The 132718-nt window shown below is 44.9% G+C and overlaps 3 protein-coding genes across 5 annotated transcripts; 2 read left to right on the top strand and 1 right to left on the bottom strand.

The window, feature by feature from the left end:
* Nucleotides 1-14942: 14942 nt before the first annotated feature.
* ERH (ERH mRNA splicing and mitosis factor) lies at nucleotides 14943-27652 on the bottom strand. Its single transcript, XM_006056154.4, has 4 exons — nucleotides 27496-27652; nucleotides 23999-24086; nucleotides 19233-19353; nucleotides 14943-15437 (listed from the first exon to the last, which is right to left on the bottom strand). Exons 1-4 carry the CDS (start codon nucleotides 27496-27498, stop codon nucleotides 15335-15337), a joined length of 315 nt encoding a protein of 104 aa, XP_006056216.1. The 5' UTR covers nucleotides 27499-27652; the 3' UTR covers nucleotides 14943-15334.
* Nucleotides 27653-27929: 277 nt separating this feature from the next.
* On the top strand, nucleotides 27930-76642 carry SLC39A9 (solute carrier family 39 member 9). Of its 2 annotated transcripts, XM_006056152.4 has the most exons (7): nucleotides 27931-28738; nucleotides 46154-46262; nucleotides 62620-62817; nucleotides 69056-69124; nucleotides 70214-70299; nucleotides 70800-70934; nucleotides 72662-76642. In XM_006056152.4, the coding sequence occupies exons 1-7, from the start codon at nucleotides 28625-28627 to the stop codon at nucleotides 72890-72892; spliced, it is 942 nt and encodes a 313-aa protein (XP_006056214.1). In that variant the 5' UTR covers nucleotides 27931-28624; the 3' UTR covers nucleotides 72893-76642. The 2 variants fall into 2 exon arrangements, with proteins under 2 accessions (XP_025151081.1, XP_006056214.1); XM_025295296.3 differs by lacking the exon at nucleotides 46154-46262 and having other exon boundaries at nucleotides 27930-28738.
* A 13935-nt stretch (nucleotides 76643-90577) lies between these two features.
* Nucleotides 90578-123306, top strand: PLEKHD1 (pleckstrin homology and coiled-coil domain containing D1). Of its 2 annotated transcripts, none has more exons than XM_044924807.2 (13): nucleotides 90578-90866; nucleotides 106299-106392; nucleotides 106725-106814; nucleotides 107033-107109; nucleotides 107960-108051; nucleotides 109272-109324; nucleotides 115704-115798; nucleotides 117501-117594; nucleotides 119068-119246; nucleotides 119732-119864; nucleotides 120263-120407; nucleotides 120701-120850; nucleotides 121158-123306. In XM_044924807.2, the coding sequence occupies exons 1-13, from the start codon at nucleotides 90793-90795 to the stop codon at nucleotides 121325-121327; spliced, it is 1446 nt and encodes a 481-aa protein (XP_044780742.1). In that variant the 5' UTR covers nucleotides 90578-90792; the 3' UTR covers nucleotides 121328-123306. The 2 variants fall into 2 exon arrangements, with proteins under 2 accessions (XP_044780742.1, XP_006056212.2); XM_006056150.4 differs by lacking the exon at nucleotides 90578-90866 and adding an exon at nucleotides 91328-91736.
* The last annotated feature ends 9412 nt before the right edge of the window (nucleotides 123307-132718 follow it).

The following is a 132718-nucleotide window of genomic DNA, read 5'->3' as shown; positions in this document are numbered from 1 at the left end:
CACACGTGAGAGCAGGCCTTTACTCAAGGGCACAGCTGCCAGGAGGACCATCATGGGGGACCATCCTAGGGACTGCCTACCACACCGCTGAATTATTAATTAGGCCAGCTGACCCAAGCTGGGCCAACTAGAGCATTTCCTTGGGATCTGTGCACTCAGTCAGAAAGAAGAAATCTTTCTAAAGTAGTGAAGCTTGCACCTCCCTGGTGGTCCAGTGGTTAAGAATCCTCCTGCCAATGTAGGGGACATGCCCTAGGGCCCATGCTCTGCAGCAAGCGCAGCCACTGTGATGATAAGCCCAAGCGCCACAAACAGAGTAGCCCCTGCTCACCGCAACTAGAGAAAGCCCACATGCGGCACCAAAGCCCAGCACAGCCAAAAATCAAATTCAAAACATGTATATATACATAATTTTAAAAATAAAATAATTCAATTAAAAATATGTGTGTGTATATATATATATATATATATCCCTGGTGGCTCAGAGGGTAAAGCGTCTCCCTGCAATGCAGGAGACCTGGGTTTGATCCCTGGGTCAGGAAGATCCCCTGGAGAAGGAAATGGCAACCCACTCCAGTATTCTTGCCTGGAAAATCCCATGGACAGAGAAGCTTGGTAGACTACAGTCCATGGGATCGCAAAGAGTCGGACACGACTGAGCGACTTCACTTTCACTTTATAAACAAAAAAAGAAAGTGGTGAAGCTTGAAGTCATGGTGCCTGGTGAAAACTGGATGAACCTACCAGGCTCCGCAGAGAACCAAGTCCTCAGCCCAGCTGGACGAAGCCACAGAGTCTGGTGTGCAAAAGGAGGTGCCGCCTGACCGCGGCACAAGACTAGTCATGTTCTCCATCAAGTGGAAGAAGCTGGTCTGTGGGAAGAATGAAGCTGACGCTGAAAGGGAAGCAGAAACCAGAAATAGTAGACTTTCCCGATTGCAGTAGTGGGCTTTCCACGTTTCTGGTTGCATTTGATCCCAAGCCCCACTTGTGCTCTGGCCATTCCTGTAGTTTGATTATATGCATCAATAAACAACACCTCCTCTAGCTTTGCTAAGGTAATTCAGATGGGTTTTAGTCATTTGTAACGAGAAAAATGACAGCTGACTCACTGATGCAGTCACACGGGGAGGCGGGCGAGTCAGTTAGGAAACGGAGTAAATCTAGTGGGAGCTGATGAGGGGCTGACCTGGGGTGCTGGGAAGGGTGATCAGGGTCCACACAGGAGAACAGATAAGCACTGATGTTAGGGACCGTATAGGACTATCTTATTCATTATTGTACCCCCAGAGGTTAACTCTGTGTCTGGCACAAAGTAACTGAAATGAATGAATGAAGGCAGGAAGACATAGAAAAAGCAGGACTCACTGACTGACAGGACATGGAAAATGAGAAAGAGGGAGAAGTAAATTGTACTCAGGTCTCAGGCTTGAATGACTGGCTGGCTGGCAGCCCTATTCAAGACAGGAAATGCTGCCTTGGAGGGAGTCAAGTGGAAGGGTGATGAGTTTGGTCTTGAATTTCTGGCAAGTGTTTTCAGGAGGAGTGGCTAGTCTTAGGAAACAAAGATGTTAACCTGTTTACGTGAGGATGTCTCCGTCACTGTCTGCCTTAGCTCTGACTATGTAACTGAGGGACGCAGCTACACGTACTCAAAGTCTTATTTATGGGGCTAACGAAAGAACTAATTTGGCAAATAGACAGTGACCACAACTGCCTGGGGAACTGGTGGTCCTTGATTAGGAATGGTCTGAAATTAGCATGACAAAAATCAGCGGTCCAGTGCCAGCCTAATGAGCCCATCTGACTCCCAGCACAGTTCTTCACGGTCCCTGTATGACAGTCTACTCCCAACCGGCTTGGGAGAGATTATGGAATCGGCTGAGAAGTTTGAAATTGGGTATTCAGAAAACACATTTGCTTTTCTCTAACGGGAACAATGTGTCAACACAAATACCCACACTCAGGCTGGGTGTAGTTGGCAGCCCTTTAAAAACTGGCATTGGAAAGCTGTCAGGGGTGGGAAATGCCCCCTCTTGGACTGATACTTGGAGAAGGCAATGGCACCCCACTCCGGTACTCTTGCCTGGAAAATCCCATGGATGAAGGAGCCTAGTGGGCTGCAGTCCATGGGGTCACTAAGAGTCAGACACGACTGAGCGACTTCCCTTTACCTTTTCACTTTCATGCACTGGAGAAGGAAATGGCAACCCACTCCAGTGTTCTTGCCTGGAGAATCCCAGGGACGGGGGAGCCCGGTGGGCTGCCGTCTGTGGGGTCGCACAGAGTCGGACACGACTGCAGTGACGCGGCCGACTGATACTATGTCCAGCCAGAAGCAGTCTAGGGAGATAGTTTAAGTAAAGGTTATTAAATTCCACCAGAATTTAGTTTGAAGTGCTGACTCTGTTTACACCCCTGAGCGAAGCTCATTAGCATGTGTCAGAAATACAGCTTCAGTGGCTCCAAACATCCCAAGCTGCTCTTGGTTTTTCGGGAATGCCAGCCTGACACAGTACAGCTAGCTAGGCTTCCCAGTAAGCTCCTTCGGCTCCAGTGGCCCCAAGGTACTGAGCAAAGTCTTCCTCTGTGATCCAAATGTATCCTGCTTTGAGAATGCTAATGCACTGGCTGCCCTCTTGGGAGCTCAGGTTGCAAGGGAGGGAGCTGGGCAGGTGGAATGCAAGAGCAAACTTTGGTGCTGCAAATGGCCAAGCGCTACAGAGGGGCGAGGAGAGAGCGCTGGATGCCAGCACCACAAATGATCAGCCTTAAGCTACCTCTACCCACAGGGGCAGTAGTCAGGACAGGGTCGTAACTGCCTTATCAATTTTCTTTCAAACTTTCCATTATGGGAAATTTCAGGCACATATGAAAGCCAAGAGCGACCTCCCTGGTGGTCCAGTGGTTAAGAATATGCCAGCCAATGCAGGGGACATGGGTTTGATTCCTGGTCCAGGAAGATCCCTTAAGCCTCAGGGCAATTAAACCCATGTACCACAAAAACTGCCCTGGAGCCCATGCATCACAAATAGAGAAAGTCTGGACATAGAACAAAGACCCATTGCAGCCAAAAATAAATTTTAAAAAAGCAGAGAGATTAACACCCATCTCCCAGTCTCAACAATTATTAGATTATGACTAACTTTATTTCTTCTACATCCTTCCGTTGGATTATTTTGGAACAAATCATAGATATTTCATCACTTTATCTGTAAATATTTCATATATGCTCTAAAAGATAACAACTTTAAGAAAATAAGCATAATGCCATTATCATACCTAAGGAACTTCATAACAATTCCTTAACTCTGATGGAACTGCATGTGCCACGCCATGCTACGTCGTTTCAGTCCTGTCCAACTCTCTGCAACCCCAGGGACGGTCGCCCACCAGGTCCCTCTGTCCATGGGGATTCTCCAGGCAAGAATACTGGAGTAGGTTGCCATTGCCTCCTCCAGGGCATCTTCCTGACCCAGGGATTAAACCCATGTCTCCTGTGGCTCCTGCATTGCAGGCAGATTCTTTAACACTGAGCCACCAGGGAAGCCCATGGAATTATACACTGGTGAGCAAAGGAGGCTCCCGTGCTTCCATCTCCTTTACTCTTCATCCCTCAAACAAGGTGTCAAATTCAAAGGAACAAAAAAGGCAGAGATCAAAGTCAGGTAAAATTGTGCCCACACTAAGCTCATCCCTGATGTCTCAGCGACTCTAGTATTTAAAACATTTCTTGAGATAGGCTAAAACAGAAATTAAAGAAAACAGCAGCCTCACATTTTTATCAGACCATTTGGCATTTCTCAGAGCTACAAGGACAGCCCATAAGAGAACCAAGAAGTGCTGGAAGATTAACCAGATTCTTTGATCGGCAGGTGGTCAGGCTGCTACAGGGCCCAAGGCCTCCACTAAGGCACAGGGATACTTCATAGACTTCTTTTAGGAAATATTGTTTTAATAACAGTATTCAATATTTCTGGGGAATACATTTTATTAAAGTATAACATGTATGTATAGAAAAGTGCACAAAACTCTAGGAGTTCGTTTTGTAAAAAGTTATTACTTATCAAGGTCTACATTTGTCTTGAGGATTAAAGTTAAACACTAAAAATGGGACATAAACAGCTGGACAGCTACTAGGGCAGCCAGTCATATAAATGTTTACCATGCGAACTCATTTTTGCAGGATGAGACGGCATCTCCATGGGTGGACTAGGGTAGGAAACAGAGCTAAGTAGGAGATGTCTGTGCAGAGGGTAGCCAGGTAGGGGTTGTTAGAGCCCCGTGGGGGTGAAGAACCTGAACACCTGAGTGATCCTCCTAGCTATGGGCTCACACGACAGCATGCTCAAATGCTCTGTTGTTTGAGGAGTGACCACCAGCCTTTTACACGAAGGAAAGACACCAATTTCTCAGTCCAAGTACTTGAATAGCCCCAGAGGGCCTATGGCTCAGAGAAATACTGAGAAATACCCACAAATACTCAGAGAAATATCCACAAAATACTGAGGTATCAAGGCTTTCCATCTCAGATTCCTTATGGATGTATCAAGACTTCATGCTAAAGAGCATTTGCCCTCATCAGTATCTGTATCCTCAGACCCTTTTATAACACTCCTCTGAAGGGGATATGAGCTTAACTCCACTTCTGTCACTATAACTGCCACTTCCCATTGGGACTTGCTTAACAATTGGGAAGAATATTATGGTAGTCCTTTCTGGAATTGCTTCATAGGTAGAAGGAAGTGGATGACCATGCTTTGGGGCTCAAGGATAATGTTAAGGACAAAGTAGTCTCTGGAATGAACAGGCCTTTGGACAGAAGGGCCCTAGCATGATCCAGTGCCCGTCACATTGTTCACCCTGGAGTAGTACTAAAAACTCAAACATACTCCTTCCCTTAAAGACTAGAGGGCAATACAGTTGGCCAAGCCTTGGGAGTCTTGGAACAGAGCAGATACTCCACAACACATGCCAGTGAGTGAAGGTAGGAGTTAGCATTACCATGGCAACCCCTCCAATCTCAGGCTTCCCAGGAAGAAACCATGATCTATCCCATTTCTCTTAAATTACAGTCCAGAGACCTTAAATTCAAACATCTGTTGACACAGGGTCTGTCTCAGTTAACCGATGTAATCAGTCCTCAATAGCCTTCTCCCCACTCTCTTGAAAAGCATAAAGGAAATTACCTTTAGCACAGAAGAGGCTTTTAAGCCAAGCTCTTCACAGTATACCTTAAACTGACTATCCCGTTGAAGCACTGAATTACAAAACAGAAAGGAGTGGGCTAGAGAAGCTGACCCAGGATCTCTAAATGTAGCTGAAAGGATCACTATTGTCTCCAAAGGTAAACTATCTTCTTAGCTCAGGCTTACAAGTCAAACTATGTAGTGGAGAAGAAAGGAAAGGGAGTCACAAGAAATTATCACCCTCTAAGGTTCCTTTCTGGAGAAGGCAATGGCACCCCACTCCAGTACTCTTGCCTGGAAAATCCCATGGATGGAGGAGCCTGGTAGGCTGCAGACCATGGGGTCGCTAAGAGTCAGACACGACTGAGCGACTTCACTTTGACTTTTCACTTTCATGCATTGGAGAAGGAAATGGCAACCCACTCCAGTGTTCTTGCCTGGAGAATCCCAGGGACGGGGGAGCCTGGTGGGCTGCCGTCTCTGGGGTTGCACAGAGTCAGACACGACTGAAGTGACTTAGCAGCAGCAGCAGCAGCAGCAGCAAGGTTCCTTTCATTGAAATTACCTTCAGACCATCAACTAGCTTCTTCTGACCTCTCCATCTCCCAGCTGTCCTCTTGATTTCAGTCTCTCGGCCCCTCCTAATCTCTTACTCCATCATTCACTTGCCTTTGTGTCTGGTCCAGAGCTTGGTTAGCCTTTTGATATTATGCTTGTGACGTATGATTCCTTGTCACCTTAACTCCCTCCTCTCCCATCCTAGTATTCCCTCCTATAACAATTAGATATTGTTTCTTGTACTAAAGTTGTGCTTTTATCTACCTTCTATTAGATGGTGAGATTTATACTGCCTAAGATGATTCTTGTTCATTTTGAGATCAATTATGTACTTTGCAATGCTTAGTCAGATTTGCTATTTACTGTACATCTAATTCACACCAGACACTTTCTTATGTTCAGTTCAGTTCAGTTCATTTCAGTCAGTCGTGTCCGACTCTTTGTGACCCCCATGGACTGCAGCACACCAGGCTTCCATGTCCATCACCAACTCCTGGAGTTTGCTCAAACTCATTTCCACTGAGTCGGTGATACCATCCAACCATCTCATCCTCTGTCATCCCCTTCTCCTCCAGACTTCAATCTTTCCCAGCATCAGGGTCTTTTCCAATGAGTCAGTTCTTCGCATCAGGTGGCCAAAGCACTGGAGTTTCAGCTTCAGCATCAGTCCTTCCAATGAATATTCAGGACTGATTTCCTTTAGGATTGACTGGTTGGATCTCCTTGCAGTCCAAGGGACTCTCAAGAGTCTTCTCCAACAGTACAGTTGAAAAGCATCATTTATTCGGCACTCAGCCTTCTTTTACAGTCCAACTCTCACATCCATACATGACTACTGGAAAAACCATAGCTTTGACTAGACAGACCTTTGTCAGCAAATGTCTCTGCTTTTTTAATATGCTATTTAGGTTTGTCATAGCTTTTATTCCAAGGAGCAAGCATCTTTTAATTTCATGGCTGCAGTCACCATCTGCAGTGATTTTGGAGCCCACGAAAATAAAGTCTGTCATTGCTTCCACTTTTTCCCCATCTACTTGCCTTTAAGTGATGGGACCAAATGTCATGATTTTAGTTTTTTGAAGGTTGAATTTTAAGCCAGTTTTTTCACTCTCCTCTTTCACTTTCATCAAGAGGCTCTTCAGTTCCTCTTCGCTTTCTGCCATGAGGGTGGTGTCATCTGCCTTTATGAGGTTATTGATATTTCTCCCGGCAATCTTGATTCCAGCTTGTGCTTCATCCAGCCCGGCATTTCACATGATATACTCTGAATATAAGTTAAATAAGCAGGGTGACATATACAGCCTTGACATACTCCTTTCCCGATCTGGAACCAGCCTGTTCCATGTCCGGTTCTAACTGTTGCTTCTTGACCTGCATACAGATTTCTCAGGAGGCAGGTAAGGTGGTCTGGTATTCCCATCTATTTAAGAATTTTCCACAGTTTCCACACAGTCAAAAGCTTTGGTGTAGTCAATAAAGTAGAAGTAGATTTTTTCTTGAACTTCCAGGCTTTTTCTATGATACAATGGATGTTGGTAATTTGATCTCTGGTTCCTCTGCCTTTTCTAAATCCAGCTTGAACATATGGAAGTTCTTGGTTCAGGTACTGTGGAAGTCTACCTTGGAGAATTTTGAGCATTACTTTGCTGGCATGTGAAATGAGTGCCATTGTGCAATAGTTTGAACATTCTTTGGTATTGCCTTTCTTTGGCATTGGAATGAAAACTGACCTTTTCCAGTCCTGTGGCTACTGCTGAATTTTCCAAATTTGCTGACATATTGAGTGCAGCACTTTCACAGCAGGACTTGAAATAACTCAACTGGAATTCCATCACCTCCACTAGCTTTGTTCATCGTGACGCTTCCTAAGTCCCACTTGACTGCACATTCCAGAATGTCTGGCTCTAGGTGAGTGATCACTTAGACCAGTGATCTGGTCTTTTTTGTATAGTTCTTCTGTGTATTCTTGGCACCTCTTCTTAATATCTTCTGTTAGGTCCATACCATTTCTGTCCTTTATTGTGCCCATCTTTGCATGAAATGTTCCCTTGGTATCTGTAATTTTCTTGAAGAGATCTCTAATATTTCCTATTCTATTGTTTTTCTCTATTTCTTTGGATTGATCACTGAGGAAGGCTTTCTTATCTCTCCTTGTTCTTCTTTGGAACTCTGCATTCAGATGGGTATATCTTTCGTTTTCTCCTTTGCCTTTTGCTTCTCTTCTTTTCTCAGGTATTTGTAAAGCCTCCTCAGACAACCATGTTGCCTTTTTGCATTTCTTTTTCTTGGGGATGGTCTTGATCACTGCCTGCTATACAATGTCATGAACCTCTGTCCACAGTTCTTCAGGCACTCTATCAGATCTAATCCCTTGAATCTATTTGTCACTTCCACTGCATAATAGTAATGGATTTGACTTAGGTCATACCTGAATGGTCTAATGGTTTTCCCTACTTTCTTCAATTTAAATCTGAACTTTGCAATAAGGAGCTCATAATCTGAGCCACAATCAGATCCCTGTCTTGTTTTTGTATAGAGCTTCTCCATCTTTGGCTGCAAAGAATGTAATCAATCTGATCACAGTATTGACCATCTGATGAAGTCCATGTGGAGAGTCGTCTCTTGTGTTGTTGGAAGAGGGTGTTTGCTATGACTCTTGCAAAACTGTTAGCCTTTCCCCTGCTTCATTTTGTACTCCAAGGCCAAATTAGCCTGTTACTCCAGGTATCTCTTGACTTCCTACTTTTGCATTCCAGTCCCCTATAATGAACATCTTTTTTTTTTTGGTGTTAGTTCTAGAAGGTCTTGTAGGTTATCACAGAACCATTCAACTTCAGCTTCATAGGCATTAGTGGTTGGGGCAGACTTGGATTACTGTGATATTGAATGGTTTGCCTTGGAAATGAACAGTGATCATTCTGTCATTTTTGAGACTGCCCCCAACTACTGCATTTCAGACTCTTTTGTTGACTAGGAGGGCTACTCCATTTCTTCAAAGGGATTCTCACCCAGAGTAATAGATACAATGGTCATCTGAATTGAATTCGCCCATTCCAGTCCATTTTAGTTCACTGATTCCTAAAATGCCCACGTTTACTCTTGCCATCTCCTGTTTGATCACTTCCAATTTGCTTTGATTCATGGACCTAACATTCCACAAAATTCCATAGAAATATTCCTATGCAATATTTCTCTTTAAAGCATCAGAGTTTACTTCCATCACGTCACATCCAAAACCAGGTGTTGTTTTCACTTCGGCTCCGTCTCTTCACTTTCTGGAGTTATCCCTCCATTGATCTCCAGTAACGTATTGGGTACCTACCGAGCTGGGGAGTTCATCTTTTAGTGTCATATCTTTTTGCCTTTTCATACCGTTCCTACGTTATCTCATGGAAAGCAGTGTGGTATAGGTATATTTTGCCCCTCAACATGTAGGCACATGGAAGTTTGTTAAAAATGTGGAAAAACTTAACAAAGTCCATTTCAGACCTAAATCTGCACTTTAGCTGCACATTTAGGTGCAAGAACTCAGGTGTGCAACATGCAGAATGAGAGGCAGTGCCAACACATGAGAACCTCCCCCAAAATTATCTCATATTGAGTTGTTATTAAGTGCTTGTTTAAGATTATGTCTCTTGGTAAATTTACTTTTATAATTATAAAAACACCCTCTTGTGCCTGGTAACATTCCTCATTATGATGGTTACTTTGTCTGATACTATGTCAGCTTCTTATGCTTAGTGTTTGCATGGAATATCTTTCCCCATCTTTTTAACTTGTCTGTGTTTATACACACACACACACATATAATATTTGTTTGTTTTGGCTACACTATATGGCTTGCAGGGTTTTAGCTTCCCGATCAGGGGTTGAACTGGGCCTCCAGCAGTGGTAGTACAGAGTCCTAACCACTGGATCACCAGGGAATTCCCTATTTTTTTATTTAAACTGGGTTGAACATGTAGTTTTGTCTTGCTTTACTGATCCAGTCTAACTGAAGCATTAAGACTATTTACATTTAATGTAATTAACAGTAGGATGGGGGTATACCATTTTGCTATTTGTTATGTTTGACCACCTGGTTCTTTGTTCTGGAGGTCCTGGAACAGACTAGATATTCTATAACAAATGCCTGTGGGTGAGGGAATTACTGTGGGGGGAAAAAAGCCCTCAATATCTAACTCTCTCCTTTTTCTCATTGGTTGAATGCTTCTGGTGAAAGTCACAAAATGTGTTGATTCGTTCTACTAAAAATACATTAACCTCCCCACACCTCCCATAGCTGTTACAAACTTTTCCTGCCATCTTCAGTGCCCTTGTATCTACTCTTCCCTTACTCCAAGATGGTAACCAATTTTACCTATTTAATGGATTGAGATCATCTAACAAACTCTCTGCATCTTCTTTTTCTTCTGAGTTTAACCATTCTACCAGCACACCTAAACATATATTTCAACTGGCACTAAATCTTTCATCAATTATATAGTTACTATATATATTTAATCTTAGACTTTTCCTTTACTTATCTACAGGAACAAATTGCCTTTTAAAGTGTCCTTCCAACAGATCATTGTACATTGCCACCTTTTTCTTTCAAGTTTCCAATGAACCTTGCCTTTTCTTATATTTCACTATTTCCCTTACTCTTTACCTACAAATTTGGCTTTTGTCTTCATATTAAACCAGTGAAAAGACTTTCTAAACTCCAAATCCTAAGCCTTCTTACTAATATAATTCCTCACTTTACCTGTTTATTGAAAAATTCTCTTGACTGGGCTTCTGAGACATTCTATTCTCTGGTTTTCTAATCTGGTCTACACAGAAGAGTGAATTTAATTTTCATGATGCAAAGATTTGACAGGTTATGCTTTAAAAACCTTTAGACTATGCATAGCCTTTGAAATAAACCCTGTAGCTTCAAGTTCAAGGAACTCCAATACCAACCTTCCTGGCCTTTATGCCATATACCATCTCTCCAAAACTTACTGTACTCCAGCCACATGGCTTACTTGTTTTCCTCAAATAGTCCCAGTTCTTTACTACCTCATTACTCCTATCTTCCTGTTGTCAAAATTTAGCCATTCTTCAAGGTCCAGCTCAAATGTTACCTCCTTCATTTCACACTTTTTAAATATTTGTGGATAAAGGATTAACAAAACTTTCTGCCATATATACAAATTTACCTTGGGTTAACTTTCTAGCAGGCTTTATTTTCTTGGGCTCCAAAATCACTGTGGACAGTGACTGCAGCCATGAAATTAAGACACTTGCTCCTTGGAAGAAAAGCTATGACAAACCTAGACAGCGTATTAAAAAGCAGAGACATCACTTTGTCAACAAAGGTCTAGTCAAAGCTATGGTGTTTCCAGTAGTCATGTATGGATGTGAGAATTGGACCATTAAGAAGGCTGAGCACAGAACCACGGATGCTTTCGAACTGTGGTGTTGAAGACTCTTGAGAGTCCCTTGGAGTGCAAGGAGATCAACCCTGAATATTCACTGGAAGGACTGATGCTAAAGCTCCAATACTTTGGCCACATGATGTGAAGAGCTGACTCAGTGGAAAAGACCCTGATGCTGGGAAAGATTGAGGGTGGGAGGAGAAGGGGACCACAGAGGATGAGATGGTCGGACAGCATCACCAACTCAATGGATATGAGTTTGAACAAGCTCCAGGAGTTGGTGACGGACAGGGAAGCCTGACATGCTGCAGTCTGTGGGGTCGCAAAGAACAGACACAACTTAGCGACTTTCTAGCTCTGTTCCTAAGGAAAAACAATGGTGGAATGTATTATTAGGCAAAACTGCTTGAGGTGAAAATGACCTCTAATTGGTAATTTATGCCTCCACTGGTGGTAAGATGCAGGTTTGTTCTTCTAAATGCGGTGACTCTTGTAACAGAGGCACGTCTCTTGCGGTGACCTGTAAGCATTGTCTATGGACAGTGGCTCCTGCTGTAGACAAGGCTTCTAAGCCAAGGTAGTCCTCGCACTTACCTGTCTTGTCTCTTGCACCTGACCTACCACCTGTCTGTATGTGCAGAGGATAATTCTTAGATGGCTGTTTGAACTGCCATGAGGGCTACTCACTCCCGTGGAAGAGGAGCACTTGATGATGCTGGGTTAGCAGGCTGTTTTCTGTCCTGTATGTTTTCAAGTAAACTGGTGACAAATGTGACCTACTCAGGTCTTGTGAATCCAAATATTTCTATCTTTAAAGTTCCTTTGATAGTCACCAGAGATTCATTATCTAGTTATTTATTTTGGAAGGGCCTCATATTCCCTTCAAGATCTTTGAGGTTAAGACCATGTCTTTTTCTTTTCAATTAATTAATGTAGGTTGTGCTGTGCAGCATGTGGGATGGTTCCAGGACCAGTGATCCAACCTGGGCCTCCACAGCAAAAACATCGAATCCTAACTACTCGGGTCACCAGGGAACTCCCAAGACCATGTCTTTTTCACCAGCAAAGTGATCTGAATCAATGTGAACCTATTTTTTTCCACCATTAATAAAGGAATAATTATTTCCTATCTCAAAGGGTTGCTATGATGATTAAATTAGATACATATAAAAATGTTTCCCAAGCAGTAAATGCTATGCCTAAGTGGTGATCATACTAACATATAAATATATAGTCCCTATTGGGGAAACAGTGGAAAACAGTGTCAGACTTTATTTTTCTGGGCTCCAAAATCACTACAGACGGTGACTGCAGCCATGAAATTAAAAGACACTTACTCCTTGGAAGGAAAGTTATGACCAACCTAGATAGCATATTCAAAAGCAGAGACATTACTTTGCCAACAAAGGTCTGTCTAGTCAAGGTTATGGGTTTTCCAGTGGTCGTGTATGGATGTGAGAGTTGGACTGTGAAGAAGGCTGAGCGCCGAAGAATTGATGCTTTTCAACTGTGGTGTTGGAGAAGACTCTTGAGAGTCCCTTGGACTACAAGGAGATCCAACCAGTCCATTCTGAAGGAGATCAGCCCTGGGATTTCTTTGGAAGGAATGATGCTAAAGCTGAAACTCCTGTACTTTGGCCACCTCATGCGAAGAGTTGACTCATTGGAAAAAAGACTCTGATGCTGGGAGGGACTGGGGGCAGGAGGAGAAGGGGACGACAGAGGATGAGATGGCTGGATGGCATCACTGACTCGATGGACGTGAGTCTGAGTGAACTCCGGGAGTTGGTGATGGACAGGGAGGCCTGGCATGCTGCGATTCATGGGGTCGCAAAGAGTTGGACACGACTGAGCGATTGATCTGATCTGATCTGATTCTAAAAGTATCTCTATTAATGTAGCAATGTTTATTAAACACTTCATATATTAACTCTGATTTTCATTCCAATCTTAAAAATTAATAAAAACAATTTGATAAAGAAGTGGTCGTACTGATATGAAACTGATTTCACACTAAGAAATGCCCTGCACTCTTTCCTCCAACCCAAAGACTGGTCTACTTTTAGGACAGAAAGAATCTGTCTGCTCACCCTTGTTGAAAGTAAACAGTTTCCCATCATTCTCACCCAAACAACAGGAGTAAGATATACAACCTATCCCAACATGCCATATACATACACATATATGCCAAAAATACCCAAGGCATTTTAGTGAGTTGCTGGAAATATATTAAGCCAGAGAAACACAAGTTGAGTGAGACTGTTAAAATATCCCCTTTCTAATCCTGGGATGTGTTAGATCAAACAAAAAATAGAAGCAAGCAGCACTGTCAAGAACTATTTTAGAAATTTCCAGGTATATAAAATAAGGTGGACTATAGAATATCAAGATCTTTGTTAATTTTTCTGGTATGTTTTACCTTTGCTGCTACTGCTAAGTCGCTTCAGTTGTGTCAGACTCTGTGCGACCCCACAGACAGCAGCCTACCAGGCTCCCCCGTCCCTGGGATTCTCCAGGCAAGAACACTGGAGTGGGTTGCCATTTCCTTCTCCAATGCATGAAAGTGAAAAGTGAAAGTGAAGTCGCTCACTCGGGTCCGACTCGTAGTGGCCCCATGGACTGCAGCCTACCAGGCTCCTCCATCCATGGGATTTTCTAGGCAAGAGTCCTGGAGTGGGGTGCCATTGCCTTCTCCATGTTTCACCTTTAGGCAATATAAAACATCACTCTATAAGCAGAAATCAAACCTGTTCGACTTGTAGTTAGAGAAAGGCCACACAGTCAGTACTCTAACTCTGTAAGAGCATGGAACAGTGGCTGTAGCTCGACCAAACCACTGAGAAGTTTCATCACAGATTCCACCTTAACAATGCAAAAAGCCTACTTCTGTTCCTCTTCTGTGTAATAATGGAAATGGTTAAATGTATATTTCCCCATGTTTATTCCAGTCCTATTCTTCCTTAAGCTTTACAAAGTATGATTCAAAATACTGTTCATCTTCTTTTTCCTCTCATCACCCAACATCTAGGACCTAGATGTTTTCTTTCACATTCCTTAGACAATATTATTTCCTCTGTAAGTCCAACACTAAGATACATATTTTATCAGAGACTCAAGGGATCCCACTCCCTCCAGATGTGTTCTATTTTTCAAAAAAAAAAAAAATGAAGCCAAGATCGTATCTGTTAGAGAAATAAAACTATACTAGATAGGCCAACTGAAAAGTAGGACAATCTGACTGACTTTTGGATCTATTTCTTTTTCTGTGAGAACATTTTTTAAAATTGGCTGATTCACAGTGAAATATTACCTACAGCTACATATATAATTTCATTCTGCATAAAACAAGCATATAAGGCCAGTCATGAAGCCTCCAAAAAAACTGCCCATCTTACAGTGTGTGGAGTTACTGTTAGCCATTGGTGAAGTGTGATACCAGCAGAATCAGGGAATGTCCACATACTTCACCAAGGCTAAGGAATTAACCTGGCTGCTGCTGTAGATAAACTATGTCACCAGAAAGTGTTTCATCATGTTTGCATCAAGAGTAGGTATAAACCTTGGAGATACAATTGAGATTCACTTACAAGAGGGAAAAACTATGAAAAATGAGGTAAAAACTCTTTAGCTTCATATAGCCACAGGAAAACATATTCAGCACATATATGGGCTTTCTTCAACTTCATCATGTAGCAGGCTATTGGTTTAGAAACTGATAATGCCTTACAAGAATACCCAATTCAGATCAGAGACACAAAAAAAGGGGGAAAAAAATCACTCAGGGGGAAAAATATAACTAAAGAACATTTATTTGTTTTTCACCAAGACTTTATCTTGAGGACGTAACTAAACTGCGCCTCCACTCCCCGCCCCAACTTGAAGGAGGATTAGTACAGCGGATGTTATAAAGCAAGTATGAACAGTTTGAGGGACTGGAACCAACGTTAACTGACAAAAACCAACTTCCATCTAAATCATCATAAAAATGTTTAAGTAAAAAAAAGGGGGGGGCAAAGGGGTTTTCAGATTGAACAAGATCATCACATTTTATCTAATACATTCAATTCTGGCTAGGGTATACCAAAATGGAAACAGGGTAACTATAATACAAAACTTCCACTACAGCACACTGCACACACCTGTGTTCCAAGCCCACCCCCGTCCCCCTAATGCTTGCAAACTCAACTATTTCCCAGCCTGTTGGGCCTGTCGACGAAGGAGCACGTAGATCTTCTCTTTAATCCAATCTTTGTTATAAGGCTGGTATGTCTGGGTATCAGCTCGGTAACTGAGGAACAGAAGGATAATAAGCAAAGTTACAATGGTCAAATACCGTCATGTTTTAAAAACTGGAAATTGTTAACTGTTCTAGAATGGCACAGATGTGCACATGTTCATACATGAATATAATGAAAATGTAAAACAGATGATTACATAACTGTTGAATTTTATGCAATATGAAGTTTAGATCATCTAGTACAATCTCACAGCAGAAAAAGAAACCGAGGTCTAGAGATCTTAAGTTAAATGCTCAGTGTGTTACACATCTACTTCTTGACAAAGTGTGCCCAGAAACCATGTGTTCTTTCTCCTACATAGTTAACTATTCTTATGGTTCCTTCAGTGATTAAAAAACTAACAAAAACTTTAGATTTACTATATTTACTTTGAATCAACTTAAAAAAAAAAAGACCTTTAAAAATATGTTGCTGCCACAAAGATTTCTTCCCTGGAAAGCATTAACAGAAGGAAAATTTTATATACATCCAGTATTTCAGGATTTGCTTTTTAATGAACAATGCTAGAGGCTGAGAAGAGTCTGGAGTATACAAAGAGTAACATCAGCAATGAAACTCAACAGGATTCCAGGGTTTTTGGAGTACAATGCATCACTTAATAGACAACTCACTCAAGGTGTGTTTAGAGGAAAAAAAACAGAAATATTCCACTGACCTACAACTGAACAACTACAACCAGCTAAACTGCTGGTTAAGCAGTAAATTCATTTTTTAGAGTAAAAAAACTAAAGCTATAGCATAAAAAAAGAAGATAATAAGTAAGCAGAGATCGCTGAAACACAAAGTACATCACAGTGTTTCAAGGCCATGAGCACTATCATTTTTTAGGTTCTCAGCAAAAAAAATTATAAACATGTAACTACAAATGACAGTAAATACCTCTAAGTGTTAGAAGTGTTAATCACTCAGTCGTGTCTGACCCTGCGACCCCATGGACTGTAGCCCACCAAGCTCCTCTGTCCATGGGATTCTCCAGGCAAGAATACTAGAGTGGGTAGCCATTTCCTTCTTTAGGGGATCAAACCTGAATCTCCAGCACTGCAGGCAGATTCTTTACCATCTGAGCCACCAGAGAAGCCTACAAAGAAGTTGCCAACTCCTAGGTATTGCTTTGGGCATGCATCTGAATAAACTCAATCCCATTTACAACTCTGTGAGTAGATACAATTATCATTCCTTTTTAATAAAGGAGGAAACCAAAGCTCAAAACAGCAACTTATTTATTAGCTAAGTGACTTCAGGCAAGGAGTAAAAGCTTAAACACTCCTGACCAGAGTTCTTACTGTCTGTGAACAACTGAGCTAGAAACCTATGATCCATTTTTTTTTGGGGGGGGGGGGGGCGGGGGGGAGGGTGGAGTTTAACTGCTTTACAATGTTGTTAGTTTCTGCTGCACAACAAAGTGAGTCCACTGTATGTATACATATATCCCCTCCCTCTCACCCACTCCTCCTGGTCATCCCTGAGCTACAATCCAATCTTTGAAGAGAAACAAACTCCAAAGCAGGAATGCTTTACACCATTATCAGAGTCTTCCCCTGAATGGTAAGGTCAGAATGGGGTTTAATAAAATGCACAAGCTCTCTACTTTTACAGAACATTTTGGCTTTTTACTCAAGTCCTTTTGTTACAGTGAGAAATAATCTATAAACTCACTGCAACTCTTCAGATTACGAGTGCAGGAAAACAAAATTTCTACATGACTATTTTAATTCACTATCAAGTACCTCTTAAATCACATTCCTTAATCCCTTCACCCTCCTAGATTCCTCACCTCTTTTCACAACCTCCAACACTTCCTCCCTCACCCTGAATTCCAAATGGTGTCCTCCTTTCTATTTTCCTGAAGCAACTACAGCCATTAGAAAACCTCCCCAAGCTTCTACCTCACCGCCTGCCTTTCCTACTTTACTATTAATGGATTGTCTAAGATCCTATCTAAAGCCATCAATTTCTCCCTCTACTACATCACATTAGCCTGCCAACATACCATTATTTTTCTCACCTTAAAAACAAAATTAAAGGGGGAAAAAAAGTATTTTTTTCTCTAGCTATAACCCCATTTCCCTCCTCTCCCTTTGAGCCAAATTCTACAAAAAAGTTGTCTGTGTTGGCAGCCTACAATTCCTCTCTTCTTACTAACTCACTGAAATATATAAAGATTTTACTACTGTCACTCTAGGGCTTCCTAGGTGGCTCAGACAGTAAAGAATCGGCCTGTAATGAGAGAGACCTGGGTTCAATCCCTGGGTCAGAAAGATCCTCCGGAGAAGGGAATGGCAACCCACTCCAGTACTCTTGCCTGGAGAATTCTATGTAGCCTGATGGGCTACAGCTAGCTCATGGGGTTGCAAAGAGTTGGACACTACTGAACGACTAATACTTTCACACTTACACTTCTCTCTACCAAAACTGCTCTGGAAATCATCAAAGACTTCCACAGGGCTATACCAAATTTCAATTCTCAGTCCTCATTCATTTGATCTACCAAAAATAAGAAGTATCAATACTTTTGAATGGGTTGGTCCACCAAATTCATCTACCTCTACTCTCCTCACCCTCCATTTATTCTTCCGCAGCTTCACAGGCTTCATTTTAGACTGATTTATTCACTGTGCAATCCTCAGTGCCTTGGAACACATATGGTATATAACTGGCACTCAATAAATGTTATATGAACATGTATGTGTCTCTTTCTGTGTGCCAGGCAATAAACAGATCAAGTATAAACATTACAAACCAACACAGCATGACATATACAGCTCTATCGGCCTCAAAGTTTTTTGAGTTTTTATATCAAAATAATCATAACAAAATTATCACATGTTATAAACACATTTCATTAAAGACCAGAACTGGATCACTTAAATACTCTGAGTGAGCCAAGTAAAATGATTATAACTGAAACACAATGAAGAGGTGAAGAAAACTGAACTCAAAAATTCCAAGGAAATGCTTATTTTCACCCGGATCTTTTGTGAGACAGCAAGCCCAAGCTTGGTTCCAGTGCTGAAACACCAAGTGCCTCAGAGTAGGACCTACATGATTTTCACCACTGAAAAATATTTTTTTCTTGTAGCATACTATCTGACACATAATAAATATGCCTGGTGGCTGAAGCTCTCATTATAGGGTACTTCCATTTTCCTCTGTAAAATCTGCTGTACTTAACACTTGGTCTCTCCAACAATGCTGAGAAGATGAAGTATTATAGACTCACATGCTCCTTGTTAACAGTGGTGATAAGTAATTACTGATATAAATTATAATAAGCATAATGTTAGGGAAAAAAATTTAACTTGACAAAACTCGGAGAACAGAAAAGGTAAGTGTCAAATATACAAACAAACTCATTCTAACATACCAAAATATACATGATCAACATTAGGTGGAATTTAAATTCTATTTCAGTCCTACGTATATTTAAAAAAATCTTGAAAACAGAATAATCTTAGTTTTAATTTAAAGCTAATTGCTTTAGGATAAAGAATATAATTGGGGGAAAAAATAAGTAAAAGATTATTTAGTTTAGGAACAACAAAGTTCTTGGTTCAAGGCGGATGCACCCTAACTGCATCAATTAGCAAAATTCGTACGATTTTCTTGTGCCTTCAGCTTTATGTTGACAATGTATGAGCCACGTGTAGCAGAAATATTAATTACTACATCACAGGTAAAACACAAAGATCTATGTCATGCAGAGTGTGCTCCTAATAGCATAAATCACCTCAAACAAACAAACAAGGTAAAAACACAATTTAAGAGATATGGTGGCTAATACTTACACAAGGCAGCTGAGGTCTGCCAGGTCATCAATAAAATCAAACAACTGGCTGATATCATATGTGATAGAGGGGCTGTTGGGATTCATTCTCTTCAGATGTTCTTCATACATTTTACAAACACCTAAGAGAGGGGAAAACCAAGATCTTACAATTGTATGCACTTTAGATATGAGTAGTGTTATGTGCTTATATCACAATACTTTGTCCTACCCTGTTCATATAGGTCTTTGTGTACCTCCAAATTGATTTCATAAATTTCCTAATAAAAAGTAATAGTCAACCACAGAGTTATCAAAAGCTATCTTAATAAAGCTTGGTTCACTACACTGTGATCAGAAATATCACTTATGAGTTCCTGAATAGAAAGGGTGAATGGAAAGGAAATAAAAACCAGGAAAATTAATTCACTGTGGCCCTAACCCACAGCTACCATCATACTTAGTGGCAAAAGACAATGCTTTCCCAGTCAGACTAGAATACCGGCTCCTGTCACTTGTGTCATGTTCAACATTGCACTGGAGGCTCTAGTAAGCGTGATTTGGCAAGAAGAGAAATAACTGGCATTCACACTGGAATGGAAGAAGTGTACCTATCTCTATAAAGGTATACAGAATACCTTAAGGAAACTGCAAAACACAAACTATTAGAACTAATAAATCCAGGTGGTAAGACTGCATGATGTAAAATCAATATACAAAAGTCAATTATATTTCTATACCCCAACAATAAAAACACTGAAAATGAAATGAACGTCAAAAAAGAATAGAATTCTTACAAATAAATTCAATAAAAGAGACATAAGACACACTGAAAACTGTAAAATGTCACCGACAGTAAAGATTTAACTAAACAGAATGCTATCTCAAGTTCATGGACTGGGTGACTTAATATTAAATACTCCCCCAAATGATCTAGATTCAACAATCCATGACAAAACCTGAGATACTTCTGTAGAAACTGACAAGCTGATCCTAAACTTGACACAGAAATACAGGGGTCCAGGACAGCCACAACAATCTTGAAAAAGAACAAAGTTGGAAGAAAGACTCACATTTCCTCATTCCAGAACTCATCACAAAACTACAAAACTGTAATCAAGACAGGGTGGTACTGCTTATTCATGAAGACAGGCATACAGATTAATGGAATAGAAACAGGAGTCCACAAATAAACCCTCACATTTATGGTCAACTGTTTTCCCAAAAGGATACCAAGACAATCAATAGAGAAAGAGTATTTTATCAACAAAGGGTGCTAGGACAACCATGCATTCATATGAAAAAGGAGAAACTCGATCGCTCACACCATGCATAACAGTCACTCACAATGGCCCAGGAACTTAAATCTAAGTCAAAATTATAAAACTCTTGGAAGAAAATGTAGGCACAAATCTCTGTGACTTTGGATAAGCTTCTTAGATAGGCTGGACTTCATCAAAATTTAAGCCTTTTGTACTTCAGAGGACACTGTCAAAGAAAGTGAAAACACAAGCCACAGACTAGAAGAAAATCTTTGCAAAACATAGATCTGATGAAACAGGGGCCCCAACCTCTGGGATCGAATGCCTGATGATTTGAGATAGAGCTGATGTAACAATAGAAATAAAGTGCACAATAAATGCAATGCCCTCAAATCATCCCCAAACCACACACAGACACCCCCGCCCCCCAACCCCCGACGGTCCATGGAAAACTGTCTTCCACGAGACTGGTTCCTGGTACCAAAATGGTTGGGGACCACTGAGATAAAACTATTATCAAAAATATGCAAACAATTCCTAAAACTCAACAATGGGAAAACAAAAAACTCAAAAAACAGGCAAAAGATGTGAACAGACACCTCAACAGAGAAGATATACAGGAGGAAAATACACATTATGAAAAGATGCTCAACATCATGATGGGAGGAAATTGCAAACTGAAATGAGGCATCGTTATACCTCTATTAGGATGGCAAAAAATCCAAAACACTGACAACACCCAATGCTGCCTCAGGAACTCTCATTCATCACTGCAGGGAATGCCAAGTGATACAGCCATGTGAAGACAGCTTGTCTGCTTCTTACAAAGCTAAATACAGTCTTACTGTATGATCCGACAATCACACTCCTCAGTACTTACCCAAAGGAGCCGAAAGCTTAGGTCCACACAAAAACCTACACAGGAATGTGCATAGCAGCTTACTCACTGACAAAACCCGTAAGCAACCAAGATATCCTTCAACAGGTGATGGATAACCAAACTGTGTTATACCCATACAATGGAGTATTATTCAACAACAAAATGAAATGAGCTACCAGGCCACGAAAGACATGGAGACATCTTAAAAGCATACAACAGAGAATGAGATGGTTGGATGGCATCACTAACGCGATGGACATGAGTTTGAGTAGGCTCCAGGAGTTGGTGATGGACAGGGAGGCCTGGTATGCTGCAGTCCATGGGGTCACAAAGAGTCAAACATGACTGAGCAACTGAACTGAAGTGAAAGAGCTGACCTGAAAAGGCTACATACTATAATTTCAACCATACAATATTTCGGAAAAGATGAAACTATAAAGACATTAAAAAGATCAGTGGTTGCTGATTAGGGGAGAGATGGGTGAGCAGGTGGAGCACAGGGTATTTTCAGGGTACTAAATATTAGACACATGTCGTTGCACATGTCAAAATCCATACAATGCTCAAAGCAAAGAGTGAACATTAATGCAAACTAGACTTTAGTTAATAACGTATCAGTACAGAGTCTACAATTCTAACAAATGTACACTAACACAGGATGTAAATAATTGGGAAAACTGGGAGGGGTGAAGCAGGGGTTACTACAGAACTGTACTTTCTAATCAATTTTCCTGTAAACCCAAAACTACTCTAAAAAACTAAATCTATTAATTTTAAAAAAGGGATGAGGGGAGGGAAAGCTCTGTATTCCAGACAAATATTAACTACTATAACAAAGAAAAATAAGAAAGTAAGAAAATTACAATTTGGCAACCGCTGTGTGAGAACTGCTTCCAGTGCTTCCATTTTAACTTTTAAAATGGAAAATAAACCACCATTTCTAATTTAAAAAGAAAAAAAGAGCTAGAAAGCCACAAAAAGGCATGGAAGAAACTTAAACACATTGCTAAGTGAAAGAAGCTGGTCTGAAAAGAGCTACATGTCAATGATTCTAATCTATGACATTCTGGAAAAAGCAAAGCAATGGAGGTAGCAGGGAGTGAGGTGAAGAGGGAGGACTAGGGGAACATGGGATTTTAGGGCAATGAGAATATCCTCAATATTACAGTAAGATACTTTAATGGTGAATACATGACATTACACATTTGGCAACACCCACAGCACTGCACAACACAAAAAATGAATCCTCAAATGAATCCCAAAATGAACTATGGACTGTATTCTGCTTCATCAACTGTAACAAATGTACCATACCTCATATTTTTGGGGGGGCGGGTCAGGGAGGGGTGTGTGTGGCACACAGGACCTGAGTTCCCTGACCAGGGGAACCTGGGCCCTCTGCACTGGAAGCAGTCTTAATGACTGGACTACCAGGGAAGGTGTCATTAATAGGAGAAACTGGGGGTAGGGAGAAGTACAGGTGAACCCTCTGTACTTTCTGTTCAATTTTTCTTTATGCCTACAACTGCTCTAGAAATTAAGTGTATTAATTTTTTTTTTAAGTTAGGCTTCCCTAAAATCAGCAAAGGTTAGTAAAGAGTATTGCAGAATCAAAGGCCAAACATAATCAATATAGATAAAGCAAAAATCTAGAGTGTGTGCACAAAGTCTACCTTAATGGCAAGTAAGGCTATCAGAAGAGGAAGGGACTTGAGAAAAGGAAGGAACAAAAAGCTTTGCTTGTCTTTAAAGATTAGAATAGAATCTGAGGAGCCATCTCTGATTATGAGTAGCTTTTTGTCCCATGGAGGTCTACCCACCATTGGTTTTAAGAAGATATTTTTAAACCTAATCCAATTAGCTTCAGATAATCAACAATTCCAGGGACATGCCAGCACCAAATTTTATATTTCTATAAAATCTTTGCAGGAAGAGGTGAAGCATGTGCAATTTGCTAGAAAGGGTGCAGGGTGTACACAAATGGTTTACTGGATGTAATGATCTAATGATGTAATGAAAGGACATGGGATGAATCCAGTTTGTGATGATCCAATCTATGTGCTCTCATCTAACGGTTTATTGAGGGTTAATACCTCCCTTCAGGGTGGTGCCAGCTTATCAAATATACAATAAATTATACTGATTTGGTTCCATTTACCTTTATTCACTGAGCTAAGTTTTATTTCTTAACATTCTGATGGACTGTAACCTTAGCTTTTCATGTTTGACCATTAGGTTGTGTAGGCACTATTAGGTTTCTCAAGCCTGTTTTAATAACTCTATTGAGTTTAACTAGACTATATAAGAGATACCTGTAAAATATTTACACAGCACAGTAACAAAATAACACATAACAAATAAAGAATATTTACAAAACAAGCAGAGGCCTGGGAAACTCACTATATATATGAGCTTGATTCTAAAAAGTAAACATAATAGTGAATGTCAGGTAAACAAACTCAAGACACCTGAGAGTCTCAGCACTTACCACTCACCCTGGGAGCAAGTGTGGACCAGCTGGTGTGGATGCCAGCTAGCGTGGGGGCCAGAGCCTCTATAGCCCATCCCACCTCCAGCCCCTATCCCCTCACCACCCCCAGAAACAAAGTCAATGACTTCTACCCCTTGATTAGTGTTTAAACTCACCTTCCATACACTCATTCACAGATTCATAGTCAGCGTAAGTTCTGCCTTCTGGCCTCTTGGTAGGCTGTACCAGCAAGATGGTGTGAGACTGCAGAGGGAAAAGTGATATCAATATAAGTTTCTAACTCAGTATTTGAGAAATTGATAGTATGGGATAAAATCCCCATTACCATACAATTTTCGTTGGTTATTAAAACACTATTAATCAGAGTGCTCTTTCTGCAATATTGATGCCTCTGCCCAAGTGCAGAGCCAGAAACTGGATTCACAACTTTTCTCTAAGGTCTCTTCGTCTCCCAGTCCTTAACAACTGCTGTCTCAAACTCTTATTGCACTTACTGCCTGTTAAATTCTCAGCATAAACTACCTTGTACTGTTTTTTTCTCTTTTGCACCTTTCTTCCCAGCCAGATTATAAACCTGCTTAGGTGTTCTATCTCCACTGGTCACTCTAATCCCATTAGGTTCCTAATGAAAACAGATATGGGTTGACGAAAGGAGAAAAAAAGGAACACTATAATGATTACAAGCACTTTATCAATCTATGTTTTTTCTAACTTTAGCACTACGGTGAAATCACATCTTATCCAGAGATTAGACTCAAACATTAAAGGTGTAAGATAAACTGGCAATATAAAATTTGTATATACAGTAAACGTTACCCTAGAAAATCCATTAATTATTCACCCAGTAGGTGACTCACTATAAGGGGCTGTGTTATACTAAAATATTGTATTTTTAAGGACTAGAATCACAAAATAGCTAGAGGATGATGACACAGGAAATATGAATATGCCTAAAGAACAGCAGATCCTTTCATCTTCCATCTCACCCTCAATGGGGAGCAGGCTTTTGTTCGTGGGTCTATTTCAGGTTTTCTCAACTCTGGCACTATTGCATCAGGGGCTGGAAGATTCCTTGTTGCAGAGGCTGTCCTGTGCATTGAAGGATGGCAGTATTCCTAGCCTATTCCCAGTAAATACTGCACTCCCACGCCCTCCTCCCAATGTGTGACAACTAAAAATATCTTCAGAACATTGGTCTGTTGAAAGTATAACCCCTTCTGGTTTTTTTTGCCAGGTGTGTAAAGTTCACTAAATTCAAATATGATGTAACCTCCCTGTAAACCCAATGCTAAATCAAACTATTTATAATCTTCCGGAGATGGTGAAGGACAGGGAAGCCTGGTGTCCCAAAGAGTTGGACACGACTGAGTGACTGAACAACATATTCTTCCCTTCTGCTGTACTAGTTTTTAATAAAAAACAAACAAACCTCTTAAGGACAGGAACCAAACGTTCTGAAATGATCAGACTTTTTAATGACCAACAAACTGCAGCTGAAATAGCTGATATGTAGAGCTTCTGAATAAGCACTGCCCCCGCCCAAACAGAACATTGAACACAACATAAAAAAGGAATTTCTCATACTCCTCCCTCTCCATCAAGAAGTGAGTCATTCTGATTAAAAGTTTGAGAGGATCTGAGACAGAACTCGATGACAACAGATGAAAAGTAATTCTCACCTATAAAGACCTGAACACAGCCAAGGCCTTTCTTAAATAGTGATCAAAAGTCAGAGAAAACAGAATGTTAGACTACTGGTTATTTAAAAACCACCAATAGTTTAAATGGCTCATATGTTGAGAAGAAAATAATTTTATAGAAACTATACTAACATTCCTGTAAAAGGACCTGTCCCACATACTAGCCAGACCAGTTGCTACTACATTAATTTTCTTATTTTAATGAGAAAGAAAGGACCAATTCACTTAAGAGTAAAGATATGAAAATGGCTATACAATGGCTGCTTTTTATATTTACCCTTAAAGTGAACCTGAACTAAGTTTACTATTCTTAATACTTACTGCCCAAAGCAAAGCTTAAAAATTAGGAACAAGGAATAACTAAATTTACAAAACTGTAAACAAAATTATCAGATTTTTCCTTCTTCTGAACAGATTTGGTCCGGCATTCCTTAGGTTACTCTTTCTTAGGGGAATGACCAGTAATATATAAATAAGCAATAAAAATATAAGTACATACAAGAATATCTATCTATCTATCTATTGATATCTGCCACAATAGAAAAATAACATTTTGAAACCTAAATCACGAAAAAAAAGTTATGCAGAATTACCTTAATAATATCCTATTCTGTTTACCAAGCAGTTATGATTCACTCTAATGAAGAGTTAATCTGTTTTTAAAGTCTCACAAACATGAACCCTAAGAATAATCATTCTACTGTTAGAGAAATACTACAATACATACAATTGCTTCTTGAGTTTTAAATACATCTCTCAAACTACCAAAAAAGAAAGGAAGGAAGAATAAAAGAAAAGAAATTGAGCCAATATTTAAGACTTTTGAACCAGTATTCACTTTAAATACAAATTTCAATTTTCAATTCTACATGAAATGATAAAGAATTATAACTGATAACTGCTCAATGATAATGGGGTGTTCATATTAACTGCTGTCATATCCCCAGATTTTAATCTAAGCATTTAAAATAATACCAAATAAAGGCAGAGAAAGAAGGAAACTCCGAAGTGAAATGACTTGCTCAAGGTCACACTGCTAGTTAAGACAGGAACTGGAAATCCAATCTCCTAATTCCCAGTCTTCCTTGGGAGACTATGTTGGGTCAAACACTAACCTATCTCAATCCAGAAAATTACGACCTGAAAAAGTTCCTTGTTAACAATAGCTGCATGATTTCTTAATCTGCAGCAACCAGAAAACGAAAATTGAAGTGTGGAAGCAACCACGATTCTTTGGAATCCTCGTGAGCATCTCCTTTTTGCAGATTACAAAATCCACACACAAGCCAAAAAAACAACCCTTCCCACACATTCCACTCAGATTCTAAGGAAAGTGGACCCTGAGCTGAATCTATCTTTTCAGCTTCCAGACCCAAAACACTATAAATAAAGATAAGCACAGGATGAATGGCTGGGGGGTGGGGGACACCAAATCGGCCTCTAAAGGTCTTAGAAAAGAGAGAAAATGTATTTTTTCCAAAAAAGGCAGAGCCCAGAAAAACAAAAGGGTATATGGTCGGAAAAGCACGCTACAAAGCAAAGATGTTCCCTCCCGGTCCACACGGGGGATGCAGTAGATTCAGTCTGTCAGCTTCGGGACGGAATTGTCAAACATCTCTCGGCCATTGTCCCTATAGTAGGCTGAGGCGTTTGGAGGAAAAGGGAAGCACCCCCATGCCTGCCTCTACCAAGCAGCAGTCGGAAGAAAGAGCAACCTCCGCAACGCATGCCTCGCCCGAGCCAGCAGGCGGGCGCGCAACCGCGGGGCGGACCCGGGACACGGGGCCTAGCGCCAGGCCGTGTCTCCGCGGCGGGAAGGAGAAGGGTAGCCCCACACACAAGCTGAAGGGCCGAGCAGCAGCACGCCCGCGCTGGATGGGGTGGGGAGATGTATGGGCGGGGGTCGCCCCGGGGGGGTTGGGGGTTCGGGGAGCCGCTTAGGCCTTTCTCACCATCGCGCCAAAGTCTCCCGCTGCAGCCGATGCCGACTCCGCCGCCGCACACGAGCTTAGCCGCAACGCCGCCAACAGCCAATCCCCGCGAGAGGAGCCGCCGGAAGTCGTCAGAGGCGCACCGCGAAAGATCCTTTAGGACCATAGAGGCTCACAGATTTCCGGCAGCTAGAGCAGAGAGTGACTCTGTTTCAGCCATCTTGGTTAAGGGAAAGGAAGCACACAGGAAACGTATCGGAACTTGAAAAATAAGCACTTTTTTCTAGAAACGATCTTCGGTACTCGCGTTATTAGATGCGCGGCTAAAGTGATCACCGGTATAGACAGTGACACAAGCCATCTTTCAGTGGCCCCACTCAAAAATGGCGGCTGTATAAGAACTCTGGGGCATAGGTCGGTTGTAACCCCGGAAGTACCCTTCTAAAGGAGGGGGCTGTAAGGCAATCCGGAAGTGGATGTAATGAAGAGGTGCCACTTGGCGGCCATGGCAGCTGTAGTATCGGTAGCTCCGGGTCAAGGCCCCTCGGAGTGGAGTAACATGGGCAGCACTGGGTATAGGGTAGAGACAGCTTTGTATCAGCTTCACTGCTGAACCCCACGACCCGCCATTACCGGCCTGCAGGACTCCTTTCCCCACTCTAGACTCGGAGGAGAGTTTGCCGTGATTGGTGGGCTGGTCCCGGAGCTGGGGGGGCGATCACCTGCGGGGGTGCCCCAGGGAGATAGGGGAGCAGGGAGAACGAACTAGTTCACTTGGGTTTTCGTCCTTTTCTTGCTGCCATCGGGAACATTGCTTGTGGAGGAAGTAGGCCCATTGTGCTGCCCGTATTCCGACGATTGAAGCAATAGCTCCTTCTTATAGTTTTCCATTGACCTCTCATCTCTGTTAACCCATGGGAATCCAGTGACTGGTATATGAAAACTTACGGGCTGGGACCTAAGATTGCTGAAAGTTGACTCTAGTATCAGCAAAAGGCGGGCTCTTTACAGGTACGTTAAGAGAGAAGTGCCTCGTGAACGCATCTGCCGGTGGGGAGGACGAGAACTGGAAAGTCCACCTGTTCTCTTGGAACAATCACCCGTGTTTAAGGATCTGAGCTCCCGAAAAATTATAGACTAGTGGTATTGGATGAATAAAGAAGGCAGAATGGATGATTTCATCTCCATTAGCCTGCTGTCTCTGGCTATGTTGGTGGGATGTTACGTGGCTGGAATCATTCCTTTGGCTGTTAATTTCTCGGAGGTAAGCGCTCAATTTTCTATTTTCTATCAGCTGTCAGGATGGCAGCTAGGAAGTAGTGACAGTTGAAAGGGAAGCTGCTTCCCCATTTAATAGCAGAGCCAAAGGTCTTCTTAAGGATGACTTTTTTCAGAAAAGGCAAAACATTTAATAAGAGAAACAAACCTTTTATTTAGCACGAGTTCTTAACGGAGAGGGGTAGGGGCGGGGAGTGGTGGATCCACTGAAGATCCTTGGATACTCTGAACTTCCTGAAATTGCATACCAAAATTTGGGACTCTGTACATTTTCCGGGAAAGACACCATAATGTTATTTTGATACCCAGAAGTTTCAAAGAATCAAGGTTCTGGATTGCTGTCAAAATATACATGAAGAATATTGTTTGTTCATATGAGTTGAAATCAATATAATTTCTTTTTGAGAAAATCAGGCATAGCTTTTTGGGAAAAGGTTTTTTTTTTGGATACTTGTAATTAGAATGAAGTAAGGAAAAAAACTAGATTGTTCTTAACTCAAACTTCCTTTTAAAGGAGAACATTGGATAGGTTTTTGAAATTGTTTTCAAATCTATTTTCTTAGAAATGAATTTTTTTGTTAGTATGGTTTGACATTTGTTTTAATTTCTTTGGTTCTTTATTATCACTTGAAGGAACATTAACAGGGAAGAAAGATAGATGAACGTATTGTTCAATGAAAGTGCAGATGGATTCTTTGGGCTGTTGTAAGGAGTTCACATCTTGCACAGTGCTCAAAGATTAGGGGAGAAAAACTACTGCATTCAGGATTTCTTAAGTATACCTTGATGTTCAACAGTAAGATAGTTTCACTGTCAGTCCTGAAAGTGCTTTCAAAGAAAAGGGAAGTGGAGAATGGTCTGAAGTAAAGGAAAGGTATAGATGAGCTGTGAGGTAGACCTTGAGTTAACCTGAGGGAAGAGAAGGCATTGGTGGTAAAGAAAATAGCCTGTGGGTGAGAAAAAAGTTGGGACTAGGTGTTATGAGTTTGAGAAATAAACCCCATAGTCAGATAGAAGGGGGACTTGAATTGCTGCTGCTCCTTATCTGTTTCCTTTTTGGTTTTGGTTTCTTTTTGCATCTAATGACAGAGAAGGCAATGGCACCCCACTCCAGTACTCTTGCCTGGAAAATCCCATGGACGGAGGAGCCTGGTGGGCTGCAGTCCATGGGGTCACTAAGAGTCAGACACGACTGAGCGACTTCACTTTCACTTTTCACTTTCATGCATTGGAGAAGGAAATGGCAACCCACTCCAGTGTTCTTGCCTGGAGAATCCCAGGGTTGGGAGAGCCTGGTGGGCTGCCGTCTCCGGGGTCGCAGAGTCGGACACGACTGAAGCGACTTAGCAGCAGCAGAAGCAGCATCTAATGATAACATTGACCTACAATTTTTTGAGCATATACATTACCTAATTTCATTAAAAAAAAAACAAAAACAGTGAGGTACAGATGAGGAGACTGAGACTTAAATTATGTAACTTGGACAAGTTTATGAAATGTGTTAGACTCAGAGCTGATCTAGATTTTTCTGGCTCAGAACAGTTCTTAGCCCCTCTGTCCCTTGAGGCATAGTAGTCCATATAGCGAATGTAGCCACAGACGTATTTATTTATTTGGCTGCACCAGGTCTTAGTTGTGGCCTGCAGGATCTTTAGCTACAGCATGGGATTTTTTTTTTTTTTCAGTTGTGTCACGTGGGATCTAGTTCCCTGACCAGGGATCGAACCCGGGCCCCCTGCATTGCAAGCATGAAGCTTCAACCGCAGGGCCACCAGTAAAGTCCCTGGATTTACTTCTTTAGATTAGCAGAGTGTCGATTTTATTGTTACTGTTTTTTTGTCTTTATTCCTCAAAGTAACAGTTGGCTAGAGCTGAGTAGTGGTAGATTGTCATGGTCCTTCTTGGCTGTGAAGCCTGCTTCACTTGTTTGAGCTACCTGCCTGCCCAGTACTTTGTGAGTGTGCTGTCTCTCCTCTGACTAAATCATGAAAAAAGAGTAAGAGTGTCAATTGCTCAGTCGTGTCTGGCTCTTGGCAACCCCATGGACTGTAGCCTGCCAGGCTCCCCTGTCCATGGAATTCTCCAGGCAAGAATACTGGAGTGGGTTGCCATTTCCTTCTCCAGGGGGTCTTCCTGACCTAGGGATTGAACCTGGGTTTCCAGTACTGCAGGAGGATTCTTTAACACTGGGCCACCAGGGACTGAGTCTTCTAATTACATTAGAATTGAATTGACATTATTAGGGCTGACATTTGTGAAGTTTAAATTGGTTTGTATATTTAAAGCCTCAGTAGAGATAACATTTATGAAGAATTATAATTAATTCAAATAAAAGACTGATAAAACTTTATTTCTATAAAATTCCTAGACCTTTCCAGTTTCAGTATTTTCTCAAACTGTTTTCAGTGATTTTTGCAATATACAGGTATATGCTATCCTCTTTTCTCACTTAAGGAAATGTGTCCATGAGTGGTGTAATTAACTAGGCCACTAATAAAGATAATTAGTATGATATGTCATTTATGGCTTTCTAAATTGATGGTCAGATGGTCTTTTTCCAGCTGTACTTTTTTTTTTTTAATATTTTATTTGTTTATTTAATTGTTTTTATTTCTTTCTTTGACCATGTTAGGTCTTAGTTGCAGCATGTGGGCTCTACTTCTCTGACCAGGGATCGAACCCCTGGCCACCTGCTTTGGGAGCATGAAGCCTTAGCCATGGACCACCAGGGAAATCCCCCCAGCTGTAGTTCTTGAAATGCTATAACTCACCATTCATATCTATTCATTATTACAGCAGGACCAATGCATTTTGAGCTGTTAGGATAAAAAAATTAAAGTTATATATAACTTAGTCAAAGACATTTTAGAATTCAGCTGGCGATTTTTGTCTCCTAGGAATTAGCATTTTTTTCCAGACAGGTTATACTATTATTATAAATCAGCATGTTGTGAAACTGCTGCCGCTGCTGCTGCTAAGTCGCTTCAGTTGTGTCTGACTCTGCAACCTCATAGACGGCAGCCCACCAGGCTCCCCGTCCCTGGGATTCTCCAGGCAAGAGCACTGGAGTGGGCTGCCATTTCCTTCTCCAATGCATGAAAGTGAAAAGTGAAAGGGAAGTCGCTCAGTCGTGTCCGACTCTTAATGACCCCATGGACTGCAGGCTCCTCCGTCCATGGGATTTTCCAGGCAAGAGTACTGGAGTGGGGTGCCATTGCCGTCTCCGATTGTGAAACTAGTAGATAATAAATCTGTAAAAAATGAACTTCATTCACGAAGACCAAGAAACAGAGTTTCTATCCTTAGAGAATAGCTCCCCAAATTCCTACATTGACTAAACAATTTTTCTTTTTAAGGACGTGTAGCTTTTCTTTGGGACTGGAGTTATTTAAAATAAAAGGACCAATAAATCTAATTTATCTTGTAGTTAACTTTCATTTATATGAGAAGATATGTTTTTATTCATGTTCTTAATCTAACTACTACTTTGTCTTTCAGCACTTTTTTCTTCAGAATTTCTCAGAGCAGGAACAAAAGATCAATAAAGCCATTAATGGTGGCAGGATTAGTATTTAGAAATGAGATAAAGTCAAGTAGTCTGAAATTACTGTAGCAGTGGTATCTGTCTGCCATGTCTGACCATCATGAGGTGTGTGTGGCATTGATTTCTTAGTCACCTTCTCCAACATGCCTTGTCCCCAAACCAACTTTCTCGATTGATGGTTTTGTAACTTCCTTATGCCTAAATGGGGGTTCACAGATGGCGCTAATGGTAAAGAACCCACCTGACACTGCAGGAGACATAAGAGACTCAGGTTTGGTCCCTGGGTTGGGAAGATCCCCTGGAGGAGGGCATGGCAACCCACTCCCGTAATCTTGCGTGGAGAATCTCACAGACAGAGGAGCCTGGAAGGCCACAGTCCGTAGGGTCGCAAAGAGTTGGATACGATTGAAGTGTCTTAGCATACATGCATGCCTAACTGATTTCTAGAATAAAGGAACAAAATCTCTGATTCTCAAATGCGTTTATAAGTGACTGATAATCAAGATATTTTCTTCAGCATATGAGCAGGAGAAAAATTAAACTTGTAAAAGCAGCTGAAACATGCTTTATACAAATAAGGTTTTGTTGGATAAAGGAATTGGACACACTAGCAACTACATTGTGTTTTTAAGATTCAGCTGTTGAGCAGTTTTCTTTGGCTCTAAGTGAAAATGCTATATAAGTAGGTTGAGAACCTGTGGCTTAACATTTTGTTGTTGTTCTTTAGTCTCTAAGTCATTTCTGACTCTTTTTGTGACCCCCATGGACTATAGTCTGCCAGGCTCCTCTGTCCATGGGATTTCCCAGTCAAGAATACAGGAGTGGGTTACCTTCTCCAGAGGATCTTCCTGACCCAGGGATCAAACCCGCACCCCCTGCGTTGCAGGCAGATTAGTTATTGCTGAGCCACCTGTGAAACATTACCTAGGATAAACAGCTCATCAGGTGCTCTGATGAGTGAAGTTCAGGTGGCTAGAGTGAGGTTTTAGATCAGTGATCTGAGGATTATCATTTACCTGAGCATGTCTCCTCTTTGTAACAGAAATCAAAGCATTTGCCCAGAGCTCTAGGGCAGCACTCCTCAAACTCTGGTGCTTGACCAGTTTTATCTTTAACTTCCATTCCTTTGCAGAGCAGTATACTTGTGAAAATAAAATGGGAAAAAAGGCATACAAAATACAAGCCCAGATGTAGTATCGTGAGATTTAACAGACATATAACTACTCCTATAGTTGTAAAGATCATATTGCTATAAAATTTTTCAAAGACTTCCTCTCATGTACTTGGTGGTGGTGGTTTTAGTCGCTTAGCCGTGTCTGACTCTTTGTGACCCCATGGACTGTAGCCCACCAGGCTTCTCTGCCTGGGGGATTTCCCAGGCAAGAATACTGAAGTGGCTGCCATTTCCTTCCCCAGAGGATCTTTCTGACCCAAGCCTCGAACCCGCAGGTCCTGCATTTCAGGCTGCCTCCTGCATTGGCAGGCGGATTCTTTACTACAGCCTGTACTTGTTGCAGACCATTTTGGATTATAATGCCACATTTTTTCATGTGTTAAAACAGTATAGATCCATAGCTATCCAGATGAAAGTAGTGTTACTCCTATCTCAATAAAGTTTTTAAGGAAATTAGTAATGCACTCATTTCAAAAGGAACTGTCTGAGACAGTGTAGTTCAAAATCAATGTTGCGCAAACTGTTTTAACATCCACCTCTCTTCTGTTAAATGGCCTTGTAGGATTGTTGTGAGGATGTAAGGAAATAACATAAGCACAGGGCTTAACAATGGATCTAGAACATAAGAACTTTAGAAAACGTTGAGGATTATTCTCAGTACTGATTGTGAAAACTTTCTAAAGATTTTCATTTTTATAACTTTGTTCTAAATTATTCTCGACCCAGGGATTGAACCCAGGTCTCCTGCATTGTAGGCAGATTCTTTACTGTCTGAGCCACCAGGGAAGTCCTCTAAATTATAATTTTAAAAGCTTTTCTTTTGGAATAGACTTCTAATAATGGGTAAACTCCTCCCTTCCCTACCCCAAATCATGAAACTTCTCTGCAATTTGGAATCCAAAAGGTCTTGCTTCGGGGTTGGCTTTCCAGGTCACCGTGAATGTTTTTTTTGGAGAGGCCAGGTCTTTTCCACTGGTCTCCCTGCTGGAAGACCAGTATAGTATTTTTCTCAGTATTTAAATTTTTCTTCTTCTTTTTGTTAAACTTTTCTGGTTCAGATTACTTTATGGTTTTCATTTCTTAATTGAGCCCTGACTAATACAGCTAAGGTAATGGGTCATAAAGGCTTCCCAGGTGACTCAGTGGTAGAGAATCCACCTGCCTATGCAGGAGACGGAGGTTCGATGCATGGGTCAGGAAGATGCCCTAGGGGAGGAGATGACAACCCACTCCAGTATTCTTGCCTAGGAAGTCCCATGGACAGAGGAGCCTGGTGGGCTACAGTCCATAGTGTTGCAGACACAACTCAGTTGTGGACACAACTGAGCACGCACACACAATAGGTCATAAAGTCATATAACTACTGAGACCGAACAGTAAATCAGCCCTGGGGTGAGGTAAAATGGTCCACGTGTCATGATACGTGGCAGCTGACCTCCAGGGTCAGTGCCTAGGGGTCTCAGGGAGTCATGAGAACTGTGGTCAGCCGTGGCACAGAAGAGCAGGTGTCGTTTAATGACACCAGCCCTGGCATTGCCAAATCTTCCTGCTTTTCAGAAGTTGAAAATATTGAATCTTCTAAATTTTATACTTTAGTTGCTAATTCAAGTATTACACTGCTGTGTGGGTCAAAAAAACCTATGTTTATGAGCTGCCAGTCTCAAACTTCTGGGCTGGACTGCTGATTCCTAAGCTCGCTGTGAAGTAAAGAACAAACTAGCAATAGAAGGGAGGGACAGCAAGTAGAGGAAACAAGTCACAGCATGCCGACAAGTGGGGGGACTGAAAAAATTTCAAATTGCTACAAAACCTCAAAGCACCGTTGTTTAGAACCACTTTGAAAAGGGGAAAACGTCTCTCTCTGCATATTAAGGGCACTGTGCTCTCTAATCCCACAGTATAATAACAATAGCTACAGTATCAACTTATGTGTTAAGTTCTGCTATGATTAACAGTGACCTTGAAAGGGAAGAGCCTCAAGCTTTATTAAGTTCAAAGCCACTATTTATATACCCTCTAAATAAAAAAAATTTTAAGCCTAGCTGTATAATTGAGGCTCTTTGTGAAAAATTTGTAAAACATGATAAAGTATGAAAGGAAAATATTATCCCAGTGGAGAATCACTAGTAACATTGGTTAGTAACTAGTTAGTAACTAGTAACATTGTTTCTTGGCATTCATTTTTTTTTGCATGTTTGTTTGCATTTTTAATATGGTTGATTAGTGTGCGTGTGTGTGTGTGTGTGTGTGTGTGTGTGTATACATATATATATATATATTTGCATTCCCCCTTCTTTTACCTGGTATTCTTTTCATTAAAAACATGCTCTAGGCACTTTTGGCCTCATTTGGCCACAGCATGGCCACACAAGGCTTGTGAAAACCAGGGTTTGAACTGAAGCCCCTGGGCAGTTAAAGAATGGAATCCTCACCACTACACAGCCAGGGAGTTCCCTCTAGGCACTTTTTCATGTCTTCATTACATTCAGTTATTTTATGTACAGAAATTCTTATTATGCATTTGTTTTCAAGTTTTTGCCATGATACTGTTGGGTTTTCTTAAATGATAATAGTGTTGAATGGATATTTTTGTGTGTAATGCTATGACCACATTTCAGATTGTTTCCTCAGGGGTAGAATGACAGGATTAAAGAGCATCAATATCCTCAAGAAGAGTCTCAGTCTATATTACCAGGTTTTCTTAATGTATTTTGTCCAACAAATGCAAATGACACTGTATTCTCACAAACACTGAGTACCATCATTTTTAATTTTTAAAACTTGGCTAATTTGATCCAAAATCACTGCAGATGATGATTGTAGCCATGAAATTAAAAGACACTTACTCCTTGGAAGGAAAGTTATGACCAACCTAGGTAGATTATTAAAAAGCAGAGACATTACTTTGCCATCAAAGGTCCGTCTAGTCAAGGCTATGGTTTTTCCAGTAGTCATGTATGGATGTGAGAGTTGGACTGTGAAGAAGGCTGAGCGCCGAAGAATTGATGCTTTTGAACTGTGGTGTTGGAGAAGACTCTTGAGAGTCCCTTGGACTGCAAGGAGATCCAACCAGTCCATTCTAAAGGAGATCGGTCCTGGGTGTTCTTTGGAAGGAATGATGCTAAAGCTGAAACTCCAGTACTTTGGCCACCTCATGCGAAGAGTTGACTCTGGAAAAGACTGATGCTGGGAGGGATTAGGGGCAGGGGGAGAAGGGGACGACAGAGGATGAGATGGCTGGATGGCATCACCAACTCGATGGACAGGAGTTTGAGTGAACTCCAGGAGATGGTGATGGACAGGGAGGCCTGGCGTGCTGCAATTCATGGGGTTGCAAAGAATCGGACACGACTGAGCAACTGAACTGATTTTGATAGAGAAAAATTATTTTTTTCTCAGTTCAATCAAACTTCTTATGTATCAATAATATTCGTTGTCAGTGTTTTCCCAGGTCTTTCCCATGCATCAGTGTGTTTTTGTTTTTGTAGTCACATTGAGCAGTCTTATGAGATTTTGTTTTATTTTTAGAAAGGACTCATACAAAAAGAAAAGCAAGTTGGTCTTGTTTTCCGAGATTGAAGGAAGTAGCATCAGTGGAGTATTGCTTGTTATTACCTCTATGCAAATGAATTTAGGAAAGGGAAACCTGTATGCCACTGGCATAATGGTAACGATGCAGCATTGTTCACTCGAACTTTGATCCAAGGGTCTGGGTTTTGTACTGTGACTCTTGTGGAGGAGGGGCTTAGAGGCATTTACGGCGTGCTCCCAGTGAGGTCGGAGGTAAGTGCTCTGACAACTACTCTGTATTGAGTGCGCTGACATCTATGCCCACATGATAGTGGTAGTGGCGGTCCTGTCTTCCAGAGGATATTGAACTTGCTTAGTGTCACAGAGCCACGGCTTAGAGGCAGGATGCTTTTAGACATCTTGTCTCAGTTGTCAGGACTTGAAGAATCAAGTTCACATTTGAGTTCTCTTGATTACTGTTACTGTAACTTAGCAGCAGATCTTGTAGTTGGTAAAGGAAGTGTCTCCTTGAAGCAGGTTTATTTGTAAGAATATAGAGAAAGCCTTTATTGCCTCAACAGGAGTTACTTTGTGCCCTGTGATATTTCATCCCTTCAGTGCTTCCAGCTTTGAAGGGGTCAGTCTTCCAACAAGCGACGCATCTTTCATTTTTTAGGAAACTGCAGTTGAGGCTTTTCAGTACAACATGAGCATGGTATAAGGGAGATTGAAATAAACAGTCTTCAGTATTAAAAGCTTTTAAAATTATTGGCATGTCTTTAATTGAACCAAACAATTTATTGACTGTTTCTGTGAGCAAGGAAAGAAAAACCATTTAACTACCGTGGTATCTGCCAAGAAAACTAAACTGACTTCAAAGCTTGCACTACGCTGATAGCTTAATGGCATTGAGTACAAACTGCTGCTTTACTTAATACTTCTGGTCAGTCCTTTGGCTTAGTCAGCTACAGACATGAAATTGTAAAATGAGATAACACCAGACAAACGGCATTGCACAGTTCATGCCTCTCTTGAGCAAATATTTCACTTGTTCAACAGATATTATTGCTTTGGGAACTCTTTTCATCTTGAACCACACGTGAAATTTGTACTTCTTCATTTAAATATAGCTTTTCAGTGATTTACCGTAAGCAAAGGAGAGAACTTGTCAGCATTTTGACTTTGACATGTACTCTGTTCTGAGATTAAATAACAAGTTGTGAAGTTGTGTGAAAGAATACAGCTGTACAAATAACATGGAGCCACATCTCAAGTGCTTGAAATAAATTGAGTCTAAAATGATTTAGGTAATTTAAAAAAATTTTTTAACAAAAATTGAAACTGTAACCCATGGCTGCTGCTGTTAAGTCGCTTCAGTCGTGTCCGACTCTGTGCGACCCCATAGATGGCAGCCCACGAGGCTCCCCCGTCCCTGGGATTCTCCAGGCAGGAACACTGGAGTGGGTTGCCATTTCCTTCTCCAATGCATGAAAGTGAAAGTAAAGTCGCTGAGTCTTGTCCAACTCTTAGCAACCCCATGGACTGCGGCCCACCAGGCTCCTCCGTCCATGGGATTTTCCGGGCAAGAGTGCTGGAGCGGGGTGCCATTTATGCTTATTTTTTTGACTATTCGATTTTTTGTTTCTGTCAGAAGTGTTCCCTCTATAATTAGGTGACTATGAGAAAGTTACTACACGTTTATCAAGCTGATCAAAGTTATGTACAATAAATAATCTTCATAACAGTTTGCCGGAGATTGAAGCAGTGACTAAATAGTGATTGAAACAGTGCTAAAGCTTGAAACAGGTTTTGAACTCCTTGGAAAAAAAAAGATGTCATTTAAGGTATTTGCATTAATGAGACAAATGACTGCGTTGCCTCACATTTACTGTGGTGGAATCCTATTATGGTTCCTTATTTTATGTACTTTAATACCCCTTGAGCCAAAGGATAAATTCTGAATCAAATAACCACCGAAAATTCTAGATATGGTTACACTTTTAAGGGACATGTTAGGCCTGTTAACCAGCACAAGTGTTCTAAAGAGGTTCCAGAGCATTTATATATTTGTTGATATGAAGGGCCAGTTGAATGGCAGGTACCAAGTCCCCAATGCCTTGTATGAATCTGGGTATTTAATTCATTCTCTTTGTATATGTTTAGGGAAGAATCTGTTATGTGTCAAGATCCTAGTCTATAAGTATTCAGCAGTAAATTAAAAACAAAAGTTTCTGCCTTCACAGAACTTAAAATTTTGGTGTAAGGAGTTCCAAGAACAAACATAGGTTTGTCTGACTTAGTTAAATAACTTAGTTAAGTGTAGGAGGTTTAACTTCATTTGGTAAATAAATGTATGTACTCTAATTTCAAAGTAGACTGAAAACATCGGATCAGATCAGATCAGTCGCTCAGTCGTGTCCGACTCTTATCGCAGCATGCCAGGCCTCCCTGTCCATCACCACCTCCCGGAGTTCACTCAGACTCACGTCCATTGAGTCAGTGATGCCATCCAGCCATCTCGTCCTCTGTCGTCCCCTTCTCCTCCTGCCCCCAATCCCTCCCAGCATCAGTCTTTTCCAATGAGTCAACTCTTCGCATGAGGTGGCCAAAGGACTGGAGTTTCAGCTTTAGCATCATTCCTTCCAAAGAAATCCCAGGGCTGATCTCCTTCAGAATGGACTGGTTGGATCTCCTTGCGGTCCAAGGGACTCTCAAGAGTCTTCTCCAACACCACAGTTCAAAAGCATCAATTCTTCGGCGCTCAGCCTTCTTCACAGTCCAACTCTCACATCCATACATGACCACAGGAAAGACCACAGCCTTGACTAGACGAACCTTTGTTGGCAAAGTAATGTCTCTGCTTTTGAATATGCTATCTAGGTTGGTCATAACTTTCCTTCAAAAGAGTAAGCATCTTTTAATTTCATGGCTGCAGTCACCATCTGCAGTGATTTTGGAGCCCCAAAAAATAAAGTCTGACACTGTTTCCACTGTTTCCCCATCTATTTCCCATGAAGTGATGGGACCGGATGCCATGATCTTCGTTTTCTGAATGTTGAGTTTTAAGCCAACTTTTTCACTCTCCACTTTCACTTTCATCAAAGAGGCTTTTGAGTTCCTCTTCATTTTCTGCCATAAGGGTGGTGTCATCTGCATATCTGAGGTTATTGATATTTCTCCCGGCAATCTTGATTCCAGCTTGTGTTTCTTCCAGCCCAGCGTTTCTCATGATGTACTCTGCATATAAGTTAAATAAGCAGGGTGACAATATACAGCCTTGACGAACTCCTTTTCCTATTTGGAACCAGTCTGTTGTTCCATGTCCAGTTGTAACTGTTTCTTCCTGACCTGCATACAAATTTCTCGGGAGGCAGGTCAGGTGGTCTGGTATTCCCATCTCTTTCAGAATTTTCCACAGTTTGTTGTGATCCACACAGTCAAAGGCTTTGGCATAGTCAATAAAGCAGAAATAGATGTTTTTCTGGAACTCTCTTGCTTTTCCATGATCCAGCGGATGTTGGCAATTTGATCTCTGGTTCCTCTGCCTTTTCTAAAACCAGCTTGAACATCAGGAAGTTCACGGTTCACATATTGCTGAAGCCTGGCTTGGAGAATTTTGAGCATTACTTTACTAGCGTGTGAGATGAGTGCAATTGTGCGGTAGTTTGAGCATTCTTTGGCATTGCCTTTCTTTGGGATTGGAATGAAAACTGACCTTTTCCAGTCCGGTGTCCACTGCTGAGTTTTCCAAATTTGCTGGCATGTTGAGTGCAGCACTTTCACAGCATCATCTTTCAGGATTTGGAATAGCTCAACTGGAATTCTATCACCTCCACTAGCTTTGTTCATAGTGATGCTTTCCAAGGCCCACTTGACTTCACATTCCAGGATGTCTGGCTCTAGGTCAGTGATCACACCATCGTGATTATCTGGGTCGTGAAGATCTTTTTTGTACAGTTCTTCTGTGTATTCTTGCCATCTCTTTTTAATATCTTCTGCTTCTGTTAGGTCCATACCATTTCTGTCCTTTATCGAGCCCGTCTTTGCATGAAATGTTCCTTTGGTATCTCTGATTTTCTTGAAGAGATCTCTAGTCTTTCCCATTCTATTGTTTTCCTCTATTTCTTTGCATTGATCGCTGAAGAAGGCTTTCTTATCTCTTCTTGCTGTTCTTTGGAACTCTGCATTCAGATGTTTATATCTTTCCTTTTCTCCTTTGCTTTTCGCTTCTCTTCCTTTCACAGCTATTTGTAAGGCCTCCCCAGACAGCCATTTTGCTTTTTTTGCATTTCTTTTCCATGGGGATGGTCTTGATCCCTGTCTCCTGTACAGTGTCACGAACCTCATTCCATAGTTCATCAGGCACTCTATCAGATCTAGGCCCTTAAATCTATTTCTCACTTCCACTGTATAATCATAAGGGATTTGATTTAGGTCATACCTGAATGGTCTAGTGGTTTTCCTTAGTTTCTTCAATTTAAGTCTGAATTTGGCAATAAGGAGTTCATGAAAACATAATACAGTAATTTTAGCTCACACTGCCTTTCCTTTGAGGAAATATTACAAAGTGAGATGATTTACTCGTTTACCTCAGAGATCTCTTTTTTTCCAAATTCTCAAATTCTTTTTTTTCTGACTCTTTAAAATGATATTGTAATACAGATCTTGGGCTTCCCTGATGGCTCAGTGGTAAAGAATCTACATGCATTGGCTGACTTGAGTTTGGTCCCCAAGTCAGCGAGATTCCCTAGAGAAGGAAATGGCAACCCATTCCAGTATTCTTGCTTGGGAAATCCCATAGACAGAGAAGCCTGGTGGGCTACAATCCATGGGGTCACAAAAGAGTCAGACACGACTTTGTGAAATCTAAACAACAGCAAATACAGATCTCATTAGCCATAATCTGAATCAGATGTCCAGCAATAGCAGAATGGATAAACTGGTATTCTTATGGCTATTATCGGTAAGCGTCTGTGAGCGTTTTTATGCAAGTTTTGGGGGGAGATATATGCTTTCATTTCTCTTGGTAAATACCCAAAAGTGGAATTACTGTTTAACTTTATAAGAGACTACCAGTTTTCTGAAGTGATTGTACCATTTTATGCTCTGCCCAACAACATATGGGAGTTCCAGTTGGTCTGTATCCTTGCCATCATTTAGTGGTGCTGGTCTCTTTAATATTAGCCATTCTAGTGGGTGTGAAGAAGTATCTCATTATAGTATAAGTTTGCATTTTGATGATGACTAAATGATGTTGAACATCTTTTCATGGATTTACTGGCCATTCATATATCTTTTGTGAAGTATCTGTTCAGTGTTTTACCTATTTTTAATTTTTAACTTTAATTTTGTCTCTTACTGAGTTGTAATCATTCTTTATATTTCAAATGCAAGTGCTTCGTCAGTGGCTTAGGTTGGGTTCCCTAGAATACAGACCCTGAGAAGATTTGCAGAAAGATTTATAGGAAGTTGATTGGGTGGTGTTCTTGGGAATAACCAAGTGTTAGTTGCTCAGTCGTATCCGATTCTTTGTACCTCCATGGACTGTAGCCCATCAGACTCCTCTGTTCATGGAATTCTCCAGGCAAGAATACTGGAGTGGGTAGTCTTTCCCTTCTCCAGAGGATCTTCCTGACCCAGGGATCAAACCTGGGTCTCCTGCATTACAGGCCACCACATGAGCCACCAGGGAATAACACCTATGAAAGAATGAGCAGGATTAAGCAGATGAAGAAGTTGAGCTGTAATTTGGTTGCAGTGGAGGCCTCAGATCACTCCACAGAAGGCACTGAAGCTTTATGGCCCTTCTGAGATATTCTGACTTGAGGCTTTGTACCTCCATCTGCATAGCAGCAAGTTGGGCTAGTCACTGGATATGGACTTCTCGAGGGGAGGGAATATAACTTTTAGGTTAGTTAGTTCCCTTTGGCCTAAGGGCAGTATCTCAGAGGGACTTAGCTGAAAGCCATCAGTAGGCAACATTGCCAGCACTTGGGGGAACAGGTGTCTCCAACCTGAAGGGGCCTGAGTGTATGTTGTTACCATACACCCACCACAAATATATGTATTTCCAATACATGTATATGTGCTTTCTTTCAGTATGTAGTTTGCCTATTCATTTCTTAATGGATCAGCAAACATTTAAAATTCTGATGTTGAATTTTTTTCTCTTAAAATAGTTTGTGTTTTTTGTGTCCTTGTTGAGAAATCTTTGCCAACTCCAAGATTGCCAAGATTTTCTATATTTTTTTCTAACAGCCGTTGAGTTTTAGGTTTTATATTTAGGTGTATAATCCATCAGGAATTAATTTTCATGTATATGATGTGAGATACCACCCAAGTAATTCTTGAAGGCAATTAGCTCTTTCCGTTTTAGGTACATCCCTTTCCTCTCTTCTCATCTTCCCTTAATTTGCAAAGCTGAGGCATCTTTCATTTCCATTTCCCAGAGTAGAGCATAGTCAAAACGCTGACAGGACAGTCTTCTTTCCTAGTAATTTATTCATTAGTTTGAATTGTGGAGTTCTGAAACTAAGGCCCTCAAATGAAATGATAGTCTGGTGCAGTTTTACCCTTGTTTTTGTCCTTTCTTTGCAGTAAAACTTGACATTCATGATTGTTTTAAGCAAAGGTGACTTTTATGAATTGTTTAGAGAGAATGACGAAAAGACTAATTACTTGCCATGTCAGAGCCGTTTTTCCATCTTGTGTTCTCCATACTCGGACAGTTGGTCTCAGATGAATGCTGTGATTAGCAGTGCTTTGGTGAGTTTAGTAACTTGGAAAAGACAAAGACTCTTAGAATAGCTCAATATTGAACATTAAAATAGGAACACCAGCTGTTTGATGTCCTTTTCCCAAAACGCTTCAACCACTTTCTCTTGTTGCCTCCTATATCTTCATAGGATGTGTAGAAATATTATTTTAAAGAAGAAAAGTTGAGGTGCTGACTTGTTAACTAATTTGAACATGGAGTTAGTTCTGCCTCCCAAGCCAATGCCCCAACCATTGGAGGGTTTTTATACAAGTTGTATAGTTGTATACCATTAGAATGCAATCATTGAATGTGTTCAGAACTCTCTCAGTTTGTAAGTCATTAATAGCCATCCAGAATGTGTGAAGGGCTGACCTGGCCTAGATGCTAAGGGGATTCCCCTCATGCTGTAGGGCAAGTATTAGCTGGTGCTGACATTGCAGCTATAGTCCCCCTATTTTCAATAGAGACACAATAGACATGGGTCCCTTCTTTCTTCCCAAACAAGGAGCGGGTAATATTTCTACTAACTTTTCAGCTAAGAACCTCCCTTAGAGGCAGTACTTGTGTGTGTATATTCCCACAGCTTCACAGTTGCAGCCTCAGTAGTATTTCAGAACTAATACAACCATTGTTATTTTTGATAACCTCATAAAAGAAACTAAAACAGAAAAGGCGAGTACGTGATGTACTGTTAAAATTATTAGAAGTTTTTCATAAGCAACATTAATGCCCTCTTGTAGTTTTAAAGATTATTTTTCATACTCCCAAGACTCTAGGAAGGGTACATCACTGCTTCAGGAAATTTTGAAACATAATCCTTTGTATCCTTTATGTCAGGATACAGTCTGCTAAGGAAATCTGAGTAAAAAGAAAAAACTGGTATTAGTGGATTAAAGCCATAGACCATTTATGGCATTGATTCTAATGATGGTTTCATAGATGTGTACTTCCAAATACATAAAGTGGTATACATTAAATATCTACAGCTCTAGTGTGTCAATCTTAATCCAGCATTTTTTTTTTAACTAGAGGACATTTTAGTATTAAACTAAATATGTTTTTTCATTGTATGAGTACTACATGTTCCTTGCAGATAAATACATGTTTTATAAATTATATATTACATATTATGTTTATAAATTATTAAGAAAAAATTGTTAATGTTTTACACTTGTTCTGCTTATGGGTATACTTTTTCAAAAGAACTATAAGATTATCAATACGTATTGTTTGCTAGCAGCTTTTCCTCGTAGCAATATATCATGCCTTTTTAAAAAATTAATTGACTTATTTGTTTTTGGTTGTGCTGGGTCTTCGTTGCTGCACGGGCTTTCTCTTGTAGTGAGCGGGGGCTGCTCTTTGCTGTGGTACACGGGCTTCTCATTGCGTTGGCCACTCTTGTTGTGCGGCATAGGCTGTAAGCGTGCAGGTTGCAATAGTTGCCGCTCTCAGGCTGTAGAGTGTGGGCTCTGTAGTTGTGGCACACGGGCTAAGTTGCCCCATGGCATATGGGATCTTACCAGATCAGTGATGAAACCCATGTCCCCTGCATTGGCGGGTGGATTCTTAGCCACTGGACCACCAGGGAAGTCGTGTCATTACCTTCTGTATCCATGAGTAGACCCCTGTCATAATTTTTAATTGCTGAGCTTCTAACATTTTCACTTTTCACTTGGTGCTCTGGTGAAGTATTTAGGTTTATTAGCTAATCTCCTTTCTTGGACATTTAGATTATTTTCAGGTTTGCATTCTTAATATGTACAGTGGCCATCTTATATGTACAGTGGCCATCTTTTCATAGTTCTTTCTTAGGAAAATTTCTAGAAGTGAAATTGCTGGATCAAAGAATTCACATTTTTGAGGCTTTAAATCTAAATCACCAAATTGGGGTCCATATAGGTTGCAGCAGCTCCCAATTCCTTCAGTTTAAGATGAGTATGCTAACTTCTCCCTATTGTAGGTGGCAGACAAGTTTTCCCACATCATTGCCAATCTGGTAAGCTTAAAAATGGTATCTCCTTGTTCTAATTGGCATTATTATTCATGAAGCTTGGGCTTCCCCGATGGCTCAGCAGGTAAAGAATCCTCCTGCAACACAGGTGAAGCAGGAGACAAGGGTTTGATCCCTGGGTCAGAAGATCCCCTGGAGGAGGGCATGGCAACCCACTCCAGTGTTCTTGCCTGGAGAATCCCAGGGACAGGGGTGTCTGGTGGGCTACAGTCCATGGGGCGCAGAGTCAGACAGGACTGAAGAGACTGAGCACACTTTGATGAAGCTGACCCTTTTTCATGTTCACTGGCCATTGTAGATTTTGGCCTCACAAATAAGCAGCTCACCGTCTTCATTGCAGATACTTCCGAAACTTTTCCGCTGTTTAGTCATCAATCTTTTCAACAGCTTATGTTTTCTTTCCAGGAGCGACTAAAGCTGGTGACTGTTTTGGGTGCCGGCCTCCTCTGCGGAACTGCACTGGCGGTCATCGTGCCTGAAGGGGTGCACGCACTTTATGAAGATATTCTTGAGGGTGAGAGAGAGATGGGCCTTCTTTGAGCTATGTTATTGATGTGGAGGGCTCAAAAGAGAAGCTTGGTGATATTTTTTTCTGAAAACAGTTCACACGTTTGCCATAGAAATATGCCAAAGCATATCTTTTGATGTCTTTGACAATAAATACGTCAGTAGCAGTTACTGAATTGAATGCCTCAGTCCACGAATACCACTTAAGATTTATTTGCAATAACACATGAATTGCGGGCTTTCTAAGAATGACAATCATTCTTTTTAATGCCTATGCAAAACTTCCAAATTCCTACATGACAATGATTGTATTTTTAATGTTCTTTAATTAAAAAAATATATATATAGATAGATAGATAAACACATTTGGATTCAAGGACTCCTTTTAAAAAATTTTTAAACCATTTTGTTTCTAAATTTTATGCATGTATTTATGGCCGTGCTGGGTCTTCACTGTATTGACTTTTTCTACTTGCTGTGCACAGGGTTCTTATTGTGGGGGCTTCGTTGCAGAGGATGGAGTCTAGGGCATGCAGGCTTCAGTAGCTACAGCACATGGGCTCGGTAGCTGCAGCTCCCAGGCTCTGGAGCACAGACTCAATAGTTGTGATACACAGGCTTAGTTGCTCCAAGGCATGTGGGATCTTCCTGGATCAGGGAAGGAACCCATGTTTCTTGCATTGGTAGGTGGATTTGTTACCACTGAGCCACCAGGGAAGCCCCTCAAGGACTCTTTATAATGAACCTTGTAGATAATGAGGACTTCTGTAGTAAAGGATAACTAAGGAATTAAAGAGACCTCTCCTGACGCTAATAACAAGCAGAGAACCGTACAGCTATAGAAGATTAAATGCTGGGCGGTCAGCTTGGTTCATTCATCTGCTAAATGATTTGGTCCTTTATATCAGCTGGGAGGCATACTTGATTCAGATTTGTGATTCAGCAAAATCAGATTCCCACCTGTCATGAAACGTCCCACTTGACTAAAACCACAAATGTTATATTGGTGAGCTGACTTCAGATGCCAAGAGTCTGCTAGACTTTAAGAATAGAATAAAGAGGTCAACACCTTGCAAATTTCTTATTGCTGCTGCTGCTGCTAAGTCACTTCAGTCGTGTCTGACTGCGCGACCCCATAGACAGCCGCCCACCAGGCTCCCCCGTCCCTGGGATTCTCCAGGCAAGAACACTGGAGTGGGTTGCCATTTCCTTCTCCAATGCATGAAAGTGAAAAGTGAAAGTGAAGTCTCGCAGTCGTATCCGACTCTTCACAACCCCATGGACTGCAGCCCACCAGGCTCCTCTGTCCGTGGGATTTTCCAGGCAAGAGTACTGGAGTGGGGTGCCATTGCCTTCTCCGAAATTTCTTACTAGTCACAGCATAATAAATAGTTTTTCACATGTTAGTAGAGGAAAAAATCTGTCCTATATTAAGAGGGATGATGATCATATGCCTGGGGTATGAATATGGTCATAGTGGTAAAGAATGGGGATCATGGGGGTTAGTGCAAAGTAGGACAGAGGCCGAGGATTGGTCAGCCTTAGGAGGAAAAAATAACAAATGAGGATCCTTAGAGCAGTGGTTTCCACTCTTTTTTGATCATATATTCTATTGAGAAAAAAGATAATACATGTGCTATTGAACTGATATACTCTACCTTATAAAACACTCTTTAAATAGAAAATTTTGGAAAATGAGATTTAAAGTAACAGTATATAGCTCAGTATTTCCTTTCATGTTCTAGTGGATCATCTTGAATTTTCCTGGATGTGCTCATTCCACTGTGGAAATTACTCTGCTGGTGTGGTAGAAAACATTCAGACTATGATTAAAAGACACTTAAAATTTGTTTTGCTTGGCTTTGTGCTAAGAATTATGGGTGGTAGTTGTTTGCTAAACTTGTCTGATAATAAAAGTTTCTTGAGGGAGGGGTGCATTTTAAAAGTACAGTTTTCTGACCCCCAGCCTAGATTATTTAATCAAAATCTCTGAGGAATATATTTGGGTATATCTAATTTTAACACGTTGTCAAATGATTCTTATTAGACAAATTTGGGAAACACTAGAGTAGGGGAAAAAGGTGCTTCAGCTTTAGTTTTTTATTTTTATTTTTTTGCTGGTAGTTTTATGAGATAATAATGTATATATATTTCAGGTATACTTTTAAAGTTAAATGTAGCTACTATGTGTTGGGTTGCTTTCCTTTATTTTCAGTTTTCCTTGTTTTGGCCCAAAATAATTTTGTGGATTCATTTGAAGATAGATACATGTGCTTTATAAACCTATTTTTTGAAAAATAAGCATTCTGATCTCTTTAACCTTTTCATCACAGATTATTCTCCTGCCCCAAGCCAATCATTAAAAAATCTTTTAGGGGACTTCCCTAGTGGTCCAGAGATTAAGACTCTGCTTTTACTGCAGAAGTTGTAGGTTTGATCCCTGGTCAGGGAACGAAGATCCCACATGCTGGTTGGCCTTCATAAAAAAAAAAAAAGAAAGAAAGAAAAGAAATATTTTACAACTATTTTTACTTACATATTTTATATTCACAAAGCAAAAAGATATGACAGTAAAAGATGAAGCCCTCAGGTTAGTAGGTGCCCAAAATGCTACAGGAGATGAGTGGAGAAATAGCTCCAGAAGGAATAAAGAAGCTGAGCCAAAGCAGAAATGATGCCCAGTTGTGGATGTGGCTGGTGGTGAAAGTCAAGTCCAATGCTGTAAAGAACAATACTGCATAAGAACCTGAAATATTAGGTCCATGAATCAAGGTAAATTGGAAGTGATTAAACAGAAGGTGGCAAGAGTGAACATCAACATTTTACTAATCAGTGAACTAAAATGGACAGGAATGGGCAAATTTAATTCAGATGACCATTATATCTACTACAAGAAGCCCTTAGAAGAAATGGAATAGCCCTCATAGTCAACAAAAGGAGTCCAAAATGCAGTTCAGTTCAGTTCAGTTGCTCAGTTGTGTCCAATTCTTTGCGACCCCATGAATCGCAGCACACCAGTCCTCCCTGTCCATCACCAACTCCCGGAGTTCACCCAAACTCATGTCCATTGAGTCAGTGATGCCATCCAGCCATCTCATCCTCTGTCGTCCCCTTTTCCTCCTGCCCCAATCCCTCCCAGCATCAGGGTCTTTTCCCATGAGTCAACTCTTCGCATGAGGTGGCCAAAGTATTGGAGTTTCAGCCTCAGCATCAGTCCTTCCAGTGAACACCCAGGACTGGTCTCCTTTAGGATGGACTGGTTGGATCTCCTTGCAGCCCAAGGGACTCCCAAGAACCTTCTCCAACACCACATTTCAAAAGCATCAATTCTTTTGCGCTCAGCTTTCTTCACAGTCCAACTCTCACATCCATACATGACCACTGGAAAAACCATAGCCTTGACTAAACGGACCTTTGTTGGCAAAGTAATGTCTCTGGTTTTTAATATGCTATCTAGGTTGGTCATAACTTTCCTTCCAAGGAGTTAAGTGTCTTTTAATTTCATGGCTGCAGTCACCATCTGCAGTGATTTTGGAGCCCCAAAAAATAAAGTCTGTTTCTACTGTTTCCCCATCTGTTTCCCATGAAGTGATGGGACCCGATGCCATGATCTTAGTTTTCTGAATGTTGAGCTTTAAGCCAACTTTTTCACTCTCCACTTTCACTTTCATCAAGAGGCTTTTTAGTTCCTCTTCACTTTCTGCCATAAGGGTGGTATCATCTGCATATCTGAAGTTATTGATGTTTCTCCCAGCAATCTTGATTGCAGCTTGTGCTTCTTCCAGCCCAGCGTTTCTCATGATGTACTCTGCATATAAGTTAAATAAGCAGGGTAACAGTATACAGCCTTGACGTACTCCTTTTCCTATTTGGAACCAGTCGGTTGTTCCATGTCCAGTTCTAACTGTTGCTTCCTGACCTGCATATAGGTTTCTCAAAAGGCAGGTCAGGTGGTCTGGTATTCCCATCTCTGTAGGAATTTTCCACAGTTTGTTGTGATCCACACAGTCAAAGGCTTTGGCATAGTCAATAAAGCAGAAATAGATGTTTTTCTGGAACTCTCTTGCTTTTTCGATGATCCCGAGGATATTGGCAATTTGAATCAGTACTTGAGTGCAATCTCAAAAACGATAAAATGATCTCAGTTCGTTTCTAAGGCAAACCATTCAGTATCACAGTAATCCAAATCTATGCCCCAGCCACTAATGATGAAGAAGCTGAAGCTGACCAGTTCTATGAAGACCTACAAAACTTTCTAGAACTAACGCTAAAAAGATGTCCTTTTCATCATAGGGGACTGGAATACAAAAGTAGGAAGTCAAGAGATACCTGGAATAACAGACAAGTTTGGCCTTGGAGTACAAAATGAAGCAGGGCAAAGGCTAACAGAGTTTTGCCAAGAGAATGCACTGGTCATAGGAAAACACCCTCTTCCAACAACACAGGAGACAACTCTACACATGGACATTACCAGATGGTCAAAATCGAAATCAGATTGATTATATTGTTTGCAGCCAAAGATGGAGAAACTCTATATGGTCAGCAAAAACAAGGTCTGGAGCTGACTATGGCTCAGATCATTAGCTTCTTACTGCAAAATTCAGACTTAAATTGAAGAATGTAGGGAAAACCACTAGGCCATTCAGGTATGACCTAAATAAAATCCCTTACAATTATACAATGGAAATGACAAATAGATTCAAGGGATTAGATCTGATAGAGTGCCTGAAGAACTATGGACAGAGGTTCGTGACATTGTACAGGAGGCTGTGATCAAAACCATCCTCAAGAAAAAGAAAGGCAAAATGGTTATCTGAGGAGGCTCTACAAATAGCTGAGAAAAGAAGAGAAGCAAAAGGCAAAGAAGAAAAGGAAAGATAAACCCATCTGAATGCAGAATTCCAAAGAATAGCATGGAAAGATAAGAAAGCCTTCATAAGTGAACAGTGTAAAGACATAGACGAAAACAATATAATGGAAAAGACTAGACATCTATTCAAGAAAATTAGAGATACCAAGGAAACATTTCAGGCAAAGATGGGCACCATAAAGGACAGAAACAGTACGGACGTAACAGAAGCAGAAGATATTAAGAAGAAATGTCAAGAACACACAGAAGAACTTTACAAAAAAAGTCTTAATAATCTAGATAACCACGATGGTGTGATCACTCAACTAGAGCCAGACATCCTGGAGTGTGAAGTCAAGTGGGCCTCAGGAAGCATTACTACAAACAAACTAGTGGAGGTGATGGAATTCCAGCTGAGCTATTTCAAGTCCTAAAAGATGATGCTGTTAAAGTGCAGCACTCAATACGCCAGCAAATTTGGAAAACTCAGCAGTGGCCACAGGACTGGAAAAGGTCAGTTTTTATTCCAATCCCAAAAAAAGGCAATGCCAAAGAATGTTCAAACTGCATCAAAATTGAGTTCATTTCACATGCTCGAGTGCAAGGTTATGCTCAAAATCCTTCAAGCTAGGCTTCAGAAGTACTTGAATTGAGAACTTCCAGATGTACAAGTTAGATTTATAAAAGGCAGAGGAACCAAAAATCAAATTGCCAACATCTCTTGGACCATAGAAAAAGCAAGGGAATTCCAGAAAAACATCTACTTCTGCTTCATTGACTACACTAAAGCCTTTGACTGTGTGGATCATAACAAACTGTGGAGAATTCTTAAAGAGATGGGAATACCAGACCACCTTACCTGCCTCCTGAGAAGTCTGTATGCAGGTCAAGAAGTAACAGTTAGAACCAGACATGGAACAACAGACTGGTTCCAAATTGGGAAAGGAGTACGTCAAAACTGTATATTGTCACCCTGCTTATTTAACTTTTATGCAGAGTACATCATGAGAAACTCTGGGCTGGAAGGAACAAGCTGGAAGAAGCACAGGCTGGAATCCCGGGAGAAATATCAATAACCTCAGACATGCAGATGACACCATCCTAATGGCAGAAATCAAAGAGGAACAAAAGAGCCTCTTGATGCAGGTGAGAGTTAAAAAACTGGCTTAAAACTCAGCATTCAAAAAATGAAGATTATGGCATTTGATCCCATCACTTCGTGGCAAATAGATAGGGAAAAACTGGAAACAGTGACAGACTTTATCTTCTTGGGCTCCAAAATCACTGCAGATGGTGACTGCAGCCATGAAATTAGAAGACGTTTCTTGGGAGGAAAGCTATGGCAAACCTAGACAGCATATAAAAAAGGAGAGACATCACTTACCCAACAAATGTCCATATAGTCAAAGCTATGGTTTTTCCAGTAGTCATCTATGGTTGTGAGAGTTGGACCATAAAGTAAGCTGAGTGCCAAAAAATTGATGCTTTCTAACTGTGGTGCTGGAAAAGACTCTTGAGAGTCCCTTAAGGGACAGCAAGGAGATCAAACCAGTCAATAAAGGAAATCAACCCTGAATATTTCATTGGAAGGACTGATGCTGAAGCTGAAGCTCCAATATTTTGGCCACCTGATGTGAAGAGCTGACCCACTGGAAAAGACCCTGATGCTGGGAAAGATTAAAGCCAGGAGGAGAAGGTGGCAACAGAGGATGCGATAGTTGGATGGCATCATCGACTCGATGGACATGAGTTTGAGCAAACTCCGAGAGGTAGTAAAGGACAGGGAAGCCTGGTGTGCTGCAGTCTGTGGGGTTGCAGACAGCTGGACACAACTGAGCAACTGAACAACAATAGCATTCACTCTTTTTGGCATGAATGACTACGTTTTGTCAAATCCATAAAGTCAAAATACAGAACAGTTCCATCACCTTCATCTCCTTTTGTAATCAAGCTTTTCCTCCACTTCTAATCTTGAGCAACCTCTCATCTCCTCTGTGTCTATAGTTTTGTCTTTTCTCAATGTCATATATATGCAGCCTTGTAGTCTTTGGGTCTGGCTTCTTTTAGTTAGCTTAATGCAGTTGAGAAGTCATCCTGTTGTTTGGTGCATCAGTGGTTTATACCTGCTCCAATATTGTTGCCTGGAGAAGTCCATGGACAAAGGAGCCTTGTGGGCTACAGTCCATGGGGTCACAAAGAGTCGGACATGACTGAGTGACTAATACCCACACCCCGTAATGTGTGAGAGTTCCAGTTGACTCCCTTCCAAACATTTTCGTTGTCTCTTTTGTTTTAGTTTTTTATTTTAATCACCCAAATAGACGGGTAGTGGTGTCTCTGTGTGTATGTCTGTGTGTTTTGATTGATTTGACTGTGTTGAGTCTTAGTTGTAGCATGAGGGATCTTCCATCTTTGTTGCAGTGTGTGGGATCTTGTTCCATCAAACCTGGGCCCCCTGCATTGGGAGCGTAGAGTCTTAGCCACTGGACCACCAGGGAAGTCCTTTCCGCTCTTCCCGTTATTGTCGTTCAAACCAACTTTTCTCCAAACTTTGAGAAAGGAATTTGTGTACATGTAACTACAGCCTATGGTTTAGTTCTTCTGTGGACCTTATAATTATGATAATAAGCAGGTATTTTTTCAGAGCTTGGTATACCATGTTAGCTAAGTACTCTGACACTTTAATAAGCAGTATTAAATACAAATTAATGTGAAAAGGAACTTCTCACATACTCTTCTACAATTTTAGCTCTAAAATCACTGGACTTAGATGATTATCTGTGTTCATGTGAGGAAACAGTCTTTCTGTAGAAACAGAAGTTTTGAAAGCATAGTTTACTGAGTACTGCAGTACTTGTTTACTATGGATGGAGCTAATGTTTGAAACCACCAAAATTGTTTTAAAGTAGAGGGTTAAATCTGCTATTACATTAACATTTATCCTATCCTCCATTAATAAAAATGGAGCTCTTTAAGGCTCTTATTATACTTTACTTTCAGGATTCTGAAATTGTTTTATTGTTGAGTACTGTATCTGACCAGATATTCACTCCAGATGTTTCACATGTTCATGTAAATCTCCTGAATTAATTCCATTTAATATACAACTATGTTCCTGAACATTTAGTGAGCACTTAACCACAATACCAGGTATTGTGTGAATATATTGCCTAATCATTCACAACAACCCTCTAAGGTAGATACGGCTTTAGAGATGAGACTTTTGAGCCCCTGAGAGGTTAAATAATTTGCCCAAGGAACTCAGCCAGTAAGTGTCAGGACCAGGATTTGAACACAGGCTGCCTTACTCCGTCTGAAGTCTACACTTTTAATGACACTCTGCTATGTGGTGAACATTGTAAGGAATTTCATATCACCAAAACACTGTTTATCTGCTAAAGAAATGTAAGTTTCCTACCTTATAATGAGATTTTTGTTTTCTTTCAGAAATAGTGGTATTTTGATTAAAAAAAAAAGATTCATTAACATCCCTTTAAAACATTAGTTTTATTCATTTGACTATAGTCAGTTTTCTCTTTTACATGATAAACAGATAGTAAGTAAAAGCTACTCTACCCTGTTGGGCTTCCCTGGTGGCTCAGACCATAAAGAATCTGCCTGCAGTGCGGGAGACCCAGATTCAGTCCCTGGGTCGGAAGAGCCCCTGGAGAAGGAAATGGCCACCCTCTCCAGTATTCTTGCCTGAAGAATTCCATGGACAGAAGAGCCTGGCAGGCTACAGTCTATGGGGTCGCAAAGAGGCAGATGCCACTGAGCGACTAACACTTTGACTATTACTGAAAACACATCAAGTGTAAAGAACTGTCTGTCTTTGCCCAGAAAAAAAAAAGTATATAATAAAAATCTGTAAAGGTTATAAGATATAAGTAGAAGGTAAGAAATTTAAAATAATCAGTACAGGCCGAAAATACAAACATCAAAACGGGGGGTCACCCTTCCCCACAAAGAAACAGATTACCTGAAGGTTTGATTCTTAGAATACTTTGTCCTTTGTAAATGTTAATCTGAAGGAGTTCTAGTGAATGTCTTCAAAGGGTAAATTGATTCTATTATATTTATCAATAATTTAACATATGTGTCTGTAACATCAGTTCAGTTCAGTTCAGTCGCTCAGTTGTGTCCCGACTCTTTGCGACCCCATGAATTGTAGCACGCCAGGCCTCCCTGTCTATCACCAACTCCCAGAGTTCACCCAAACTCATGTCCATTGAGTTGGTGATGCCATCCAGCCATCTCATCCTCTGTCCCCAATCCCTCCCAGCATCAGAGTCTTTTCCAGTGAGTCAACTCTTGGCATGAGGTGGCCAAAGTACTGGAGTTTCAGCTTTAGCATCATTCCTTCCAGAGAACACCGTAACATAGGAAGGCTGTATACCATACTGGTGGAGCTTATTGGAAGGATTCCTGTATGAATATCTAGGGAGAGAATTAAGCCCATAATGATTTGCTGAACACTCTGTTAGTGGCATGAGAAATATATGTCTGATGAGCAATATCCAGTGATAATACTGGGTGTATATACTTTGCAGTGGGGAATGTGACATGGAACATGTCTCAGTTATTCATTACCAGCCAGTGCCCTGTGTGAAATAGACACAACAGTAACAACCTGAAAGTTCTTTCAAGAATGAGTAACATATGTACACAAATTTTAATTAAATAGCTGGGTGTTAAAATTTTTTATTTTATTTTAGTATAGTTAATGTACAGTGGGGTATTCATTTCTACTGTATAGCAAAGTGACTCAGTTGTACATATGTATATTATTTTTCATATTCTTTTCCATTATGGTTTATCACAGGATATAGACTATATAGTTCCCTGTGCTATGCAGTAGGCCCTCGTTGTTTCTCCATTCTATCATAGTTTGCATCTAATAATCCCAAACTCCCAGTCCATCCCTCCCCAACCCTTCTGCCCTTGGCAATGAAAAGTCTTCTCTATGTGTGTGAGTCTGTTTCTGTTTCATAGATAAGTTCATTTGTGTCATATTTTAAATTCCACATGGAAGTGATGTCACATGGCATTTGTCTTTCTCTTTCTGATTCTCTTCACTTAGTATAGTCTCTAGGTCCATCCATCTTGCTGCAAATGGCATTATTTCACTCTTTTGTATGGCTGAGTAGTGTTCCATTGTATATATGCACCACATCTTGTTTATCCATTCATCTGTCAGTGGCCATTTATGTTGTTTCCATATCTTGGCTATTGTAAATAGTAAATAGCTGGTTTTTGAGATCTCAGGTTTTGCTGGGTTGAGTTTCATGTCCTCCAGTAGAAAGGGTGGATGTGTTAATATTGAATATCCAGATCCCATTACTAAAGTGTTAATGTACTAACAAGTCATGGGATTATCACTCACTTTAAAAAGCTTTTTTGTTTTGTTTTGGCTAATGCTTGCAAATAAAACCAATAATGCCTACCATTCATTGTATATAATCCAGTAAATATTTTATGTTTTTATATATAAAATTAAATTCCACTTAATTATAAGTATTCAGATCTTGTATGGAAAGCTTCAATCAACAGCACACTTGTTTCAAGTTTTATATATGTATGTGTGTGTGTGTGTGTGTGTGTGTGTGTGTGTATATAAAATAATGTTCCCCACATTTATTTGCCACAGTTTTATTTATACATAAAATTAAGTGTTAACTCTTTCAAAGTTGTAACATAGGAACAAAGGAAAGTAACAAAGTCGTAACAAAGGAAATTATATACTTATATCAGTGAATGCTCAAAAAATGTTAGAACTCTTTCTTTAATTTACTTCCAGAGTATGAGTTGAAAATCATCAGTGGCAGCAGAGTTTTCCTTGAAAGCAGTTTAGGTTTGGAGAAATACAGTTTATTCAATGCCAATCTGTTTAATAACATAGCTGACCCATTTATTCAGTATTATTTTAGATCAGAAGCTGGTATATTAGAAAGTAGGAGTTTTATTGTGACTCATAAACTTGACTCCAAAGGCTATGCCAAGAGTTCCAAAATGATTTCGATAAAGAAAGCATTGTTAGGATAAGATATAGAAGGTTCTTATACTCATCTAAATTGAAAAATTCTGATATAGGTGTACCTTATTATTAAGGGATGTGAAAGTTGGACCATAAAAAGGCTGAGTGCTGAAGAATTGATGCTTTTGAATTGTGGTGCTGGAGAAGACTCTTGAGAGTCCCTTGGACTGCAAGGAGATCAAACCAGTCAGGCCTAAAGGAAATCAACCCTGAATATTCATTGGAAAGACTGATAACTAAAGTTGAAGCTCCAGTACTTTGGCCACCTGATGCGAAGAACCGACTTATTGGAAAAGACCCTGATGATGGGAAAGACAAGGCAAAAGGAGAAGAGGGCGGCTGAAGATGAGGTGGTTAGATGGCATCACTGACTCAATGCACATGAACTTTAACAAACTCCAGGAGATAGTGAGGACAGGAAAGCCTGGCATGTTGCAGTCCAAGGGTTGCAAAGAGTCAGACACGACTTAGCGCCTAAACAACAGTGAAGGGAAATAATGTTGATCATCCTTTGAAAGTTGTAATTGGCTTGACATTTAGTTTCAGAGCTATGGATACCCCAAAAGTAATTGTCTTTAAAAATTATTATACAGCTGTTCACAAATAATAGTATGACTAACACCCTTTAATGAGGTGTTAACCCACCTTTGTACCTCAGCTCACTTTAGCATAATCTTTCACCTAATTTAGCACATACATCTGTTACCTATTAAGTCTGGATTTATAAAGAAGCATGTGCATAATTATCTTGAGAGTGAAAGTTTCTCAGTCACGTCCAATTCTTTGCAACCCCATGGACTGTATGTCGCCCACCAGGCTTCTCTGTCCATGGAATTTTCCAGGCAAGAATACTGGAGTGCGTAGCCATTTCTTTCTTCAAGGGCAACCCAGGGTTCAAACCTGTATCTCCTGCATTGCAGGCAGATTCTTTACCATCTGAGCCACCAGGGAAGCCATTCTAAAATACAAGACTAAAAGATTGTATTTTATTTCCATTGTAAAAAATCTTTTTGCATTGGAAGGAATTAATTGCCTAGCTTTTGAAATGAAATGTCACATTAAAAAATTACAGAAGTGTGAAGGCCATTTTTTTTCTTGCCTTCAAAATCTATTTGTTGAGTATATACTCAATTTATGGCCTTATATTGATTGTTAGAGTTCATAGATCTGCAATATAGCTTCTGCCTTCAAGAATTCACAGCCGATGGAAAATGAATAAATTAACAGTCAGTGACAGCAGGGGTTGGTAGACTTTTTCTAGAAGGGCCAAATAGTAAATATTTTAGGCTTTGTGGGCCATATGGTTTCTGTTGCAGTTACTCAGCTCTGCTGTCATAGCACGAGAGCAGCTATAGACAATCTGTGAACAAATGAGCATGGCTGCATTCCAGTGCAAATTTTATTTACAAAACTAGACATGAACCCTTGTCCTGTAGTTTGTTGCTGTCTGAATTGTAGTATAGTGATATAAAACTTATGGTTGACACACACCAGTCTGCTGGATATGCGTGAGCAGAAGAGGACACAGAAAATGTCAAGGAGAAAGGAACTTACAGGCTGAGTCTTGAAAGACAGGCTGTTATCCAGGAGAAGCAGCATGGAAGGCCCATGGATTCATGAACTACAGAGACTAAACAAAGGCAGAGATGAGAGCTCATTTTGTTAAATATTTAGGGGGACCTTTTAAAAAGGTAATCATTCAAACCCTTTCCAATAGCATCTTTCTAAGTAGTATTGAAAATTGTAGGTACCAAAATTCTATGACTTACTTCACATGTGTAGTTTCTTTACATTTATAAATATGAAGAATTGGTTTTGTATATTAAAATGGAAGCATACCAAAAATTGCCTTGTCTTTAGAGAAAGTCAAGTGTGTTACTTTGTTTATTTATTTTCCTTCTCAAGACCATGCTAATTATTTGGCAGTGTATAATAGTTCATTGATTTTTCACAAACCAAACACCCTTGTGTTACCATGAGGCCACAGTTTAATTGTCCAACACTACCAATCAAAATTCTTAGACTGCTTCTCTCATAAACTTAATTATTTTTCATCTCTGAGCTTTCAGTCAGTTCTCTGGCTTAAAATCCTTATTGCTAACAATAATTTTGCTTGTGTGAAGAACAGCGTGGGCATACTATGTCTGCCCACCTTTTCCTCCTAGACCTGTCTAGAGTTCGATTCTCTTTAATTGATCACTGCAGTGTAGGCTTCTAATTTCCAGGAAATGCCTCTTATTCCAAAATCATCTATTTCTTCACCTGAAAGTCTCTCTTTACCTCTAGCAGTGCTTCCAAATTGAATGTAGCAACTCAGTGGATCTTGGGATAAATTTAGTAAGTTGGGCTTGTGACTGGCATTTAAGAGGAGCACAAGGGAGGGACAAAGAGAAGGAAATTTTTTTGTGTTGTAACCACTGTAAAGTTGCAAAGAGTCGTACAACAACATCAGATAAAAACAAAACAAGGCTGTCTCCTCTCAACCACTTGTACTTAACATTGTACTTGGAGTCCTAGCCAGATGCTAGTTTGCAATAAGGGCAGAAACAGAAAGATAAGGCATAAAGATTGGCAAGAAGTAAAACTATCTATTTGCAGATGACATGATCACCTATGGTAAAATGGTTAAAATTTTGAAACCTCATAGTATCAAATGTTGACAATGGTATGGAGCAACTAGTACTTTCAGACATTGCTATTGGATATGTAAACTGGAACAACCACTTTGGAAAACAATTTGAGAGTTTTATCTTATGTTGTTATGTTTAGTCACTTCAGTCGTGTCCGACTCTGTGACCCTATGGACTGTAGCCCGCCAGGCTCCTCTGTCCGTGGAATTTTCCAGGAAAGAATACTGGAATGGGCTGCCATCTCCTCCTCCAGGGGATCTTCCCGAACCAGGGATCAAACCCGTGTCTCTTAAGTCTCCTGCATTGGCAGGTGGGCTCTTTACCACTAGCACCACCTGGGAAGCCCATTTTCTTTTATAAACATACATATACCCAAAAGTTCTGATCCTAGGTATTTACCCAAGGGAAAAGAAAATTTGCATCCACAGAAAGATTTCTATCTGGACTTCTCTGGTGGTCCATTGGTTAAGCATCCACCTGCCAAGGCAAGGGACATGGGTTTGATCCCTGGTCTGGGAAGACGCCACATGCTGCAGGGCAGCTAAGCCCGTATGCCATAGCTACTGAGCCCGCGCTCTAGAGCCCATGCACCATAACTACTGAAGCCCGGGTACCTTGATTCACAACAAGAGAAGCCCCTGCACCACAGCTAGAGAGAGACCCCTGCTTGCTGCTACTAGAGAAAGCCCACTGCAGCAGAGAAGACCCAGAGCAGCCTAAAAATAATACAAGTACCTTTCTTAAAAAAGAGAAAGACTTGTACCTGAATGCTCGTAGCGACTTTATAATGGACCAGTGTTGGAAATTACCTAAATGTCCATCAATAGCTGAATGGGTAAATAAGTTGTGATATGTCTATACAGTGGGACATTATTCGGCAAACAGGAGGACCAAACTACAGATACATGCAAAGCTTAGATAAATCTCAAAATATTTTGCTGATCAAAAGAGTCCTTATGCAAAAGAATACATATTGCATGACTCCATTTATATGAAATCCTAGAACAGGGAAAACTCAGGGGACAAAAGCACATTCAGCACTTGCTTGGGACCAGGACTGACATATTGACTCCAGGGGAGCACAGGAGAACTGTTCTGGTATTTTTGAGAACTGTTCCAAAACTTGAACTTGGTGGTAGTTTAACTAGAGTTTTTACATTTGTGAATTAAATAAATTCACACACCTCAATAAAGTGTGCTTTAAAAAAAGACTGAGACATTTAAAAGCAAATTTTAAAAAAAGCAAACAATGAAATCACTATTCAGAAAAAAATCTTAAGGCTAAAAAATTACTTTGGGAAGATGAAAAAGTTCTGGAGATGGATAATGGTTGTAGAACAATGTGTCTACTTAAAGCCACAGAATCATATGATTAAAAATGGTTAAAATGATAAGTAAATTTTATGTAATGTATATTTACATTTTTTAAAATGGTTAAAAGAAAAAGCTATGTAAACAAAAAATCTTTAAAGAATTAGAAAAATATATTTTTGTTATCTTAAGATGATTTGTGCTTCTCAATAATGACTTTTAAAGAATTAGCTAAGCTAAGTCAAGTCACTTCAGTCGTGTCTGACTCTGTGCGACCCCATAGACAGTAGCCCACCAGTCTCCCCCGTCCCTGGGATTCTCCAGGCAAGAACACTGGAGTGGGTTGCCATTTCCTTCTCCAATGCATGAAAGTGAAAGTGAAGTCGCTCAGTCATGTCTGACTCTTAGCGATCCCATGGACTGCAGCCCACCAGGCTCCTCTGTCCAAGGGATTTTCCAGGCAAGAGTACTGGAATGGGGTGCCATTGCCTTCTCCTTTAAAGAATTAAGGCAGGGTCTAAAATATTACAGCAGGCTTCTGTGATTTCTTTAGTCAAAGGTTAAATGCTTAATCTAATTATAAATGATAAATATGTTTAGTATTTTGGCCTGTATTTATAAAACCAGCAAAGATAAGAATTCTTGAAGCGTTCATGCTTTGAGTGTCAGATATTTGAGTATAAACTAGTGGTATTAATATTGCCTAGCCAGGTGTCATTTCCTGTAATTCAGAGTATCCCAACAATTGTATTTTTAGAACTGAGTTTAGACTGAAGGAAATGTCTCGTTTAAACTGCTCTGCCCTTTGGTTTCTAACTGGTGATTGTCCCCTGATATTTTTTAAAGCTTAAGCATTTTATACTCAGTTTGCTCTTTATTCGCAATTTTTGTATCAACCTAAGAGTTGACTCATTGGAAAAGACTGATGCTGGGAGGGATTGGGGGCAGGAGGAGAAGGGGACGACAGAGGATGAGATGGCTGGATGGCATCACTGACTCTATGGACATGAGTTTGGGTGAACTCCGGGAGTTGGTGATGGACAGGGAGGCCTGGCATGCTGCAATTCACGGGGTCGCAAAGAGTCGGACACAACTGGGCAACTGAACTGAACTGAATTGAAGTATAAAAATAGATGAATTGTTTTCATTGTTATTGTTCTTCATTTGCCTGTTTTCATCAGAATAAATCTTTCCGTGGTTTCTGGTGAGACTGGTGTGAATCTCTATAGACAGAAGGGGGGATTGGAAGATGATATCCCTTGGGAAAATGACTGCTTTCTTGCATGGTGATTTGCTTCCAGTTCCTAGGTTTCGAGAATAATAGGCAGTTTAAAACTCTGCCTGCCAAAAGCAGAAGAGCTTTGGGAATTTTTTCATCATGAACTTTAAGGGAGTTTATGACTTGCTAGATTACAGTATAGGAAGTGAATGTCTTTGCAGGAAAATCTGTAGAGCTCAAAGTACAAAAGAACAGAAGCCTCTACATAAGATGCTTTAAGGGAGTAAACATGTTATCTCTTTATGGTTCATTCTGCTCTAGGGAAGCACCACCAAGCGAGTCAAACACAGAACGTGATTGCATCAGACAAAGTAGCGGTAATACCGGTTGCCCATGAACATGAGCACAGCCATGATCACACACAGCTGCATGCCTACATCGGCGTTTCCCTCGTACTGGGCTTTGTTTTCATGTTGTTGGTGGACCAGATTGGCAGCTCCCATGTGCATTCTACTGACGGTAAGTGGCCCCAAGGTTTTCTGGGCAGTCCAAAAAATTTGCATTTTAGGTGATCATAAATGATTGAATGATTCAGTATGTATCAGTGGCCATATTTAGTACTAAAACTCTTGTCTTAGGTTCTGGTGAACATGTTATTCATTTGAGGAAGCTAGAGGGTTGTGACATGTGACACAAGAGAGTGTTTATTGGGTTACTACCCTGGTTATCTTAAAGCTGTTTCATTTGATGGAGGTCTAGGACAGAAGTTCTTAACCCTTTTTGTGCCATGGAGCCTTTTAAGCAGTCTAAAGCCTGTGGACCTTTCATTGGGATAAATAATGTTTTTAAATGCATAAAGCATAGTACATAGGACTACAGAGAAAATCAATTTTATTGAAATATAGTTACTAAAACATTAAAAACAAGTTTGTGATATAGGATGTCTTCTTTATCAATGTATTAAATACTGATATAATATATTTAAATTATAAGCAAGTTAGAGTTAAATTTAATTGTTTAGGACATTAGTATAATAGCTATTGTTGAATAGCTTGACTAAGAACATTAAATTCTGAGATGGGCTTTAACAGACAACAGATTGTCAAGTTGAACATCCAGTTGATTTGGGTTTTTGTTTTGATGGTTATTAGTGTATAAAAGCCTGATTCACAAAGATACTTTATTACTGATACACTTAAACACATTTGTAGCTTGCTTTCCCGGGAAAGTTAACTTCTTTCAAGGACAACTAGAGTTCTCCAAGACTTTTAAAATCAATTCCAGTCATAGTAACTTTTTTGTCTTGAGATCAATGAATTCATCTTTGGTTAAATCAACATCTTTGATATGGTTTATATTAAATAAAAAAGGATTCTGAGCCATGATACACCTTTGATACCATTGTGATACAAATAAATTTAAAAGGGTTATAATAGACATGAGAATTTATAGATATTTCTTTTCAAATAGAGAATTTTACAGATAGAAACTACTAGAAAACATAGATATCTTGGTCCTCAGTGAGAGATCCCATGACTTCTACTGTTTGGTGGCTGAATGACTGTTAGGTACAGAGTTGCCTCATAGCTACGTAGTTCCATCACGTGAGCATTTAGGACAGGAAGACTGTGAATCAAGCAGTGTGTCAGAACTTCGCAGTTGAGTTCAGTCGCTCATTCGTGTCCGACTCTTTTGTGACCCCATGAACTGCAGCACGCCAGGCTTCCCTGTCCATCACCAACTCCTGGAGCTTGCTCAAACTCATGTCCTTTGATCAGTGATGCCATCCAAACATCTTATCCTCTGTCATCTCCTCCTCCTGCCTTCAATCTTTCCCAGCTTCAGGGACTTTTCCAATGAGTCAGTTCTTCACATAAGGTGGCCAAAGTATTGGAGCTTCAGCTTCAGCATCAGTCCTTCCAATGAATATTCAGGACTGATTTCTTTTAGGATTGACTGGTTTGATCTCCTTGCAGTCCCAGGGACTCTCAAGAGTCTTCTCACAGTTCAAAAGCATTAATTCTTCCATGCTCAGCCTTCTCTATAGTCCAACTCTGACAACCATACATTACTATGGGAAAAATTATAGCTTTGACTAGACAGACCTTTGTTGGCAAAGTAACGTCTCTGCTTTTTAATATGCTATTTAGGTTTGTCATAGCTTTTCTTCTAAGGAGCAAGCATCTTTTAATTTCATGGCTGCAGTCACCATCTGCAGTGATTTTGGAGCCCAAGAAAATAAAGTCTGTCATGGTTTTCATTGTTTCCTCATCTATTTGCCATGAAGTGATGGGACCAGATGCCATGATCTTAGTTTTTTGAATGTTGAGTTTTAAGCCAGCTTTTTCACTCTCCTCTTTGACTTTCAAGAGACTCTAGTTCCCCTTCACTTTCTGCCATAAGAGTGGTGTCATCTGCATTCTGTAAGCAATACTTCTGTAAGCCCTTAATTTAAAGTAGTGATGCGTGAAAGTGATAATAAGAAGGTATCTTAGGATGACTGTAAAATAATATAAAATTGTCTGAATTCTATTGGTAAAGGTAGTGCTAATATTACTTGTGGATTATTGTCTATATTTATGACAAAAGGAAATGCTAAAGTTCAGTTAAAGGTTAGTAAAAATAAAAATGCACTTTTTTTTTCAATTTAAGATCACAAGCACCCCCTGCATCATTCTCCCTGTGTTCTCCTATTAGACCCCAGGTTAACAATCCTTGATCTACCAAAAAAAAAACAAAAAAACAAAAAACTGTGGAAAAGCTGGCAAAAGACGTGAACAAATAGTTTATGAAAAGATGTAAAAATAGTTTTTAAATACATGAAAAGATGTCCCCTGCATTTAAAATAAGAAGAATGCAAATCAAAGTTCCACTGAGATGCCATTTCTCACCTGTCAGATAGTCACAAATTCAAAACCTTGACAACATATATTTATTCTGTTGGCAAAGCTGTGATGATATAGGCACTCTCATCTGTTGCTGTGGATGTTCCTAGTGGTACAGTCCCTGTGGAGGGGAGTTTACCTTTCAAGCCAGAAATCCCACTTCTAGGAATCTGCTCTGATAATTCAGCTCCAGTGTGAAGATGCATGCGCACAATAATCAATGTGGCATTGTTTGTCATTGTAAAACCACTTCGGTGTCCAGTCACACAGACTGACTGAGTGAAGTGTTGTGTGTCTGTGTAATTGAGTTCTCTGTAGCAATGAAATAAAATAAGGAATCCAATCTCTGTCAACCAACAGGAAGAAATTTCCAGGAAATATATTAAGTGAGGGGGAAAAAAATAAATTACCATCTGTCATATATTTGTGTAAGAAAGAAGGAGAAACAAGGAAACATGTATATATTTGCTTATCTTTACAAAAAAGAAACATAAGGATCAGCTAGAAACCAAAGTTGATTACTTGTAGGAGTGAGGGCAGTTGTGGGATAGGGTAGAAGGGTTTTAAGAGAGGGCATGACACTTCCCTAGGCATGCCTTTTTGATACACTTTTAACTTTTGGAAATATGTTAATGTTTTCCATATTCAAAATATAAAATGAAGTCAGCAAGGGTCGGGGAGCCAGCTGAAACAGATAAACTATACATCAAATGAATAACACAATCACACTGAAAGTGATTTAAAAAAAATAAATTCAAGTAACTCATGAATGTAGTTATTTGGTGATATACCTTTAGTAGTGGGTAGAGTTGGGCAAGAAGTATAAACAATACTGAACTCTTTTTAGTAGGCTTTGTCTTTTCTAATGGTGTGGGCAAAAGCGTTCTGAAACTATTTCAGATATGTTACAAGGTTGAATAAATGAGTAGCTGTGCTGCTGTTGGTGAAACCAGAATCCTCACTGAGGAAGAAGGGACATGCAAACAGGGAATGAGGGAAGCAAGAAAGAACCCCTGCAGGGGTGGATTGGAACTGGGGCTATTGGAATCATGATTTCGAAAACTTGTATGTGTATGTGTACATATATACATGTGTGTTTACATATACATGGGTGTAAGTCATAGCTCTGTGTGTGTGTAGAGAGGGCCTAGAAGTTAAGACACCCCACTGGCAATGAGCATATCAGGGCACTTCAAAGAAAGGACTGATTCTAGGATGAGGCAGGGTAAGGATAAAATGAGCTTGAAATATCTAGTGCTCAAAATATATATGAAGAAAAAAGATGGGATCGTCACAGGATATAGGAACCAGCTTGAAGGGGCTTCCATTGGCCAGATCTCGGATAGTTTGTCCTCTGAGATGATTAAGAACAGCAATAAAGCATAAACCATTAAAAAAAAAATGAGAGTCAATGCGCACATCCACATCAGAGAAAAATAAAAGAGGGGAGGACATTTGCTTCCAGCAGAACGCTAAATACTGGTAAACATGAAAGCGGTTGGAATTGGACATTTTTGCAACCTTTCTAGTAAAAATTGGCTCAGGCCAGAATCGTCAATAAATGTTAGATCTAGGGGATATGTTTTGATTTGCTTATTAGTTGCAAAGGGGGAAAAAGTAACTAAATGAAGAAATCAGACAATACCTTGATCAGATGATCAATATTAATGTCACTGGTATTCTGCCTCAGTGTGTACAGAAAGTTCCTTTTAGATCATCCTCCCTGCAGGTGACTATAAACTTTAGACAGAGTTTTGAAAACCCACTGTCTGAAGACACTAGAGAATCACCTGAACAGGGCAAATTATGAAAGGGAGTCTACACTGGGAACCGATTTTTACAGCTTTTAGTTCCTATTTCTCCTTTTAGCAGTCAGTGCCTATGGGGTAGCCAACTGATAGAAGAGTCTTTCTGGCCTAAAGAGGACAGAGTTCAAGGTAACTACAGTCACTGCAGAGTGAGAGGAGAATCTTAGAAACGAGACAGACAGAGGAAGTCAGCCCTAAATTCTGTGTATAGAGTAGCCAAGTCTCTGGCTAAGCCCTGAACCATGCTTTCTTGGGCAGGCTCCAGGCAGGTCCGCTAAAGATGAAAGAACTAAACTGAGACTTAGGCAGCTGCCCAGAAGACAGAATTTGCAGTTTGAGCCAAATCAAGTTACTTTAAAGCAAAGCAAAAAAGAAATCAACATTCTTTGGAGGAATGTAATAGAATCCATAGTATCCACAAGATAACGTTTACAGTGTCCAATGTAGTCCAAAATTCACACCACCAGTGAGCAGCAGGTGTACATCCTGTGCGTCTGGATGTGATAGTCTGAGAAGCGTCACCTGGGTAGTATTCCATCCAAGAATGCTTTTTCTAAGGACACATCAGACAGATCCAAAAGTAAGGACCACTCTGTTAAAAAACAAAGGTGCAGGGATGGGAATGTAGTCTTCAGAGATATCAATGTCACAGAAGTCAAAGGCAGAGAAAATGTTTCAGATTAAAGGAGACTAAAGAGATAGTTGGAGAAGGCAATGGCACCCCACTCCAGTACTCTTGCCTGGAAAATCCCATGGACGGAGGAGCCTGGTAGGCTCCAGTGCATGGGGTCGCTAAGAGTCGGGCATGACTGAGCGACTTCACTTTCACTTTTCACTTTCATGCATTGGAGAAGGAAATGGCAACCCACTCCAGTATTCTTGCCTGGAGAATCCCAGGGACAGAGGAGCCTAGTGGGCTGCCGTCTGTGGGGTCGCACAGAGTCAGACACGACTGAAGCGACTTACAAGCAGCAGCAGCAGCAAAGAGATAGTTACAGCTAAGTGTAACATGCAGTCTTAGACTGGATTCTTCCTGGGAAAGGAAAAATGTTCTGAAAGTCATTCTTGGGCAATTGACATAAGTAAAATATGCAAGAGAGTAAAAAAAAATCTCAGTGGTATTTACTGAATTTGATAACTTTACTGTGATTATGTAAGAAAATATCCTTTCCCATCAGAAATACACACTGAAGGATCTAAAGATAAAGAGTTAACGAGTAGTATAAAGTGCAGTATACTCTTAAATGGTTCCAGGAAAGGAAATGTCTGTGTGTGGTGTGGAGAGAGAACAAGAGAGCCTAAGTACAGATGATAAGGCAAATATGGCAAAAGGTTGGACAGGGTGTTAAGAAATTGGTTTAACTGGACTGGACAGTGAGAAATACAATGTATCAGTTGATGTAGAGCTCAAGAACCTACTTAATAGAGCAGTTTGGATTGAATTTGAAAAGTAGCAGATTCTTAATGTGTTAACTGACCCCTCAAAAGAGTGGTGAGTTAGGAAGATGATTCTGACAAGGATGTGTCAGATGAATTTGGTTAGGGAGAGATGAGAGTAAGAGGAGACATCCAGATCTACTGCTAGTTTAGGGGTTGGAGAAGGGGTTGTTTGGGTTGATGAAAATTTAGGTTAGGATGGTGGCAGTAAAATGGAGAAAGGCAAATGTAACAGACGTTTTGATGTTGGAATAAAGATAAAGTTGCAGGAGGCTGAGGAAGGGGCAGGGGGAGGCAATGACAATGAGACTGGTCTAGAGAGAAGTGGCCAGAGGCCACAGAGCAGGCTCCTTGGAGATCTGGAGTGGCAAGGTGTGTGAGGCAGCTAGGGTGACCTCTTGTCCGTTCAGGGAAGGCTAGGTCAAATGAAGAGTTCCCATCTGCCCGTCTCTTCAGGACAGGAGAAATTTCTAAGTGTTTGAAGCAAAAGGAAAAAGACAATAGTAAGGAAGATAATAATAGTCTACTTAAAACAGCTTTCAAAGAATTCTTCCACCTCCAGGTGAACGTTCTACTAGTTTCTGTTTCCCGTTGCTTCACGGCTGACTCGCCTGTTTTTTACTTCAGATCCAGAAACCGCAAGGCCCAGCAATTCCAAAATCACCACCACGCTGGGTCTGGTCGTCCATGCTGCAGGTAGGTTCAGATTGCAGTGGAACCCCTTTCTTTTCTGTCAAACAGGTACCATCCACAGGAAATACTCTTGGGCTGACCTTTTGGAGAAGGGGTTGTTTAATGAAGTCCTCCAACAGAAGCATGAACCCCAGTGTACGCAGTGTCAGGGGATTGTAAGCTAAGAATGGTTTTTATATTTCTTATCAGATGAAAACGAATAATTCATGGCACATGAAAATTACATGAAATTCAAATCTCATTGTCCATAAGTGAAGTTATATTGGAATACAGCCATGGCCACTTGTTTACATATAATCTGTGGCTACTTTCACACAACAATGGTAGAGTTGAGTAGTTGCAAGAGACCAAATGGCTCGCAAAGGCTAAAATATTTCCTATCTGGCCCTTTAAGAGAAGTTTGCTGACCTTTTCCCTAGGACCTCATCTCGCACACTTCTGTACTGAATAGCCCTGCTGCCTGTTATGTACCCAGAATGCCAGTTGAGGCAGGGGTGGGCTGTAGGGCGTCAGAAGTCTCAGCCATGCTGACTGGGAGCACCTTTGAATCATAACCACAACCAGTCCCAGTTGTAGGGGTCTGTAAGTGACAAAAGCACGTGCAAGGTGACACCCTGTTATCTGGACTTTATAGTAATGCATGCTTTTCGAACAAAAAATTCATGCATTCAGCCAGTGCTTACTCATTACATATAAATCATCTATGCCAAGTTGTGGTGTCTTTGTTTTTTCACCTGCAAGATGCAGAGATGCTTCCTTTGAAATTTCTTGTTTTTTCTATTATTGCAGTTTAACTGATTAGTCAGTAGATTTTTGAATGTCATACTTTTTCAACAATAGCAACAGTAACTGGCATATTAAATATCAAATAGCACCTGTGCTAAGCTCCTCGCATGTTACCTCATGAAAACCTTGAGAATATGTACTTTATTGAACCCATTTTAGAAATGAGAAGCCTAAGGTTCAGAAAGCTTAAGTAACCTTCTCAGAGCCTGGTCCAGCTCTATCTAACTCTGAAGCCCACACACTCACCCACCACACTATTATAGTTGTTATTTATAGTGTTTTATGTTTCATTTTTTCCAAATTCAGCTGATGGTGTTGCTTTGGGAGCAGCAGCTTCTACTTCACAAACTAGTGTCCAGTTAATTGTGTTTGTGGCAATAATGCTACATAAGGTAAGCAAAATTTTGGTGTAAGATTTGTTATGGACTGCACCTGTAATTATAATTTTCTCTTTGGTCTTTGTGTTTTTCTGGAATGCAAATGTTTTTGTGGTTATTTTCTTAACTGCTGTTCACCTTAGAGAATTGAATAAATCTGTTTAAAACTGGGTCTTTTGCTACCATTTTCTTAAACTTGTAAGTTGAAGAGATTTTATTTTTTTATGGCATATACACAAACTGTTAAGTCCTCTACAGATTTCTGTATTTCATGGTAATTTTTATTCATAAATATTTTTCCTTTCTTATACTTAACTATTTCACATAGACTCACACACACACAAATGGGACATTTTCTAGCTTAGAACATTAATTCTTAAAAGGCAGAGCCCAGACTTAGTGTTTGTTATACTTGGTTTTCTTGTATGATAATAATTGAGTCAGATGACATGTACTTCATCATGTAGAAGCAATCCACATTTCTAGACTAATAAGGGATAGTTTTTCTTTTCCAGGCACCAGCTGCTTTTGGGTTAGTTTCCTTCTTAATGCATGCGGGCCTCGAGCGGAATCGAATCAGAAAGCACTTACTCGTCTTTGCACTGGCAGCACCGGTTATGTCCATGGTGACATACTTAGGGCTAAGTAAGGTAAGTCTGACTCAAGCTTGTCTGGACAAGTATCTAACTCCCTGTGATCTACCAAAACTTATGGTCTCTTATGTTGAGTTTTCAATTAAATTACTGCCTCAAGCTAAAAAGAAAATTCAACTTAGAAGCCTGTACTGTACAAAGTGTACATCTTAATTCCAAGTCAATCCTCTTCATACATTTAGAACATTTTCTTATTCATTTAATTAGAAAACTTCTTTCCCATCAGTTCCAAAAATATTTGCACAAATACGTGATCTTTAAAATAATCCAATTTAAAGCTCATCAGACATGCTGGTTATATTTAACTGGTACGTAATAAGCCACAACAGTATGGATTTAATGTTTCAGTGAGCACAGGAAGTGTGAGTAACAAGCTTGCAGCAGCTTTAAGAGCAGTAGGGAATGAGCAGAGATCTCTATATTCAGCTAAGACTGGGATTCTTCTCCTCGCGGCTCTCATATCACTGCATATCAAGTCCCCAGGTCTTTGTTGTTACACTGATCGCACCTCCAGTCCTGGAGTGGCGTGTGGCGTTTGTCACATCAGACCCCAGGCATTCTACTCTGTTGCTCCAGTTAGACCTTCCCGTGCCTTATTATTCTGTCCACTAGGGCTGCAGTTCTTACCAACAACCCTTCCCGTTTTACTTAAATATCAATTGGCAGGCGACAGAGGAAAATCTTAGAACCAAACCAACTTAGGGCTTTCCCCCACACTCTCTGAAGATCACTGATTCTTTTGAGTGTTATTCAGTTCGTATTTGATATAGAAAAGCTTACATTGAAAGGAACATGAGAAATGAAATGGTTAAAGAATGGTTAAGTTCTTGTCAGTCAAGGCTTAGCTGATCTGGATTGCTAACACCTCATTGTTCACCTGAAGAGCTCTATCTTCTTTTAGTCAATGAGTAATAATACATAGTTCCCTTTTAAATATTATCCTGTTTATCACTTCACTGATCAATGTACGTTTCTAGAACTTTTGACAAAAAGATATGATAATTTTGGAGGCACAGAGTTACAGGTTACGTTTATGGCATGTTCTTAAATTTTCAGTTACTTGTCTTAGTCTCTAGGGCCACATTTTTAATTTTAAAAAAAGATGGAAATTAATTGTGTAAAGATTAGCTTTTGAGATATTTCTAGGCTTTGTGAGGGCAGGTACTACATCTCAGTTATCACTGTATCTCAGGCCCTGGCCTAGAGCCTGGTGCATATGGGAGGTTTGTTAATATTGGTAGAACAAATGAATGTATGAAATTTGATATCTGCATTAATGCTGTTGATTCCATCTTAATAATCTTGAAGTTTGTTTGTAAAAGTAATCCCAAGTGGCTCAGTGGGTAAAGAATCTGCCTGCAATTCAGGAGATGCAGGTTCGGTCCTTGGGTTGGGAAGATTCCTCTGGAGGAGGGCATGGCAACCCATTCCAGTATTCTTGTCTGAAGAAACCCATGGACCCAGGAACCTGGCAGGCTACAGTCCATAGGGTCACCAAGAGTCGGACGTGACTAAAGCGACTGAGCACGCATGCACACATGGCCAGTAGTCTTAAACCCTTATTTGGAAGCTTCCCATAAATAACAAAATTGTTCTGATCTCAAGGTGTCCCCACTTCCCAAATCACACCAGTTATGAATATTGGGTGCTTTTTTTATTATTATTCTTTCTGACTCTGCATGTTACTTGACTTAATTTTCTTCTCTCTCTCTCTCTCTTCACAGAGCAGTAAAGAAGCCCTTTCAGAGGTCAATGCCACTGGAGTGGCCATGCTTTTCTCTGCCGGGACCTTTCTTTATGTTGCCACAGTACATGTCCTCCCTGAGGTGGGCGGAATGGGGCACAGCCACAAACCCGACCCCGCTGGAGGGAGAGGCCTCAGCCGCCTGGAGGTGGCAGCCCTGGTTCTGGGTTGCCTCATCCCCCTCGTTCTGTCAATAGGACATCAGCATTAACTGGTGAGGGTCCAGCCTCAGTCCACGGCCATTCGCCATTCAGTGAGAACAGCCGGCACGTGACAGACGCTCACTTCCTCAGTCTCTCGTCTCGCCTTGCCCATCTCCACCTGTATTCCTAAAGAGTCCAGAGGGAGGTGAGAAGAAAACCTGGAGTAATGGAAAGCTTTCAAGTAGAAACAGCACACTGCGAAGGATATAGACATTCCGTTGTGTTGTCTTTTCAAGGGCCCTTGGCATTCTGAGTTTTGGTGTTTCCCTTAACCCTATTCTCAGGGAAGATGGAATTTAGTTTTAAGGAAAAGTGGAGAACTTCCTACTCATAATGAAATAATTATGAAAGTACAGTATTCTGTAATTAAGCTAAATCTCTTAGTTTAGAGGCTCTGCCACTTTATCCATTGATTTTTTAACATGGTTCTCACCGTGTAAGACTGGTGCTTTAGCATCTATGCCACTTGCCTTGAATGAAGGTCATGATGCCCATTGTGTTAGATGCTAAAGATAAGTAGTTCATTTGGGGCTAGAGTCGAGAAAATGATGGCAAGACACATTGAAAACTGACTTTACACTTGAGAGATTCGGTGAAGTGGGGACATCTGGGGAGACTGAAACACGCCCTTTAGCACGTGCCTCTTTGCAGAGAGCCTGCCTTCTATCAGATGGGGCAGCAGAGGTGGACTAGCTTTTAAAGAGGTGACGTGTTTTATAAAACATTTTTTTTCAAAGTCCTCTTGTTTGTAGTAGAGGAGCCAAGTTCTAGTAGGTTCAGACCAACCTAGGCTTCCCTTCTGACTGTTATAAGAACAGTCAGATCCCAAAGTATCTTTGGAAATTAAGGGGTGTTAAATTTTAAGTGAATTTGAACAGTTACTGACATCTTTGTAGTAACCTTTTTAGAAGAAAGATCACCAAAACCTACTTGTCCTTTTTTTGTCTCTTAAGTATTTATCTTGGTAGACCAGCAGTCCCTCTGGCAAAATACTCAGTGCCCCTTTGGGACTGCCAGGTCAGCATCACGCAAGCACCTGTAGTAGGGAAGAAAGTCAAGATATATCACAAATGGGAGGTGTTTGCCTGTTGATTTAAAGCTTATTAAAATCATGTCTTTTGTCTCTTCATCTTTTCTGTATTTTATTCCTAACTTTTCCCTCCAGCCCTTCCTCCCTACAATTTGCTGCTTTCTGCTGGTGGTGATGCTAATATTTGTGTGAGCTAAGTTCTCATCAGGACAGCCTCTTCTTGGAACTGTGATGATAAAGATAATATTGTTTCTGTCCTCTCTGCTCCTTTCAATGAAGTTACCTTTGTGTCAATTGCAGCTTTGTTAAGCCCTTAAAATGTCAACTTCCTCGTATGTGAGATGATACAATCACTGATATTCTGGTAATTTAAACAATTGAGATATTAAAAATAATAAGCAAACTAGGATAATTTGTCCATATTTGCCAAAAATCCCTGTAAACCTTGTGTTATCAAATAAGTGTATAATATTATATTGTTAATTTATTGTGATTTTCTGTACCATTTCAAAACACATTTCATAAAGTGGGAACCAAGACTATTTTTGTCAGGGCGTTGGATTTAGGAGTTTGTGAAACATTTTGTATAATGCATAGTCCAGCATGCCCAGGATTTCTGTATTTCCTTCCTAGATGTGTCACTGGGTCAGCAGCTGTGGAAAGAGAACTTGTGAGCCCTCTGCTGGCTAGACCAAAGTAGCGTAAACAGGATCTGGTTTTGGATAGTGGCTGGGAACCGTTGAGAACAGCATAAAAACCAACAGAAGGTGCAGCAGGAAAGTCTAGGTGACTTTCCTGCTAACAGCTGGGACTTCAGAGAGTCATGGGATTTCACTCAGTCCTTCAAAATGACATGGTTGCCTTGATTCTCCCTGGAAATGTACTTCGTTAAATAAATAGCTCATTTTAGTGTCTGGTCTGGTTTGAATAGTGGCACTTTTCTATCATATTGTTGTGCAATGATCAGAAATTTGTTCTGCTGGCCAAAGCCTCTTTCTGCAGTGCCTTGCCATCACACTTAAAAGTTGGGCTAGAATATCTTGCCGGGTAGGGCCTTGAACTCTGGCAAGGGCAGAACCATCTAACCTCCAAATTGGCTGTCCCCTCTGGACCCCACATTAACAAGCAAACCTTTCAAGGCCTATCAGCATTCAAGAGCTGTGGGCTGTCCAAGATTTTAAAACTGCTACCCCAGGAACCACTCATTTCCTTCCTGGTCAGCAGGCAGAAATAGCCATACTAATCTTACAGGGCTCAAACGCATCTCCAGGCAGCAGGGTACTGAGCGGCGTGGCAGGGGCCTCCTTCATTTGCAGGAGGCGGGGGAGAACTTAACTTATGTGGGCAGTGTCCCAGGAGAGGCCACACTGATGGTCACTTACGGGCACATTTCAGCTCCATTTTCCTCTTGTTTAAAACTGCCTCCTTAGATGTGGATGCCTTAATGCTCTCACGCGTTTGGAAACCTTGGCAATACTTCAGTCGCTGCTGTGATTACAGATGGAATTATTGGCTACCAAAGAGATGCAATTGATGAAAAGCATTGTCCTTCCTTCCTCATAACCAAAGTTAATTACAATTTGACTCCCTTTCCTCGGTACGGATAGACTTTCTTCAGATGTTGAGTGCTGTCTTAAATGGCAAATTAAGGTGAAAATTATACTCCTTCATTCCCTTCATTTGTTCGCCAGTGATTTGCTTTTGTCAGTTGCCATATCCCCAAAGCAGCCGTCTTCCAGGTCTGATGGCTTTCCTGTGCGTGCTGTTGCCGGATTTCAGTTCTTCAGGCGCATTCTGCCCTGGAGTGCAGAGTGTTGAAACACCACCAGAGGCTCTGTGTTCTCCCTTTCCCTCTTCACCTTTTTATTTCCCTATTCAAAACAGCCAAATCTGTTCCTATATTTTGTATCATTAGAAAAATGAGAGAAGTGGCTGTTTTGAGTGGTCAGTTCTTTGTAGAAAGAAGAAAGTGTAATGGTGTTTTTTACTGGCCTGCTTTTAAGTGTCACTGCCTGGTTTTTCCTCTTTTTCAAGGACTAGAACGAGGAGGACATGCCAGCCCCTCAGATACGTGGTAGCCAGGTACTGAACATGGGAACTGTGTGTATGTCAACAGCACAAGCCCCCAGAGCATGTTCCTGCCTTTGGGACCCCTGAGCCCCGTGGGAGACTGAGAAAGACCAGATTCATCCAGAACTGCTGTAGGGCACGGCGAGAACCCTCTAATAGTGTTCCACAGGGGTACCCTCCTTGCCTTACAGGATTTTTTGCTCAACACAGAATGGTCCACATTACCCAAAGAGCACTGTTTGAGATGCTGTGAAATTAAAACCAGTCACGTAGCCCCTTTGTACCTGAGACATCTAGATTCACCTGAGAAGACCTGAGGGAAATGTATGACTTGCATGAAAGGGCTCGACAAGCATTAGGAATTTTCTAGATATGCTCAGCCTAACACAAGGAGGTTGACTTTGATCTGTTTTCTCATAGCATCTTCTACTAAGTGGGAACTCTAATGGGATAACACTGCAGTCCCCCTGGTTTGGTAGCCTAAACGGTGATTTTAAATGTCCCCTTTTTCTGGATCCTTTGTAAACATGAAATCATTCCACGGATGGCTGCCTTATAATTTGTGTCTCTTTCCACTTTAATTGTGAATGGTTAAAAAAAATGTTTTTGCTGTTTTCTGATTTGTTTTATGATATTAAATTTTTATTAGTGCATACCATATGTGAGTGGTTCATTATTGATCCTCTCGGCAGTTTTTCCATTTGGTGACCGGACTGGACCCACATTTGAACATCAGAAAAGGTAATGAAATGGCTTGAGGGGCAGTGGAAAGATGTATCTCTATGAACCTCCTTTAGGGAAGGAAAGAAAGAAAGGCGGAAGGGAGATAAAGGACTCAGTATACCATCTTCCCCAGAGATAGCAACTTATTGACAATTTTTTTTCCTTTGCCTTTGCTGTCACCAAATATTATTTATGAAGGTACCTATCTAATCCCAGAAAAGAGATGCAGGCCAGTAGATCCCAGTCACAGTGGATGCATTTCAAATGGCACAGTTACTAATGTGAGTATGTAGACACTATGAACAGTGGGCCCTGGAAACATTTAAATGGAAGTGAAAATTATAAATTTGATAAATATTTTCTCCCTCTGTAGTACTGAAGCTTGGTTTTTAACATATACTGACAAGGGCCATATATAGCCATGTATCATTTAAATATATCACTTATCTGTTTATTCATTAGATTTCATTATTACTAATCCACTGTGTGCTGACTTTCTATGTGTATTGCATATGCTACAACTAGTTACAAAGGTTGTACCCAGTGTTAACATGTTTCCAGAAAACCTCTCCTCATGGATAAGAAAATAGGCCACAGGGACATGGTACTCATGATTCCCGCCATCTATCACCAAGTCATCCCTCCTTTGCCTTAAGCAGTGGGTTGTGAAATCTTCAAAAGCCAGCTTCAAAAGCCCTTTTATCCTATCACCCTGTGATCAAAATGTATGTATCTATGTGCCTGTATATGGGTACAGATGTATATATATATACAGGTTTAGTCAAAATAGCCAACAGTCATTATTCTGTTTAATTTCTAATTCTTAACAAGCTAGAGCTGTGTCATACGGTGTGGTTTGTAGGATGTAGGAAATAAACCAGCTTTGTGTCCCCCTGTTTGCCTCATGTCAGTGCCGCTCCTCCAACTCCCTCTCTCCTCCAGGTCTTGTTCTAGCGTGTTCTTTAGTTAGGCCAGGGCTTCCCTGATAGCTCAGTTGGTAAAGAATCCACCTGCAATGCAGGAGACCCCGATTCAATTCCTGGGTTGGGAAGATGCACCAGAGAAGGGAAAGGCTACCCACTCCAGTATTCTTGGGCTTCCCTTGTGGCTCAGCTGGTAAAGAATTCACCTGCAATGCAGCAGACCTGGGTTCAATTCCTGGTTGGGAAGATTCCCTGGAGAAGGGAAAGGCTGCCCACTCCAGTATTTTGATCTGGAGAATTCCATGGATGTGACCACTGTATTTAAAGTTGTAATCTGCTTATCAATGGTAAGAACCACTGGGGTAAGAAGCTGATCACCTTTTAATATATACTTTGTAATATATGTCTTTACTTTGTCCCTCTTCTCTGTTAAAATATAAGCTCCAGGAAGCTAGGTTCTCAAAAAAAAAAAATGTTAATCAGTCTGTTCTGAGGGGCCACTTTTTTCCTCATCTGTGCTCTCCCCTCCTTTCCTCCACTAGCTGCTGCCCTGACTCCCCGCAGGACCTACTGCTGGCCTTGCTATAGCTCAGGCTTTGTCTCACACTGAGGTGAGGGCTGTCAGGGCAGGAGACTGAGCAGACAGGTGCGAAATTGACCCAGTTCAGGTTACGAATCTAGTGCTAACATTAGTAAGGTGCTGTGTGACTAATTTAGGGATGGGAAAACCTGGATCCCATTTCTGGCTTAGCTACTGATTTCTATTGCAGTGATAGCTACTGCCCAGTTTCTATAAAATTTGGATGAGTGAAAGCATTTGTCCCTGTCTGGTTGCCTTATTCATAAAGGGATCCTGACAAATTCTGGAGCCATCAGAGGAGAGAGCACAGTGAAGAGGGGATGGGAAGCTGGGGCCCTGGAGACAGTGTGGAAGGCACGGGATTATTATGTCTGGAATGCTCTTGAGGGCGGAATTTGATAGCCATCACCAGATAACTTCAAGGGCTGTCAAGTGCAGGAGGGTACAGATACCATGTTCTCCCTAGGGTGGAACCAGAAGTGGAGCCCTGCCTCTCCACCAACCCACTGTTCACCCAGCGGGGTTAACAGCCCTTCCTACGGACCAGGCAATTCCCAGAGCTGAGCGTACAGAAGGGAATAAGGGTCTATTCCAGTCCTTAGTGAGCTTGTTGTCCAGTGAGGGGTTCAAATAAAACAACTGGCAATGAAGCCAATTATTATTATTGGGAGCCAGGAAGGCATAGAGAACATGTGGGGGCAAGAAACCCCGGGTGGGCTTCAGGGAGCGCGTCATAGGGAGATGACAGCTGCCCTGAGCTAAAAGGCTGGGCAGGACGAGCTCAAAGAGATGGGATAGGGAAGACCCACATGGACAGAGGCCCCGGGGCACAGGAAGAGGGACCCTGCCTCAGAGGTGCCACGGCTGGAGGGAGGAGGGGGAGGCGAGAGCTGGTGTGCTGGCTCCCTCGGTGGCTCCAAAGCTTCCAGATTGAAAATCCTACAGATAACCGAGCCCAGCCACGGTGCTTGTAATTCCTGCCTCCACTGCCGCCAGGGCCCCTCCCAGGTGCAGTCCTGGCTGCCCTCGCTCTGAGCCCTGTCACCACATGGTGCCTCGTGCAGGTGGGAGTGTGCAGTGTCCCGATCTCTGCGCTCTAGTGGCTCCCCTGGCACCTCAAGGTGGGGCTTGGTGACTATTTGCCTCCCCCATTCCAGGCTGGGGCCCAAGGACTCCCCTCATTCCACCTCTGAACATGGGTGTCAGTTCCATTCAGAGGACCTGACCCAGCCTGGGAGGGGTGCCCAATCTTCCTTCTACCCACCAGCTCTCCCTCCCCAACTCTCTCGTTTACCTAAGAGACCTGGCCTGGAAGTGCTGTACCCACCGTCTTCCTCTGTCACCACTGTCTCCCCAAAGCCTCCACCCTCCACCTCTCATTTCCTGCATGCCTCCAGCCTCTGTGTGAATTGGGTCTTCCCTGGGGCTGAGGGTGCGGTGGCGGTGGAAATGTGAGAATTCATAGAACCCGTGTTACATTCCCCTCTTCTCTCTCTGCCTTCACCCTTGTTCTATACTTTGAGAAACCAGAAAAGAATATGCTACTGGATCTAAAAGAAATAGTCCAAGGATAACGTGATGCTGACTTGGAAGGGCCCCTCTTGATACATGAAGCCATGAGCTTTGCAAAGTAACTTGCCCAAGGTCTTTTAACACAGTAAGGACGGAGCCAACAATGGCACCCAAGCCTGTAAGCACCTGGCCCCATGGATTGTTAACTCTGTTCCAGAGGAGAAAGCTGCACCCTAGCTCTCCCTCGGACTTCCTGGGAGAGCATGTGAGATTGTGACGGTGAATGGCTGTGGGCTTTCTGGCCACACTTAGCCCATCTCCCATGCCCCAGTGAAGGCTTGTCTTTGCTCTTAGAAGCTAAATGTGTACATTTGAACCCACACATCATGCACAGGAGAAGTCCTTTTTACCTCTGGTGTTTTTCTGAGCAGTTGTGCTGTCCTCAGTGACACCCTTGGATGCTGAGAACCTGCGTCAGCGCTGTGACAAGGCTGGCGGGTTAGGAGGTCCTTGGCCACCCCCAGAAATACACACTGACAACCTCAGATGTGAGCAGTTGTTGGATAGAGACGGCAGAAGCCTAGCTAGCAAGAGGGTGACCTTGCTAATGAGAACTGAACTATAATGCAAGGGACTTCCTGTCTCAAGACGTCTAGAATGGGGGTTTGCCTGGGGACGGGGCAGTGGGTCTCTGCCCACACGTGCTCTCCCCGTCCCCTTCGTCTTTCAGCTGCAGGCGTTGATCTTACACTTGGTTGCCTGGGATCAGGAAATGTCTCATCATCTTCCTGTGCTATCGCTGTCTCCCGAAAGCCTCCAGCCTCCACCTCTTCTTTCCTCCACCCCTCCAGCCCCTTCCTCTTAGGTTCCCATGTGGGCAGTCAAGCCCTGCAACTAGTATAAGAGTCTGAGACCTACGCTGGTCATGAGAAATTAGTCAAAATGGAATACAATTCTATAAAAAGAAGTGCTTTAATCCCCAGAAGGGATGCCATCAGAATCAACTTCACAAAAGAAGAGTCATTTGAGCTGAATCTTGAAGTAGGATTTGCGGAAGATACAAAAAGTATTCCAGACTAAGAGAATTCCAGGAAAGTGAAAAGAAGACATGAAAGAGCGTGGTAGCTCCTTGAAATATTAGAATCAGTGCAACCAAAGCAGAGAAGGTGCGATAAGGTGACGGGGTTAAGCCCTGACAATAAGTCAGGACCAGATTGAGGAGTGTGTTGTCAAAGGTCAGAAATGGGGAACTGGAGCTGAAGGAATGGAGACCCAGTCAAGGGTTTTAAACAAGAAGCTTACATGAACCTTTGAGTCTTGAGAAGATCACGTGAGTGAGGGTGGCGAGCCAGGACTCCCTGCTGTAGGTGGGGAGTCATTTGAAAAGGCTACTGCATAGTCCAAGTGGAAGATGACTATACAGTGCAAGTTGAGAAGCCCAGAGAAGTCCAGGGATTGTCCTTGGTCACACACCTAATGGCAGAACCTGGAATTAACCCTTCCTAATGCCAAAAGCAGTTGACAAGTCTGCCATCCATCTAAAGATTGCTTTCACGCCTCCCCACAGATTCTGTTTTATAGATGAGGGACAGTGGAGGGCCTGAGAAGTCAGTCTCCATTCAGTTGGCAAATTGAAACAAGAATCTGAAGCACCAGAACAGGGGCCAAGTAAAGAAGAATCTGTTCAGCAAGCATTTGCTGAGCGCCTACTGCATGCCCTGGACTCTGCTTCCAGGAGCTCACAGTCTGGAAGGGAAAAGAAAAACTCCCAACAAGGCAGACAGACAGGTGCTAGGATGGAAGGATGGGCAAACGTTCACTGCAACCAAGAGGAGAGTGCAGTTTCAGCTGAATTAGTGCCATACCCTGCAGAAACCAGGACAGGAGCCTGAATGATGGAATTAGGATTGGAGGAGGAAAAGATGTCTACGGAAGAGATTCGGCACTACGGCAGGGCCTGGCCTGGAGCCCAGATCTTCCTCTTTCTTCTGCTTCCTGGCCCTCTAAGGACACTCTTGCTGGGCCCAGGCGTCAGACTGACATGGGAGCCAGGAGAGCTCAGGGAACTTGAAGAGGAGCGTCCCTGCGTCCTTCGCTCAGCACCAGCCTGGCCGCCTGCCTGAGGGTGGGGCCGGGGAGGGCTAGGGGCTGTGGAGATGGCACTATGGGAAGAGCCACTTTTGCCCAGGTTGCTGGGAGCCTTGGATGCCCAATCAGGCTGTGACAGTCCAGGGAGACCCTTGTCACTGTGTCCTGCCTGAGAATGTCTTCCTACCCATCTCTGGCCGGAGTGGGTTAAGAATGCCTCTGTGTCTGACTCACTCTGGCTGAAGCATAAGATCAGAGAGCTGGATCCCTGTTGGTACTCACACATTTACTTACCGTGGGCTGGGCATATACAACAGACATGCTAATTCCTGCTTCACGGAAGAATGGTGACTACCACATGAGCCTGCAGACTATAGGTAAAAGCAACATTATGAAAATGTCTGTTTATTTTCGCAGTAAAGGAATCAACAAAATGAAAATAATCTATGAAATGGGAGAAAATATTCACCAACCATTTATCTGATAAGGGGTTAACATCCAAAATATGTAAGGAACTCAATCAACTTAATAGCAAAGAAGCAACCTGATGAAAAAAACGGGCAAGGGACCTGAGTAGACATATTTCCAAGGAAGAAATACAAATGGCCAACAGGTACATGAAAAGGTGTTCGGCATTACTAATCAGCAGGGAAATGCAAATCCAAACCACAATGAGATAGCATTTCACACCTATGAGGATGGCTATTCTCATTAAGACAAGAGATAAATATTGGTGAAGTTGTGGAGAAAAGGGAACCCTTGTGCACTGTTGGTGGAAATGTAAATTGCTACAGCCACTATGGAAATCAGTATGAGGGTTCCTCAAACAATTAAAAATAGAACTACCATATGATCCAGAAATCCCACGCCTGGTATCTATATCCAAAGAGAATGAAATCAGTGTGTTAAAGGGCTCTCTGCATTCTCATGTTCTTTGCGGCATTATTCGCAAAAGCCAACCATGGAAACAACTGAAAGGGTCCACTGATGGATGAATGGGAAAGAACATTTCATACGCGGGCACGTGCACACACACATTGGAATATTATTTCACCATAAAACCTGTCATTGCAACAAATGCGGGTAAACCTGGAGGACATTACACTAAGTGAAATAACCCAGACACAGAAAGATTAATGCTGTATGTTTCATCTATCTGTGGAGTTGAAAACATCTATTTCTGCTTCTTTAAGCTAAAGCCTTAGACTGTGTAGAGCACCACAAACTATGGAAAATTCTTGAAGAGATGGGAATACCAGACCACCTAACCTGCCTCCTGAGAAACCTGTATGCAGGTCAAGAAGCAACAGAACCAGACAGGGAACAACAGACTGGCTCAAAATTGGGAAAGGAGTACATCAAGGTTGTATATCGTCACCCTGTTTATTTAACTTATATGCAGTCAGTTCACTTCAGTTGCTCAGTCGTGTCTGACTCTTTGCGACCCCATGAACCGCAGCATGCCAGGCCTCCCTGTCCATCACCAACTGCCGGACTCCATCCAAACCCATGTCCATGGAGTCGGTGATGCCGATGAGATCCAACCATCTCATCCTCTGTTGTCCCCTTCTCCTTCTGCCCTCAATCTTTCCCAGCATCAGGGTCTTTACAAATGAGTCAGCTCTTCGCATCAGGTGGCCAAAGTACTGGAGTTTCAGCTTCAGCATCAGTCCCTCCAATGAACACCCAGGACTGATCTCCTTTAGGATGGACTTTGTTGGATCTCCTTGCAGTCCAAGGGACTCTCAAGAGTCTTCTCCAACACCACAGTTCAAAAGCATCAGTTCTTTGCTGCTCAGCTTTATTTATAGTCCAACTCTCACATCCATACATGACCACTGGAAAAACCACAGCCTTGACTAGACGGACAAAGTAATCTTTGTTGGCAAAGTAATCTCTCTGGTTTTTAATATGCTGTATAGGTTGGTCATAACTTTCCTTCCAAGGAGTAAGCGTCTTTTAATTTCATGGCTGCAGTCACCCTCTGCAGTGATTTTGGAGCCCAGAAAGATAAAGTCTGACACTGTGTCTACTGTTTCCCCATCTATTTGCCATGAAGTGATGGGACCAGATGCCATGATCTGCGTTTTCTGAATGTTGAGATTTACCAACTTTTTCACTCTCCTCTTTCCCTTTCATCAAGAGGCTCTTTAGTTCTTCTTCACTTTCTGCCATAAGGGTGGTGTCATTTGCATATTTGAGGTTATTGATACTTCTCCCGGCAATCTTGATTCCAGCTTGTGCTTCTTCTAGCCCAGCGTTTCTCATGGTGTACTCTGCATATAAGTTAAATAAGCAGTGTGACAATACACAGCCTTGACGTACTCCTTTTCCTATTTGGAACCAGTCTGTTGTTCCATGTCCAGTTCTAACTATTGCTTCCTGACCTGCATATAGGTTTCTCAAGAGGCAGATCAGGTGGTCTGGTATTCCCATCTCTTGAAGAATTTTCAAGTTTATTGTGATACACACAGTCAAAGGCTTTGGCACAGTCAATAAAGCAGAAATAGATGTTTTTCTGGAACTTTCTTGCCTTTTTCATGATCCAGCAGATGTTGGCAATTTGATCTCGTTCCTCTGCCTTTTCTAAAACCAGCTTGAACATCTGAAAGTTCACGGTTCACGTATTGCTGAAGCCTGGCTTGGAGAATTTTGAGCATTACTTTACTAGCGTGTGAGATGAGTGCAATTGTGTGGTAGTTTGAGCATTCTTTGGCATTGCCTTTCTTTGGGATTGGAATGAAAACTGACCTTTTCCAGTCCTGTGTCCACTGCTGAGTTTTCCAAATTTGCTGGCATATTGAGTGCAGCACTTTCACAGCATCATCTTTCAGGATTTGAAATAGCTCCACTGGAATTCCATCACCTCCACTAGCTTTGTTCGTAGTGATGCTTTCTAAGGCCCACTTGACTTCACATTCCAGGATGTCTGGCTCTAGGTCAGTGATCACACCATTGTGATTATCTGGGTCTTGAAGATCTTTTTTGTACAGTTCTTCTGTGTATTCTTGCCACCTCTTCTTAATATCTCTGCTTCTGTTAGGTCCATACCATTTCTGTCCTTTATCGAGCCCGTCTTTGCATGAAATGTTCCCTTGGTATCTGTAATTTTCTTGAAGAGATCTCTAGTCTTTCCCATTCTATTGTTTTCCTCTATTTCTTTGCATTGATCACTGAGGAAGGCTTTCTTATCTCTCCTTGCTATTCTTTGGAACTCTGCATTCAAATGGGTATATCTTTCCTTTTCGCCTTTGCTTTTCACTTCCCTTCTTTTCACAGCTATTTGTAAGGCCTCCTCAGACAGCCATTTTGCTTTTTTGCATTTCTTTTTCTTGGGGATGGTCTTGATTCCTGTCTCCTGTACAATGTTGTGAGCCTCCATCCATAGTTCATCAGGCACTCTGTCTATCAGATCTAGTCTCTTAAATCTATTTCTCACTTCCACTGTATAGTCATAAGGGATTTGATTTAGGTCATACCTGAATGGTCTAGTGGTTTTCTCCACTTTCTTCAATTTCAGTCTGAATTTGGTAATAAGAAGTTCATGATCTGAGCCACAGTCAGCTCCCAGTCTTGTTTTTGCTGACTGTATAGAGCTTCTCCACCTTTGGCTGCAAAGAATATAATCAGTCTGATTTCGGTGTCGACCATCTGGTGATGTCCATGTATGGAGTCTTCTCTTGTGTTGTTGGAAAAGGGTGTTTGCTATGACCAGTGCATTCTCTTGGCAGAACTCTATCAACCTTTGCCCTGCTTCATTCCGTATTCCAAGGCCAAATTTGCCTGTTACTCCAGGTGTTTCTTGACTTCCTACTTTTGCATTACAGTCCCCTATAATGAAAAGGACATCTTTTTTGGATGTTAGTTCTAGAAGGTCTTGTAGGTCTTCATAGAACTGTTCAACTTCAGCTCCTTCAGCATTACTGGTTGGGGCATAGACTTGGATTACCGTGATATTGAATGGTTTGCCTTGGCAACGAACAGAGATCATTCTGTAATTTTTGAGACTGCATCCAAGAACGGCATTTCAGACTCTTTTGTTGACTATGATGGCTACTCCATTTCTTCTGAGGGATTCCTGCCCACAGTAGTAGGTATAATGGTCATCTGAGTTAAATTCACCCATTCCAGTCCATCTTAGTTCACTGATTCCTAGAATGTCAATGTTCACTCTTGTCATCTCCTGTTTGACCACTTCCAGTTTGTCTTGATTCATGGACCTAACATTCCAGGTTTCTATGCAATATTGCTCTTACAGCATTGCACCGTGCTTCCATCACCAGTCACATCCACAGCTGGGTATTGTTTTTGCTTTTGCTCCATCCCTTCATTCTTCCTGAAGTTATTTCTCCACTGATCTCCAGTAGCATATTGGGCACCTACCAACCTGGGGAGTTCATCTTTCAGTGTCCTATCTTTTTGCCTTTTCATACTGTTCATGGGATTCTCAAGGCAAGAATACTGGAGTGGTTTGCCATTCCCTTCTCCAGTGGACCACATTCTGTCAGACCTCTCTCCCATGACCCGGCCATCTTGGGTGGCCCCACAGCATGGCTTAGTTTCATTGAGTTAGACAAGGCTGTGGTCTTAGTGTGATTAGATTGGCTAGTTTTCTGTGATTATGGTTTCAGTCTGTCTGCCCCTGATTCCCTCTCTCAGTGCCTACTGTCTTACTTGGGTTTCTCTTACCTTGGACGTGGGGTCTCTCTTCACAGCTGCTCCAGCAAAGCACAGCCACTTCTCCTTACCTCGGAAGCAGGGGTAGGTCCCCTCAGCCGCTGCCCCTGCCCTCGGGCACGGGGTAACTCCACTCGTGCACAGAGTATATCATGCGAAATGCTGGGCTGGATGAAGCACAGGTGGAATCAAGATTACCAGGAGAAAGATCAATAACCTCAGATATGCAGATGACGCCACCCTAGTGTCAGAAAGCGAAGAGGAACTAAAGAGACTTTTGATGAAGGTGAAAGAGGAGAGTGAAAAAAACTGACTTAAAACAACATGAAAAAACTAAGATCATGGCATCCAGTCCCATCACTTAATGCAAATAGATGGGGAAACAATGGAAACAGTGAGAGACTTTATTTTCTTGGGCTCCAAAATTACTGTAAATGGTGACTGCAGCCATGAAATTAAAAGACACTTGCCCCTTGAAAGAAAAGCTATGACAAACCTAGACAGTGTATTAAAAAGCAGAGACATTACTTTGCCGACAAAGACCTGTCTAGTCAAAGCTATAGTTTTTCCAGTAGTCATGTATGGATGTGAGAGCTGGACCGTAAAGAAGAAGGCTGAGTGCCAAAGAAATGATGCTTTCAAACTGTGGTGCTGGAGAAGACTCTTGAGAATCCCTTGGACTGCAAGGAGATCAAACCAGTCGATCCTAAAGGAAACCAACCCTGAATATTCATTGGAGTGACTGATGCTAAAGCTGAAGCTCCAATAATTTGGTCACCTAATGTGAAGAGCCAACTCATTGGAAAAAACCCTGATGCTGGGAAAGAATGAGGGTAGGGGGAAAAGGGGGCAACAGAAGATGAGAAGGTTGGATGGCATCACTGACTCAATGGAAATGAGTTTGAGCAAACTCTGGGAGGTAGTGAAGAACAGGGAAGCCTGGTGTGCTGCAGTCCACAGGGTTGCAAAAAGTCGGACACAACTGAAGCGACTTAGAACACACACGTACTAAAGGTATACAATTTTCATTTGTAAACCATATCTCAGGAAAGCTGGCAAAAAGTAAAAACAATAAGAAAAATAAAATGTGTGTTTATTATTAGGAATCTATTCCTGAACACAGCTGAAAAGCTGGAGTTTTATAGTGCAAGTGGAGTTTTACCTTCAATACTGTAGGAACCTGGAACTTTAAGTGAGTTGGCAATTGAGAAAAGCTACTGGAAAAAAGGGGAAAGACTGAAAGAAAGGTCCAGATTTCTCCAGACGGCACCTTACGCAGCAGCGTGCTGCAGTGTGACAAGTATGGACTTAGGATTCAAACCAAATCCTGCCACTTTCCTTTATTCAGCACACATTTGAGTGCCTACCATGTTCCAGGAAATGAATTGCTTGGTGATCTTAGGTAGACAACAGTTTTGAACTTCATTTTTCTCATCTGGAAAACTAAAAGTAACACACCTCATTGGGGATGTTTCAAACATGAAATGAAATAAATACGACGTAAATCATATATTCAAAACATCAGCTCTGTGTGTGAGTCTGCAGTGCACCAGGACCCTGAGTTTCCACCCTGACTTACTTTCTGATAAGATTGGACAGCCCTGGCCCACACTCGGGCTGGGGCAGTGGACTGGCACCCCGCTTGTTGTGTCTTCTGCTAAACTATCTGCCAGACATCCTGCACTCCCACCAGCTGGAGCAGAGAACACGATGGAAGTAGAAACGGCTTCTAACAAGCCTGGCTTGGCTTGATCTGGACCCGTTAGTTGAGGGAAGTGGAAGCCATTTAGTACCTAGTGGACCATCACACTCACGCTGCTTGCCTCGTGGAGGTCTTTCCACCTCTCCCTGACTATCATTAGCTAAGGTCTATTCAGATGTCCTGTATGCAGAGAGAAGAGGCAAAGATTGCTTTCTCCTTGCCACTGAATAAACTTGTGCTCTATTTCTTCCACTGAAGAAATGGAACAAAGATGGTGCTTTCCCAGGAGCCATCTGGGCTCACCCAGCCCTTCTTGGGAAGGACTTCCTCAAAGAGGATTCCAGGCATCCTGCCTTTCTCCCACAGCTGCAGAAGCAGCCGGATGGGCAGGCTGTTGATGCTGCCATGTGGGTGCCGCCAGGAGCCCACCTGCTTGTGACTGCCCCTGCAGCCAAAGGCTGCTAGGAGCTGCAGTTGGGAACACAACCCTGCAGCCCCAGCTTTCGCCCAAAGCCAGACAGATGCCTCTGGTATTCGCTCATGGAAAGCTGATGGCTGTGTATGCTCTCTCCTCGTGTTTGTCACCTGCCACTCAGAGTCCTGCCCTGATGCCCCTGACCAGTGAACTCCACACCACAAACTTCCAACACAAGTTTTCGGGCTCCCATCTGGAAAAAACAGAACTCCTAAAGTAGGAAGTTTTCCAAGCATTAAAGCATGTGCCCAAAATAACCCCCCAATGTGTGAAATGTCTACTTTGTATCTGCTCTGAGGGCTCTCATCATCTTCCTAGTCCTGTCTCTTTCCTTCTGATGGACTCTGGCCCTGGACCCTGTGTTATAGCTGAGCCTAAGATGTTCTGCAGGGCAACATGAGCCAAGAGGGGAATTCAAATTGGCCCCTTTGGACAGGGAGAAACAAGGGGATGCTGCCTGGGCTTAGGACCCCAGGACTTGGTTAGGGGAAAGGTGCCAGGGTGGAGAAGGCATTTGTTAAGCTCCTTCTTAACTATGTGGCTCAGATGGTAAAGTGTCTGCCTACAATGCAGGAGACCCGGGTTCAATCTCTGGGTTGGGAAGATCACCTGGAGAAGGAAATGGAAACCCACTCCAGTATTCTCGCCTGGAAAATCCCTTGGATGGAGGAACCTGGTAGGCTATAGTTCATGGGGTCGCAAAGAGTCAGACATGACTGAGCGACTTCACTTTCACTTTTCTTAACTAGACTCATAATATGTAGACCCGGGAAGGCCTTGGAGGAGCACTGAGTGAGGATCATAAATTCAAATGCCTACAGGGAGAAGTCAAGCAGGTTAACAGTGAGAGAAGCGGGCAGGTTGAAAGACAACAGGACAGTTGTTCTGTAGAGAATGCCATTTTAGGTATTACAATATAAACTTTTACAAAGGCTTGTAAAAGGTGATAAGAGTCAGAAAGTGGCTCGCCTAGGAGGGAGTGAGGAGGGGACGTTGAGTAAGCATGAGCATGAGGGAAACTTCTGGGGTGATGGAAATGCACTGTGTCTTGCTTTGGGTAGTGGTGACTCTGTGTATCAGTTCAGTTCAGTCGCTGACTCTGTGTATACATTCATCAAATAAACTTCATCAAACACTTAAGATCAGTACGTTTTGTCATACTTTAATTATACCTCAAGTTTTTACTTTTTACTTTGGCAAATTAATAAAGTTTATCTATAAAGTGATTTGACACTCAGGTTACCTATTTGCAGTGCTGGAGAAGACTCTTGAGAGTCTCTTGGACTGCAAGGAGATCAAACCAGTCAATCCTAAAGGAAATCAATCCTGAATACTCATTGGAAAGACTGATGCTGAAGCTGAAGCTCCAATACTTTGGCCACCTGATTTGAATAGCGGACTCACTGGAAAAGGCCCTGAAGCTGGGAAAGACTGAGGGCAAGAGGAGAAGGGGAAGACAGAGGATGAGACGGTAGGATGGCATCTCCAACTGGATGGACTGAGTTTGAGCAAACTCCACGAGATGATGATGGACAGGGAAGCCTGGCCTGCGGCAGTCCATGGGGTCTCAAAGAGTCTGACACATGACTTAGTGACTAAACAACTACCTATTTGCAAACCTCTGTTCCAATCGGACTTATTTATCTTACATGTGAGGCATCAAGAAACCCTGAGGAGGAGAGTTTTCCCAAGCGCTCAGAAGAAACCTGCCTGCCCAGAGATGGCTGCGGCACCCCGGCCAGGGGTAGGGAGACTGCAGCCTGGTTCACCACGCAGATTCGCTTCCCTGCGTTTGGAACTTTGCCCATAGGCGGCGGTGCTAACAGACTCTCTCCGCGGGCGGTCCCCAGGGTTTGGACAGGCGTCTGCCCTCGTCTCAAAGTGAGACGATCACCTAGAGCCGCCGAGAGGAGCGGAAGTGGATGGAGCGCCAGGCCCCAGGGAGCATGGGCCAGGCGCGCAGATAAATCACGGACACCCGCGGCACGGACCGCTCGGGATTGGCACTGAGTGCCAAATTCCGACGCCGGCAGCCAAGTTCTGGGAAGGGAAATCTGATCCGGATCGCGGCAGCGGTGGTGCAAAGTGAGACCCACCTGAGCCGGGCGGGGAGGGGCTGCCAGCAGCGATGGAGTCTCCTTTCCCGGCGGGAGCTCGGGCACCGGCCGAAGTCTCACCTGGCTCCCTGCCCTGCCCGAGGAGGTAAGGGGTCTACGCTCTAAAGGAGAGAAAACTAAGGCTCACTGCCGCTTCCCCGAGCCTTGTAAGGACTGAGATGGGACTCCAAGCCCAATCGTCTGCTCTCCCGCATCCAAAACGAGTTTAAGGATCTGCAGGAGTGACTCCAAGCCCGTCACAAAGCAGACGTGTCCCCGGTTTCGATGTAGGCTCCCCGCGCGAGAAGGAACCCAGGGGAGAAATGGGCCCGCGGGGCGGGGGTGGGGAGCTGGGCTGGGTCCCGGGGCCAGGCTACCCGCCGGGACCTTCCGGACGCACGGAGCCCGGCCCTCCCGCCGGCGCCCGCACTGATTGGCGCTCGCGGCCGGCCTCCAGCCAGCTCACCTGCCCCTCCCAGCCAATCGGGGCCACCAGAATTGGGGCTGTCGCAGGGAGAGGGGGGTGATGCTGTTGACTGGAGGCTGAGCCTTCCTCCCCGCCGGGCCCGTCGCAGCCTGGAGCCCGAGCCGCAGGCTGAGCGCCCCCTCGTCCCTAGCAGCCGCGTTCCGGGACCCGCGCACTTGAATGCCGCAGCTCCCGGCCCGCGCCGCTCCGCGTCTCCGCCGGCTGGGACTCGCCCGGACGGCGCCCGCCGACGTCGCCTCCCCGCAGCCTCGCGCCGAGCCCGCCCTCGCCCAGAGCCCCGCGTCCCTCCCGGCCCCGGGGAGCGGGTGGGCCCGGCCGCGGGTAGCCCCGCCGAGGCAGGATGTTCACGTCCAAGTCCAACTCGGTGTCGCCCTCGCCGTCTCTGGAGCAGGCTGACTCGGACGCGCTAGACATCAGCACCAAGGTGCAGCTCTATGGTGTGCTGTGGAAGCGGTCTTTCGGGAGGCCGTCGGCCAAGTGGTCCCGGCGGTGAGTGCCCCTCCCGCGCCAAGTGAGGACCACCTGGGGAGGGAACCAGGGCCTAAGGACCCCCTACCGAACCCCTCACTGCCGTCCTGCGCCTGCCTTCCTTGTGACCTTGGCCTCGCCCCGTTTCGCTCTTCGCTGGCTTCTCCTGGAAGATGTGGATCCCAACCCCGGACCGGGTCATCCCTGCCCGAGGCTGGTCGAGCTGGGGTGGGGCCGCTGAGTTCTCTGTGGAATGGATCTAAGTCGGGTTGGGGAGAGTGGGCGCGAGCGGAAGAGATCGTGGCCGTGGTTGGAGTCCAGTTGGGTCAGATTGGGCCGTACTCTGCAGCGGAGAAAGAAGCCCTGTCTTCAGCCAAACAGCCTCCCTGGGACCCCGCCCCCAATTCCATCATATTCATATCCCTCTGCCCCAGGCTTCTAGAAGTGGGCGTAGAGGTGGGGCATGGGTGTCCTCCCTTCCACCCCCCACTTCCACCTACGCCCAACAACCGGGTACATGCAGGGAGGGAGCTTCTGAAAGGCACTGGCCAGGGGAGAGAAGAAGGGCCTGGGAGAGTCTGGGTCCACCCCTGGAGGAGTCTTATTGGGAACTGGGGCTTCCCAGGCTTCTTTAGTTGTAAAGAACCTGCCTGCCAACGCAGGAGATTTAAGAGACTGCGTTGGATCCCTGGGTTGGGAGGATCCCCTGGAGGAGGGCATGGCAACCAACTCTAGTTTTCTTAGCTGGGAAATCCCATGGATAGAGGAGCCTAGCAGGCTACAGTCCTTGGGGTCACAAAGAGTTGGAAAGGACTGAAGCAACTTAGCACGCACATGCACTCATGTGTGTCTTTAAACTGGGCCTACAGAAGAGAGACTCCAGTGCTTCAGGCAGAGAAGGTGGAACAGAAAGGCGGGACTCTTGGGGGTTGGGGGAAGGGAGATGGGGCAGGACTGAGCATGGATGGGTCCTGTCAGAAGGACTGATCCTGTGGAAGGGGTGGTGGGTAAGGTCAAAGCAGCCTGGGTCTTCAGCATCAGCTTCCAGGTCCCAGCTCCAAGGCCACTCCTCAGAGGCTGGTAGCTACTCATAACTGAGCCTGGAAGGTATTGGAGGAAGGGGGAGTTCACAGCCCTGAACTTGCAGGAATCTCCCAATGCTGGTTTCAGGAGCAATGGGCCATCTTCTGGAAATTTTTCACCTTCAGGGCGATCTCAGCTCTGAGATTTGCTGTGTGATGGCCCCTGCCTGGAGGCATGACCCTGCCAGGAAACTAGGAGGGGGTCTAGATGCCCCATCCATTCCACCCTGTGCGTCTGCCCCTGAGTAGGGGGGCTCCCTTTGTGCCCAGGAACACAGCCCAGAGGGACATGGTTATAGTTGGTTTTGATGTTCTGTTTTGATGAATAATTTAATATGTCTACAGAACAAACGGAGCTGTGGATGCTGTTTCACATTTTACACACCTGGTTTCTGCTGGACTTCTCTTTCGGATTTAACGGGGTGGTGGCTCCTTGAGTTCCTCCAAAGTTAAGCTTATCTCTGATCCCCTGAGGGGAGGCCTGGGGCAGCAGAGAAGCCATGTTGTGAGGGGTTTCCAGGGCTGTGTAGTCTGAGTGGCAGCTCTCAAGCACCAGGAGCAGGCTTGTCTCTACCAAGGGCATCAAGCGGGTGTGGGGAGGCGGCTTATAAATTCAAGAACTGTTAGCAGAATGCACCCCACGACCCCCTTCTACCTCAGTTGCTCCAGGCAGACAACACTCCTCTGTTGGGTTTAGCTGCTGTCCTTGGTATTACCTTTGGGTCTTGTCCTCCAAGATGTCCCTTTCCATGCATTTTCACCTGATGGCATTCCTAGTAAGTGCTGGGGATCTGCAACCCCCAGGTCTGTCCCCTAGCGCCCCTCACCCACAGGTGTGGGGACTTGGCCACTGCATCTGCAGTTGATTCCAGGGCTGGGAGGCGTTAGGGGCAAAAGTTCCCCAGCCAAAAATACAGTGATGGAGCCCGGGAGCCTTGGAGAGCTGTAGCACCCCCGCCCCAAGAATCTCCACCAGTAGCTCCCACAGCCACTCAAAAAATCATCCAGCCCAAGTCAGAACAGTGCACACGCTCTGCAAAGTCAAGTCCTCCAGCCCCCTTCCAAGGAGATTTTCACACTCTTGTTCCTTCATGGGAATTCTGGAGTTGCCCCTGTGTAAAGATTCTTCTTTCCCTGGGACTCAGGAAAGAGGTAACATTCCCCTGACCTCTCTAGGCCTCTGTCCATCCTCACAGATAAACACACACACAAGTGATTTGGCCTTGGATCAGCAACAGCCGGCCAGAGAGGGTCTGGAATGGGGCGGGGGGAGGCCTGATGCTAAGCTTAGCCCCCTCATTTCCCAGCAGGGCCCCTTGGGCCCCACTTACTTATCTGTGGCCTCTTTGGACTCCAGCTAATTAGCAGCCACAGGAAGGCCTGGGGAGGGGGCACTCAGGCCTGCGGCCGCAGAGCCCTGCCATTAGAGCGATCGATGCCATGGTTGAGGGGGGAAGCAGCTAAGAGGAGGGGGCCTGGAAAGGCTCCTGAGCTGCATAAATAACTCATGGGCAGGATGGGAGCGGCTGCAGCCGGCTGGGTTCTGTAAAGCCTCTTCCGCCCAGGGCCTGTCTCGGGGCCTGTGCCTCCAGCTCCTAGTGCCTGAGTAGCCCTTCCCTTCCCAGGGTGAGATGCCCTTGAGCTGAAGGGCCAGCTTTTCTCCCCTATGAAGAACAAAAAGAGAAAGGAATCCACAGTGTTTTTTAGCAGTAATCAGAGGATCTGGGAGGTGTCTAGAGGGTGACTCCTCCCCCTCACCTGTGAGCAGTGGAGACGCAGGTGCTCAGAGACAAGTAGGACAGGAGTGAAGCCTCTCTGCCTGGGCCATTGTCAGCCACGCAGTGGCACTGGTCCAGCAGAGAGGCCAGCTGTCTCCTAGGGCTTCATTCTTTTCCCAGCATTCCAGTTGTTGTTCAGTCGCGAAGTCACGTTCGACTCTGAGACCCCATGGACTGCAGCATGCCAGGCTTCCCTGTCCTTCACTGTCTCCCGGAGTTTGCTCAAACCCGTGTCCATTGAGCGGAGATGCCATCCCACCATCTCATCCTCTGTTGCCCACTTCTCCTCTTGCCCTCAGTCTTTCCCAGCATCAGGGTCTTTTCCAATGAGTCGGCTCTTCGCATCAGGTGGCCAAAGTACTGGAGCGTCAGCTTCAGCATCAGTCCTTCCAATGAATATTCAGGGTTGATTTCCTTTAGGATTGACTGGTTTGATCTCCTTGCAGTCCAATCCACTCCCTAATCCCTCTCCACATCTCCCAAGGCTGGAGCCTCTGATGAGGAGGGCCCGGTTGATTCCTTCCTGCATCTGGGAAGTCTACACTCATGTCCCCCCTCCTCCCCCGGGTATAAGGTGACCGGTGGGCCCTGGGCATCAGCTCACTCTTGCAGAGTGTCAGCGGGTCCTGCCTCAGGGAGCTGAGACTCACGGTGTCCGCTAAGTGCCAGGGGAACCCTGGAGATGAGGGGGCCTCATTTCCCAAATCTCAGGCCACAACCTGCGCAGGTGTGGAAAGATGATCTGTGCAGCTGGTGTTCATCCCGCCAAAAGACTTGAGGAGACTTTCTTCCCACAGAGATTTGGGCCCAGAAGTTTCAGCCTTGGCTCTGAGCACCGCTTCCTAAAGGCAACACTGTGACACTGTCCCAGAGGGCTGGAGAGGGGAGGGCTGGCCCGTCCCCTCCACTCAGGCTCGGCCTCACTGCAGTGACACCGGGACTTGGTCTCACTTCCTGGCTCACATAGCCTTTCTCACAGCTGACTGGGCGGTGTCCCCCCAGCACGGCTGCAGCATTTCTGCCTGTTCTATCCCAGTCTGCAGGCCCCTCTTTTTTTTTTTTTAATAATCTGCTTGTGCTCTCCCAACTTTTTTCAGAATGACAGTGTTTGGTGGTGGGCAGTGGCCAGGTGGCAGCTCAGGGTTATCCCCAGATCCGTCTAAGATGGTGGCATCAAGGTTGTTTTGAGTCCTTAGTTTAAGTATGATCTGGGTACAGTCTCCAGATCATAGCGTAGCTATAAGATGAAATGGCACCCATTATGTCAGGCTTCACTGGGGTCACCTGACGATTTGCCTGGCCTGAAGTTAAATGAGTTGCTTATGCAAATAAGACATACTTCTCCCTCCCCACCCCCGGGAGCTGTCATTGGAGGGTACTGATGGGCTGTCTGAAAACAAGGGCCAGAACTCAAGCAACACTTGCAGGCAATTCAACTACCTTACATCCAAGACTTGGAAATATAAAGCAGTTTCTTTTGAGAGCAGTTGTGGCCCTGGTGGCAAGTGAACCCAGGCTCAGAGGCAGGTGCCCTGAGTTCCAGTCCCAGCTCTGCAGGTGACCAGCTGTGTTACCCAGGCCAAGGCACAGCTGCCTCACGTCTCACTGGCTGGCAGTGTCTCATCCGTCAAATGGAAATGGATCCAATTGTGGCGTTTAACTCTGTTCCATGGTGATTGTAAAGGTGCCTTAACTCCACCACAGGGAGGTGGGGGGGCAGAAGGTGGGTTCCAAGGTCCCCTCCTACTTCTCCCAGTGCCTCTGCATTACTGCCTGCTTGGCATAGTAAGCTTGTCTTTACTATGTTGTTCAAAGAATTCTGCTAACTTGTTTTTGATTTTTTAAAATTGGAGTATAATTCCCAGGTGGCTCAAGTGGTAAAGAACCTACCTGCCAAAGCAGGAGACGCAAGAGATGTGGTTTGATCCCTGGGTTGGGAAGATCCCCGGGAGGAGGAAATGGCAACCCACTCCAGTGTTCTTGCCTGAAAAATCCCATGGACAGAGGAGCCCGGTGGGCTACAGTCCATGGGGTCACAAAGTCAGACATGACTGAGTGAGCATGCACACAATTGCTTTATGATGTTGTGTTAGTTTCTGCTGTACAACAATGTGAATCAGCTATAGGTATACATATATCCCCTCTGCTAACATTTTTTGGAGCCCCTTGGACTTGGTGATCTTTGCATAAACCCTCACTTGTCATCACTCATGTACTTCACAGGCAGGATTTTTGCTGTCCTGCCATCTCAGACCTAGAGCCAGACAAGTAGCAGAGGCCAGGGTGGGCATTCCCTGAGTGTGCCAGGCTGCCCGGAATGAACAGAAAGGGATATGCACTGGGAGCTGTGTCATTTCTGCCACTTCTAAAAGGGACACTTCTGATAAGCCATCCTTCCCTGGCTCTAGGATTTACTTGACTCCACACCACACACCCCCTTTCTCAGTGCCCGAGGAGCTCAGGGCTGAGGAAGCCTGGGTGCTGCTCCTGTTCTGGATGTTGGTGTCTCCAGGAAGAAGAGGCCGCCAGGCCGGAACAGGTAACCCATGGCCTTTCACACTTCCCACAGGCCAGGGTTTCTGCTGATCCCCAGGGGCTCTAAGTTCTTGTTTCCTTATCTGTGGATGAACTGGCTGCCCAGCGTAGGTGCTCCTTATTGCATTAGCAGATATGGACCCTGGCTCCTTCCTCAGTCTCCCCCCACCATTCCCACCGCCACATTGATGCACCAGCCTCCACACAAGCTTTCTGGGGGCCTTGTAAACTGTGAAGGGAAAGTAAATGTTCAACTCTTTGTGACCCCATGGACTATAGCCCACCAGGCTCCTCTGTCCATGGGATTTTCCAGACAAGTATACTGGAGTGGGTTGCCGTTTCCTGCTTCAGCGTGAAGAGAAGGTTTGTCAAAGAGCAGGGTGGAGAGGTATTTAAATCCCAGAGGTGCAAGCACCTAGTTGGGTCAGTTCCCTGGTTTCCTGAGCCTTCCAGATACTGCATCTTACTACCACCAGGGCTGGGATTGTTCTCTGCTGTCTCTTGACCCTGTAGGGCCCAGGCTCTTGGATCTTCCCTTCATCCTCTCTCCTCTGCCCTCTCCCCTCACCCCACCTCCCTTCTGCCCTCCAGGATTCCCCCCCACTCCAAGTTTCTCTCACTCTGTGATGCAACGCCCTTCCCAGCCTCTACACTCACACTTGGCTTTGCCCCTCCAAACCTTCAGGAGCAGTGTAGATGGGCCTTGCTTTGCCAGGACCCATCCAACTTAGAAGGTACCTTTGGGTCTAAGTAGCCTTTTTTTCTTGCTTCCAGCTGGATCTACTGTGAGGCCCATGTTGACCATCACGCTCTGCTTGAGCCCTTGTCACCTTCAGGGCACTGAGGAGGGGAGTAAAGGTGGAAGCAAAGCTGAGGAAAACCTTCCTGGGTTCCCTGGTTCAGCTCGGACGGCACCTTGTCCGCCTTGCACCTCAGTTAGTGTCCTGGCCCTCGTGTCATCCCAGACTCTGCTCTTCCTCCCTTGTTTATTCAGCAAGCTCTGCTGACTTTTATCAGCAACAACCAAGAACTCTAATCTGCCCCTCTGCCCAGCTGTGGAGCCCTCCGAGACACCTTCTCCATGTCTAAAACGGCAAGGTGACCTCACAAGGGCCCTGTTTGAAGCCTGCTGGCAGTTCCCGTCATCTGCCATAAGGGGCCCCACCTTCTCACAGGGACCACAAGCCCCACCCGTGTCTGGTCCCCACTGCTGTCTTTGACTTGGACTCACCTCTCGCTCCCCTCCCCGACACCACTGCTCACGCCTTTGGCACTTAGCTGCCAGCGATACCAGGCGTGTTCTGATAGCCTTGAAACACAGTGTTCGTTGCATCTGCTGTGCCTTCTGTCTGAGATGCTTCTCCACTTCCCTCGTCCCCTAGACACTCCTATTCATCCTTCCAAACCCTGCTGAGTTGTCACCCCCTCTCGGAGAACATTCCGGGCTGGACACCCAAACCATTCATTCCTCACCCATCTGTCTTATTGTTTCTCATACAAATTTACAAAGTGGCAGGATACCCTGGTGCTTTGCAATGTTCCCAGCTCCTCACTTGCCAGCTGTGTAACCTGGGGCATGCTACTTAACCTCTCTGTTCTCCGCTCATTTCATCTGGCTCATGTGAGGAGTGAATGGTTAACAACCATTCTGATGTTATTAAAACAGTGCCTGGCACAAAGGAGGAGCTGTAAAAGCATTGGATGTGTTTTAAATTATTGATTTGTACAATCGGTGTTTGCCTGTAAGCTCCCTGAGAACAGGAAATCATCAAGCCCAGACTGTACCAGGAGATTCTCTCATGCTCTCTGACCCGAGCTGGCCAGGAGCTTGCAGTCACCTTGCAGAGAGAAGCTCTAAGAAGACAAATCACGATGCCAGGTCTGAAGCAGTAAGGAGAGCCAACAGTAGTGGTGAGAGGGGCTGGACATCAGAGAGCAGAGTGGCTGAGAACCTGAGCTTCGTCAGCGTGTTACCCAGCCAACGTTGCTTGCCTGACACACAGCAAGCCAGATGCTGAGCCACCCAGCTTTGCAGCAGAGAAAAGGTTTATTCAGGAGGCAGCCAAGTGAGGAGTTGGGAGAGTTAATCTCAAATCTGCCTCCCCAGAGGCAAGCAGCTTGGGGTATTTATGGTCTAAACAAGAAGGGAGTCTGAGGCATGGGGGGAGGTGACTGGAGGAACGAGGTGAAGGAGTCTGTTCTGCACAGGCGCATCTGAGTTACATGCTTCTTTTGGAAGGCATGTGAAAATTCCAGGGAAGTCAGATATGGAGGGAACCTGGGGCTGTGACGTCACCTGTGGGGCGAGCAGGTCTATTCTGTGCAGACTCTGATCAGATGTGTTGGGTCCTCCCAGTTTCAGCCAGTTTGTTGTGTTACAAGCAGAGGGCTTTTAAACAAGCTCTTCCCTTATCTGCTGGTCTGTTAAGACAAGCTCAAGAATTTGCGTTAGTCACCAGTTTCTGTTACGGATTTTTCAGCCCATGGCTCATGCTTTCAGTCCTCCCCTATCTCTTGATTCAGTTCCTCAGCTTTGACAGAAGAGGACCACATTCTGCTGGTAAGGGTGGAAGGCCTTTGGAGAATTAGAAGAATGGAATTGTTTTGCATTTGATTGCAAACATGGGACCATGTTTAGGATCTGGGTTTTTTTCCTCTTTTGAAGGCAGGCGCTTTAGTCTTTATGTTGAATAATCATCATATGAATTAAAGTTTGGGGCTTAAGGATATGTGGCAAAGAGCAAGTACAGAGTTTTAACAAGAAGGAGTATAAACCCTAGCCAGCTCACAGAAGAATGACGGTTTAGGGGACTCCCTAGTTGTCCAGAGTTTAGGACTTTGCCTGCCACTGTAGGGGGTGCGGGTTCGAACCCTGGTTGGGGAGTTAGGTCCCACAAACCCTGGGGCCAAAACACCAAAACATGAAAAAACCAGAAGCAATATTGTAGCAAATAAAAGACTTTAAAAATGGTTCCATATCAAGAAAGAAAATCTTAAAAAAAAAAAGACAGTTTAAGTAATCCCTCAGATATAGACGTAGTTCCTTACAGGATCCACGAGAAGATATTTCCTAAGAATCCAGGTTCTTCGGGTGACACTTGTTGGAGCCAAGTTGCATAATTTTTTCTCAGTAGGTTTTAACTTTCAACGTGGTATTAATATACACATAACACGAGCTACTGGCCGCCACACATGCGCTCCTTCTCTGCTGCAAACCTCGGCGTCTCAGCATTTGGCTTGCTGCACGTCGGGCTGACGAACCTGGTCTGGTAACAAGCCGGCAAACTGAGTTCCCGGTCTGCCCCTTACTAGCTGCTGAATCTCTCTGTGCCTCAGTTCCCTCACCAGTGAAGTGGAAATACAGCCCCAACTCTCAGAGTTGTCGTGAGAGATTAAATCAGATAATGTCAATAAAACACTTAGAAAAGTGAGCGTCTTGGTACCTGGTAAATTTTCCTTCATCTAGAGGTGAAATTCTTTAAGATCAGAGAGAAGAGGCAGCCAGGGCAGACACAGACCCTTTAATCACGCACACGCTCTGGGCTTCACTGAAGCTTAGGACTAGACAGGGACACCCCAGGGGCTAGGACTGGAGATGAAGCTTTGCCCAGGACTGAAGTTGGCCTGGGTAGAAGGGTGCGCTTTGGACAGGAGGGAGGGGCGGGTGCAGGAAAGGGCTGTGTATTTGGAGGACAGCGAGTTGGCCAGCTGGGCTGAAGCCAAGAGCTCTTGCCAGTAGGAGTTTTTTGAGCACAAATGGGAAAGGAGGTCAGGGGAGGCAGTGGCAGACACTGAACCTAATAATAATAAATATTATTAGTAGTAATAAAAGTAAATGTTTAAGGAACATTTACCATGTGTCACACAATGTTCGAAGACTTTATGTGAACAATTCTTTTCGTTATCCCAACAACCCTAAGAGATATATGTACTATTAGTGTTTTCAAGTTCCTCTGGGGGACCAGAGCCCTAGAGAGATCAGAGGACTTGCCCTGGTCACACTGCTGGTAAGTGGCAGAGTTCTGATGCTTGTCTACCCCAGCCTTGAAACCTACTGCCTTTGGCCCATCTGTTTCCTGCCCAGGTGATGGTCCAAAGGCCAAAGCAGCTTCTGAGGCAGTGTGGTATGGGAGTAGGAACAGAGGCTGTTGTCTGTGTTTCCAGTCCCTACCCTGGCTATATGACCTTCATGTGTAGCTTCATCTCTTAGCCTCAGTTTCCTCATCTGTAAAATGGGAATAAAAAGCCCTACCTTCCAGGATTATTACATGGATCAAATACTGATACCTAGGGCTTCCCTGGTGGCTCAGACAGTAAAGAATCTGCCTGCAATGCCAGAGACCGGGTTCGATATCTGGGTCAGGAAGATCCCCTAGAGAAGGTAATGGCAACCCACTCCAGTATTCTTGCCTGGAGAATTCCATGGACAGTGGAGCCTGGTGGGCTACAGTCTATGGGGTCGCAGAGTCGGACACAACTGACCAACTAACACTTTCACTTTTTCTTTCACACCCAGCATGGAAAGCAGCACATGAGAACAGCTAAACAACCAGTGACTATCTCCAGCCCTTATTCAGTGAGCCCAACTCTGCAGGACTCAGGAGGCAGCCCCTGGCTCGTGGTCAGAATGAGAACCCTGGGAGGAAGGGGATGTTGGAGGAAGGGGCAGGAAGAGGAAGCATCCTTCTGTGCAGGGGCACTCTAACCTTGGGTCCCCATCTGCTGCAGAGAAGCTGAGAGTCATCGGCTGGAGCAGCGGGCAGGCACTGAGACAGGGTTACAAGCAAAGCCAGCCCTTTGGGTCCTCGAAGTGAGCTTGCCAGATGTACGCTTTGTTGGGTGATCCTCCTCCTTGCCAGCCAGGGAGTCACCCTCCTCCTCCAGGTCCATGCCAGCTTCCTTCCCTTGATTCCCATCCCCACCCAAAGCAAACCGAGAGCAGCTGCAGCCAGACCAGGCTTGGCATGCGTGGCACGTGACCCTTCATGACCCCTGTAGCCATGGGAGCCCCTAGCTCTGCCGAAGTCTGGAACAAAGCATGCCCTGGACATCTGTCTTCCCCTGCCTCTCAGCGGGCACAGAGAGGAGGGCCGTGACATCCTATGTGGCAGACAGGTGTGGAGGACTTTTCATGCCTTCATCCCCTGAGTCCTTTCCTGTCCCTTCTGAGGCCCCAGCCCTGAAGGGATTTCATGCATGACACCCTAGCCCTCCAGCAACGGTCTGTCCTCAGCCCAGCGGCCAGTCTGAGCCTTCTGCCATGCGAATTGGATTGTGTCACTCCCCTCAGAACCCTCCAGTGCCTGTCCCTCTTACTCAGAGGAAAAATCAGCCTCTATCAACTAGCAGTCTGACTTTCAGCAGGTCATGTCACCTTTCTGCTTCTTTTCTGCCCATAGAAAATGCAGACACGTGCCTCACAGGATAATGAAAGTGTTAGTCACTCAGTCATCAACGACTCTTTGCAACCTCGTGGACTGTAGCCTGCCAGGCTCCTCTGTCCACAGAACTCTCCAGGCAAGACTACTGGAGTGGGTTGCCATTTCCTTCTCCAGGGGATCTTCTCCACCCAAGGACTGAACCCGAGGCTCCTGCATTTCTGGCAGATTCTTTACCGTCTGAGCCACCAGGGAAGCCCTTATCAGATAATAGTGAGTGTTAAATGCATTAACAGAGGTAACTACTTGCAGTAACGTATTGCTTGGGGTAAGTGCTAAATAAACGTTAGCTTTATCATTAATGCTATTATAGTAGCCAACAGGGCCTTACACAATCTGCTTTCTACCTGGTTCCCTCTGCTGCAGCCACACTGCAGTTCCTTCCAGAACCAGGCACACTTCCCATTCCAGGGCCTTTGCACCTATGGCTCCTCTGCCTGGAACACTTACCTTTCCACAGATGATGCCTTCAGGCTCTCCTTGACCACTTTGTTTAATATCAAAACCTCCCCTACCCACCCCTCACCCCATCGATCCCCCTGCTCTATTTTCCTCTATAGCATTTGTCAACATCTGGTACTTTGCAAGTCTTTCTTTCTAACTTATTTACTGCCTGCCTCCCCACTACGCATGCTCAAGTATAAGCTCTATGGGAACAGGGATTTGTGTCTCTTTTGTCCACATCTCTGTCCCCGACACTCAGAACATTGCCTGGCACAGGTGGGAGTGCAGCGATTATTTATTGAATCAATGAACGTTTCTTCAGAGCAGCCCCAGGAGATAGATACTCGCAGCCTCATTTTGTAGAGGAGCTTTGAAGGGAAGACCCTGCAAGGCTGGGAGCCTGCTGGAGGCTGTGGCTTGAGGGATAGGGATTGTTTGCCTCCAGAGCCCTGTTCTCTCCCTGCCCATGTGTCTAGTGACCACCTGTCTGCCACCCTCACCGAATCCCTGGCATAGTCCTTTGCTCTGAGTGAGGAGGGGTCTCTAGAAGTGTCACAAAGGCAAGAAAGTATTTATCTTGGTCAGCTCAGGCAAATACCATAGCTTGAGTAAACAATCTGTTACACTGTTAAACCCTTCTGCTCAACAACAGAAATTTATTTTCCTAGGAGGCTGAAAGTCTGAGATCAGGTGCTGACGTAAGCAGGTTCTTTCTGGGAAGGACTCTCTTCCTGGCTTGCCGACGGCTACCTTCTCACTACGTTCTCAAGGGGCCAAGTGGGAGAGCAAATGCTTCGTCTTAATAGGATTGGATTGTGGCCCCACTTCTTGACCTCCTGTAACCTTAACTACTATCTAAAGATCCTATTTCCAGGGACTGCCTTGGTAGTCCTGTGGTTAAGAGTCCACCTTCCAATGCAGGGGCTGCAGGTTTGATCCCTGGTTGGGATTGGAGAGCTAGGATCCCACATGCCTTGGGACCAAAAAACCAAAACATAAAACAGAAGCAGTATTGTAGCAAATTCAATAGAAACTTTAAAAATGGTCCACATCAAAGAAAAATCTTAAAAAAAAAAATAAATCTGGGGGAATACAGTTCATTCCATAGCAGTATTTCGGTAACCACTGAAAGGGGAGGAGAAGGGTCCCTAAGAGGCGGTCCTGTGTCCCCTGCCTCCCATTTTCCTGTGGGTGACAGGACTGTGGAGATGTGCCACTCAGTCCAGTCCTGGCTCTTCTTCAAATTGGCAGAGTGATGAGCAGTCTCATCTGATCCTCACAATAACCAGATGAGGTCCATGTTATCACTCCCATTCTACAGGTGAATAAACTGAAGCTCAGAGAGGCAAGCTTACTTGGTCTAGCCCTTCCCGCTTCCCCCCCCACCCCCCGACCCCAGGCTGAGAAATGACAGGTTTGTGTTCTTATCTACTCTATGAATTTCCTTCGAAACTGTCAGGGGACATCTCTCTTGTCCCACAGGGCTGAAGGACCATGACAGGCCCTCCAGACGAGAGTGAGCACCCAGGGTGTGGCAGTGGTGCTAAGTGCCAAGTGTATGGCCGGTCAGCACGTACAGGAGCTGGTCTGGTCACCAACGGTGAGACAGTTTCAGCCAGGTGAAGAGAGAGAGGGTGGGCATTCCTGGGAAAACTGCAGTCTCTTTCTCAGGATCGTGCAAGACAGAGTGAGGCGGGAGGCAGCGAGCTTAGTGTTCGTGGGGCCAAGGGGCTAAAGGGCAGAAGTGGCAGGAAGGCTGAGAAGGTGGGCAGGGGCCAGGTGCTGGGGAGCCCAGAACGTGCCCGCTGTTCTGCAGACGGTGGTATTCGTGTGCTCTTCCTCCACTGGAGGGCAGGGGGTGGCGGCGGGGTGAATCGGCTTTAGCAGGAAGTCACCTCTGAGGTCCACAGCTGTCCTCAGAGTCTGGCTGGGCCGAGAGGGTCAATGCAAATAAAGAGCATGGGTGGGGTGGGGTGGGGTGGACAGAGCTGAGCTCCTTCCCTGGGGGAGGTGAGACAGCAGCTGCCGGCAATCACAGCGACCCTCCCACTGTAGCTGTGGCCTCAGGAGGGTCCCCATGGCTGGTAGCACCTTCAGAGATTCACCAGCCCCTTTTTGAGTCCCTCCCAAGAGGGTGGGTCCAACCAGGGCTGTGCCCGTGAATGTTTAACCACTTGCTGTCTTGGGGGTGGGGTGGGGTGGAGCCCTTGATGTTTTGTAGCATTTGATGATTTCCATGGTGTAAATATTCCCACTCTGACTGATAGCAGCTACCGGTATGATGTCACTGAACTCAGAGCAGGGGAGAGTCATGCTGTTGGCCGCCATGAGCCCATCTGAGTGGTGTTTCTAGCTCCCCCTAGTCCCATGGCTCCAACAGCAGCATTAGCAGCTGCCCCAGGAGGATGGAGCTACCACTCTGGGCTCTCAGGTCCAACTGGATCTTCTCCTGGTGTCTTATCTAGTCATCAGTCCTGAGAGAGTCCCCTGGGTGGATGCAAGAGCTCCGCCTGTGGGCATCAAAGTCAGAAAGCACCAAGGGCCTAGAGATCCCAAAGTGAAAGTGTTAGTCACTCAGTCGTGTCTGACTCTTTGCGACCCCATGGACTGTAGCCCGCCAGGCTCCTCTGTCCATGGGATTCTCCAGGCGAGAATACTGGAGTGGGTAGCCATTCCATTCCCCAGGAGATTTTCCTGACCCATGGATCGAACCCACATCTCCTGCATTGGAGGTGGATTCCTTACTGTCTGAGCCACCAGGGAAGCCCTAAGTTAGCCCCAGGGCCCAGAAAGGAGGCCTTGGAACATCCAAGACCAGAGGCAATGCAGGTGTCGCATGTAGACTGCAGGCCTGGCCTCACCAGCCTGGTACCCACGTGCCATTTGATTGCCAGTCTTCAAGACCACTTGTCAAAAGACCCACTTTGGAACTGTGGGTCCTCCAGCCCTTCTCCTGCCCCTCCTGGGGTAGACTCACAGGGCTGAAGGTACCTGAGGGGAAGGACCACAGATACCCCCCTGTGCCAAAGGGGGCGGCTCGGCGGCTGGAGGAGCCAGCTGTGGAGGCTGCCTGTGGGCCTCCCACTTCTGCTCGTCCACTGGTGTGAGGGTGGGCTGCCTGTTGGCGGGGGGCTGGCCAGCTGAGGACTTTGCCTGGATGTGGCACGTGAGTTGGCAAGGATGAGTCTGCGCAGTGTCCTCGTGGGCTCCCCACGTGAGCACAGATGCCCCAAGGGTGCTCTTGTCACCCCGAGAAACCTCACCCCTTCCCTTCTGTTTGCCCCTCCTCCCCACCACCCACTATAGGTTTTGCATCATCAAAGAGAGCTTCCTTCTTTACTACTCTGAGAGTGAAAAAAAGAGCTTTGAAACCAATAAATACTTCAATATCCATCCCAAGGTGAGGGGCCTCTCCCCAGGGCACAGTCAGGAGGGCCCAGTGGGAACAACAGGGGACGGTATCCTCTGAGGGGAGGATGCTCTCCGGTGTCTTGCTCAGGTCCCACAGAGAGTCTTTGTTGGGGGGTGGGGGGCGGTGGGCGCACAAGCCACCCTGGCCCCCTCCCAGGCTGTGTCCCTCCTGTGTCCCTCCTGTGTCCCTCTGGGAGAGTTCTGGTCTGGCTTCTAGCCCCGAGCCTTTAGCAACACCTGGATATTGGCTGAGGCTCCCAGAGGCCTTTGGTGACCTGGGCTGGGTGGGGAATGGGGGCCACTCTCCTGGTTCTTTCTCAGGGTGTCATCCCTCTGGGCGGCTGCCTGGTGGAGGCCAAGGAAGAGCCCAGCATGCCCTACGCCATGAAAATCTCCCACCAGGATTTCCACGTGAGTAAGGCTCTCCACTTGGCCTGGGCTCCGCAGGAACAGAGCAGATTCCCTGGGACCCCAGGCTCCCTGGGGGCATCCCCTCCAGTGGGCTGGCCTGAGAAGAGTGTCAGTGACTTGGGGACATGGGTGAGAGCATGGAGCAGGCCTGCAGAGGCTGAGTGGTGGCTCCTAGGGTGGCTCCTCTCAGGCACACCTGTGTCTTCTCTTCCTGGCAGGGGACCATCTTGCTGGCCGCTGAGTCGGAGTTTGAGCAGACCCAGTGGCTGGAGATGCTGCAGGAATCTGGGAAGGTGTAAGTGCACCTGGGCAGGAAGGGGGGCAGCCTGACGGTCTGGAAGGGGAAAAAGTGTGGGCTGAGCCAACCCTGACCTCCCTGCCTCTCGACTGGGATCCTGGTGGGCACGGAGACACCCTGGGAGAGGGCAGGGTGGGGAACACAGGGCTGGGGGGAGCTGGTTTGTGTGGGGAGTGGAGATGGACCAGATTTAGAGCATCTTTGGGGAGGCTTCTAAATAAGATTCGAGCAAAGTGAGCTTTGCTTGTTTAGAGTCACAGGTGGCATACGTAGACACCATTTGTCTCCTACTCTCGGGAGCAAATCCAGTGTCACTATTGAGAACTTGGCAGCCTCCTGACACCCATCCCATCTCCCCAGGCCCTAAGTTAATCCTAGCACAGACCAGTGGTTTGCAGATGAGAGCTCAGGTACAGAAACCTCCAGCCCGACACAGCCTATTTGCACACAGACCCCTGTCTCAGCCCCTGCCTGTTTGTGGTGGGCTGTGCTTTTGGTTCCACAGATGATTCTGAGTGGTGCCCTGGGCCAGGCCTTGTGGCAGGTGGTGGGCGTTCAGCGGTCTAGAAAGCAGCCCAGGAAGCAATCTCTTTCCTGCTCCCAAAGTGCTCTTGGCCCAGCCTCCGGTGGCCCACTTTGCAGCCTGGGCCAGCCTCCGGGGACTGTAGTGGATTGATGCTGGTGGCAAGCCCAGAGTCACGGGGCCCAGGGTGGGTGCGGCCGGGATTCTGGGGAGAAAGGATGACGAGGACACGCTCTGCACATTCTCTTTCTCCTCCAGCCTTCTGTTTTAACAGTTGTGTGTGTCTTCCTCTTCTCTCCTGTTCCATCTGCCCTCCCTCCCCAGGACTTGGAAGAATGCCCAGCTGGGAGAAGCCATGATCAAGAGCCTGGAGGCCCAGGGGCTGCAGTTGGCCAAGGAGAAGCAGGAGTATTTAGGTTGGCTGAGGGATGGGCTGCAAACAGGCTCTCTGGTGATAGCATTTCAGGGCCAGGGGCTGCAGCCCAAGGTTTGGCGCAGGACTGAGGGAGCGTGTCTTGGGTAGGGGTTCAGCAGGCTCCAAGGAGCTGGAGACCAGCCCAGAGCCTGGGGGAGTATATGGCATGATACGAGTCCTCTGGGTCGGCATGACAGGAGGTAGGAGAGCCTAGTGGTTAGGAGCCTGAGCTCTGGACCCAGCTTTGTCATTTATCCATCAGCTGTGTGGATCTTTAGGCAGCTCATCTTAAGCCTCAGTTTCCTCACCCTTAACCTGGAGACAAAATTAGCCCCCAACTTTTAGAGGTGGTGGAAATGCCTAGAAACACCTGTGTCCATTGTGCAGCAAGGGCCCCACAAATGGAGAGGATGTTGCCCCCAGACCCCAGTTCTCACCCCCAACCCTCTTTAAGGTTCTAGGCCCATGTGCCCCTGATTGGCTAGTGGTGGTTGTTGTCCAGTTGTTAAGTTGGGTCTGACACTTTGAGACCTCATGGGCAGCAGCATGCCATGGACTGCAGCACGCCAGTCTTCCCTGTACTTGACTCTCTCCTGGAGTTTGCTCAAACTCATGTCCATTGAGTAGGTGATGCCATGCAACCATCTCATCCTCTGTTGCCCCCTTCTCTTCGTACCCTCAATTCTTCCCAGCATCAGGATCTTTTCCAACGAGATTAGCTGGTAGGCATGCTCTGTTTGAGAAAGAAGACAGTAAGTCTGGGAGGTTGGTCCTTTGCCTGCGACCCTCTCCCTTACTGCCTCCTTAAACATGTGGGGACCGGAGCACCGACTCCCCTCTGCCTGCTCTAGACACCCTCTGCCCCCAGGACCTGCCTTGCCTCACTAGCCAGACATCAGTGCAAAGGTTAACAGCACAATGGGGGTGCAGAGACGCACTTGAGCTTCAAAGATGAGATGTCATTTTCTTGTGAATATACAATGCGGGGTCATTGCCAGGAGAGGAGGGTAGCAGAGCAGGCCAGCACAGAGTTTGCAGCCCCAGGAGCTGGCCCCTCCCGGGCCCTCAGTGGCCACCCCCGGCTGGCCTTGGGGCCAACAGTGCCAACCTCATCCTTGGAAGGAGCTGGGGGCAATGGAGGCGTGACCCCTGAGGCAGTGACCCCTCAGGACTGGATCTGCAGTGAGCATCTCGTGAGAGTGTGTATGTTTGCTTTGGCAGACAAACTGATGGAAGAGACCGAAGAACTCTGCCTTCAGAGGGAGCAGAGAGAGGTAGGGGCACGTTGAGGCCACTCCCCACCGCCTCCCGCTCTGTGGGCCCTTTCACAGCCGCTGTGCGCTGACCCATGTTCCTAGCATTAGGGAAGGGTGTAGGGGAGACGGGTTCCCAGACAACCTGCTGGGAAATCAGATGGGCAGAGCAGGGAAGCCACTGAGATGACAGTGCTTGGGACTTGCTGTTGCTTTTTGACAAGAAGTGTGTTTCTCCTTACCAACCCCCGGGGAGGAAAGTCAAAAGAGTAGGTGTTCACTTTCTAAAGAAAGAGCCATTCAGACATTTTATAAGCTGTGTCAGGAGGCAATGAGCTTCTTGTCACTACTGATATTCACAGGAGGATGAGGTGGCCTTTTTCATCCAGAGGGACTTCTGGTCCCATAAAGGTGACTGGGTTGGAAAATATCAGAGGTTCCTTCATCCTCTAAATGTTAACACACAGGTTTTAAGGAGGCCAAGCATTGGCTGGAGGCAGCCTGTGGGGTGAAGGAGACCCTTACCTCGTTTGAAGACCAGGGCTGCTGAAGTCCACACTATTTGGGATCTCCATGAAGCCCTGGGCCTTGCCTGTTCTGAGGAGTCATGAAGGGCAGGGTAGGGTAGTGGTTATCAGTGCTGACTTGGAGCCAGGCTGCCTGTGTCTGGATTGGACCTTCACTGCCTCTGACTGTGTGACCTTGAGCAAGTTACTCCGCCTCTCTGAACATTAATAGACTTATGAGAAAAATGGGGATAATAATAGAACCCATCTTATCAGGTATGTTTTGAGGATTAAGTGAGATGTGATATGTAAAGTGCTTAGCACAGAGTACATGCTTAATGAACATATGTGTTTGTTAGTATTACAATCGTTAACTGTGAGTCCATCCTACAATTGAACTGCCTGAGGTCCAAGCCACAGAGTGGCTTGCCCCAGCACACCCACAGAAGGAGGGCCTGATTTAGTCCATTTCTCTTTGCCTGGTTCCTGTTGCTTATCTCACCCAAGCAAGTTCAGGGCTGGGCTCAGTGCCTGCTTCTCTGACTTGATTCTCACAAACCTCTCGCCCTTCCCAACCACCCTCCCTGGGCTTGGGAACAGACCTGACAGTCAAGAAGCATATCACGGGGAAAAAAAAAAAAGAAGAAGCAGCCTCACGGCGCTGTTGGACCCTGAATACTGCTGGGGCCTCTCAGAGTACCTGACCTAGGAAGGGCGCTTGATAATGCTGTGGAATGACTTAATATTTTTAATTCTTATAATTTTACATTGCATCTTGATTTTTAACCGGTAGGACAGTCCACCCTCATTTTTCTTCTTTCAAAATGTTATCAGATATTCTCACCCATTTTTTTCTTCCAGCTGGACTTCAGTGTCATTTTGTTAATTACAAAAACCCAACCAACCAACCAACCAGCGAAGGAAATCTGAGGATTTTTATTAGGATCGCATGGATTTGAGGATTGGCTTGGTGACGGCATTGAGCCTTCTCCCCCCAGCTACATGTGGGCCCCTAGGATCAGGCTCTCAAATGGATCCCTCCTGTATTAGAGTGTGGGCATTTTCTTTTGCCTGTTCTGTACATTTTGAGAAGTGAGACGGGGTAGATTGTCAGCAACTTAAAGGCAGGTAATTTAGGAAGCCAGGGGATGGGATGGAGTGACAGATACAGCCACTGGCAGGGGGAGACAGACTTATCCATCAGAGAGGCTAAATCTGGGGCAGCAGTCAGCCCGAGGAAAATTTAGACACTCTATCTAGGTCTTTAGCCAGGAAATGAGGCCAGCAGAGACCCACTGCTCACAGGCCTCGCTTAAAGCCCTAGCACGCTGAAGGAGGGAGGCCGGCCAGCTGTGAATTTCCTGGGTTTTAGGTACAAAATGTGAGTGAGACTCACTTGAGTCCAGCTGGTGCCCCAGTGAAGGCTGCCCCGGGCTGGCAGGAGGGAGAGGAGTGTGTTCAAGTTCACATTTCCGGGGCAGTGGTGTGCTCTAGATGGAGAATAGAACTCCCTGAGTCATGCTGTCCAGGGTTTCCCTCCGTTGTCTTGTTCATCTGTATTATGGATCCACCTGCCCCCCGTCTCCTTTCCCATCTGCATCCAGGTCACAGAGATGCTCTGGGAGTGCCTTGCTTGGGCCACTTAGAAAGGCATGTGGTACCCTGGCCCAGTGATAAGTTGAAGATTCTCTGATCTTTAAGAGGTGTTTGGTTTCAAAGGAGACACAGGGTCTGGTACCAATCTATCACTAGCTGTGTGGCCGTGGGCACGTTTGCCTCTGTGTTGCCCCAGTAAGAGTGATGGCTGTGCCTGGCTGGCTCCCAGGTTGCTGTGGGGCTCATTGAAACAGAAGGCAGAGGGTGCTTTGTGGACTGGTAAGGCCTGGGCCGACGGGTGCTGTGTGATCGTGTAGCTCTGACATCCTCCGCATGGTAGAAAGGGCCAGGAACTCAAGGGGCACGAGCTGAGAGTTCAAAGGGCACCGTCCTGGGCTCTTCTGCCCTAAGATCAGAAGATAATGCCTTTAGGACTTCCCCAGTGGTCCAGTAGTTAAGGTTCTGTGCTTTCATTGCAAAGGGCGTGGGTTCGATCTCTGGTCCGTGAAGTTCCGCCTGCCACATGGTGCAGACAAAAACAAAATAAAACAATGTTCTGCGTTTCTCCGGAAGACAATGCCCTTCCTTGGGCACAGGTCCCTCAGGTGTCCCTGGCTCCTTTGGGCATGGTCAATCACCCTTATCCCCTGGGGGAGGGCAGCTGTCCTGCCTTCCCTCTTCTGATTGAACTGTGAGAGCTCAACCTTGCATGTGGGCAGGCACACGGGAAATCAGAAATGCCCAGGACCCTTCAGGCAGGGATCTTGCCTGTGAGTGCTCCCAGTCAGAACTCAGACTCTTGGAGCTGGAAAGGACCTCTCCCTTTCAGGTGAGACTCTCAGGTGACCTCCCTGATGGGTGTTGATCGTGATTCTGCCACGGGCAGCTTTGGAGGTGTCCTTTGCATTATTGTTCCATTATTTGAAAGCTCTTCTTTCCATGGAACTGGAATCTGCTTTCTACCGACTTCTTTCCAACCTCATACTTTGGCAACTTAAGTAAGTCCAACAGTCACTGATAGGTGTATGATGTGGTGGACGAAGACTTGAGCTGCTGTGGGTCTTAGCTGACCGCAGCCTGTGGCAGGGGGGCCTCAAAGACTCGTGCCATCTTGGGCTGCATGAACAGGAGCTTCTAGCTGCTTCAGGCTTATAGACTGTGTGTGCCACTCCAGTCAGCATTCTTAGGCTACACTTGGACAGCATTTAAGAATCATCTGGATGAAATGGAAGATGGGAAAGAAGTGAGCATCCAGGAAGAAGATTCTCTTTCTTTTTGCTCTTTCCCCCAGAATGGTAGAAATCATGCTCTTTGTAGAAAACTTAGAAAACGTGAAGAAGAAAACAAGTTTTACCTTTAACCCTACAACTCCACAGAGAATTACTGTGAATTCAGCATTTTTCCTTTGTCTTTGTTCCTGTAGATTATTCTTATATATATTTTAAACCTAATAGTGTCATATTAGATACTCAGTTTTATGGGCTTTTTCATGATATCTTTCATTTTACCTTCATTAACACTATACCTTCAGCAATTTTCCATGTCATTCAACATTTCTTGAAAACATCAGTTTTAATGACCAAGCACTGATTGTGATGTTCATTAATCTTCTACTTTTGGACATCTAAGCTGTTTTCACTATTATAAATTATGCCACAGTGAACATCTTTGTATATAAATCTTGGTCTACTTTTCTAATTATTTCCCTAGGATAGATTCCTGTAGGTGGAATTACTGACTCAAAGGGCAAGAACTTTTAGACCTTCTGATGCATATGGCCAAACTGCTTTTTAAAAACATGTACCTATTGACACTCCCATCAGCAGCGTATGGACATTTCCATGGGGTTTTAATAATTTACTTTCTCTCATTTTCAATTATAAAAAGATATCACAGAGTAACAGTAAGTAAAGGGAACTATTTGCAAGTGGAGGTATTGGAAAAAGGGGTCTCTCCAGGCCAAGAGGCTGAGACCATGGGAGGGTGTCCTCCAGTCAGGTCCTATCTGATCTGTTCTGAAGCAGCAAAAGCCAGGTGCCCATAAGAGCCAAGTGCCCTTGTGACTTCTCAGGTCTAAGCCCAGGGATGCCTCTAGCCTGTAACAGTCCTGCCGCAGCAGGTAGAGGCCACCAGAGAGAGAGAGGAAATACGAATCTTAGGCCACATCAATGTTTATTGTCATTCACAATACCATATGTCAGCTACTGAGAATGTATGAAAATAGAGGCTTTGCAACTTTTTGAAGCTCTGAGCTCTTCTTGGATTAAAAAGAGGGAGGTCTACAAGAATAAAATTTTAAATGTATTTATATTATGTCTGCATGTGGCTGTGTCCACTGCCATCACACACAACCCCAAAATATTAGTGGTATCGAAGGGCAAAGGTCTATTTCTCACTCACCTACAGGCTCAGCCGGGGCTCTGCTCCATGCCTCCTCGCTTGGGGAGCCCAGGCTCATGGAAGCGCCACTGTGAGCGGCGGCACTGGCTGCCGTGGCAGGGAAGGGAACACAGCGTGTCACGCCCTGTCTGTAAAAGGCATCTGCTTGGAGGGACACACTTCTGTTCACGTTCCACTGGCCTCGGCCAGGCCCATAGGCCCCCACCAACTTTTACAGGTGGACTGCGGCTGTGCAGTGTTCCACGAGGACATCAGAGCCCTGTGAGCAGCCCCAGGGATGACCACTTATGAGCCACACCCAAAATGCCAGTAATAATTATCAGGGGAAAAAATAGCAACTTTTTGGGTAAGAAGCTTAGGGGTGAAGGACATAGGGTTTGGAATCGGACTCTTCCCTTTCCTTGGATTTTATTCCTTCTCTGATTCTCCTCAAAGCCAAGGGCAATTTCCCCTTATAGGCAGCGCCCTGCCCCCCACCGACCTCCCTGGTGGGGTTTGCATTATCCTTGAGAACAAAGCCTCTGGGTGAAAAATGAGGGCGTAATTCAGAACTAGAAGATAACAGAGAATGTGCATCTAGAAATAATATCGTCCCACAGCGTAATATGTGGAGGAACAAAGCAGTTGTCACAAAATGCTTCTAACCACCCTTGGCTTGACGTGTACCCACCAATACTACCTGTTACTGAACCCTGGGAATACAGGTCCCCTGGGGAAGCACCTGCTTGCTGGGAAAACACTTGTGCCTGCCAGCAGATTTGAAGGAACTGGTCTGGTTCCCTGGGTCAGCTAGTCCTGGGCTTTCTGCCTCACCTGTTCCCTTGGGGGTGAGTCCAGGGGAAGCTGCCACCAATGCTCATTGTTTCCTGGATGCCTTGAGAAGAAGTCTTTATTCTGTGACCTTGGGGTTGAGAATGGCTTTTCTTAGTCACTTGTAACAAATGCCACTCCAGAGATCTTGAATGGAAACGTACACCCACACATTTCACTCCAGGGCTTGGAGGTCAGCCAACACAGCTTAGGGTGCGAGTGACTGGAGCTGCCCAGCAGAGCGGACATCTAAAATTATCCTAGTATGTTGTAGAATGCTCAGATGCTCAGCTGTGTCCAACTCTTTGCAACCCCATGGACTGTAGCCCACAAGGCTCCTCTGTCCATGGGATTTTCCAGGCAAAAATACTGGAATGGGTTGCCGTTTCCTTCTCCAGGGGAGCTTCCCAACCCAGTGATTGAACCCATGTATCTTATATCTCCTGCATTAGCAGATTCTTTACCAAACATCCAGTCATAAGAGGGCTTCCCAGGTGGTGCCAGTGGTAAAGAACCCACCTGCCAATACAGGAGGCTAAGAGACACCAGTTCAATCCCTGGGTGGGGAAGATTCCCTGGAGGAGGGTATGGCAACCCACTCCAGTACTCTTGCCTGGAGAATCCCAGGGACAGAGGAGCCTGGCAGGTTACAGAGAGGTCTGACATGACCTAGGATGCATGCACGCCAGTCGTAAGAACTAATGTTGGGATAATTTCTAAACCCTGCCCTCAGCATGCTAAGTGTGTTTTTGTTTCATTTTGTTTGTTGATTGTTAATATTTTTATTGAAGTATAATTGATTTACAATGTTGTTTTAGTGTTGGGCATACAACAAAAGTGATTCAATTATGTGTCTGTATATATATTCTTTTGTGAAGGGTGTTGTAAATGAGCCCAGTGCATCACAGATCTTGGTTTCACTGAGACTGTGTATCACTGAGTGGGATCAGGACTCCTCAGGGCTTAATTCTAAGTCTGGTACCGATTGTACTGAATCCCAGGGTGTCCTCTGGGTTAGAGCGGGGATTCCTGACCCCATGGCTGCTTTGCTGTCTCTGACTCTTTTCTTCCTCTCTGATTCTCTCCAGGCTCTTGAGCGCCTGAACCAGGTGCTGGAGGCTGAGAAGCAGCAGTTTGAGGAGGTGGTACAGGAGCTGAGGATGGAGCAGGAACAGATCAAGAGGTGGCTGTGGTGCCCTGGTGGGGCGGGGGTAGGGAGAGGAGGGTGCGCCCAGGCTAGGACGTGTAGGATCTGTGTGCCCCGCCAGGCTGGTGAGGCCTCCCCTCAGGAGATCCTCACTGGTCAGTGACTTAGTTTGGACCCGTCCAGCGTCCTTTTTCTAGGCCCCCCAAAGCTCCAGGCCTTGGGAGGCCTAGAAAAAGCCATAGACCCCACACCAAGGGGTCACTTCTGCCCAGGGGAGTGTGAGGCATGGGCAGGTGCAGCCAGACATCCCCACCAGCAGCGAGCCCCTCCTGCTGGGTCACACCTCCCTTACCCCAGGGCAGACAGGACAGGCTGGTCTGGAGGTGCCCCTGGCCAAGACCCGACCCAACATTCCCTGTCTTTTCTGCACGGTTTCTTCACGTTCTGGCTAATGATGCCTGTCCCTTGGGAATTTTTTTTTTTTTTTAACTGTGTATGGTTTGCAAACCCAATTGTACATTATAATCATCTAAGAGGATTATTAGGGCTTCCCCCATGGTTCAGCAGGTAAAGAATCTGCCTGCAATGCAGGAGACATAGGAGACACAGGTTCGATCCCTGGGTCGGGAAGATCCCCTGGAGGAGGAAATGGCAACCCACTCCAGTATTCTTGCCTGAAAAAATCCCAAGGACAGAGGAGCCTTGTGGACTAAGTCCATGGGGTCGCAAGGAGTCAGACACAACTGAGCAACTAAACAACACACCCAGGAGGATTATTAATAGAATCTGCTGAAAGTAGAACCCAGAAATCTATATTTTAAAAAGTTTTCCAGGTCATTCTGATGCAGTCGACCCATGAACTTGGAGACAACTGCTCTGGGTACCGTAGGTGGTTTTGGTTGTAGCCTCCACCATCACCACCACTGATTATCAGTGATAACCCAGAAGGATATTTTTCTTGTAACACCCTTATTAAAGAAAGTCACTGGGCATGTCTTTTGGGGCAGAAGAAGCTCAGAGAAACTCACCAGCTAATAGCCAGCTAATTCTGGAAGTACCTGGATGTAATACTTCCATAATTGTGCCAGATCCTGGAATGGAAGATACATCTCCTCCCTTGAGGATCTGGTTGGGAAAACCAGACTCACACCCAGGAAATATCAACAATACTTCCCATAATGTGCAAACAGGTGCTCAGAGGCGTAGCACAGACTCCCTGTGTTATAGGAATTAAGATATATGTGTGATCCCTGTGGGCTTCAACAGGTTAGATTGAGCTGGGCCTTGAGGGGTGGTAGGAGTTTGAAAACTGGGCAGAAAGGAAAAACATCCCAAGCAAGGGGAAGGGGACCCAGGCTTATTAAAATAGCAGCAAGGAGTTTGTCACCCCAGAGAAGGGCCTCAGCCACATCCCATGTCAAGGTGAGTAGGTTCTAGCAAGAGCTGTCCTGGGAAGACAGGGAGTGAGGCTTTCATTTCTCCAGCTCTCCTCTCTGCCCTTGGGGTGGCCTTGGATTTACTCTGACAGATTCCTGTGTACCTGGAGCAGGGGACTTCAGCCTCACTTGGCTGGAATCTCCTTCGTTCAGCCCAGGGCTCCTATAGCCGCTGGCAGGACCCAGCCATGTGAGGAGCTGGCCTTCAGAGAGCCCTCTGAGCCATACAGAGAGGTGTGGCGGAAGCCACAACGGGGCTGGGAGGGGTGGGCACTGCCATACCCTGCCTTCTGTCCCCACAGGGAGCTTGAGCTGACTGCAAGATGCCTCAAGGGTGTGGAGCAAGAGAAAAAGGAGCTAAGACACTTCACAGAGTCCTTACAGAAGACTCTGGAGGTGAGGGGCCCTAGGCGGGCTGGTTGCCTGGAAGGAGGCAGGCTGGTCGGTTGGGCCACATGATGCAGTTTTTTTCCAACAGTGTTTCTCTAGATGGTTATCTGCAAGGAAAACAGGGCCTGAAGGGGTACTGATCTAAAGGGTCTCATCTCTGTGGACCATTGGGAACTCCAGCCAACACATGAGGCCCAAAGCAGGACCCAGAAGGGCAAATTCAAGTTTGCCTTTATGGTGACTATGGCCTTAAGAAATCACTGTCTTCAGTGCTTATATTTTTACACCAGATGGAGGATTGATTAGGGAGGGGGGCAGGGTGACCCACCGCTTCCTTCCTGTGACTCATTCACTTAGCTGCTCCGGGGTGACATTGAGCAGGAGGGAAAATCCATTTGATTCCCCAGAAGTTGTGAGGGAGGAGGAGGTGGCATGTGCAAAGCAAAGAGTGCAAACACTTTAGCACGGCCAAGTGCCCACTCCCGTCCCAGCCTCTGGTCCCCTCCTGTCCCCTCTCCCCCTGCTGCCCCTCCCAGCACCATGATATCCTAACCCCAACTTCAGACCACTGACCACACGTGCCCCCAGGAAGCCATGCCTTTCATCCTCCCCATCCTTGCCCACACTGTTCCTTCTGCCCAGACTGTGCTCCACCCTCTTCTCTGCCTGGAAAATGCTCTCATCCTTCTGAGACTCAGTCCGAGTATCACCTTAGTCAAGCCTCCCTGACTGTTCTAGGGGAGGGATTTGCTCTGAGCCCTGGGCCCACAGCACTTAGTGCGTCTTTGAAAGCACCTAACATGTGAGGTTTTGTTTTCCAATGGTGGGCATCACTAGATTGTGTCTTAAGGTCCCTCCAAGTCCAGTGCCTCGAGTGAGCCTGGCATGTTGTGGGACATCCGTGATGGTTACAATGGTTACAAAATGAAAGACTTGTAGACTGCGAGGTTTCTATTCTCCCTTGACCGATGGGGCTTTGTTAGGGGTGTCTTTCATTTGTTCATCTTTCCCTGTCCCACATCACAGGAGGTGGTTCTCATGGGTAGTTTCAACTCCAGAGTTTCTGAGTAGTACAAGATCCCAGTCTGATAAGTGGGGAGAATGTCTAAGTCTGCTCTTGGGCTGGTTCCTGTTAGGTGTTTTTCACATGAGCCCAAGACACTCCCTCACTTGTCCCTGGAGGAACAAGCACCCAGAACCTCGTGGCGCCCTTGAGCCTTGGGTCCCCATTGTAGTAGGTGCCGTTTCCCCTGGAAGCCATGCTGGGCTTTTCCCTGACTTCATCAATGGAGGAGTAGCCTTGCCTCAGTGGGAGGAGGGAGACTCTAGTTGACCTTTTCCCTCAAGGGATGAATGAAGACATTTCAAGTGTCCCTCAGAGGATTAAGTAAGGAGGGCCTCACTGGCCAGAACTGAAAGGCAGGTGAAGGCAGAGAACCTGACCTAGGCTGCTTCACTTCCTTTCCTCCCTCATGCCAGGAGCTCTCCATAGAGAAGAAGAAAACCCTAGAGATGCTGGAGGAGAATGAGAACCAGCTGCAGACGCTGGCCAATCAGAGCGAGCAGCCGCCTCCCAGCGGGGGTCTCCATAGCAACCTGAGGCAGATCGAGGAGAAGATGCAGCAACTCTTGGAGGAGAAGCTCCTGGCAGAGAAGCGGTGAGGGAGCCCTGAAGGCCTGAGCCCACGGGGGTAGCTTTCCTTGAACCTGGGCCCTTGGGTTCCGGTTGGCCTTGATCTGATGGATCACTCACTTCCTTTTGCCTAGGTCTCAGGTTCCCCACCAGGCAAGTGGGAAGCAATCCTTCACTATCCCAAGCTAACTTGAAATGGTGTGAGTCATTAGGACCGTCTAATAGGCTGGACAGATCCTTCCAGCTGCTTTCTACTGATGAGGAGTCTGAGGCTTGCAGGACCTTCCTGAGCTCACAGAACTAGCAAGACCTGAACCCAGGATTCCTTGCACTGACCACAGCACTCCCATTACCATCGGGGCGGGGGGACAGGACCCAGTCCAGCTCTGGGGCTCACCAAGCAGGGTCTCTGGGTTTCTCTAGCCAGCCCCCTGCACAGGAGCCACCCTCTTACCGGATGCCCCATTGGCAAGTGGGGCCCTGAGTGAGCGCCTCTCCCCGGGGGGGCAGGATGAAGGAGAATGAGGAGCGCTCCAGGGCCCTGGAGGAGGAGCGGGAGTTCTACTCCAGCCAGTCCCAGGCACTGCAAAACTCGCTGCAGGAGCTGACGGCGGAGAAGCAGCAGGCTGAGCGTGAGCTCAAGGTGCTGGGTCACTGGGAGCGTCTGGTGCTCGGGGTGTGGGGCCCTCCCATCCCCTGGAGTCTTACTTCCCTCACATCCCTGCCCTCATCAGGCAACTTCCTGAGTTATCCCTGCCAATCTGACCAGCCAGGCGTGGGCAGTGCAGCCGCCCTGAGGCGAAGCCTGCCCGCACATTGTGCGGCATCATTATAGACACCTGCCCAGTGCAGGGGCCAAGTCCGGGCCGTTGGGTGGAGGGCATAAGACACCAAGCAGAACGCAGTAGCTTCCATCCAAGTCCGGAGGCAAGAAAGCCCACTTGAGCCAGGGGTGATCAGAGAAGGCTCCCCGGGGACTGGCAGCTGCCCCCCCCTCCCCCGCCCCAGGACCCACTTCCCTCTCCTCGCCCCTGCCCTCAGGCTGAGGTGAAGGTCCGCATGGACCTGGAGAGGCGTCTGCGGGAGGCAGAAGGGGCCTTGCGAAGCCTGGAACAAGGGCTCAACTCCAAGGTGCGGAACAAGGAGAAGGAAGAGAGGATGCGGGCTGACGTGAGCCACCTGAAGAGTAAGCCCTGCCCTCGGTACCAGCCCAGCCCCAGAGCTCTGCACGGCAGTCCAGGCCAGCGTGGATGGAGTTTCTGCTCCAGACGCCCTGCCTTCGGGCGTGCTCTTGGCGTGGCTGCCTTTGGCTCTTGGATCTGGGGCGGGGGTAGGGAAGCCTGTGTTTCTTCCCCCTTCAGCAGGTGACTCTGATCTTCCAAAGGATGGGGTCGGGGTATTTCCCTCTGGAGCCCACCAGGATCCTGGGAAGGGGAGGGGCAGCCGGGAAGGGAGGTTGCAGTGGAACTGTGGCTGCAGGGTTCTTCGAAGAGTGTATCCGGAATGCGGAGCTGGAGGCCAAGATGCCGGTCATCATGAAGAACTCGGTGTACATCCACAAGGCGGCCACTCGCCGCATAAAGAGCTGCCGCTTCCATCGGCGCCGGTCCAGCACCTCCTGGAACGACGGTAGGTGTGGCAGCCCCTGGGCACCAGTGGGTGGGATGCTCACGGGCTGTTAGTGATAATGGGCAGGAAGAAGGCAGGGTGGGGAGGTGGGGAGGCTGACCCAGCCCTGAAGTCAGACAGTGTGGCCTGAGCCCTTGGGGCCCCAGTCTTGGGCTTCCCCAAGGGTCACAGGAGCCCATGGACCAGCATGAGGAGGATGGGGAGCAGGGGGGTGGGGTGGGGCCGGGCTCGGGGTTGGGGACAGGGCTGTGTCCCCGTGGCGGGAAGGCTGTTCACGGCCAGGCCCCTGGGGCCACCATCTCCCCAGTGAAGCCGTCCCAGTCCTTTATGACCTCCCAGCTGGACGCCAACAATATGGAAGAGCTGAAGGAGGTAGCCAAGCGGCTCAGCAGGGACCAGCGCTTCCGAGAGTCCATCTACCACATCATGGCCACGCAGCCTGGAGCCCCCTCTGTGCTTCCCCGGGGGGGAAAGTGATGGGCACCCCACCCCTGGCCCCCCAAGGCCTTCCTCACTGGGGGCAGAGGCGTGGCAGGGGGAGGCCTAACTCCACCCGGTTCCTCTCTGCCAGAGCTCCACCTGGGGGGTGGGCAGCCTCACCCTCAGAGGACAGGGGTGCCACCCCATCCCCCTCACCCCAGATCCTACCCTTGCGTCCAGGCCCAGGCCTGTGCAGGCTCAAGCTGGGTGCTGCCTGGTAAAGTGAAGGAGGGGCCTGATTGTGTGGAGAGACTTTTCTGACTAGGGGAATGGGGTGGGCAGGGCCCACGACCCTCTGTCAAGCGCCCTGTACCTCTCTGTGACTCTGCCACCCTCCTTGACCCTGGCTTCCCCAGGGTTTCCCAGCCCTCCTTTGGTTTTTGAACCCCTCTGTCAAGGCCCCTTCTGTCGACCACACTGTGGGGGAGAGAAGAAAGGGGCCCGATGCGCTTCTGGGCTGATGGCCTGCCACAGTCTCCACGGGCCCCTTTCCTGGGGGTCCCTGGCTGTGGGGCTACTCGCTCACTCCCCTCCTCAGGTGAGCTCCCCCACCTGCAGCCTCAGCACCCTCGAGGAAGACTTGACTACCCCCCCACCCCCAAATCCCTCGCATATGTGTCCTGAGGGCCCTGGGCCAGAGCTGCAGCCAACAGCCATGCTCAAGTCTACCCCAGAGGACAGGAAGCAAGTCAGGGAGTGGAGGAAGGCGGCCCGGCTCCTGCAACATCCACTCCCAGTCAGGCCGGGAGGCGGCTCCCTCGGCCGTCGTGGCTCAGCTGGTCAGCGGGGTCCCGGAGGTCTCCCTCTCAGCTGCCCCACTCGGATCACCTTGCCTCCTCCCTGCAGAAGCTTTACCCCATGCAACTGCCACTGCGAGCCCTGGAAGATGGGGCTTGGGCCTGGAAGAAGGCTTGCAGCCACTGGTTGGCCCAGTGTCATCAAGGGTGAAGCTGGAACATCCGTCTGCAGCTTTTGTGGGAGACACTGCCCTCCAGGGGGCTGCTGAGAACTGCGTGTCCCTCATTCATGGACAGACCTCTGCCTGGCGTCCTCTCTGGCAGGGCCTTTTGTCCCAAACTGCCTGAGTCTTTTAGCCTCTCCACAAAAGGAGTCCCCAGGGGTCAGGGTGCTCAGGGATGCTGGTGGTATTGAAGGTGCTGATCCTCCGCTGTTCAGAAAATGGAGCCGAGTCGGAGAGGTGGACAAATGGCTGCAGGGCAGGGGCCTGTGGCCTGCTTTGTGGGGAAAGGAATGTTACTGACTCAAAACACGGGCGTGTCTACTGCTAGGCCAGCCAAGGCCAGGAGGGCTGCCCTGCTCTGCGGTCAGGGCTGCCGGAGAAACGAACCTTAATGGTCCCTTCTCCGTGGTAGGCGGGCCTCAACCAGTCTCTTCCAAGCCTAGGTGGAAGCAGAGGTGCAAGAGTTTCAGAGTCAATGCATCTGAAAGGCCTGAGTCTCCATGTAAAGATTTAAACACCTAGGAACCTGCATAAACCTGGAACCCATTGATCCATCACATATGCGAGACAGACTTTGAAATGAGGACGATTTATCAACCGAGATTACTATTTTATTCTTTGTTTTTAAAGAATCCAAAGTAATAATGGTTTGCTCTTGGAGAGAGATTTTTCAAATGCACTTCCCCACCTGGGCAAACTATTAACCAGAGAAGAAAGTGCTTTTTCATGCATATTCACCAACTTCTAATTTCTTTCCTCCTAGCTCTCTCTGTACTTTCCATGCCTCAGGCAAGTTTGGGTTTTCTTCAAACAACTGATCAATCCACAAGTATTTATTTGTTAAAAACTTACTCTGTATCTAGCACTGTAAATAGAAAGAGAGTAACATCTCTATGTGACAATATGTAGGGGTAAAAATTACTTACTGGAAATATATTGATCTGATTTTTTTTTTTTTTTTTTACAAAAACAAAACCCCAATTCCTTGGTCAATTAAAAGCGTTTCCGGCAGTCACTCGCATTGTGGTAATTGCTAGAGAGCTGTTGCCCCCTGCAGGCTGAATGTGGAATTACGGAACTGCCTGCTTGTGGTCATTTAAACCCACGTGTCCCTACTTATGGAGAAGGCGATGGCACCCACTCCAGTACTCGTGCCTGGAAAATCCCATGGACGGGGGAGCCTGGTGGGCTGCAGTCCATGGGGTCGCTAACAGTCGGACACGACTGAGCGACTTCACTTTCACTTTTCACTTTTATGCGTTGGAGAAGGAAATGGCAACCCACTCCAGTGTTCTTGCCTAGAGAATCCCAGGGATGGCGGAGCCTGGTGGGCTGCCGTCTATGGGGTCGCACAGAGTCGGACACGACTGAAGCGACTTAGCAGCAGCAGCAGTCCCTACTTAGGAGGAAGGTTTCACCTCCAGGGAGTGGCTTCTTCAGATCAGTTGCTCAGTCGTGTCCGACTCTTTGCGACCCCATGAATTGCAGCACGCCAGCCCTCCCTGTCCATCACCACCTCCCGGAGTTCACTCAGACTCACTCATCCATCGAGTCAGTGATGCCATCCAGCCATCTCATCCTCTGTTGTCCCCTTCTCCTCTTGCCCCCAATCCCTCCCAGCATCAGTCTTTTCCAATGAGTCAACGCTTTGCATGAGGTGGCCAAAGTACTGGAGTTTCAGCTTTAGCATCATTCCTTCCAAAGAAATCCCAGGGCTGATCTCCTTCAGAATGGACTGGTTGGATCTCCTTGCAGTCCAAGGGACTCTCAAGAGTCTTCTCCAACACCACAGTTCAAAAGCATCAATTCTTCGGCGCTCAGCCTTCTTCACAGTCCAACTCTCACATCCATACATGACCACAGGAAAAACCATAGCCTTGACTAGATGGACCTTTGTTGGCAAAGTAATGTCTCTGCTTTTGAATATGCTATCTAGGTTGGTCATAACCTTCCTTCCAAGGAGTAAGCATCTTTTAATTTCATGGCTGCATTCACCATCTGCAGTGATTTTGGAGCCCAGAAAAATAAAGTCTGACACTGTTTCCACTGTTTCCCCATCTATTTCCCATGAAGTGATGGGACTGGATGCCATGATCTTCGTTTTCTGAATGTTGAGCTTTAAGCCAACTTTTTCACTCTCCACTTTCACTTTCATCAAGAGGCTTTTTAGTTCCTCTTCACTTTCTGCCATAAGGGTGGTGTCATCTGCATATCTGAGGTTATTGATATTTCTCCCGGCAATCTTGATTCCAGCTTGTGTTTCTTCCAGTCCAGCGTTTCTCATGATGTACTCTGCATATAAGTTAAATAAACAGGGTAACAATATACAGCCTTGACGAACTCCCTTTCCTATTTGGAACCAGTCTGTTGTTCCATGCCCAGTTCTAACTGTTGCTTCCTGACCTGCATACAAATGTCTCAAGAGGCAGATCAGGTGGTCTGGTATTCCCATCTCTTTCAGAATTTTCCACAGTTTATTGTGATCCACACAGTCAAAGGCTTTGGCACAGTCAATAAAGCAGAAATAGATGCTTTTCTGGAACTCTCTTGCTTTTTCCATGATCCAGCAGATGTTGGCAATTTGATCTCTGGTTCCTCTGCCCTTTCTAAAACCAGCTTGAACATCAGGAAGTTCACGGTTCACATATTGCTGAAGCCTGGCTTGGAGAATTTTGAGCATTACTTTACTAGCGTGTGAGATGAGTGCAATTGTGCGGTAGTTTGAGCATTCTTTGGCATTGCCTTTCTTTGGGATTGGAATGAAAACTGACCTTTTCCAGTCCTGTGGCCACTGCTGAGTTTTCCAAATTTGCTGGCATATTGACTGCAGCACTTTCACAGCTTCTTAATAAGTAACAAAAATCTTTGTTCCTGCCATGAGGTCCTGGTCATCGCTATGTAACAAGGACTGTCAGCCGAATTTTCTTTTCTTTTTTCTTCAGTCAGTTCAGTTCAGTTCAGTCGATCAGTTGTGTCCGACTCTGCGACCCCATGAATTGCAGCATGCTAGGCCTCTTAATTTTTATTTTTTGTAACACCAAAAACATTTTGTACTGGGGTATAGCTGATTAACAGGCTTCCCTGGTAGCTACCCACTCCAGTATTCATGGGCTTCCCTGATGGCTCAGATGGTAAAGAATCTACCTGCAAGGCGGGAGACCTGGGTTCGATCCCTGGGTTAGGAAGATTCCCCTGGGGGAGGGCATAGCAACCCACTCCAGTATTCTTGCCTGGAGAATCCCCATGAACAGAAGAACCTGGCAGGCTGCAGTCTGTGGGGTCTCAAAGAGTCGGGCACAACTGAGTGACTAAGCACAGCACAGCACATAGCTGATTAGCAATGTGGTAGTTTCGGGTGGACAGCGAAGGACTCAGCCACACATATACATGTATCCATTCTCCCGCAAACCCCACTCCCATCCAGGCTGTCAACCAGGTTTTCTTCTGACTTGAGCACGGACAGAAGGGACAGAGCTGACTGCTCCCATGGGAATAGCCTCAGGCAGGCAAAGGGTACCTAGTTTGACAATTTGCTCGTTTGGGTGTCCCTACTGGAGATGGACCCTTTTACCTGTTCTGGTGAGGAGAGGTGTATGGTTTTGTTCTGCATCATGTAAGGGAGGGTGAGAAATGGTGATAACTGGAATCTCCTCCTATTTGATTTATTCCCTCACTGGGGATGAATGAGCTATCATTATAACCCTTTTTGAATTATAATTTTACTTATTTGTGTACTTTTGGCTGTGCTGGGTCTTTGTTGCTGCGAGGGCTTTGGGCTCCTAGTTGCGGGGCACAGATTTCCCATTTCAGTGGCTTCTCTTGTTGTGGAGTGTGGGTTCTAGGGTCATGGGCTTCAGTAATCGCAGCATATGGGCTCAATAGTTGTGATTCTTGGGCTCTAGATCACAGACCCAATGGTTGTGGCACATGGGCCTATTCCGTGGTATGTGGGATCTTCCCGAACCAGGGATCGAACCCATGTCTCCTGCATTGGCAAGCAGACTCTCCACCACTGAGCTACCAGGGAAGCCCCATCATAGCCCTTTATGTGTTGTTTCCCAGCATGTTTATTAATGACTCCCCCTTTTGCTGTTATGGGCTTCCCTGATAGTTCAGTTAGTAAAGAATCTGCCTGCACTGCAGGAGACCCCAGTTCGATTCCTGGGTTGGGAAGATTTGCTGGAGAAGGCATAGGCTACCTACGCCAGTATTCTTGGACTTCTCTTGTGGCTTAGCTGGTAAAGAATCTGCCTGCAATGTGGGAGACCTGGGTTCGATCCCTGGGTTGGGAAGATCCCCTGGAGAAGGGAAAGGCTACCCGCTCCAGTATTCTGGCCTGGAGAATTCCATGGAATGGGGTATCAAACAGTGGGATGTGACTTTCACTTTTGCTGTTACACGTGTCCCAGTTCGGATGGTAATGCCATGGTCATTCTAGCTTTAGTGCTTTTCCCCAGGAAGATGTTAATAGGTGAGGCAAGAGACCTGTAAAACACCTGGGCTCTGACCCAGCCTCTGGGAAGGACCCACTGCCTGAATCACTGACAGCTCCTGGAGCCCCCGTGGTCCAGCCCTGGCCTTTGGGCAGCCCTGATTCACTGCAACTTCCCTGCCTGATCATCACGTGTCACCCAGAGATAAAGCCATGGGACACACAGCATGCTGGACTGCACCGAAACGTGGGTGGCAGTGGTAGGCAGAATTCACCACAAGGGGATGGAGTTCATTAAGACCTCCTACCCCCAGGATCTGGGGGCTTGGAATGCTTCCTGAACTTCACCTGAACGTCTTTCACCCAGCAGGATGGAGAGGGAAACTCCTTTCTGGGTCAGAGAAGTTGGTAGCGATGAGTGGAAGCCCAGGTCTAGGGAAGGGAAGGGGAGATGAGATATGCAGAGAGTCAGGACAGCCAAACCTGCAGTGTTATACCACACCCATCCACACCCACATGGACGTTTGAAGAACCAATTTCTCCTAGTTGCTTTGGATGTCTGGAAGTGGGCCTATTTCCAAGTGGCAAGAATGAACAGATACCACTGTCTCTGAATGGATGTCATTCTTGGGCCCATGCATCCTATCTTGCCCAGCCCAGCATGACCTGGGCAGCCTGTGGGTGCTCAGGTACCATCCACATGAGCCCACTGTGAACTGTGATGGTGAAACAGAAACTTGCTCAAGCCCAGGGTGTGTCAGATTTGGTCTAATTGGAAGGTAGTTAAGAAAATCAGAAAGAGAAAAACAAGTATCAGATAAGATCACTTATATGTGGAATCTAGAATAATGGTACAGGTGAATGTACTCACAAAGCAGAAATAGAGACACAGATGTAGAGAACAAATTTAATGGACACCAAGGGGGGAAGGGGGAAGGGGGTGTGGTATGAACTGGGAGATTGGGGTTAACATACACTGCTGTGTGTAAAATAGATAACAGATGAGAACCTACTGTATAGCTCAGGGAACTCTACTCAGTGCTCTGTTGTGACCTAAATGGGGAGGAAATCTAAAAAAGAGGGGCTGTATGTATACATATAGTTCCCTTGGAGAAGGGAATGGCTGCCTACTCCAGTATTCTTGCCTGGAAAATCCCCTGGACAGATGAGCCTGGCAGGCTACAGTCCATGGGGTCACAAAGAATCAGACACAACTGAGAAACTAACACTTCATTTCATAGCTGATTAACTTTGCTGTACAGCAGAAGCTAACACAACATTGTGAAGCAATGGTACTCCAATTAAAAAAAAATTTAATACCCCTAAACAAAGGAGCTCTCAGCAGTCCCTGGAGATCCTTGTGCTTCTGCATTAAGCCAGGACAAAGCTTCTCAGACCCCTGGGATGCAGCAAAGGCTCTCCAAGCTCAGAAATCCTATGCCTTTAACTCTGGGGGGAAAGATGCTGAATTCTCCCACCCTACCCCTGGGAACAGAGGTGAATCATGTGCTTTGCAAGGCTTTGGGAGAGGATATGCTGCTGCTGCTGCTAAGTCGCTTCAGTCATGTCCGACTCTGTGCGACCCCATAGACGGCAGCCCACCAGGCTTCCCCGTCCCTGGGATTCTCCAGGCAAGAACACTGGAGTGGGTTGCCATTTCCTTCTCCAATGCATGAAAGTGAAAAGTGAAAAGTTGCTCGGTTGTGTCTGACTCTTTGTGACCCCATGGACTGCAGCCCACCCAGGCTCCTCCGCCCATGGGATTTTCCAGGCAAGAGTACTGGAGTGGGGTGCCCTTGCCTTCTCCAGGGAGAGGATATAGTGGTATCTGTTCATTCTTGCCACTTGGAAACAGGCCCACTCCCAGACATCCAAAGCAACTAGGAGAAACTGGTTGTTCAAACGTCCATGTGGGTGTGGATGGGTGTGGTATAACACTGCAGGTTTGGCTGTCCTGACTCTCTGCATATCTCATCTCCCCTTCCCTTCCCTAGACCTGGGCTTCCACTCATCGCTACCAACTTCTCTGACCCAGAAAAGAGCTTCCCTCTCCATCCTGCTGGGTGAAAGAAGTTCAGGTGAAGTTCAGGAAGCACTCCAAGCCCCCAGATCCTGGGGGTAGGAGGTCTTAATGAACTCCATCCCCTTGTGGTGAATTCTGCCTACCACTGCCACCCACGTTTCGGTGCAGTCCAGCATGCTGTGTGTCCCATGGCTTTATCTCTGGGTGACACGTGATGATCAGGCAGGGAAGTTGCAGTGAATCAGGGCTGCCCAAAGGCCAGGGCTGGACCACGGGGGCTCCAGGAGCTGTCCGGCAGTTGCAGAGGCAGCTCCGTGCATTTGGGGCTCACACTCTCTGCCTTGCTTGCCTTGGAGGATCTGACACCTGCCTCTGGACTGAGAGTCGTGTTATAAACAGACAACCTGCTCTGTTAGCCTGGCAAAAATTAGGACGGATGGGCCCTGGTGTGACACACAAGGAGAACCTTTCCTCTCGCAGAGCACAGACCTCATCACAAGCACTGGGGGAGGAACTTGTCCAGCACTCTACCTGCTGCTATCCAGGGCGTGGGAGCAGAGTAGGGGTGGGGGGTGTTGTCTCACTGCTTACTGGCTCTGGAGCTTTTGATGTCACTGTTTGAAATGTTTTTTGTATTTATGTATCTTTATTATATAGGAGATAAAACCAAATCTCATGAAGCTGCTCAGAGCCCTTGGAGGTTTTTTCTTTGTTAAAAGTAGGTACTAAAAAAAAACACAACAAAACTAAGATTATGGCTCCAGTCCCATCACTTCATACCAAATAGAAGGGGAAAAAGTGGAAGCAGTGACAGACTTTATTTTCTTGGGCTCCAAATCACTGCAGAGGGTGACTGCAGCCATGAAATTAAAAGACACTTGCTCCTTGGAAGAAAAGCTGTGACCAACCCAGACAGCATATTGAAAAACAGAGACATTACTTTGCCAACAAAGGCCCATATGATCAAAGCTATGGTTTTTCCAGAAGTCATGTACAGATGTGAGAGTTGGACCATTAAGAAAGCTGAGCACCAAAGAACTGATACTTTTGAATTGTGCTGGAGATGACTCTTGAGTCCCTTGGACTGTAAGGAGATCAAACCAGTCAATCCTAAAGGAAATCAGTCCTGAATACTGATTGGAAGGACTGATGCTAAAGCTGAAGCTCCAATACTTTGGCCACCTGATGTAAGGAACTGACTCATTGGGAAAGACCCTGATGCTGGGAAAGATTGAAGGCAGCAGGAGAAGGGGGTGACAGAGGATGAGACGGTTAGATAGCATGACCTACTCAACGGACATGAATTTAAGCAAACTCTGGGAGGTAGTAGAACACGGAAGAGCCTGGCATGCTGCAGTCCATGGGGTTGCAAAGAGTCAGACATGACTTAGTGACTGAACAACAACGTTAAAAAATATTTATTTGGCCTAGGCCAGGTCTCAGTTGTGGCATGCAGGACATCTTCGGTCTTTGTTGTGGTGTGTAGGATCTTTAATTGCAGCATGTGGACTCTTAGTCAAGGCATATGGCATCTGGCTCCCTGACCAGGGGTCAAACCCAGGCCCCCTGCATTGGGAGCTCGGATTCTTACCCACTGGACCACGAGGCAGTTGCTCTCTTGCTGTTTGAAATTCTATGATCTGAGAACTTGCAGCCTTGACATCAACGGAGATGTGGCTGCCACCGAAGGCCTGACTGAGGAGATGCAGTTCTCAGGGAGGACATTTCAGCTCAGGATAAGCTTGGAACCACGCTGGTATCAGAAGGAATGAGAAGAGGAAGGATAACTGATTGATAAATGACCCCAAAGAGAAGGTCGCCACGACCAACTGCAGCCCCTTGGAAGGCTGTCCTGGGAAGGGAGAGATGTCAGTTCTCGTGCTCACCCTGCTGTCTGACACCATCTGTCAGCATCGCTTCTTCCCATCTTCATTCAACAAATATTTATTGTGATTCTAGTGCATAAAGCCAAGCACCTACCGTGCGCTTATTATCCCTATCACTTACTGTTTTTTTATTGTGGTAAAATACACAGAACATAAAAGTTACCATTTTAACCATTTTTAAGTTCAATAGTATATAGTGTATTGTTCAACAGTGTATATTCACATTGTTGTACAACCTGTCTTCAGAACTCTTCATCTTGGAGAACTGAAACTCCGCATCTCTCCTGTCTTGTGGGGGCCACTAGACATGCAGGATCTTAATTCCCCGACCAGGGCTTAAAAGCATGCCCCCAGCCATGGCGGTGAGATACCTTACTCACTGGACTCCAGGGAAGTCCTTTATAACCACTAAACAACTCTCCACTTCCCCTCCCCACCAGCTTCTGGCAACCACCATTCTATCAACACTTTTTGTCTCTATTAATTTGATGACTTTAGTTACCTCATATAACTTGAATCATACAACATTTGTCTTTTTTGTGATGGCTTATTCCACTTAGTATAATGTCCTCAAGATCCATCCATGCTGTAGCATGTGTAGGAATTTTCTTCCTCCTTAAGGGCTTCCCTAATATCTCAGTTGGTAAAGAATCTGCCTGCAATGCAGGAGACCCTGGTTCAATTCCTGGATCGGGAAGATCCACTGGAGAAAGGATAGGCTACCTACTCCAGTGTTCTTGGGCTTCCCTTGTGACTCAGCTGGTAAACAATCCGCCTGCAATGCGGGAGACCCTGGTTCAATTCCTGGATCGGGAAGATCCCCCGGAGAAGGGAACGGCTACCCACTCCAGTATTCTGGCCTGGAGAATTCCATGGACTGTACAGTCCTTGGAGTTGCAAAGGGTTGAATACGACTGAGTGACTTTCACTTTCACTTAAGGCTGAATAATATCTTATCCTACTTTTAAAAAGAAAAACAAAATGGAGAGGTATCTTATTTTTTTCTGATAGATTGCTGGCCAGTGGTAAGGGCCCTGGCTGTCTTCAAGGATGAGAATCATATCTAAGAGGAAGTTGTATGCCTATGCTTCCCTTTCTCCAGGTTTCCTCGGGGCGGCCTTGTGTTGAGGGATGCCTTGGTGTTCACTTCCTCCGTATCCCCAGCAGGTGGCAGCATGCTCTGAGCTGGGCTGCAAAACCGGTGGGAAAGTGAACCAAGGCTCTCGGAGAAAAGGGAGGGCTTTGTGACACTCCTGAGGTTCTGCATTATTGCTGAGTCTCCCTGCGGTTCTCCCCTTTAAGATATGAAACAAAAGTCTCTGCTTCAGCCTCATCGTTGGGCTCTGTTTTGTACCATCCACCTTCACACTGATTTCTTTTTTGTTCTCACAATATCCCTCTCCTTGATTACAGAACATTGAACCTCAAGGTCACACAGTTTCTTTTTTTTTAAGATTTGGGAAAAAAAAAAAAAAAAGGTTTGTTTGCTTATTCATTTATTTTTGGCCGCGCTGGGTCTTTGTTGCTGTGCGTGGGTTTTCTCTAGTTGTGGTGAGCAGGGGCAATTTCACAGTTGCGGTTCACAGGCTTCTCAGTGTGGTGGCTTCTCTTGTTGCAGAGGACAGGCTCTAGGCGCATGGGCTGCAGCAGCTGAGGCTCTCAGGCTTAGTTGCCTCGAAGCATGTGGGATTTTCTGGGAGCAGGGATTGAACCTGTGTCCCCTGAATCGGCAGGCAGATACTTAACCATTGGACCACCAGGAGTCCCACAAAGCTTCTAAGTGGAGTTTCAGGTAGTGGAGTTCGTGACTAATGTCCTTTCTAGCATATGTAAATATTAGTATGTAATTTTAGAATGTAAAATATTGTATAAATATGTAAATTGTTACATGTAAATTATTTTTAGTGAGTTTCCTCCCTCCTGTCTTTCCTTCAACAAGTATGTGGAGCTCTTCTATGTTCCATCTGAACGCAGAGTCCAAGGAATAGCAAGGAGAGATAAGAAAGCCTTCCTCCGTGATCAATGCAAAGAAATAGAGGAAAACAATAGAATGGGAAAGACTAAAAATCTCTTCCAGAAAATTAGA

Source organism: Bubalus bubalis, chromosome 11 (genome assembly GCF_019923935.1).
Source record: "Bubalus bubalis isolate 160015118507 breed Murrah chromosome 11, NDDB_SH_1, whole genome shotgun sequence".
NCBI classification, from domain to species: Eukaryota; Metazoa; Chordata; class Mammalia; order Artiodactyla; family Bovidae; genus Bubalus; species Bubalus bubalis.
Note: the sequence above shows the minus strand (reverse complement) of the source record. Positions and strands in the feature narration are given on the sequence as shown.

Bases quoted from the DNA above. Each gene is read 5' to 3' on its own strand.
- PLEKHD1 (XM_006056150.4), top strand. From the start codon at position 91,588: ATGTTCACGTCCAAGTCCAACTCGGTGTCGCCCTCGCCGTCTCTGGAG. The intron at 106,815-107,032 runs GTGAGTAAGGCT...TCTTCCTGGCAG, and splicing joins TCTCCCACCAGGATTTCCAC to GGGACCATCTTGCTGGCCGC. The intron at 117,595-119,067 runs GTGAGGGGCCCT...CCCTCATGCCAG, and splicing joins CCTTACAGAAGACTCTGGAG to GAGCTCTCCATAGAGAAGAA.
- ERH (XM_006056154.4), bottom strand. The intron at 19,354-23,998 runs GTGAGTTTAAAC...CCCCTCTCTTAG, and splicing joins TGTGAATGAGTGTATGGAAG to GTGTTTGTAAAATGTATGAA. The intron at 15,438-19,232 runs GTAAGTATTAGC...TCTGTTCCTCAG, and splicing joins GCAGACCTCAGCTGCCTTGT to TTACCGAGCTGATACCCAGA.
- SLC39A9 (XM_006056152.4), top strand. From the start codon at position 28,625: ATGAATAAAGAAGGCAGAATGGATGATTTCATCTCCATTAGCCTGCTG. The intron at 62,818-69,055 runs GTAAGTGGCCCC...TTTTTACTTCAG, and splicing joins CCATGTGCATTCTACTGACG to ATCCAGAAACCGCAAGGCCC. The intron at 70,935-72,661 runs GTAAGTCTGACT...CTCTCTTCACAG, and splicing joins CATACTTAGGGCTAAGTAAG to AGCAGTAAAGAAGCCCTTTC.